The sequence below is a fragment of the Meles meles genome, chromosome 15 (assembly GCF_922984935.1).
Source record: "Meles meles chromosome 15, mMelMel3.1 paternal haplotype, whole genome shotgun sequence".
Classification (NCBI taxonomy): domain Eukaryota; kingdom Metazoa; phylum Chordata; class Mammalia; order Carnivora; family Mustelidae; genus Meles; species Meles meles.
Genome location: NC_060080.1, coordinates 55,204,885 through 55,349,014, shown reverse-complemented (window position 1 = coordinate 55,349,014; position 144,130 = coordinate 55,204,885). Strand labels below are relative to the sequence as shown.

Below are 144,130 nucleotides of genomic sequence, written 5' to 3'. Positions count from 1 at the left end.
GAGATTTTCTTTCTGCCATGGAGCATGATGTCATAAGACTGAAGCATGTGACCTTAATGACTAAATCCTTCTCTCCCCCAAGTTTGTGACTTCACAGGAAGCAGGAATTTACATGGGCAAAAAGAAGTTACAACACAGGCCCATATCCAGTTACGATGTGATTCCCCAAACATGCTTATGTTAACTTTTTTCAGATTCTCACAAAAGGCAAGATCATAAAAAATGCTAATTCTCACAGAATTCTAGAGTCCCTGAAAATTTGTGTTTGGACCCCAGCTTGAGAAAACTTGCTTCAAGAGTTTAGCAGAGGGGCACCTGGCTGGCTCAATCCATAGGGCATGCAGTTCTTGATCTTGGGGTCACAAGTTCAAGCCCTACATTGAGCATAAAGCTTACTTTAAAAAAAAAAAAAAAGGAGTTTATCAGGAAAAGGGCAGTGTAATAGTAATAGTAATAGTGGTAATAGTGGTACAAAGCACAGCTACAAAGTTCAAATTCCAGGTTGTAACCTCAGCACAGAAATTAATGACTTTGTGAACTTCTACAAGTCACTTTCCCTCTCTGGGCTTCATTTCCCTCACCTGTAAAAGGAGATGGTAGTTATATCTTCCTGATGGTTGGTTGGCAGGATTAAATGAAAAAAAATCTATAAAAAGAAAATAAAATTGCACCTGCCATTTTATTCTTCCTACTCTGCTTTGGTGCTATATACACAGCCGTCTTAAGCTAAGGAGGAGGAAGCTGATGAATCATAGAGCTAGGATCCCCCTTACTTTGTTATTTTCTTCTTTAAAGGTCTTTAAGGAGCTCTTGATAACACTATTTTTGCTTTGTCTTCACGTAGTGGGGAGCTCCTTTCTTATCTACACTAGTCCTTTGGTTCCCATGAGGAAATTATCTTATGTGCAGATAAAAGTGGCAATTCATTTCTGGCCTGACTCAATCATAATCATATTGTCAACTTTACAAGATGTTAATTACGAAAATAAGAGACAATTGGTTGTGTTTTATGAGGCTGTTACAGCATGCCTAGTATGCCCAGGGAGGGAGCCAGGAGGTTGAAATGCAAGTGCTTTGGGCTGTTCCTCACTACGTGTTAATGGCTCAATTAAACATACCTTAAAGGAGAGTTTCATCTTACTCCATAGTGGGTATTTAATCATTTGTTTTGTTAGGAGATTTTGCCCTGAGCAAGTCCTCTGAGGCTGAAGGAATTCTAAAGCTCTCTTTCCAAACATGCTGCATGGTCCCTCTCACTCACCCCCTCACAGGGAGGAGTATCTGGAAGAGATTTCACTGCAGTCTGTGGCCTTGATCCTCAAGCCCACCAAGAAGCAGGGCCATTTTTAAAGGAACTCCATAATTGCCCTCATAACTGATTTGGACAGAATAGACACACTTGAATAAATGCTAGAGTGTCTTATTTCTACTATTTAAGCCAGAGTTTATGTGAAGATTTTTCCATTTTTCTTTGCTCTCTAGAGTATCATTGGTTCAGATCTCATGGCTGAAGTTCACACAGGAGATTCACTGTATTATTCTTTTTTTTTTTAATATATAAAGCAACAGAAAATCTAGTTCCAAGTTAATGTTTCCAATATCAGCTTCTTTTTAAAATCAAATAGCTACATAGTCAAATCAAAATGTCATTTTTAAGGGGTGCCTGGATGGTTCAATCGGTTGAGCATCCAATTCACAGGTTTCAGCTGGGGTCATGATCTTAGGGTTATGGGATGGAGTCTCGTGTCAGGGTCCATGCTCAGTGTGGAGTCTGCTTGAGATTACGCTTGAGATTACCTCGGCCCTTCCCCCATCTCTCTCTCTCTCTCTGTGTCAGATAAATAAATTCTTTTTTTAAATGTCATTTTTAAGGAGGAAAAAAAAAAGGATAGTATAAAGTTCTTATGACCTTAAATAATTGTGTTCACTACTTATTTAAGTATTTGAATTTGAAACTTTTCCTCACCTGTGATACATGATAGTTGCTCTGTCTTAACATAGGCATCACACTCTACTCCATTTCCTCATCCTTCTTCAAGAGGCAGGAGGGAAGATTCTTGGTAGAAAAGACTCCTTGACTTTGTCCTATATTCTCCACCCTTCTAGAAGTGGGACATGTTGAGAGTGTCAGTACTGAAAGCACTAATTTGAAACAAGAGTAAACAAATGCTTAAGAAGCATAATTTAGAAGCCATGACTACTCACACTACTTCTACTTCCCTGTCTCAAAGTCGTCAGTCCTTAAAGCTTGATAAACTACACAAAGAACCTACCAGCTACAACAAAGAACCAGAAGCTCACGTATTGGCTCAGATCAAGCCTTCCCATAACCTCTCCCTCTGCCTCCCCCCCCACCCCGGCCCATGCTCCCAGTCTCTCTCTCTCAAATGAATAAATAAAATCTTTTTAAAAAATAAATAACCTCTTTTATTGATATCATGCCACATTTCAATATGCTTTTTTTAAAAAATAGCTCTTTTCTTTTATTTGGACTTGGAAGTCTTGTGTGTGTGTGTGTGTGTGTGTGTGTGTGTGTGTATTTTTCTTTCTTTCTTTTTGAGACGAAAATTAACTGGACGGTTGACCAGAACAGGATTATAAAATAGGTGGAGTAACATTTGTTTAGAGAAAAGGTGCTCTATATTTAGAAAAGAGAACAAACACCTCATTTGTCTCATTTGATTTTTTTTTCCAAAGGTCTAACTAAAATTCTCTAGGGGACATCGCTTTTTTTTTGTTTGTTTGTTTGTTTTGGGTTTTTCTTTCTGCAATAGAATAATAGGTAGCCTACAAACTTAATATTCATGTATAAAATTTGTTAAAAAGGAAGCTTTAAGCATTATCATCACCATTTTGTGAATTGGAAAACCTAGCCATGTGCAATTTAGATCCTATGACCCACCCTTAACCAAAATGTGTAACAGTAAAGTGACTTTCTTCCCCAGTGCAATGCCCATTCCACTTAGTGCTTCACACTGTCCTCTCCTGGTAGATTTTCTGGAAAGCTCATATCCCAGGCAGCTGAGTCCCAAATCCTAGACAAAGCAGTGAACAGACGCACATGAACATCTGTTCACCTCTGAACCAAAAATGAAAAAGAAAAGGGATGGAAAAGTGGATAAAAAGAGAAGTATACATTTGGATATGTCTAGATTTGGCAATTCAAATAATATTAGAATCATTCTTCATCTACACACCCACCACTTAGTTCCTTAGTTCCTTTTTCCCTTGTTTCTTTTTGTTCTTTTCTCAAGAAATAAACTCAGAATAGCTCATCAAAATAGCAATGACTAAGTGGTTAGGAAGAAGGAGCCCAAGTTTGAAGTTGTTTTGTTTTTAACAGAATGAAAAAAAAAATCCTAAACCCAAACCCTATAATTCAACCCAACTTGTCACTACCCTCTGATTAAAGCATTTTTTAAAATAACAGATAGGAAGCTGAGATGAGCATTGAGATAAAGATGGTTAGCATAGATCAAAAGGAATTATACATACGTCAGTTAGATTAAGTGACAGGATGTGGGGAAGTGGTAGGTCCCATATCCAGTTACTTTATGCACGAGTACATTTGCTGAATGTAGGTACTCTAACAGGCTAGCCACGCATAGATGGAAAACAGGGAAATTAATGGAAAGCAATCTATAATGGTTAGAGTGTTTGTTCTGATATGGATCCAAAACCACATTTCTCCTAATTAGTAATATTACTGTAATTTTTTATAACTGTCTATCTTGCCCTTCCCAGGATAGTAAATTATCTTTGAATCTTTCATGTGGCATTTCTGAGGGGGTCAGCGTTATGTTGTAAGTACTCTATATCCCACATACATAAACTTAGTAATTAGATATAGACAAGTTTCCCAGCCAATTAGAAAGAAAAATATTTAAAATCTTCTCCCCCGCCAAAAAAAAAAAAAAAAAAAATCCATTTAAAGGCATTTGGGGACACAAAGAGGCAAATGATATAGAATTTCAATATCAATGGAGCCCAGAAAAGAATACTTACCTGGTTTTGAGGTGAAGTAGGGTTGTGGAGAGGAGAGAATAAGAAGCAAGAATAGTTTACTTGCTAAGTAAAATGGAAAAATCATTCAAGGGTTATTTTCCAGGAAGAGTGAGTTACAACAGAAGAGTATTGCTTAAGACCACAATTAATGCCACATATTTCTTTGGGATTCCATTCATATATTACCATTCATAATGAAGGTGATCTTGGCTAATCAAGCCAGACTATAAAACAGAAATTTAAAACCCATGTTAGGGAAACTCTATGGGACTTAATAAAGGGATTGCTTCCTTACTTAGTGTAGTCACTAAGATCTAAAATTCTAGAGCTGGAAAGACCTTCTCACTTACTTTTACCAGACCTGACTAACCCTAATTTAGTAATAATCAAATCACCCTTTAGCTGAAACAATTGCATATCTTTAATAATCCAACAGGCTAGAACTAGTATGAGGGGAATGAGGAACTTGCCTTCAGGCACAAATTTAAAGGGCGCCAGAGGAGGGGGTTCCACTGCCTTAGTAGTCAAAATAAATAATATTTCAAATTTGCCTACCCAAATGCCTTCTCTATTGAATCCTATCTTTATTTAAAATTTTGTTATATTGTTCATCATGAATTTTTTGCATTGATTTTGTTGTTTTTAAAATATTGTTTATCTTGATAACTGAGGTTTTGGGCACTTAAATTTTGTACCCTACAGCAAATACTTCACTCACCTTACACTAGTCTTGGACCCATAAACCCATTCCACTATGTATATAATTTCAGAATCAGAAATTTCTTCCTTACATCTAACTCGGGTTTTCCCAAGCTTGGCACTATGAGACATTTTGGGACCAGATAATTCTATTTCATGGGTGTTGTCCTATAAATTATAGGATGTTTAGCAGCATCTCTGGCTTCTAACTACTGGGTGCCAGTAACCCCCTCCCTCACCCTTCCACCAAAAATGTCTCCAAATTAATCCCGGTTTAGAACCATTATTCTTCCCACAGCCTCTTATGCTACAAACCACCCCATTTCTTCCTGTTGTGTCCTCAGTAGAGAGAGAAAGCAGCTTTTCATCATCTTCTAAATAACCCCATGAGATTCTTTGCTTTGTAGAGTGTGTGTTTACTTTATAATCTGATTAGAGTGATGATAATCATGTTAGTATGTCTAGACATACCAAGGTCAAACCCCTGGCCTCCGTAAGGTTTATTCCTATCTAATATCTGACATCTCATAGACCACATGGCCATCTGAAGCAATAGCTTATTCCAGAATTTCCAAGATGTCTTGTAATCATAACCCCTTTGTCAAACTGCAAACTCAACCCCTCATTGAATTAGGCCAGAGAGATTAGTTATACCCAACCACATTTCATTTTCTTCAAAGTGAATTTCATCTGGGAATTTATCAATAATCTTTATGTAAGCTATCATATCCTCTTCCATCTCAGAAACTAAGACTCTAATGAGTTAGATTACATCAAGTAATTCAGCAGTTCAACTTCCTCTGTGATCTTGGCTTTCTAAGTACTATAGTTTGGGGAAGCCATTTTTCCTATAATGAGCAGGAAAGATATTTGGTATTTTTCCTATTATTATTCAAAAATGAAAGTATTTACAAAATGTTTAAAGCTCACAGTTAGATCTAGAAATCAAATTACACTTGGAAGGTAAAAATCCATTTCTGGATTCTAGTTTAGTAGCAACACACTGAAAAGTCTCATGTCTGTCCATGTAAACTGCAGTATGAATCATAACTAGGTAGTCAAATAGATGACCTAGAAATTCTTCCCAATGATGCACAATCTGCCACCTTCATCCTCCACTCAAATGAACTTTCATAAAATTCTGGATCCATATGCGGTGGTTTTTTCCAGGTAGGAATGGTGTTGACTACCTATATTCAAGATAATCAGTTTGAAATAAGCAACAGAAATTAACTCTGGTTGATTAAGCAGGAAAAAAGAAGAAGAGGAGGAGGAAGAAGAAGAAGAAGGAGGAGAAGAAGAAGAAGAAATTATATTTTATATATATTTACATATATAGTATGTGATATATAATATTTACATATATATTTAATATGTGTATAATTTACATATATATTACATAATTTACACATATATTATACACACACACATATGTATTACTGAGTTATTAAATAGTTCAAAGAGTTTCCAACATGATTGGAATCAAGCTAGAAAAGGAGACCAGACAAGGGAATGAGGCAGCAAGTGGACCACCCCCAAGAGCACACCACCCTACCCATCTAAGGAGGAAACTACCACTACCGCTCCTACCACTAAAGAACGGATGCTGCAAGTTAACCAGGCAGCCACAGACAGCAGACTTTGGGTGGTGCTCCTTCTGCTACCACCACCTCGGTGCCTCTGGATTCTCCACTGTCTCTGCCTCTTTATGTTACCAGCTCCCAGTTCAAAGTCACTAGTAGAGGCATCTGTTTAGTCAAGCCTGGGTCAAGTGCCTATATTCTAGCTGCAGTGGAAGCTAGGATGATGTCTGGATTTCTCAGCTTCTAAAGTGGGAGGCAGGCAACGAAGAAAATGAGAGCTGTCCTGTACAGGTGTGAAGAGAGGTAACTAATAAAAACAGATTAGAGGGGCACCTGGGTGGCTCAGTGGGTTAAGCCTCTGCCTTTGGCTCAGTTCATAATCTCAGGGTCCTGGGATCGAGCCCCGCATCGGGCTCTCTGCTCAACGGGGAACCTGCTTCCTCCTCTCTCTCTCTGCCTGCCTCTCTGCCTACCTATGATCTCTCCCTCTGTCAAATAAATAAAAAAAAATTTTTTTAATTAAAAAAAAAAAAAACAGATTAGGGCGCCTGAGTGGCTCAGTGGGTTAAGCCGCTGCCTTCGGCTCAGGTCATGATCTCAGGGTCCTGGGATCGAGTCCCACATCGGGCTCTCTGCTCAGCGGGGAGCCTGCTTCCCTCTCTCTCTCTGCCTGCCTCTCTGCCTACTTGTGATCTCTCTCTGTCAAATAAATAAATAAAATCTTTAAAAAAAAAAAACAGATTAGATTTTGGGCTCTGGAGTCAGACTATCTGAATTTGAATTCATGCCTATTACTAGCTATGTGATCTTGAGCAAATTACTTAAATTCTTAATCGTTTCTATTTCCTCACCTTTACCACAGACCCTTTATGAGGATTAAATAAAAACATTTATGTGAAATTACCTAGCACAGTATATGGCACATAGTAAGTACTTCTATAGATTTATATTTATATGTCTGTGCACACATATGAATACGTGTGTATGCGAGCATGCAACGTTGATGACAGAGACAGAGCTTTTCTACTCCTATTCTCTTCCTCCTTTTATAAATACCGACCAAATACTGAGACAGTACTTGTATATCTCAGCCTTTTCATTTAGTTTAATGCAGAACAAGGCAACTAAACTTTGGTGTCCCCCACTTAAAGCATACATGATAGCAAAACCAAAAAAGAAATCATCATAATTCAACATATGCTAGAGTAGCATAAAAATGGAAATTCAAAAGACGGGATTAATTTTGTCTAGGGAGCTAGAAAATGCATTATAGAAGGAACTTGACAGGAAACATGAAGAATAGATAATGAGCTTCTTTAGAGAGAAGAGGGAAGACTTCTGCCAGGGAGTGAGAATACTCTTAGCACAGCTGTGTATTTGCAGGTCTGCCTGGGAATAGGGAAGAGCCGGGAAGGACAAGAACAAGGGACTGATGGGAGGGTGGAAAAAGATGAACGGAGAGAGACAGACTGGGGCCGTATTATCAAAACCACACCAGAGCTGACCAAAGGCCCCGGCAATGTGTCGCATCATTGGGATCAATGTCTTAGATGATTATTTATTCCTGGTAAGATTTTTGTTCATTATGCAGAAGTTCAACCCCGGGGATTAAGGCTGACTTAAGCAAAACAATGGAATAGGCAGAGTTTGTCCCATACCTTCCTTTTGTTGAGTCTCCCTTTCCCTCTAAACCTCTATCCCAGGTCCGCACGGCCATGTGGAAAGCCTCTGCCTGTATATCACAACCTATTCGATGCTGCCAGAGGTTTCAGGCCTTCATAGTGCTCCCAGCTCCGTGGCCGGCCATTCTTCTTCCTTCTCCACACCTGTCAGAGCCCCACTTTCTGTTTAATTGACAAGACTAGGAGTGTGCTAGACAGATAACGCAGTTCCAGCTGCAGTCCCAGCCCACAGCCCTTCCTCATAACACATTGCCCTAATAGTTGCAGTGGGTTCCCCAAAAACCATATGAGCAGTTCTCCAAACTCAATTTTGTTGGCTCCTAGACCTACATTTTCCCCAATTTTTTCACCCGAACTCCAGCCACAGGTAGATCATGTGCTCTAATAAGGACAGAAGAGCCCACAAGATAAGAAAGCTCAAAACAGGATTGCCCACAAGATAAGAAAGCTCAAAACAGGATTGCTCTAGAAAGTCTGATGTGAGTGATTGCTTCCTCCTTTCTTCTCAGGAAATAGAAGTGGCTCTGGGCCGAGGACTAAATCTGCTCTTCTCTTCTGGACGTAGAGTTTGGTCTCAACTTCTCCAAGACCATTCCAGGGATCTGAGCCCAGTGGCTCCAGCATTCATGAGACTGGAAACGGAAGTGTTTGGCCTCTTGCTGTGGAGGGGTTTAGCGTACTGGTTGCAGAGCTTAGTGGATCTCTTTTAGGTTTTGTTTCAACTGCCAAGAGCCCAGGGACTCAAGCCTTATGAAATGCTCAAGGAATGTCAGGGAATTGACTGGGACCCGGGAGCTGGTGTTCGCCAAGCTACTGCTGTTGTATTGCCTGGGATGGAGAGTGAGGAGGCCTAGAGATGCGGCCCACCCTGAAGAGCTGTGGCTGAGAGGGCTTCATGCTGCAGGGCCAGCTTCTCTAGTAATCTACTCTGGTAAGACACAAGGGATGGATAAAAATGAGCAATTATACTTGAGGCAGATCCATTCCTTCAGTGGCAATATATTTCCTTCACATGGTTTTCTTTTCACAGCAAGCAAATGCACATGGAGCCAGTGACTATGAAGTCGGTCATATTAAATTTACTCCGTTTTCTTCAAGTCTTAAAGCGTGAAGCGTTACAAACCCTCGTGTGTACACTAGGGAAAGAAAGGAAGAAAAAAAAGAACTCCACGGCAAGGCCTAAGGAAAAGCCTGTGGAAAGAAAACGGCAAGATAAAGCAACACAATTTCAAATCTTAATCTCCTGAAATGGTGCCTTTAAAGCCTCACTTTCCACATTTCTGAGTGGGGCCCGTCAAAACTCCGTGTCAAATCATGTTATAACCCTGCTTCTTATCTGTTTGTGATAGTTTTCAAGGGCCAGTAATCCCCCCATATGTGGCAGAAAAGTTCATAGTAGAGATTTGCACACTTGACTAAGCTTCCTGCATTGCTTTTTGTGGAGTGCTGGTGAAGAAAAAGATCTGTTCTCCCTTTCAGATCTAAACCGTGCAACTGCCAGCAACACAGTCTAGAAGCAAACAAGAATCCCTCATTTGGTCAGATAATCTACAGAACGATGACTTAATATTATACACTCTCCACTTTTGTCCAGTAAAACCCACAGCCAGGTAGAATGCCCCTGCCTTTTTTCAAGTACAAATTAATGGACAAGACCCATCTATGAGGGAGGGCTTTTTGGTGCCCTCTCCCCAGACACCCTCCTTTGGCACTCCTGTTCCATCACCAGGGGTGGCCTGGAGCTCTGGGTTCAAGCTGACTGCTGGGGTAAGGAAAAGAGAGTTGTGGAAACCATAGAGCTGTGGAGAGAGGGTGTCATCTGCCTTGGGAAGGATTTGGGACAACTCATTCTGTTTCCTCCTCTGTCTACCTCTTTGAACTGAGTGGCCTGAGGCTTAAACAGGAAGAGACAGGTTTGACCAGCTCTGAATGGCATCCTCAGGCCCAGGGGTCATAATCACAGGCATCAGCCAGGGCCAGGCAGGTAGTGTCAGTGAGTGAAATGGGCCAGGTACAGGCAATAAAGATGTTTGGGGTCTAAGAAAAGAAAAAAGGGCACAATCTACTATGTAGATTATTTGTTTTTGGGGGGGGCGGTGGGTTGGTGTGTTGTTTGTTTGTTTTTTAAATAACGACAGCTTTCTTTATTTTTTAATAGACAATATTCTGAAACAAAAATAAAATTAGTTCCTCTTGCCAAACTAATACACTTTCTTGAATTAGGCATGACATCTATTGTTTCCTTTTCCCCTTGACTCTCAAGAGGCTCAAACTTGGGGCGCCTGGGTGGCTCAGTAGGTTAAAGCCTCTGCCTTCAGCTCAGGTCATGATCCTAGGGTCCTGGGATCGAGCCCCACATCGGGCTCTCTGCTCGGCAGGGAGCCTGCTTCCCTTCCTCTCTCTCTCTGCCTGCCTCTCTGCCTACTTGTGATCTCTGTCTATCAAATAAATAAAACAAAATCTTTAAAAAAAAAAAAAAGAGGCTCAAGCCTGTATGGTGTGCTTCCCTTTGATTTTTTTGCCCAAGTTTGTTTTTTTGTTTGTTTTGTTTTTTTATGAGCTCTACACCCAACTTGGGGCTTGAACTCATGACCCGGAGATCAAGAATCACATGCTCTACCAACTGAGACAGCCAGGCATCTCCCTTTGATTTTCTGGACACAGTGATCTCCCTTTCCTTCCCACCCATTTCCTTTTCTGATACACACACACACACAAGTACACACATACACACTTGCCTGGTGCCCTATAAAGATATAACATAGATAACATAAATGTAATACTGATTAAGTATTTCAGAGTTCTTAATTTCTTAATATTAAGTATTAACATGTGCCAAGGTCCCATTTTTATTTTCTTCTAAAACCTTCTATGATGTATTTCATCTAAAACATTCTATTGAATGACTGAACTCAGTGGAAAGAACCATTATATAAGTTCTAAATTCTGGCTCTGTCAGTGAACTCTAAAGGTATCCTAATTATAAAACATCTTTTATTCTCACTCCAAAGACCAAAAGTATTCCCTTTGGAAATTTTTGGTTTTGTTTTTGGTTTTGTTTTTCTTTTTCTTTCTCTCTCTTTTTTACAATCACTAACCATCACGTCTGCCAGCCAAGACTATGAAAAGAGATGATATATTTGAGGAAGGGGCCATAGATCCAAAATTAAGCTCTACCAAAGTTAATTCCTGCATAAATTAAGCTGAATATGTTTTCCAACACCATAAATCAAGTGTAATAGGTATAAATAAAACATGAACTCAGGTTTCCTCATTTGTAACTTCAGATCTATGACACTTCAGTGTGGAGAAAGGTAAAATTGTTTTTGTTCTTTTTTTTAGAGCTGTTGGGTTAGTAGATATTGTAAAATCAAATAGATTTCCTCTCTTTGGCTGAAAAACCTAATAATCAGAAGCCCACAGAAAAATTCCTTCCGCGTATTTATGCAAAACATCATGACCCTCCTCCATCTGTACTGATTTCAGCTTTAGGCTCATTGTATACCAACTAAATATTTATATGTGGAAGGCTTAGATTTCCTTACCCTAAAAGATACTCATGCCTGCTTGTTTTCTGAAGCATAAGCTCATAGGGTCAGTGGACCAGGTTTTCATAAAAGGAGTAGGGCTCTGGGAACAAAATGAAGTAGTCTTAAATCCCCCAAGATTTAACTGAGAAGTGTGAGTCTTTGCAGCAGGCAAGAAATGCCCAGGTTGGGGGTGGGGTGGGGCAGAAGCTGAGGACTTTTGGTAGAGCTGAAGAAGTTCTATGGCTGTGAAAGCAGACTACCTGATTGAAGGACTTTTGGTAGAGCTGAAGAAGTTCTATGGCTGTGAAAGCAGACTACCTGATTGAAGGACTTTTGGTAGAGCTGAAGAAGTTCTATGGCTGTGAAAGCAGACTACCTGATTGAAGGTAGAAGACAAGCCATAGTCTCGGTGTCAACTTCCTCATCCTTAACAAGAACAAATGTTACGTAGAGAAAATGAGTTCGTTCCCTCCCTGTTATTTACGGAGATCAGGTAGGCAGAGAGGGAGGCCGAAAGGGGGAAGCAGGCTCCCTGCTGAGCAGAGAGCCTGATGTGGGGCTTGATCCCAGGACCCTGAGATCATGACCTGGGCTGAAGGCAAAGGCTTAACCCGCTGAGCCACCCAGGCGCCCCTGCCTCCACTTTCTTTAAGTCTTCTCTTTGAGTCTGCAAAGGAGTAGTTTCCTCTTCCTGAATATTTTAGCACTGGCTCTGTATAGAAGTATAATACAAGCCACATCGGTAATTTAAATTTTTCTGGTAGTCACATTAAAAAACAAAACGAAACAAAACAAAAGGAAACAGGTGAATTTAATTTTAATAATCTATTTTATTTAGCTAATATATCCAAAATATTATCATTTCAACATACAATCAGTATAAAAATTTGTTAATGAGACATGTTCCATTCTTTTTTCTCATGTTCAGCATTCAAGATCCAGTATGTAGTTTACACATATACTACATCTCATTTCGGACTGGCCATATTTCTATTGCCTTTAGATTTTGTGTGTATATTATATATACAAAATTAAAATTAAATTATTGCTTTTTAAGTGAGATTAAGAACAAAATAATTTAGAACGAAAGTTTCCAAACGACTGAACACAATTGTTCACCTTGCAGGTCAGTTGTAAGGATCAAATAAGATTATTTATGTTGATGTCCTGCATAGTCTGACACTTAGTAGGTATGAAATAAATCATAGATAATCTTGAATTGAGCTACCCTTAAGCTGCTCTTAAGGTTTTAGAGTCACAATTTCAATAGCTAATTGGTGTAAAATCTGTGATTTCCAGCTGCAATAGTACGTTTTTGTTTTTGTTTTTGTTTGGAAGGAACATGATGGTGGGGAGTAGGGAGCTCATGGGAAGAAAAGGCTGGGCTAGAACTCTTTTGTCACTAATCCAGCATGTGGCCTGGGGATTTTTTTTCAGTATGTTACATCTGTATGATAGAGATATGTTTGTCAGTGGGAAGAAGGAAAAAGGTAGGTAAAGCAAGTTGGGTTAAACAAGCAAGAGGAGCACTGTATAACCATCAATTATCTAGACAAAGAAATGAAATGAAAGGAGAAATGAAATCTGGATAGGATATTAATGAAATCTCCTCCTACAGAAAGAGTAACTGAGAGGCCCTTAATTCTGTTTGCAACACAGTGAAAAACACTTACCTTGTTGAAAGTATCCCCACTGGGATACTCCCCTCATCCATGTTACAATGGCCACAAGTGTGGAGCTTTGCTCCTGTAGAGTGTGGTTTTTTCTGCCTATAGACCTGACCAGAAGGGCATGGAAATAAATACATTTTTCCAAAAGATATGGTCTGAGACCACATGAAATGCTATGTGTTCAAAAACTGGGAATGAGGGGCGCCTGGGTGGCTCAGTGGATTAAGCCACTGCCTTCGGCTCAGGTCATGATCTCAGGGTCCTGGGATCGAGCCCCGCATCGGTCTCTCTGCTCCGCGGGGAGCCTGCTTCCTCCTCTCTCTCTGCCTGCCTCTCTGCCTACTTGTGATCTCTCTCTCTCTCTGTCAAATAAATAAATAAAATCTTAAAAAAAAAAAAAAAGCTGGGAATGATAGGGGCGCCTGGGTGTCTCAGTCAGCTATGTGTCTGATCTCAGCTCAGGTGTTGATCTCATAGGTGAGAGTTTAAGACCTGTGTTGGGCTCTATGCTGGGCAGGTTTACTCTCTCGGCTGGAATTGATACATCCTTCTCTTGTTCACTGACCCTGACCGTCCTGGTTCTCAGGCCTTCATGTTGGGACTGGAACTATACCACAGGCCTTGATGGTCCTCTAGCTTGCCAACTGCAGATCACAGGACTTCTCATTCTCCATAATCACGTGAGCCAGTCCCTCATAATAAATCTTTCTATGTATCTCTATTATTTCCTATTAGTTCTGTTCTGTAGAGAACCCTAATACAGACTTCAACATATCTTTTAGGGGAACACAGATCAGCCCATTGCGTGATACAATGGCAGCAGCCAGGGAAGACCAGTCTAAGAAAGAATTGGGAGCTGGCAGGCTTGGACAGGCAACCACATTGGGCATCACGCCATGGATTGTATTTACTGAGAGTTAGGGGTTTGGAGGAGAGTGAAGGCAGCTAGATATGAGCTTCTCTTTCCATCTGTGTTTCCAGCCAAGGAAACCAGCTGCAATTCCAGAGAACAGGAGGGAAGCACTCCAAAACATGTTGCAAAATGCCTAGTTCCTGAGCCAGATGCAAGCAGCCTGTTCTATACTAGAGCTAAAAAAAGAAGAAAGTCAAGGGAAGGGGTGACTTTGTATTTGTTTTTCTCCAGTCCCTGGGGCACAATGAAACAAACCTTTCAGCCCAAGACTCTTGCTGCCAGGATTCTAGCTAACCAACCATGCATTCATTATTCCTCTGGAATCCCCATTCTAGAAGCATTTTCCCCAACCCATTCAGACCATCAGTATCCAAATCTCCCTAAGGGGATGTCTTTTTGTTTTATTAGTCAGAGTTGAATGTCCTGATTGCAACCCTAAAGATGCATCTGTTAGATATTAGTCATTTAGAGTTGTATACAAGGGCCAAACAGTACCATCCAAACACATTCTAAAACAAAAGCCACATCTGCTGGGCCTTAACAAAGAATATTCTGTCCCTTTGTGTTTAGGATCCTCTTCTTGGCATCCATATATGTGCTTTTAAATGCTCTGTCAGACAAGCCCTGGATGCTGCTCATGCTCTCACATTTGTATGTGGGAGTGGAGAGCAGAGGGTAAGGCTTGGGGCATAAAAGAGAAGATGGGAAAATGAGTGGATTATCATGGGCAGAACTTGATGGTACAGTGACCAAAGGGAGGGTAAATCCTGAAATTTAGGAAAATAAGAGTAATCATAGTGATCATTCCTTACATTTACTGAGCCTTTAGTAAGTGCTCTTAAAGTATTATCTTATATAAGCTTCATAGCAACTCTCTGGGATGGGAACTATTATTGTCTTCATCTTAAGGATGAGAATCTTGCAATTTAAGGGATTAGGGATTTACATAAAGTCGTACAACCAGTTTAGTAGCAGCACCAGGACTGAGATCCAGGCAATCTGGCTTTGAGACAGACCCTTACTATTTTTTTTAAATTTTATTATGTAATACTTGATGCATAAAACATAAATAAGGCATATAATAATGTAATAATAACATAAATCACCATGCAGTGTTAAAACTCCATCACTACCAATGTCTTTTAAGTGACCTATTCACTTCTACTCATTCCATCTCCAGCCTAACCCCTGTAGAAACCACCATTATGTGTTTATCACCCCCTAGGTGTGTAAAATAGTCTTTTTCACATAGGTAAATGTCCTTAAAGCTATAGTTTTAGTGTGGTTTTCGAGCTTTTAAAAGGTAGGGTCATATTTTCTTTTAATTTTTGAATTTTTTTATTAACATATAATGTATTATTAGCCCCAGGGATACAGTCTGTGAATCGCCAGGTTTACACACTTCACAGCACTCCCCAAAAAAGTAGGGTCGTATTATACACAACACCTTGTGACTTACATTTTTTATTTTATTTTTTATTTAAATTCTAATTAGCCAACATATAGTACATCATTAATTTCAGATGTAGAGTTCAGTAATTCATCAGTTGCTTCTGACACTCAGTGCTCATCGGGGAAGGGAGGGAAAACGGAATGGGAAGAAATCAGAGCTGGACTTACCTTTCTTTAAAATTCAACATTATGTTTCTAAAATTCATCCCTATTGTGTCAGTTGACTGTACTGTCCACATTTTCACTGCTGGGCTCCATTTGTATAAATAGACCACAGTTTATCTGTATTTTCTCCCATTGAGAGATATTGGGGTAGTCCCCAATTTCTGCTGTTGCAGACAGTGCTATTATGAACATTTTTGAACTAGTCCTCAAGTCCATATGTGCAAGAATATCTCTAGAGTATTACAGGATCAAATTATTTTCCAAAGTATTTGCACCAATTTATACTCTTCAACTGTGTGTAGGAGTCCTTACTTCACATTCTCACCAACATGAGGTGTTGTCAGGCTTCTTAGTGTCTGCTAAGATAGTGGGTGTGTAAAAATGGTATCTCATTTGATGTCAACTTGTATTTGAATATTATTTTATTATATTTGTATTATATTATTATTTTAATCATATCTAGATAATGTTTGTTCACCTTTACCTCAGTTTAGCCTTCATGTCTACCAGGTACTTTTGCCCATCATTCCTTCTTATATTTCTAATCTTCCTACTAGGATAATTTTTCTTCTTCCTGAATGATATCTTTTAGAAGTTCATTTGTTTAAGAGCCATCGGTTGTAAATTCTCTCATTCTTTGCTACTCTGAAGATATTTTTATCTTGCCCTTGTTCTTAAAAAGATGCCTTTCCTGGAATACAATCTTATTTGGTATCATGTTAATGAGCTGGAAGATATTCCTGTCTGTTTTCCCTCGTTGTTATTAGGAAGCCCACTGTCGCCCCATTTGCCTTTCCTTTGTAGGTGATCCTTTTTCTCTCACAGGTTTTAAGATCTTTGGTATTTTGTGGAATCATACAAAAAAATGTGTCTAGGTGTAGAATGTTTCTTATTCTGTTTGATATGTGTTGGTCTTCCTGTAGCTGTGGACTCATGGCTTTCATCACTTCAAACGTTGTCTCTCTTCTCTTGCTCCTTCTGTTTTTCATACTGTTTAACTTTTACGTCATCCTTCTCATTTCCCCACGTCTCCGTGCAGTATTACAGTTAATTTCCTCAGCTCTTTCCTATAGTTTGTCAGTTCTTTTCTCAGCATTTATAATTTGCTGTTTAACCCACCTATTTGTTATTCACATCAAGATTACAGTTTTTCATTTCTGAAGTGGATTCCATTTCTGATTTCTAGGTCATTGTTGATAGCCTCTAATATGCACATTTTTAATATGCACACTTTTTAAGTGAATTTTTTATCTTTAAATTATCTTTAAACTTTCTTTAAAGTTTTCACTTTCTGATCATTACAATATCTGAATTCTTGGAGGAGCACTGCATTTGTTTTTGTTTCTTCTAACTCTTAATTAGTTTCCTATAACTGCTATAACAAATTATTGCAAAATTGAAACTCGTGATTTAAAACAACACAAGTTCATTCTGTGACAGTTTTGGAAGCCAGGAGTCTAAAATCACTTGGTTAAAGCTGGGGTGTTGGAAGGGTTGCTCTTTCCAGGTGTTGCAGGGCAGAATCGATTTCCTTCCCTTTTCCAGCTTCTTGAGGCCACCCTCATTCCTTGGCTTAGGACCCCTTTCTTGCATCACTCTGGCCTCTTGCTTCCATCATGATGTGCCCTACTTCTGTAGTCAAATCTTCTTTCCTCTTTTAAGGATACTTCTGATTGTATCTAAGATCTACTTGGGTTATCCAGAATAACTTCCCCATCTTGGTATCCTTAATCACAGCTGCAAAGTCCCTTTCTTCTTGCAAGCTGATGTTCACAGGACCAGGGATCGGGACCGAGATATTTAGGAGGTTCATTACTCAGACTACCACACACTCAGCTGTCAGAGACTGTTAGTTATCAATTCATCCATCCTACCATCCCTTCCTAGGAATAAAAATACTAATTTTTAGCCAGGCTTGTCAGCCAGATAAAACTCCCTAGTTTTTTGGTTTTTTTTTCCTTCTTTTGACATCCAGATGTGGTCACTAGAATTAAAATTTTGCCAGTAAGTTATAAGTGGGGGGTGCTATGTGCAACATCCTAAATATGTTTTTTTTTTAAGATTTTATTTATTTATTTGACAGAGAGAGAGGTCACAAGTAGGCAGAGAGGCAGGCAGAGAGAGAGGAGGAAGCAGGCTCCCTGCAGAGCAGAGAGCCCGATGCGGGGCTCAATCCCAGGACCCTGGGATCGTGACCTGAGCCGAAGGCAGAGGCTTTAACCCACTGAGCCACCCAGGTGCCCCCTAAATATGTTTTTAAAGAGAATGGTCATGTTCTTCTTGTCCTTCCTTCCATAATGGTCTGGAATATGGATATCTGGAGCTCCAGCAGCCACCTGGGATCACAAGAACAATGATCACAAGAACCAAGATCTCAGAGGATTTATGAGCCATAAGAAAATAAGTTCCTGATGTATTTGTGATAAACCTGTCCTGGATATCTACTTCTTCATTTGTTTTACATGAAAACAAATAAGTGCATGCTTAAGCCACCATTATTTGGTGGGGGTTTTGGGTTTGTTTGCGGTTTTTTTGGTGTAGGTTTTTTGTTTGGTTTGGTTTGGTTTTTGGTTTTTGTTCTTTTGCCACATGAGGTTGAATTTAGTCCTAAGTGATATAATCATTATGTCTTGTTTCCTCATGTGTTTGGTATCTTTTATTCTGATCCATTATTTGGTTTTACATAATCTGTGGGAATCCTGAAAACCTGAATTAATGTCACCCTCCCCCAAATGGGTTTGCATTGACTTGTTCCTGGAGTCGTGTATACCACCAACAGGAGATGGCTTTAACCTTCTTAATGAGGGAATGATCTCCAGCAGCAGGCTGAGGTTAGCTTCCAGTCCCTGCATTTTTGGCTGGCATTGTCATTTCTTTATCTTCCAAATTTGCAGTTTTCATTCCTCTATCAATCCTGATCTTGCTTATTTTTGCATGTTTATATGTTGTTCTTTTGTTTTATTATCATTGGAAAGTTCCCTCTGCGTCTGGTGAGAGCTCAGTGTATTAAAAATCATGTCATCACCTGGATGCTATACCACTGTAGTAGAGTATTACTTCAGGGTCTCTTGTTCACCTTCCTGCCAGGAACCACCCCAGTTTCATGATTAAGATGGGCCACAAAGGCCTTACATCTGATTGGCCCACCCAATTTTTTGGTGCAAATTTGGTACAAACAGAACTCTTCTGGAAACCAGATTGGTAGCTCTTTCTCTGACCACGGATTCCCCTTTACTTGTTCTCGGGGGTTCATCGCAGTTAGTAACTATGATTCTCTCTTTTAGAGTTTCCGGCTGCTCTTTCAAATTACACAGTCTTCTTCATCTGTCCACAAAGATTTTGATACACTTCCAGGAATACATATAATAAAACTCTACTAATGAGCTATTGTAATACATGTAATATTCTGCAACTTGCTTTTTAATTTAGTAATGCCTCCTATCCATCTCAGTACTTCCAGTCACCTCATTCTTCTTCCATAGCTGCGTGGTGTCCCATGGTAAATGTAATAGCTTCTGGGACAATTTGGCTGTTGATGGACAGTTAGTTTGTTCCCAACTTTGTGATATTATTAACAATGCTATGCTAGAATAAGCACTTATATACCTATTTGTGTGATCACATATATGAGAGTAGGAAGGATTTCTAAAAATTAGTTTTTTAGTTCAAAGACTATGAATATTTAACATTTTGACGGATGTTCCCAATTTGTCTCCCTCATGTTAATGTAATGGTGTTTTGTGACAAACTACTAATGGGAAACCAATGTCCATTTTCCCTAGTTCCTGAGTAGGGATTCTCTGTTTTATTTCAGAGTGGGGGTATGCCTACCTAAAGACTACACTTCAAGCCTCACTTTCAGTGAAGTGTGACCACGTGACTATCTCTGGCCCCTGAGCTGTGAGGGGCCATCTTGTTTGGAACATCGTGCAGTATTGCTCCCTGAAAGTTATGCCACTTTCTGCCCTTCTGCCTTTATGCTTTCTTCCAACATATGCAGTGGTTTAATGGCTAACATTCCAGTAGTCAAGATCATTAGAAGTGGATTTTGAGGATGAAAATTAGCCATTAGGGATTGTAGAGAAGAAAGAAAGGAGGCTGAATCTTGGAGAACTACCGCACAACCTTAGACTCCCTACATCTTGACTCCCATTATATGAGAGAATAAACTCCTATATTCTGAGTCTTTGTTACATGCAGCTGAATTCCTAAATGACACAGTGTTCCTTTCAACCATTTAACCAATAAGCTAGTCTTTGCTATGAGCCCGGTCTTGTGCTATGGATAACCACCACAGTGTGCTTACCTGTGCCCAAAGTGGGCTGTCCTTGGAGGGGTCAGTGTGACCATGTATGTGACATTTTACATTGATGCCCATCTCTTCTTCCCCAAATGGTATTCTCAGTCCACAGAACTAATAGAGCAAACTTTAAATTCCTGTCTTTGGCTCAGATCACCTAAGGAAATCAGTCAGAAACACGCACGTGCACGCACTCACACACACACACACACACACACACACACGCACCCATGCATACAAAAAGCCAAATAACTTTTCACAGCACCCATAAAACTTCCTTACTTCAGTCTCAGGAATTTTACAGAATAACCCTTTGGCCCTCTTTAAGAGAAGGCCCATCTGATGAAAAATGTAATAGTTCTATGGAATAAAGAATTGCAGAATTAATAATTCAAAGCTACTATTAAATCAGTGTACTTCATGTTGGTTTGTCAATGTGGACTTTTTCAATTAGACAATTTTATTACAGTGATGAATACCAATGGCACAATTTAGAGAGAACTGTTCTAAGTTATGGTCGGGTTAGCCTAGCAATCCATATTTGCTACTGAGTAAGTGTGATGGCTGTAGCCTTTCAAAGATTAACAGACCCTCATTGGGAGCTGAGCCTGCTCCTGTCCCTGGTAAGGATCAGGCAGGAATGACTTTACTCACGTATCCCCAAAGGATCCTTCCTGACCATTGTAATGGCTCATCACTTCCCTCCCTACAACAGGAACACCCACCCTGCCGGTGACAGGTGTCACAGACAGTGCCTGACAAGTATCTGAGTCCCAAATCAAGTCCTATGTTGTCTGGAAAGATAGCAATTAAAATTCCTTTTAATTTACACCTTCATGTGTATTAAAGCTCTTGTAGAACTTGTCAAATGAGAATCAAGTATGGCAAAGCTTCACAGTCAATGCAATCAAATCCAGAGAGTCTCTGTTATGAGTAATGTATGATTAATGCCCGAGTTATTTAGCCTGCTGTCAGGAGAAGGGACACCAGATACAGAGCAGAACAGGGAAATGCTGGCTCTACCATATTCTAACAGTCACCTTAAGCAATTCACTCAACTGCTCTAAGCCTTGGCTTCCTCGTGGGTAGAATGGGGATAACAACCTCTACTTTCTAGAGTAGGAATAATTACATAATTAAAGAGTGTACTTCCTCTAGCACATAGCAGATACTCAAAAAAGGCTGATTGGGGGCACCTGGGTGGCTCAGTGGGTTGAGGCCTCTGCTTTTGGCTCTGGTCGTGATCTCAGGGTCCTGGGATCGAGCCCTGCATCCGGCTCTCTGCTCAACAGGGAGCCTGCTTCCCTTCCTCTCTCTCTGCCTGCCTCTCTGTCTACTTGTGATCTCTGTCTGTCAAATAAATAAATAAAATCTTTAAAAAAAAAAAGGCTGATTGACTCTGAATCTGTTCAATTTATTGACAGGACAGCCCCTGTGCCTCAGTGAAGAGGCAGGAGCTTCCACTTTTCCTTCCATGACAATGTTTTATTATTGCTTTTCCTCTTTATCTGATTGGAAGTACATGCTTTTTGGCCCATTGATGATCTGTAAGCAGTATTTGTTGCTTCCCCTCTGAATTTGCTGTAGGAAACTCTTGGCTTACAACTATTCCATATTTGATGGCAAAGATGGTATCACCTGCCTTAAAGGGAATGGCAAGCCGGGCAGATAATCTTGCTCCTATCCTTGTTTTGATGCCCCCAAAGCATGGGCAAGCAAAGTCCAAATTAACCCTGTTGGCTGTCACATTACCTCACATAATGTTCATGCTCCTCCTGGTTAGCTCCTCAGAATTCAGAGCACAATTCCGTCCTTGAAGGTGGGTAGGATAAACTCATCCTGGTCTATGTGGGACTTCTCTGTTTTTTTCCCTTAAAGCCCAGCAATATCCCAGCACTGGTGGTCACCCTCAGAGGGGAACAGCCCCAGCATGTGGATTGGAATGGCTTCTCTTAGAGGCCTTCGCCTGTTAAATGCAGAGCAGGTCCCATGGCCACCTCTGGGTACTTGACTCACTGGGTTTGCACTGCCTTGCATCTTGCTTCAGAGACTGCTCCTCCTTGGGGACAAGCACCTGGTCACCAGAGTGCTGCTCCTGCCTTGGGCCTCACTGGGCCAGGCAAATAACAGCCTGGCCCGAGGGACCAGGCCCTCATGGGTGTCCTTTCCCCATGGCAGGCAGGCACACGAGAGCTACACTAATTAACAGATCCCATGTTTCTTCTTGCCTTCCCAGGCTGCTCCCGAGAGAGTCCTGAGGGCAGGAGGCCCTGGGGGCCCAAAGCCGTAGCCAGGTCTTCCCCACTGGTTACTAATGAGAATGCCTATGGGCTGAGGCCTGCAGCCAGCGCTGCGTTGACTCTTCTGCAAGTTATTTCTCTTTAGTGATGTATGCTTCTGTATCAAACACCAAACAGTTATTCAGCACCCATGCTTGTTCCCCTTCCTCAGGGACTTTACAGTCTTTCTTTCTATACCCTCTTCAGGGTTCTGCCCGCACCCATCCTGGTGACTCTGTTTCCCTTATTTGTTCTCTAGATGTCTTCCCTCTTGTCTGAGCATGTTGGTCTCCTCTTAACTTTTAGATCTGTGGGAGGTTGTGTCAGTTTCCAGAGGGCTCGTGCGTACCTTCTCGCACTTGCTGGTTTTGCAGGTGGCTGCCTCGAGCTAGACCTGGAGCACCTGAAGAGCAGGGCTATGGCCGTGCCTCCCCACAGCAAGCTGTTCTGGCCTGCGCGGCTGCCGTTCCTCCGCAGCTTGTAGTGATGGTAGCCTCACGTTGCTGGAGGAAACCACCCAGTCTTTTCCACATTGTGTGGACTTTTGTGGGCACAGGACTGTGCCTGAATAATGAGAGCACTCATTCTCCTTGACCAACACAAGTTAGCCTAGAGAGGGCCTGGGATCAGCTCGGCCAGTAAGCCTTGAGCCCAATACCTCCACTGGATCTGGTGTGGGAACATGCCTTCTGCCTGCAAGGGCCACTCAGCTGAGCAGGCGTAGACTTGGTCTCTTCATCCACCATGTCGGGAGAGCCTGCCCGAGAAAGCAGTCAACCCAGAAGAAAGAGGGCCACGACTCCAGGACTCTGCCCTAGCAGCACTGCATGAACTTTGCATTTTGGTTTAGCCATGCCAGACGTAATCGCATCTCCACTCCAGACCACTTTGCCCGGCCTGTGCCACTAGCCATCAAGCCCAGGTCAAGACTTCCATCTCTTCTGCCAAGCCTTTTTTTTTTTTTCCTGCCAAGCCCTTCTTAACCTCAGCATCCTTCACCACTCTGCCCTTCTTCTCAATTCCTGCCCAAGGGGACACCACACAACTTAGCAATGCCCAGGTCATTGGCTCTTGTTTCCATAGGATGACCTTGTCTCTTCAATTTTAAGTTCTCCAAGTTCAGAGATGATGCCCTCCCACTTCCACAAATACTGAATCAGTGTTGGGAAAAAATAACGACTAAAAATTTGTGTGAGCACATGCTGTGTGTCAGACATAAGTCTAAGCCCTTTACATGTACAAACTCATTAAACCCTCATGACAGACCTATAACCATTATTATGGTCCCTATTCTACACAGGAGGAAAGCAAGGCACAAAAAGTTATGGAACTTGTCAAAGGTCAGCTGGCTAGGAAGTGGTAGAATTAGGATTTTCTCCAAAGTATTCTGGGCTCCAGGGTTCCCTGGTTTGACTACTACACTACACATCATTTTGTGAACCAGTTTCTGCCACTTTGTGAAAATTATCAGTTGCTGGAACATAGGGAATTGTGGAATTTTACCAAGCAAAAAGTGGTAGTTATTACCTTTTTGGGAGTCACATACTTCTCTGATAATCTGAAAGTTTTGTACCCTTCTAGAAAATATACACATCTCTCTCTCTCTCTCTCTCACACACACACACACACACACACACACACACACACATGCACACCACACCTGAAAAAAAGGAGGGTTGCAACCCTGAGCCCTGATTCTGGGGTCATTTTGACATCTTCATTCTATCCCCCAGTCCTTTGTTATGGCTGGGTATTTGTAAGGGACACCACAGAGGAAGAGGAAGATGTCTCTGCTGTCCAAAACCTCAACCAAAGCATAAATACTACTAGAGGCTGACCCGACAGGAGAGCCATTGGTTTTCAGTGCCTCCTGCTTCCTGTTCCCCAGCATTCAACAGGTGCAGGGGGCAGCCACTGTGTCTGCCTTTCCAGCATGCATGCCCTTATTTCTTGTAATAGCATTTTGATTTCCCTTTGGGGGGCCATCACTCCCCCATTTCATGCTCTGTTATTTGGATAGTCGGCCAAGGAGTCTGCTCTCCTCTGGCCAAGTTATGAGTACAGGACCCCAGCAGCCGACCAGACTGTGTCCTGGGAATTTGAGCAGTCCAAGGAGGGATTGCAGCTGGAGGGGACTCTGTGGCTTGGAGAAAATCTGAGTGTCATTTCTGGTTCCCCGGAGCTGCCTTGCTTTCTTTCCTGTCCTTGGTCTGATTCTGCAGCTTTTCCTTCAATTTCATAAGCTACCTGAGGTGGCTTTGTAATATGCCAACCTGGCTAAGCTGAACTACACTTCCCAGAACTCCCTTTCCTATATGTTTTCATGTAGGATGAGCCAGGAGAGAGACTCTGGGGTGAGACTTAGAAGGTGGAAAAGAAGCATCCATTTCTGTAACCCACAGTGTTGTCATTCATCTGCTCATTAGCAAGAGGCAGTGGCCTTTCCCAGGATCCTCCTTCAGCTTTTCCAACTTCTGGGCCAGGTGTGTGTGTGTTTTAAGAACGTCATGAAGGGTCCCGATCTCTGCAGGATATCTGTGTCCCCAAGGTCAAGGCGCAGGTTGCAGTCCATCTTTGTGGTCCCCAATTGGCGTGTGTGGGTTCCAGCTGTTCTCGCTGTCCTCTACTTTACATCCAGCTGCCCTTCCAGCTGTCTGCCCTCTGGACCACAAGCCCCAGCTTCAGACCTGAACACGGTGGCCTTACTGCTTCCCAGCCCTCACAACTGTATGAGGTCAAATCTCTGTTAAAATATATATATATATATATATATATATATATATATATATATATATATCCCTTGCGATTTTGCTTCTCTAGTGGTTGTGTTTCTCTGAGTGAACACTAATTGACACATCTCCCCAAACGCTCCTCGTAGAGTCCACTTCAGTGGAAGTTATCTAGAATCTACTGCTGCTGCTTGCAGCCCCCAACCCCAAACTATACACACTGCATAATGCATAAGAAAATGTTTTCAAATGAAAGAGCACTAAATCCGTGCGTATTCCTACTACTCTTCCTAGTCTGGACAGTGCTGGAAAGGGGGACTCTGGGCTCAGAGAGATTTAAGTCTGAATTTGGCCGGGTAAAACTTGTATGACTTTGGATAGAGTTACTTACTCTTTACTCTTTCTGACCCTGATTCTCCCTTTGTAAAAAGAAGGAAAACCAGTGTTAGTAGTTAGCACCAGGTGTCCATGCATACAAAGAGAAAATCCCGAGTTATGAACTTAAACGTGACACAAGTGCATTTGTCTGTCATACGGAAGCAGTAGAGATAAACAGGCTTGGGTTCTCCATCATCAGGCCCCCAGGCTCCTCACACCCTGCGTTCTGCTGTCCCTGGAGGGCAAACCCATGCTCAGGGTGGGTGGTGGCCGCACCTAGCTAAAAGGGAGGCTGGCAAATGTAATCTTTATTATGTGGGGCAATAAAAACAGGTTCCTGTCATTGAGGAAGGAGGAAAGAGCAGGCAGGGAAAGCAACTGTTGCTGCACAGTGGGAGACAACAGGGCTGTGTGCAGGGTGGGAAGGAAGCCAGAGCCCATCCATGGCAGAACCCAGCAAGTGTCCATTTTCCTCCCCTACTCCTCTCCTGTCTTCCCCCCGCCCTGCCCCCAAGCCCATCAGTGGGCCCTCAGTGCCTCCTGCTCTCATGAGAATCCCTGCTATAGGCTCCATTCACTATGATAAAACTTTCTAGCAGAACTTGTATCCTTAAAGTAGTGAAATAGATGGGGGAAAATGCATTAAATATCTTATGCCAATTATATGAAAAAGGAGAGGTTAAGAGTCTAGGTTCTAGAGATAGATAAACTACATTTCTACTGCTGGATCTCCCGCTGCTTGGCTGTGGAATTTTGAGCAAGTCTCTTAATCTCCTGCGATCTTTTTCTTAGAGGAGAGGGAGGGACAGAGAGAGAGAGGATCTTCAGCAGGCTCCACACCCAGTGCAGAGCCAGATGTGGAGCTCCCTCTCATGACTCTGACATCACAGACCTGAGCTGAAATCAGAAGTCAGACAGGTAATTGACTAAGCCACCCAGGCATCCCTGAAGTCTATTTTTTAAATTGCAAATTTCAACAATAGTACTGACGTCCAAGTTTTTGTGGTAGCATTGAATAATATGGTGCAGGAGAAATACTTAGTAGTGCCAGGCATATAGTAAGTGCTCAGTAAATATTAACTGTTACTATTATCATTATCATTATCTTTATATACATTATCTTAGTCAAAACTCTCTAGAGACACACTAATGATTTTCTCTCTGGGTTCAGTCTTCACTGCTTTCTTCTGCTTTAAGAACCTGAACAGTGAGTGAAAGAGAATGAGTCTTCGGACACTTCTCCTGCCTAAGAAGCTTTACTGTACAGATTCGGAAAATCCATGGCATGCCCCAGTGGCCCTTCATGGATGAGTAGAGATTGAGACCACAAGGACTCCCCTGCTGAGACTTTTGGCTCTGTCTTTTTTGGAATCTTAGCCTGTGATCTCCCAGGAGTTCAGGGACCCTTCAGTGGGTGGTAACAGTTTCCCCTAATCCGTTGATCAGCTAGTGTGAGGCCCAGACCAGCACTCATAGGGTTCCCAATGTGCTTGCTGCAAACACAGACTCCCTCAGTGTGAATGTTGTTTCTCACCAGATAAGGCACATCCAGATCAAACACTTGTTTATCTTCAGAGTGCTGAGAGCCAAACCTCTGCTTCTGTTCCTCCCTCGTGTTTATTTGCTTACCCTTGTTGCCTCTGACCATGGTGTTATTTGCGAACCTGATCTCAGTTTCTGGATTGGATGCCCGGAAAGGTATCCCGCTTCTCGAGGGAATAGAAGTGGAGAAGCTTGTAGGTGGTACAGGGCAGGGAGCATTGGACTAGGGGGTCAAGAGACATAGCCCCTGAGTCCTTCTCTAAATGGAAGGATTGGGCTCAGTAAACTTGAAGCCCTCTTCCAGAGCTGACATTCTGTTTTGTTATGAAAATCCCAGCATGAGCATTCTCAGGGGTAAAGAAGAAAAGTTGAAGACTTAAAATGAGGAGCAGGAAGCATGTGTTCAGTCTCCCGTGTCAGGGAGAATTGTGAGTCTCTTTTAACCACATTATTTTGTGTTGCTTATCTTAGCTGTGTGGTCACAGCACCAAAAGTGAGCAGGAGGGTTCTTGCTCATTGACTTGTTTGTGCAGACATAGCTTGTAAAAACAGTGACTATATCCCATGCAAATATGGAACAAGAGAAGTTGGGGGAGAATTCTAGAATCCTTGCTGGAAGATAACCAATGGTATAAGGAGGTCCTTACTTTGAGAAATATTTCATATTACAATCAGAACTTACAGAATGAATGGGTGGTGGGAGGTAGGGGCATAGATTATTTACTTTACAAGATAGTGTCCCACTTTAGAAGAATCCAAATGTTTCCTTTAGGAAATCGGCCCTCATGGTGCACTAAAAATATGGTTGAATCTATAATAAAGCTAATTATACACCTTTTGGCAAATAAACCCATTGTGTACAAGCTGGGCCATCCTGTACAGCGTTATCACATTCTTTTCATAAATACGCTCCCGTATTTGGAAGACATTTCTAAAGATAATGCCTTTTTTGCGGTCCAGTTTGACTTATGCGCTTACTGTGAACAATGAAGATTTTTCCAATTGCCGCTGAAGGGCAAAATCCATTTTCTTTGTTGATAAATGATCTGCAATGCCCATGCTTTACCACAAGGGGGCAGCACACCACAGGGCCCTTTGGTACAACACCGGCTTGGGATTCAGAAAGCACAGCACTCTCCCTAGGAGAGAGTGACTCGATCCCAGGTGGAAGACAATTCACTGAAAGCTGTTAGGAGGCAGATCGGATAGTGTCTCGGCATCACTGAAAGCCCTAAATATGTGCCAGAAACTTCTTGACTGTTCCCTTGAAGAAAAAGGATAAAATCATTTGGTGATGGATAATCCTTCGATATTAGCAGGAATTTTTTCTATATCAGTACAAAATTTATCCACCTATGTCACCAATAAAAGTAATTTTAGGCAAAGAATAATAGACGTTGAATCATAAATATATTGTTTCCCTTCAAGTTTCTTTTGTGAGTTTATGGAAATTCATGAGGTCAAATATTGCATTCATGTTCTACTCCACTGGCCAGTAGACAGAAGCAGGGCTTAGGATTTGAAACAATTTGTTATTAAGTAAACACAAATTTTCAAGGAAAGAAATTTAGGATAGAAGATCAGTTTGAGTTTTAGGGAGAGCTTCCCTTTCGTAATTTTATACAGGGCCAGGCTTCCACTACATGTATGTAAAAAAAAAAAAAATAGTAAAAGAAATTCAACGGGTCAGGAAAACAAGTGATTCCACTATGTCCTGTCTATACTAGCTGATGGAGAAGATTCAGTTGCCAAAAGTGTATTTTGGTTGCCAAGATCCAGTTCCAGCTTGAGGAGATATGAATTGATCACTCCCTGGTTTTCACCTCATGGGAAACCTTAGCCAGGGAGATTTTATGCTAGACTATTCTGTGATATTGTGGTTAAATCCATTATTTCTCCTAATAGTCCTCCTTCCTCAGAACTTTTGGATGTGAGTTGAATATATCATTGCAGGGAATAGATCTGTTTCTCAGCTTACTATGGTAGGTGTGACCACATGACCAAACCATGGCCAATGAAATGAAAGCAGAAGTGGTATTCCTTAAAATGGCAGGATATCCTTTCTCTTACTTTCCTACTTTTATTTCTTGATGGCTGGAATGTAGATGTGATGGTTGGAGCTGGAGCAGCCCCAATGATGATGAGGTAAAAGATACATAATGAAGATGGTAGAAAAACAAGATAGAATCAGGTTTCTTCTTATGAAGCCACCATAATAGCCTAGACTGCCTACCTAGATTTTTGGAAGAGAGAGAGATAAAAATGTTTTAGGTTTTTCTACGCAACAGAGATACCTTGAGAAAACAGGTCAGAAGATGGACTTTTTTTCTAAGTATTTGTTTTGCCATGACTTCATAATTTTTACCACCAATCAACATATTGTGTTGAACGTTATATGAAGGGCACTGCTGGATGATCTGGTTTTAAGTTGGCTGAAGGACAGAGATCTTGACCACCATAAACAAAGTTCAGTTGTTAAAGAGCCCTTCATGGAAATTGCTTCAATGCTACTACATAAATAAAGGCAGCTGTATTTGGCCACAGCCATAGCTGTTTCTGACATCTGTGTTTTCCCTGGCAGCAGAGGTTGTGTTTATCCTGAATTTCCCTTATGACTTAAACACAGCCAGAATCTGTTTCTGCATTCAAACTTGATGTTTGGTGCAAAATATGCAAAACCTGTGGACATTAATGGTCATGGCATTGCGAGGCCAATTTGCATCCTCTCTGTGTCATTCTAACTAAGAAGCACCCACTTTTGTGGTTCAAGGGTGAACACAGGCTTGTCTGTTTCCCTCTAGATCCTGACACAATGATACAGATTCACAGGATCTGGATATAACAGTTTTCATGCAGCGACTTGCCTGCCCTAGCTCTACAGGAGCCAAATTACTTCTCACTCCTCCAGGCAGCATTCAGGGGTGTGTGGGTGGAGTGAAGTAGAGGGCAGTTCTAGCAGTCCTGAGTCCTCAGCTGTCTGGATGAGGGACAGGACTTCCATCAGGTCTGAGAACAGCATGGGCTCAGTGCCTCCTGGCTTATAGGGACTGCTGGGTATGGCCCAGCTCTGAGAGCTCTGTGCACAATAGGAATCTGGTAGCCTAATCCCACCCACAGTAATGGGGGGGGGGGTGCAGAATACAAGGATGGCCATTTGAGGCTGAGGTTTTTCTAGGCACTTAAAAATGATCAACCAGGGGGGCGCCTGGGTGGCTCAGTGGGTTAAGCCGCTGCCTTCAGCTCAGGTCATGATCTCAGGGTCCTGGGATCGAGTCCCGCATCTGGCTCTCTGCTCAGCGGAGAGCCTGCTTCCCTTCCTCTCTCTCTGCCTGCCTCTCTTATGATTTCTCTCTGTCAAATAAATAAATAAAAAATCTTAAAAAAAAAAATGATCAACCAGGGGCACCTGGGTGGCTCAGTGGGTTAAAGCCTCTGCCTTCGGCTCAGGTCATGATCCCAGTGTCCTGGGATCGAGCCCCGCATCGGGCTCTCTGCTCTGCAGGGAGCCTGCTTCCTCCTCTCTCTCTGCCTGCCTCTCTGCCTAGTTGTGATTTCTGTCAAATAAATAAAATATTAAAAAAAAAAAACAAAACGATCAACCAGTCGTTTTTAAGTAACATAGGTAAAAGCCAACTGCCTGCTTATTTCCCATACTAGCCAGAGCAACTGAATGCAGATGGAGATACTCTATCAGGTTGCACAAACCAGCCTTCTATTCAAAGCCTATTTGCTGCTTCACCTACCTTAGGGGACAGTCTGGTGTCAAAGGAAAAACATGTCTTTACAAAGTAACACTTGCCTGGAAGGGCTGAGACCCCATGATGAGAATTATTCCAGGGAACTTTTACCAAAATATTCAATCATTACCACTGTTCCTAGCCAAGTGCTAATGTTTATGCTACAGGAGGATGGAAACAAGTACACAAAAATAGACATACTAGCCACGGGCTTCACTGCCCAGAGTTGGGTTTTCAGGCTTCGCCAAGGCCCAGATTATTTATTTCTAAATGCCGCCCATGTCTGGTTCTAATTTGACCCCCACAGACACAGAGGGTACCCCAGCTGGCAAACCTAAGCATTGTGGTAGCTAAGAGACTCATTTCTCATGGTATACAAATGAAGTGCCATTTCGTTTTTGCATGTTTGGTTTATATGTCTAGTGCAGGACACTCTCATCATTGCTTGGGATACTGAAAAAGAGCACCAAGTTTTGAGGGAGTCCACACTGAGGTAATGCCTGGTCCAGGAGACTACCTGAACTCCATTAGGGTATCACCAACAGCTGGTAGTAGGTCCTAGTTGTATGATAAAGCTTGTAAGACTCAGAGAAAATTAGTACCATGAGTGATTAGTAGTAGCATTACTAAATTAGGGGCAGGGAGGTGTGTAAACAGGTAAGTGGTAGAGGAGGGCTGCATTCCAATAGCAAACTTCATTCATTGTAACCAATCTGTGACCCTCCTCCCCCATTTTTACATCTTTGAAATTGAGATTCATCCTGTAACCTTACCAAGCCAGACTGTATCTTCGAAAAGTGGACAAAATATTTTAAGCCTCACAACCTAGCCAAGCCCCCATTAAGAACTGGAATTTATGTCCCCTCCCCTTGAGCTGGGGAGAGAGGAGGATTTTGCGACTGCCTCAACTAATGGTGTGTGGCAAAAGTGGTGCTAAGTGAATGATGAAGCTATAGGCCGTTGACAAATGATACTGCTTCCACCTGGCCTTCTCTTTTGGGATGCTCATCCTTGGAACCCAGCCACCACTGCTCTGAGGAAGCACACGCCACCTGGAGAGGTCCTGGTTCTCAGGCCTGGCTGAGGTCCACATTGGAAAGAGATCCTCATTGGAGAGAGATGCCACATTGGAGAGAGATCCTCCAGCCCTAAGGGGGGCTGCCTGACTGATGCTGCACAGAGCACAGTTACTAAGTTCTGTGACGATCTGTGACAGCAACAGACAACCGGAATGGTCCTCCGGTAAGCCAGCAATCATGACAGTTGTCACCACCGGCACGTATATACCAGAACTGGCAGAGTAAGTGTCCAATAACTGGAGACAATAGAGGAGCATGTTTCAAAGAGAGGCTGTGTCACCAACATATTTTATGGTACAAAGGACCGTACTGTAAGGAAAATACTGAGAGGTGATTTAGAAGGCTCAGACTCTGAATCGGGAGAAATCCCAGGCATACCATACCAAATTCATTTTATATGTCTTCCTTTATAAGGATGCACAAAGTAAAACATATATCTAAGTTTAAAAGAATATCCAGGGGCACCTGGGTGGCTCAGTTGTTGGGCATCTGCCTTAGGCTTAAACCATGATCCCAGGTGCTGGGCTCGAGCCCCGCATCGGGCTCCCTGCTCAGCGGGAAGCCTGCTTCACTCCCCCTGCTTGTGTACCCTCGCTTACTGTGTTTCTCTCTGTTGAATAAATAAAATCTTCAAAAAAAAAAAAAAAAAAAGAATATCCAATGAACATTAAAGAAATGCTGAGTCATAAGTGTGTATGGGTTTCTAGGACAGTGTTTTCCTTTCTCAGTGGTTGAAGTTCATCTTACAAACGATGACATCTTAGATTTAATAAAATTGAAGTATTTATTGTTCTTGATTTAAAACCTCTCTAATTACATCACCAAATACAAGTTTTCTGAGAATTACACAAATTTTTCATTTTTCTTTGAAAATTGAGAGAAAAAAAAAAAAAACCCAAACCCAAAACACCAGCAGGTACAGGCCTTAAGTTCAATTTAATTTTTACTTCCATAATTATGTTCACAGCAAAAAAATATCTTGGGGATTTTTTAAAAGGTTAATTTTCTGAATTTAATATTCCAGATTAATGACTTTCCAAGAACCCATGAAGTCACAGGACTCTTACATATTTCCAATGTTTTAGGTGGCTGATTCCTGATCTGAGGAGTGAGGGAGGGTAGGCTTTTTTTTTTTTCATTTTATTTATTTTTTCAGCGTAACAGTATTCATTCTTTTTGCACAACACCCAGTGCTCCATGCAAAACGTGCCCTCCCCATTACCCACCACCTGTTCCCCCAACCTCCCACCCCTGACCCTTCAAAACCTTCAGGTTGCCCCAACCTCCCACCCCTGACCCTTCAAAACCTTCAGGTTGTTTTTCAGAGTACATAGTCTCTTATGGTTCGCCTCCCCTCCCCAATGTCCATAGCCCGCTCCCCCTCTCCCAATCCCACCTCCCCCCAGCAACCCCCAGTCTGTTTTGTGAGATTAAGAGTCATTTATGGTTTGTCTCCCTCCCAATCCCATCTTGTTTCATTTACTCTTCTCCTATACCCCTACCCCCCCATGTTGCTTCTCCATGTCCTCATATCAGGGAGATCATATGATAGTTGTCTTTCTCCGATTGACTTATTTCACTAAGCATGATACGCTCTAGTTCCGAGGGAGGGTAGGCTTAAGGAAAGTGAGTGCCTCCGAGCTAAGTGAAAGATCTGGGGAGCATTAAAGAAGCCTACTGAATGAAGAGGTTTGCAAAACAAAGATGCGATGGTGTTGGCTTTATTACTACTGTTAAATTAACAGAATCAAAACTTCCATAGATTTCAAAAACAAATTTATTCATAAAATATATGAAAAGATTTGACAACAAATAAGGCTAGAAAGCCTCCATAATCTTACACATCTCAACATCACTTACCAGTCAATAACCAGAAGTCTAATGTGACTCCTATTTTTTTAAGTAAAAAGAGATCATTGTAAATATTCATTTGGTAAATAAGATTTCATTTTAGGAGTTATACAGCTGAAAACAGTTACCCAGATCTAGTCTGACCATGCCATTCTGGGATTTTAGAAAGTAATATTCTTGACAGAAACTTACTGACACTGAAATCTCTCAAAATATATTTATGAAGTTAATTCACAGTACTTTTAGAACTATTTTAAACCAAGTGTTACAGTAAAATATGTAACTCTGGGGATAAAGAACAAATTTAAAATACAGACAAGTATCAACTTCTTCTTAGAAATGGAGGGAAGACGGACAGAGCTGGAGACAGTGGTGTCCCACTGCAGCAAACCAGTTCTGAGTCCGGTCGCTGGAAGACAGCACTCTGTGTTTCACACCCACAGAAAGGCTAGTCTGGACGTTGGCATCCGGGCCTGTTTTCATCAGTCAAATCCAGCTCTGTTCAGTGAGGATCAGAGGATCCCAGAACATGTCCTAAATACTAGGAGTGTTCCTCTGGAAGGTTTCAAGTCCTAAGTCTTCAGATCAAATTTTATGGAGTTTTGTAATAATCAATACTCTTACCATTTGATCAAAGGAACTACAGATGCAGAGACCCGTTTTATCTGGACTCCAGTCCAAACTGGAAATGGGCTGAGTAGACAAGGTGACATTCTGCAGAAGGCTGACGGAGCCCGCAACTCCCATCTCTACTCCCTCAGAATCTTTCTTCGACCGCTGAATAGGGTATTCACTGCGAACAAGGCCAGAGTAGTAAGGAGGGAAATCTTAGCATTCTCCACTGTGTTTACATGCATATAGTCCAGTAGCTCTATTTTTACTTCTATGTTGATTACTACAACTGATAACTACTTAAAGAATCTTTCTAATGTTGTTTTATACCAATAAAGAGAATATATGGGTGTGTGTGTGTGTATGTGTGTGTGTTTCAAACACACACACACAAAAATCAGCATGTTGGGGTCCATTCATTCAAAAAACAGTTTCTGAATTAATTAGATGAGATGCTCTAGGAACTCTTGTGTGCTCAGTAATATAATTTAACTGCACTACTACCAAGGGAGACTGGCAAATGGAAATAAATAAAGCTAAGTATCATTTTACTTAAACCAAATCTCTTTTGCTGGTATAATACTCTGACAGCAAATCTCCAAACCGGTTTGAAGATAATACTCGCTATCCGTTCTGGTAAGGATTAAAGTTCATACTGAGATAGCTTCCAATTTCTAATTCCACACAAGGCCCCAGTCATCAAAAATTCTAGCTGTAAACGTGTTTGCACATCACATGCAATACAGCTCCACATGTGGATTACAAAGAACACGGGAACCAGTGCTTCAAGGAAGCAGCCTAAGGAGTTTGGTTCCCAGGCAGAATAGTGATGTGCTGTTGCATGGCTTAGCTAAGGACACAGGCAGAGCCTAATGGGGAGTGCAGACTGGGTTAGAAGAAATCAGGGAAGGACAATGGGCAAGATATTAAGAAAACAGTAGTTACCAAATGGTCTATCTACCCGGCATGCTCCCAGAATTCTTAAAACGTTTCCTCTGCTTTTTACTCACAAAAACTATACAGTGTTGATCTAATGCATTCAATCTGGTTTTTTTGTTTGTTTTTTTCTGTCAGCTAGATCCCTAAATGCCTTAACACTTTTCAAATGTAGCCCTGTTTTTCAGCTTCCCTGCTAGCTTCTAAAAGGAGCTAATAAATGGACATGTATTTTGCAAATGTGAGAGTCCCAGATATCCTGAACATGGTGTTTTTCTTCTTCCTTTTTTTTTTAAGATTTTATTTATTTATTTGTCAGAGAAACAGGCACAGCAAGAGAGGGAACACACAAGCAGGGGAAGTGGAAGAGGGAGAAACAGGCTTCCCGTGGAGCAAGCAGCCCAATGTGGGGCTCGATCTCAGGATGCTGGGACCATGACCTGAGCTGAAGGAAGAGGCCTAACGACTGAGCCACCCAGGCGCCCCTGGTGTTTTTCTTCTTATATCCTTAACCAAGCTTTATTTTTGAAGTATCTTTCATTTGCGGGCTCGTGTTGTTAGGTTTTTTTTTTTTTCCCCTTGAGTGATGAAAAAGAAATACCATTCACTCCCATCTTTTATCGCGCCTTTTAAATGAGCAGCTGACCTCGTACATGCCACCTTAGGGACTTGGGATTCAGGGCACATCTACAGCTGGAACTGAGGCAGCCTACAGCACACAGAAAGCAAGCTCAATGACCAGGCTTTTCCTGAAGACACACTGGGGCCTCGGCGCTCTTCTGGTTCTTTTATTACGAAGGTATCTGAACTTGGGCAAGTGCATTATCAGGATCTAAAATTAAGAATTCCAATCCCTGGGGCTCCTGGGTGGCTCAGTGAGTTAAAGCCTCTGCCTTAGGCTCAGGTCCTGATCCCAGGGTCCTGGGATCGAGCCCCACATTGGGCTCCCTGCTTAGCGGGGAGCCTGCTTCCTCTGCCTCTCTCTCTCTCTCTCTGCCTGCCTCTCTGCCTACTTGTGATCTGTGATGTCGAATAAATAAAGAAAAAGAATTCCAACCCCTTTCTTATTCTCTAGAGGTAGTGCTGTAATGACCAGATGGTAATATTTCCAAAAAGCCTTCAGTCACATTTTTCATATCAAAACAAAAAAAGACAAAAACAACAATTTCAATAAAAAACCATGATTTTAAACCTATGAAAAGAATGATTCCTAAGGTACCCTGATATATGGAAGACACAACTACAATGACAAGTATATGCAGTGTGTCAAAAGAAAGTTAATATTTACTAAGTGTAAAGTAAGTACATTAATGTTTTAAAAAGCTGACAAAAATAACACTTATGTAATACCATTTAATTTAAAATCATTTCAAAATGAACTAAGTCAAAGGAGGAAGGAAGACAACAAAGTTCAATCCAATCCTACTTTCCTCCCACCAGTAACTTAAAAAGCAGCAATGTGCACAGGCAGAGACTTACTACTTCCAGAGGTGAAGGCTGCCGGCGCCTCCAGCTGTCAGAAAGAGCTCTCTGTTCTGTGGCAGGTGTCGGACCTGCCACACAGTTGATTTATGAGCCTACGAGGAGGAGAGGCACATAACTAGTTTTTACATTTATATGATAAACAAAGACTGCCCTAAAAGAGAAACTCTGTAAAAAAAATTTTTTTACTACTATAATTTCAACTGTTATAAAAGTAAAGTATTTCTGGCACATCTCTTTGTAAGGAATACAGAGATTTATAGGAGTCCATCACAAATGAAGAAAAGCATCATTTTTCTTTATTGCTTTATGAAACAAAGTTCTACTGGATTAAAAAATGTTAGATTAAAAGTCCATATAAGTTTATAGTACCATATAAATTATGCAAATAGATTTTTACACATTTAAGTATCTCTAGCTCACTCTAAGAGAGAAGAAAAACTCGAAATGCAAACACATATACTTCCTCCTAAGGGGAAAAAAGGGATACTGAATTAAAAAAAAAAAGAAAGAAAGTAGACTTTATTTTTTATGGTAGTTTCAGGTTTCCAGCAAACTGAATGGGAACTACAAGAAGTTCCCATACATCAAATTGAACTTTAACTTAAAATTCCCAGAACCTTATCTTTAATTTATACCATTTGACCTGTCTAGTCTTCAAAACAGGGATCACAAGACTTATAAATGGTGTTTAAAGCCATAATAAGCCAGGGTCTTTATCAGTCACGTTAAACTAAGAGACAAAAATGGCAACTGGAAGGTAATAGCTTGTTAGCACCTCGACAACAGCTAATAAATCAGTGTTAATGGTGTAATATTCACTATAAGGAATTTGAGAGAGAAAGAGAGAGAGAGAAATGGAGGGAGGCAGGGAGAAGGAGAGAGAGAGAAATGGAGGGAGGCAGGGAGAAGAAGAGAGAAGTGGAAATGAGGGAGGAGAGTCAGATGGTGGGAGATAGGAAAGATTCTGTTTGCAGAGACAGTGAGACCAACTAGATCTAAGTCATTCTTAGATACTTCACATTTCAGTGAGTGATCAGTCTTGGCATTTGACTTAATAGTCTTGTAAAAGGATTACGATTAGCAGATTAAAATCCCATATCTCAAAATATACCCTTTAAGTGTATAACACTCCTTAACTGAGTGGGTTCAAGCTGTTAAAACCTATTTCAATTTTAAACTTCTCTTTTGATTCTGAAAGCTGATAAAAAAAAAACAAAACTAAAAAGCAAGAGGAGACATGACCTCTCAAAATATATTGGATGAAGGGCGCCTGGGTGGCTCAGTTGGTTAAGCATCTGCTTTTGGCTCGGGTTATGATCCCAGTGTCCTGGAATCGAGCCCTGCGTTGGGCTCTCTGCTCAGCAGGAAGCCTGCTTCTCCCTTTCCCTCTGCCTGCTGCTCTGTGTATTTGTGCTCTGTCAAATAAATAAATAAAATCTTAAAATATATACTGGATGAGAAAAGTGTTATAATTGTATAAGGGATAATTTAACAAAGTGCTTTATATTGTTTGTAGATACATAAGTATATTCTGAAATAACAAAGGCAAACAATATTGCAATTTATAGCTGCCTTGTTAAGAATTAGTTCATCAGGCAGTGACAGCAATTTATATGCAGCAATAATAATAATTAACGGTAATAACAAGGCAAAATAGGAAGGTTTGAGAAGTACTACTGAATCCACAATGGAAGGGGAGAGAGCAAGAAAGTCAATTTTTATTTCCTGAGCAACTTATATATTTTTTTAATAAACTTTTTTTTTAAAGATTTTATTTATTTCACAGACAGAGATCACAAGTAGGCAGAGAGGCAGGCAGAGAGAGAGGAGGAAGCAGGGTCCCTGCTGAGCAGAGAGCCCAATGCGGGGCTCAATCCCAGGACCCTGAGATGATGACCTGAGCCGAAGGCAGAGGCCTTAACCCACTGAGCCACCCAGGCACCCCGCAACTTATGTATTTTAATCTTATAGAAACTACAAATCTGTAACTGATCTTTACTTTCACATTCAAGGAAGGTAGAGTCATATTCCCAACTCGCCTCTGGCCAACAACAGGGTGTTTCAGCTTGAGTCTGACACAGTCCTTACTGCAGGTTTCATCATAGTTTTTTCTTTCTTTAACCAGTATTTTCCCTGTGCTCTGCTTTCTTCATCTATTTTTGAGGTTGTAATACCATATGTTTCCTTCTAAGCTACCTCAAATACTTCGGGAATAAGGTAATATATATATATATGTGTAAGTGACTGACTGAAGAATTTTTTTTGAACCTACTATGTGTCTACGATTGATGCTTTAAATAATTTCACTTAATATAGCAAACCAGAATATAAAATGTGAAGAAATGACGTAAGGTATATATGTTGATATGTTCTGAAAAGTATGTAGATACTAACACAAATATTATAAATTTATTAGAAAACACCAGGCTAGATTTTGTTGATCTAATTCTTCGCATCAGCTAGTTGTCTTGGGATTGTTCCTAAAGTACGAAGTAAGATTCTTAGCCAACTGAGGCCTTTATTATAATCAAGAAATCTAAAACTGATAAACTTTGAGAAAGTACTCTCTGCGCAGAAAAACTTGTCAAGTTCCCACAAGAATATATTAAAAATAGCTCCTTTCATATAAAGACCTGGAAGGAACCTTGGTGACTAATTCTATTTATTAGTCTAAAACAAGCTATGAACATTCCTGTTCATAGAAAGACATTTCCCTCATATTTACCTTCTCTGAAACAGAAGCAAAACCTTTCGTTGGATGCTGTGTTCTCATATCAAAAACATGAAACTTTCCTTCCAGTGATGTAGCTACTAACTTATTCATACTTATGTCTTTTCTGTCAAACTCCAAGCTACATACCTGAAATAGAAAATATTTATTATTGATAGCCTAATAATTATTATTCAGGAGACTCTTTTAAACTAAGTAAAACAACTTTAAAAGTACCAGCTCATGTGAAAGCATTTAAATAATCACTTTATCTTTTGAGGATCAATACATCAAATACTTTTTTTTTTTAAGATTTTGTTTATTTATTTACTTGTCAGAGAGAGAGTGAGAGAGCGAGTGAGTGCGCACGCACGCACAAGTAGGCAGAGGCGGAGAGAGAAGCAGGCTCCCTGCCAAGCAAGGAGCCTGATAACGGGACTCGATCCCAGGACCCTGAGATCATGACTTGAGCTGAAGGCAGAGGCTTAACCAACTGAGTCACCCAGGCATCCCTCAAATACTTTTAACTGAAAAAATTTCTTCTTGGTTCATAGGATCAACAAACCATTTTGAGTTCCCCTGTCTAGAAGATTAATTTGGAAAGCTATATAATCTTCTATTGTTGTTACATAGTTATTTTATATAATGCAACCAAAGCTAATTTTAGAAAACAGGAAGGAACCACATTCTTTACTAATGGTATATGGTATACGACTCAGGACCCCAAAAATCTCAAAGTACTTGGGGAGGCTATTACTATTCAGGCTTTCTAATATTAGCAGGAAAAAAGGCCTCTTACTAGCTCATTTTAATATCACACTGCATAGCTACAGGGGTCCACAGATAGGCCACAGGGACTGGTGACTCACCAGATTGTCATACCACATCTGAGTATGTGTTCACTTTCTGAAGAGACGCTCCATGATTTTCATTAAGTTTTCAAAGGGCTCCACAGGCCCAAAAGTTAAAAACCACTGGCAGAGAGGCTGTACAAAATGAATCATTAGAGGCGCTCTCCTTATGAAATAGTTCAGAGGTGGACACAAACATGCTCAAGCTATAAAGCAACCAAAAATACCTTACCCCATTTTTTATGTTTGTCTCCCACCGCAACGACATATTTCTGAGATCAAACAGTTTGATATCCCCATTGTCATAGCCAGCACAAACAACACGTTCCTCTTGATTATAAGCATTGCCTGGAAATCAAGATACATTGCAGATCTGTACAAATGCTCATTTGAAGGCTGCTAAAATAATGTTATAAAACAACACATACAGCTTGTACCAAATCACACACACACACACACACACACACAAAACCACACTAGGCAGAATCTCATTTTGCTAATCCTGACAGGACATCCAGATTATTAAGTTGGTTATCTAACATTGTTTTTTATTAAAAAAAACTCATTTGCTGAGATTCTCTATTGAAGGGGTAAGTGAAAGTGTTCACTGGAGTCTAAGTTCAAAGCAAATGTTCTTTCTCTACCATATTTGCAGACTAAGAAGTCTCGAGATTCCTTCTATATTCATCCACACGTCTTGTGAACCTTTTATCATTCCTACCCTGTACAATAATTAGTGTGGATATCATGTCCTCTTTACTAAACTACAAGGTTCTTTTTTTTTTTTTTTTTAAGATTTTAGTTATTTATTTGACAGACAGAGATCACAAGTATGCAGAGAGGCAGGCAGAGAGGAGGAAGCAGGCTCAGGGAGCCAGATGCGGGGCTCGATCCCAGGACCCTGGGATCATGACCTGAGCCAAAAGCAGAGGCTTAACCCACTGAGCCACCCAGGCGCCGCTAAACTACAAGGTTCTTGAGGCAAGACTAGGAATCTCTCTCACCTTTGCATGTCCACAGTATTCTGGACATACTTGACATTCATAGAAGAGTAAAAATAATGGATTATTTTTCAAACTTAATGTCCCAAATTTAAAACTGCACTTATATCCCTTAGATCAAAGATGAAAGGCATTAATGGACCCACAGGTAATTACTTTTTAATTATTATATAAAATTTTAGATGATGATTCTAAATACAAATCCTGAAATTTCTCACCAAACTGTACATGTGCTAAGTTTATATATTATTGTTCATAATGTACAAACACAGGAATTCCCATACAAGAACTTGTTTTTTTTGTAATTGGAAACCTAAAACTTTCCTCTGATTACAAAATACTGCAATTTTAAAATAACGTATGAAAGTTAAACAGTTCACATATACTGTTAAATCAAATTTTTAATGTCTGTTATCAACACAGGATTATACTAAGAAAAAGAAGAAAGAACATACAGGTTTCAAACTAAGTATGACCCATATCCTTTAGTAGCAAAAATTATTTTAATTATGGCTCTCAGTAAGAGATACTAGGATACACATCAATTAGTCCTACAAAGTCAATATTCATTTTATGTATAGTAACAGAAGAACACATTTATCAAATTATAACAAATAATTCTGTAATGGCATAACTACGTTCTAGAAAATAAACATCTTCTGTGGAGCATATAATGTAAGATTTGTTAGGTTACATTCGAGCATCTAAAACTCTGCTTGGCTCCATTAATGGCATTTGGCTAAACTAGGTCAACATTATCTAGTTAAATGGAAGTATGTAATAGTAGCAAATATTTTTGAGCACTTAATAATTTAAGAACAATTCTAAGCACTTTACATATATTAATTCATTGAATCCTCATAATACTATTAGGTAAATTCTATTATTCATTCCACTTTATAAATGAAGAAACTAAGGAACAGAGAAGCTCGGTAAATTGCCCACTTCACTCAGCCAAGAAATAACAAAGCGAGGATTCAAACCGAGGCCCCAGAGGCTGACATTAACCACCACCTCTATTTGCCTCAATAAACTATCAGAATAATCCACAAAACAGAGTGTGATGAGACTATTGGGAATTTCTGGAAGCACTGTGCTTTTTACCATCTGATACCTCAAATGCAAGATTCTTCAATAATTTACCGAATGCCACAGTCCAACAGTCTCTCTTGTTTTCTCCTTGTACAGGTTCCATATTAGCAACAGGATCATCTTTTTGTCTTGGGTCCCACACCTTCACAGTTCCTGTTGTGCATATAAGTGAGTTGGCAAAATTCAATAGTGATTGATGACATTTCTCTTCCTATGACTTCCTGTGTATATGGCCATATTACAGATAATATAACACTTAAAAATATTCATATATTTCTGACTTTTACTTGGTCAAGTTGTATTTAAAGTTTTTTTTTTTTTTTTGAAGACTTTATTTATTTATTTGACAGAGATCACAAGTAGGTGGAGAGGCAGGCAGAGAGAGAGAGGGGAAAGCAGGCTCCCTGTTGAGCAGAGAGCCCGATGCAGGGCTCTATCCCAGGACCCTGAGACCACGACCTGAGCTGAAGGCAGAGGCTTAACCCATTGAGCCACCCAGGCACCCAGGCAAGTTGTATGTAATATCAGAGATACAACCCATATGTTACTGTCAGACTTGATTTCCAAGTTAATAGATACACAGAAAAGCCAACAACTGTTCTGAAGTTACCAACAAGGTATAACTGACAAGGGAAACATAAATGTTACTGACTCAGATCGTCTTTCTTTGAGTCTAAACCTAATGTACTACTTATTTAGAAGAGTATCAGTGTTATCTTAATTCTTTTCCATACTACCATATAATCATTGGCATTTTTCTTATACAGATGAACAAACTCTAATTTTTACATTTATGATTTCTTATATGGGGTTTTAGAAGAGTATCTCACATACAATTAAGTTTAATTTCCCTGTGGCAGTAGAGATGAGGGAAATATTAAATAAAATTAACACATATTTCTTCTCATTGCTTCTCCTTTTAATGCAAACTGCAGGACTACTAACTAAACTCACCACTGCCTATGAGAAATACAAATGCATTTAATAAAATGGCTAAAAGACAAGTACTTAAGAGAGAACAGGATAAGGGCGAAAAGTCCTTAAAAGAGATAATAAACTCAGGAAAAGGGGAGATACCCCACTAGATTTATCTCCAAGGATAAAATAAAGTCGGTCATTAAAAAGGCTACTTTAAAGAGAATAAAATGCTCACAAATGTGACAAGAGGTTATTATATTACGCTAGAGGGTTCATACAAATTGATAAGATGCATGTGAAATTTGCAATAGTTAAATGAGTAAAGAACATAAACAGAAAATTCACAAAGCAAAACTAACTGAAAAATAAATGTAGAAAGAAGTTAACACAAATTGGAATGGACTACTATTTTTATCTATAAAATTAGGGGAAAAAAGGAAAATCAATGCTGGTAGGATAGACTGGAAATCCACCTCATCTATCATAGCTCAGAATGGACATGGATACTTTGGAAAGTCTGACAATAAATTCTAAAAATCATAAAGTATGCTTATTCTAAAAAATTATATACATGATGATACTCATTCCCTCATGATTTTATAGTCACTCTCCCAAAACGATAAACAAAAACTTAACGCAAACTGAATGCTTAACAAAGACATAGTTAAGGACACCTGTGATACATTCATAGGATAGAAAATTACAGTCATCAGAATGGTAATGATGGAAACAGCAACATTCGCATATGACAAAACACAAAATAAAAAAGACAAAAATCATATCCACAGTGACAACTATATAAAATGGTATATAAAAGACTGGAAAGGAAAACAAATCTAAGGGTTATGTTACTGTGGTAGACTGAATGCTATTTTTCCTCCCCTATTTCAGATTTCTTCTATTTTTAAAAGGAATAATTGATTTCTGAAACACGGATACTCTTGAATAACTATTAGAAAAATATATCTCACTTCTTTTAAAACAATTTCCTCATGGTCTTGAGCAGCCATTAAAAACTAGCCAAACCCACTAAGGTACCAAATTTTTTATGTACCCATCATGAAGCAACAGATTCTGACTCCTCTTACAGTCATTCAGAACATCTGTGAACACCAACAGACCTGGCCTCTGTTAGTCACCACAGGTAGAAAAGTAGAGTTCGTGCCCTTGGATCTTTCACAATGCTCAGTGGAAGGATCATAGAAGTTTGATGTTCAGCCAGCTGTCAACACGATAATTTTCAAAAGTACTAATTCTACTTTTTAAAAAAAGAAAGTGAGGGGTGCCTGGGTGGCTTAGTCAGTTAAGCATCTGACTCTTGATTTCAGCTCAGGTTATGATCTCAGAGTCATGAGATTGAGCCTGGGTTGGGTTCTGCATTGGGCATGGAGCCTGCTTAAGATTCTCCCTCTCTTTCCCTCTGCCCCTCCCCACCACCCAAAATGTGAAAAGCTGCCACCCACCTTATATTGTCAGCTGTCTCAAAAACCTGTAAAGAAATTTTAAATCTTTCAAAGTTCATAGGAAACTATGATTGTTAGGATCTGAACTAGCTCAAAGCTAAAATAGTAAGTGCTCTGCCTCTATCTCAAAACACCCAAAAGTCTGAGGCAATTGAGGGATATGCAATTAAACTTGCCTGTTAAAAAAGTACAGTTAGATTTAGGGAGTCATGGCTACCAAAGAGGATTTCCATAAGAGAAGATGTACTGTTGCACAAAGATTTATCTAAAGAAAAAAATTTTTGAAATACAAAGAATACTTTAACTTACCATCTCGGCTGCCAGTCACAATTTCTGGTGCGCCTTCCCCAATTCCCAGTCCACCTACACCATCTATGGTGTTTATAATTTCCTTATGGCCCTTTACTGAATATACTGGGATCTCTGGAGCTTCCAAATTCCTAGACAACAGAACACAGCTTCTTACTTACTCCAAACATTTAGTGCACTACTGAAATTTAAGAATGCATACTGTACTTAGATTTTTGTTTAAAAATAAAGGCTTTGCTGTGAAGCTAATTTATACATTTACTTCCAATATTCTCTCTCCACTTGAGCTTCTTTCAAGCCCTCAACGAGAACTGTCATAATTCTACTTGGACTCTATGTCCTGAGCCCATTTAGTGACTCTCAGAGATAATCTATCTAGGACCTTTGCACATGACTTACCAGACAAGCTTGATAATAAATGCAGATTTGTGGGCTCCTCCCCATATGTAATGGATGAGGAGCCCCAAATCTGCTAACCGTTGGGGTCACTGAAATCTAATAATCACTACTTTAAACAGAGAGTAAATTCAAAGTAATTTAGAATGCTTTTCCCAAATAGGTCTTGGAAGTCTGATCTTGAGATCTTTTGGAAGGATAAAATATGAGTCGTGTTTACTTTGTATACATTTCTCCCTTTATAATGTACTATTTTCTCACTAAATTCCATACTATTTTCCTCTCTCTACATATTTTTCAGTGTATCATCATGCTGGTCAAAACAAAGGCAAGTGTGTCTAACTGCAGTTTAGTTAAGAGAAAGGAACACAGAAAAGTTCCCACCACAAGGGCCTGAATCTACCCAAGATGGCAGGGTGATGAATGGCTCAAGTAGGTTATGTTAATATACCCCTTCACCTGTCTCCCTTTTTCTACTAGAGCTTGTTGCTATCCATGAAATGTAATCCTACCTTATTACTAGGCCAAGATTTATTGGTAAAATCTAGCTAATTAAAATTTCAGGTAGCTCAACCTAGTTCAGAGACACTGTTTATCTTTGTAGCATCATTGTGAAAGAATCAAGACTAAACAGGGCTGAGATTCTACTTAAAAGAACTGTTTTACTGTTTTTACAGACTTTAAAACACTGCTTTTTATAACATGAAATTATAAGACTTAACAATGAAAATCAGTCAGTAATACCTGTAACTATACTAGGGCACTCTATTAGGAAGACAGTCAAGAGTTTATATTTTTTTGCATATTCTTATACTGAAACATGTTATTTTTAAAAATAACAATCAGACTCGCCTCTCCCCATTTCTTTGAAAGAATATGACACAGCATATAAGAACCAGTGTATTCTAACAAATGCAAACTTAAGTATTTAGCAGATAAAGCAAAGAGAAGTTAAAACAGAGCTTCATTCTGTTTTATATTGTGATAATAAAATAAATATGTCAGAGTAATTCAATTACAAAGCAACAGATTCTAAGTGAGAATCAAGAAAAGTCACCTTCGAAAACACAAGGCAGAGACAATCGTTTCTTTCTAGAACATTACTATATATACTTTACACAGTTAAAATAAGAGATATTCTTGAAAAGTAATTAAGGAGAAATATCAATTCCTGCAAATTAGCTTAAATATGAGGAAATAACTGTAGGTAGAACATGAAAATTACAAACATTTGGCATAATTACAGTTTTGTTCATTTATAACAGATTTATATTAATTTGTTCAACAGATGTTTTCCTAAAAAGTTGTGCTTAGATGTTAGCTAAAGTATTAAAAAAATTTTAATAAATTGAGGATTCTACATTAAAAAATTAAACAAAAAAAATTCAGTAGATTATTCTGTAATGCCAATTGTCCTGTTGATATGTTAACAATATCAAACTTCTCTGTGTTACACATGTGTGGGGAAGAGCCTTTTATATACCCTTATAAAGTATTAAATGCTAGCACCAAACAGCTGGTGTGGAAATAAATACTGGTAACGCTATGCAAAATATCTACAGAAAAACAGTATTTTTAAAGGGGTTTTGAATACAAAATCTAAAAATGTGTATTCAAAGACAATTCTTGCATTTTTATAAATAGCTAAAATTGAACAAGAAATTTTAAAATTAGAATTCTCTCTTTCAGAGGAAGAGCAACAAGACTATCAAAGGAATAGCCTACCTCATGTCTTAATATTGATTAAATAATCTTACCATATATGAAGGTTTCCAGCAAAATCTCCAGTAGCTAAATATCTCTGCTGTAAAGATGTCGCACCAAATGTTCCACATTTAATGGGTTTGGCCTTTTCAATCTTGACAGAAGGGAGGAAGAGAGGATACATTATTTATGTAAGCAGCTATTTATAATTCATGATATTTATGGCTCTATTATGGAACTTTAATAAGACACATAATATAAAAAGCAATTAAAACATTTTCTGATCAAAATTATCATGCATTTCCTCTAGTCACTTTCCTATAGTTTAAAAGTATGTAACTGTCAAAGAGAATGAGTTTTAATTTTGCCTTTCCTCTCATCTCACTAATGAGACATTCAAATGCTGACAAGTATACCATCTCCATTGGTTTGCAAATATGAAAATTTCAACATTTAATGTGCCATTCTTCTTTAAGATCCTCAGCAGAAATGAGAACATAATGAAGATATTATTCTTTCCAGATGGCTACTGGAACAAAAATGTTTATGAGTCTCTTATAGTTTTCCCTGCAGGACCCTATAAACCGAGAATGTTTATGTCCTTATTCTCTCTGGGACCTTATCAAAGCATAGAGATTTGTATACATGTGAGTACCAAAGGCACTGCTATTGGTATGGATTAGCCAATATTTTGATGTTTCTTTAAAAAGCAACTGCTCCCCGTATTGCATATAATCACAGTAGTAAAACAACTATAGACTGATGTACTATTTAGTTAATGTGGCTTATGGAAATCATGTATAGACCATATCACCGAAAGGGTCCTCGGAAATGGTATCATTCCTGCCACAAGCAAAGAGCTTGAAGCATACAGCTTTATACATTTATACAGCTTTATACATTTGCCCAACTTGGGCATTCAGCGTTTTTAATGAGTTCCTACTAAATGCAAATCAATGGACTAGGCAGAATAGGATACAAACATGAAAGAGACTGGCCATGCCCTCAAGAAGTTTACAGTCAAAGCATCAGTACGTCTCCGACTCCTCCCACATACACCTATGCATTATGCTACTCTCATCTACGCCCACACCTCTGTGGGGCTTCTGCTAATCTTCTACTTCCTGATGCTTTCCATTTGTCTGCTGCCCCCGCTCACCCTGACCCCACCTGCCCAGGCCACTGAAGTCCCTCCTGGAGTGTGCTGCTGCCTTAAACCCTTGGAACTCTGGGCAATGCGGAACCAGATGAGGCAGCTACCTGATGCCTGCTGACACCATACTCTAGCCCTATATCCTCCCATTTACTGCTGGCCTCAACAGGACAAAACTATTCCTCCTATTTAATCTCTTCTAAACTCTAAGTTTTGGGGCACCTGGGTGGCTCAGTGAGTTAAAGCCTCTGCCTTCAGCTCAGGTCATGATCTCAGGGTCCTGGGATGGAGCCCCGCATCGGGCTCTCTGCTCAGCAGGGAGCCTGCTTCCTCCTCGCTCTGCCTACTTGAGATCTCTGTCAAATAAATAAATAAAATCTTTAAAAAAGAAAATAAACTCTAAGTTTTGTGTGTACAAAAGTAATATGCGTTTGATAAAAATCAAACAAAACAAAACAAAAAAAAATCAAGAAGTGAGTTTCCTTTCAATTCTCCCCGGTAGTAATCCCCATCCTTCTATCCTTTTTCTACACATTAACAAGCATACGTAGGTTTGCTTTAATATAAGAAGGCCCATAATATATTTTCATTTCACTTTCTTTTGTTTTGACATAACAATATCTGAATATACTTTTTTCTCTCCACAGAGAGCTCCCGTTTCTAGATTTCTTCTTGTAACCTTTCAGTTCTGAGCCAATCTGCATCCCTCCTACTGGGTTTAGCCTATTTCATATAATTTAAAAAATAATTTCCCTGACACTTCCAGTGTTTGGCTGAGCACTTCCATACAGAGTAGACACAGCAATTTTCAAAGAAAAAGAAAAGAAAATTCACTTAACACAAACTGTAAACTTTTCTTTCCTGACTCAAAAGATACGATTATATGGTGCAGGGCTTTGGAAACTCCCAGCCTGTTGAGCTTTCTCACTGTTTGGGAGAAATTAGAAAGTTACTATGTAGCCAGGACTACAAGAAAGCATTCACAGCCTCCTTGGAATTGCCCAGTAATCAAAAGCAGTCATCGATGATAACATGGTTGTAAAAGACCACACTGATGTGAAGCACAAAATCATAGAATCGTATTTTTCTTTGTAATACATATGTGGTCTGATAGTTCAGTTATTCAGAAAACTGATATTCATTTCAGTTACTTTTCCAAGTTTATAAAAGTTATCTTACAATGCAGCAACACTAAGAATCAAAATTTTGTCATTTTAACAAAGTAGTTTCCAGGGCACCTGGGTGGCTCAGTGGGTTAAGCCTCTGCCTTCAGTTCAGGTCATGATCTCAGGGTCCTAGGATCGAGCCCCACATGGGGCTCTCTGCTCAGCAAGGAGTCTGCTTCCCCACCCCCCCACCACCACCTGCCTCTCTGCCTACTTGTGATCTCTGTCAAAAACAAAACAACAAAAAGCCAAAGTAGTTTGCAACAACAGATCACTTATATGCTCCCCACCCTTCACCTCCCCTAAATAAAAGTAACTAAAATTATGTATCAATGGTGATATAGTCCTTAATCACAATTTCTAAGGTTAAAGTAATTCAGAGTTCCAGCTTATGCCAACTGATGAAATAGAGACCAACTCCTTCCTCCATTTGTCTCACACTGGACCTGGGTGCACCAAGCAAGAAGTCACCAGTCATAGTTCCCACAGCTGGAGGTACAGGATGAAGACGGGCCTCTCAGGTAAGTAGCGGGATAGACAGGAACATGGTTCCAGGGACTCAGGGGATTTGCAGCTGTGGGGAGGTTGCATCATGTATTAACTCTCCAGGAAAATTCTTCTCAGAGACCTGGGAAGAGCAGTCTCCCATGTTCTCCTCTTCTACCACCTAAAGCACGCTGCTTCCCACAATTCCACTATCCCCTGGGGTCTCTGATGGGGTATGTCTTCTTCCTAAGCCACAGGAGAGTTTTACCTTCAAAGCTAACCTCTACTTTTTAGTCCACTAAAAAGTGTGTACTTTAGTACACACATAGTTCTTTGAAGACTAGTAATAAAAAATTGGGAAGCAAAAACTTTCCTTTGTTGTTATTTTTTTAAGATTTTATTTATTTGACAGAGAGAGACACAGCGAGAGAGGGAACACAAGCAGGGGGAGTAGGAGAGGGATACACAGGCTTCCCGCCAAGCAGGGAGCCCGATGCGTGGCTTGATCCCCCAGGGATCACGACCTGAGCCCAAAGCAGGCAGATACTTAACCGACTGAGCCACCCAGGTGCCCCCTCCCTATGTGATTTCTTTATCTAACATTCACCTTTTAACCATTTGGAGCAGAGAATCTCAAACCATGCTCTTGGAACACATCAATCTTCTGGTACCAACATAAATTTACACACACACACACACACACACACACACACACACACACACAAAACAGCTAATGGATATGTTTTTCTCAAACTTATGTTTTCTTGGATATTTTTTAGCTTGCCTATTAGAAAATATTAGCAAATGTACACCAGTAAGAAAACCTGGAAATGAAGATTTTAAAATTTATGTATGGTTATTTCATGTGATATAAAGACCACAGTATGATAAAATAGCCAGATTTTTCTAGTGGAAAACCCCTTCTTTGTAAGGAATTGGAACTTATTATTCCAAGGTTTTATGGAGTTCCAAAAACAGCACCACAATGTTCAGACGTTTTGGCTCCTGAACACATCTGAGAATCCCTACCTTAAAAGGAAAGAAACCAAACAGAGAACCACTCTATTACAGTAGATCCTATACAAGATATTTCCATGTGTCATTGTGCAAATTCTGAAAGTCAGTCTTTATTGAAATATAATGGAATGAAATAAAATGCACCTACATTTAGAGTGTCACCAAGGCCTGTGATAGACAAAAGATACAAAGCTCTTTGAAATCTTGCCTTGATTCTCTGGCCTTATTTCCTGCTTCTCTCCTCTCTACTACACTCCAGCCACATCTGCAGCTTTGTTTTTTGCTCTTCAGAAACAATGAAGTCAATTCTACCTCAGGACATTTGCATTTATTATTACCACTGCCTGAATTGCTCTTCCCTCGGATCATCATGTCTTCCTTCTTCTAATTCAGATTTCAGTTTAGATGTCACCTCCTTTAAGAGACTTTCCGTGCTCCTCCATTCTGAAGTGGAACCCCTAAATCACTATCACTCACCCAGTCTAACCTTCTTTATTGCATTTACCAATAAAATTATTTATTCAATTCTCTATCCCCGTCCTTTCTAGAGTGAGTGCCATGAGAATGGGACCTTGTCCCATCTGTTAAACACTTTGTAGGTGGTCAACATTCGTTGACTCAAAGCATAAAGTCAATCTCTCATTCCTAGTGCTGGGGAGAGAGAAACCATTACTGAAGTCCATATTCTCATTTCTCCCACGTTTTCACATGACACACCATATAGTTTCTGGTGTCATTTATATACAATGATGAAAACAGCATCCATATATTGAATACATATATCAGATATGTTCTAGATGGCTAGGCCATCCCTTTTCTTCCTAACACAACTGCAAGCAAAGTATTTGGAACACTCCTTTCCAGATGAGGAAACACGTTCAGAGGACGGGGCTTGCCCAAGGTTCCTAGAGCCAGGAAGACTCCAAGCTCTTTATACGAAACTAGGCTGCCCCCAGATCTACATGTAAATCAATTAAATAAAGTTTAGTATGTAGCCCCCATTCTATAAACCCAAGAGTCATTAGAAGTACCAAAGAAATGTTCCAACCTTGAAATGGATTGGTGAGGGAAATGGTATAGTCACGAACTGAATCTTTCAGATTTGTGTCCTTCAGTTTTTACCTTGATTCTTATCTTTACAAGATATAAATATATGGTGTTTATGCTTCCCTCATGTTTTTTCTCCTTATATCAAAGAAAAATAAAGAGATTTATAGATAGTAGTAGTCTGCTGTGCCAAGAGTCAAACTCAACTCAAAATATAAGAACATCAAAAAAACCTCAAATGTATAAACATCTTATCATCTGCAGGACAGTGAGGACTGCAGTTTGCTGAGAAGGGCTGAGCTCTGCTAGCAAATGGTCTTACAGAAGCAGAGGTGTTTTCTCTTTCTAAGATATTCATGGAAATCATAATAGCTTTTTTTAAGAAGGGGTGCTGGAGTGAAGCCAACTCTTTATAGTTAATAAAAAGGCTCCCTCCCTATCTGTTAAATACTTTATCTTTGAAAAGAAAGATTTTAAAAATCCAGTGGTTACTTAAATTTCTCTTTCTGGGGAAAAAAAAAGAAAAAAAAAAACCTGGCTAAAAAGATTTTATAAAATGTGTTCCACATGAGCACCTGGGTGGCTCAGTGGGTTAAAGCCTCTGCCTTCCGCTCAGGTCGTGATCCTAGGGTCCTGGGATTGAACCCCACATCGGGCTCTCTGCTCAGCGGGGAGCCTGCTTCCCTTCCTCTCTCTCTGCCTACTTGTGATCTCTGTGTGTCAAGTAAATAAATAAAATCTTAAAAAAAAAAAAAAAGAAAGAAAATTAACTTTAAAAAAAATGTGTTCCACAAAAAAAATTTGGTATATATTAACAACTTTTGCTGTATGACACATCATAGATGATCATTTTGGACCTAGCTGTTGGTTCTCTTTGCTACAATAAGTAAACATGATTAAGGGAGCCCATGATGGATAATTCCCATGAGAGCTATTTTTGTTCTGTCTGTGGGTGGGTCTAGTACAGCCTGTCAGTATTTCCTCCTCCATATCCCAGTACTACTTTAATTAACATTAAAAGGGTTAGTCAACCAAATGGTAACAAACACTGAACTCCGTGGCACAGGGACTAAAAAAGGAGAAATTTATTACCTTATTATTTTTACAGTATAAACATCCACAACTGTGATTCCATTTTTCAGGGCCATCCCTCATCCTCTATGCCAATTAGAGAAAAGCTGCCCCTTATAGGATGAGGAAGTCTCACATTTGTCAAGTTTGATGAAAACGAAACGGATTTCAGCTTTCCCTGGAAGCCTGCAACCCTGTGTGTGGTGGAGCGAAGTGCTCAGCTGTACATGAAGGCCCTCACTCCCTGTCTGTCCTTAGTAACAAGAGAAGGCAGCCGTCAATGAAGACCTATTTGCTTCCTTCACACGTTTCTACCTTGGATGCATGAGCTGTGGAACACATGACTTGAGGTGGTTCCACAATGAAGAACTAAGTATTTCAATAATTCATCTAGCCCAATGGTAGTCAACATTGGTAGTTGTTAGATTCACCTCGTTGAAGTTTTAAAAATACTGTTATCTAGGCCTCAGTCTAGTGTAGTTGCAAGAGTCCCACTGCAGGGTGCCTGGGTGGCTCAGTCATTAAACATCTGCCTTCGAGTCAGGTCATGTTCCCAGGGTCCTGGGATTGAGCCCCACATGGGGCTCCCTGCTTTGCGGGAAATCTGCTTTTCTCTCTCACTTCCCCTGCTTGTGTTCCGTCTCTCGCTGTGTCTGTCAAATAAATAAATAAAACCTTAAAAAAAAAAAAGTCCCACTGCATCAGAATTCCTTAAGATGGGACCAAGGCATGAGTATTTTAAAACACACACACACAACAGCAACAACAGAACAAACTCAGCTGATCCTGATGCACAGTGAAGGTTGAGAATCACTGAGCCTATATTAAACTGATACCCTTTTCCACTGCACTGTCACAGCCAAATGTAACCTAAGTTCTTAAAGGTGTTTTTGCATTAGTTTTATCCTCTCTTTAGACAGGAGGCTCTTTAGAAGAAGAAACTCATCTTTCAAGTACATTTTGTCCTTCTTTAACATAGTATTTTGAAATAGTAGGTTGCCAATAGATAGAGACAAAGGGCACTACTTCACTTTGTGGAACAAGTGTATTCCTGAAATGTACACAAATTATATTTTATTTTTAAAAAGTCACAAGTCTGTAAATGTTCTCTGGTGAAATTTGATGGTATTTGGTATTTGTTCCTAATATGTACCTGTCAGTTTCTGTCTGCTATTCCAATGTTTCCCATTTGTTCAAACCCTGATGCCAGTTGATTAATGATCAATAAGCCAATATTTAAATTTCCCAAGTTACATCCTTACACAGATATACATTTACTCTTTCTTTTAACAAGCAATTTATTGAATGGCTGAACCTTACAAACCACACTAACAAAAGACACTATCCTTACTCTCCAGGAGCTTACAATCTAATTAGAGATAAATGGGACACAATTACATACTCCTGGAGCGGATAATAATCACCAAAAGGATGCGTGTAGAGAAGTTTGTGTGGAGATCAGAAAGGAATTTCCTAAGTCAAATAATCTCAATTGGACCCTAAAATAGCAACAGGTGCAAAGGGGCTAACTGGGGTGCAACCGAAGGCAAGGTAAAAGAGAATAAGCCATGTCTAGGAACTCTCGAGTACCTGGCTAGAAAAGACAAACTGAACAAGAAAACTGGCACTCAGAAATTTCAAGTGAGATGGGACCTTATAAACCTTCACATCCAAGCTTGCCAAACTGTATTCATCCTTTATCTACCAGTTTAATGCCTATCTGGTCCAAGCGGACTCTCTCCATAGTTCTAAACCCTGGAGTTCTCAGTCTTCTCTGCTGTCTGTTAGAACACTAAATACTTATGACTGATCACCTGAAATCGATGCATTTAAAAACAAGTGTAAGAATGTTAACATCTTTATCCTCTAATTCTTTCACTAATGATCTTCACTAAACGTGTGAACCTGATCTTGCCACACCCAGCTAAAAGTCCTTCAGTGATGTACCATTTAAAAAGGAGTAGATCTTTTAAATGACCTACAGACCTTGTAAAGTCTGCTCCCTTTCCGGAGCTTCCACTGATGATGCTGTTTTCTTTGGAAACCACCTCGTCTACTCCTAATGTAGCCTCCTCGTTAACTTCTACTCACCCCAAATCTGTTTCACTCTCACAGAACCGTGTTACTTTACGTTAGAGAATACATCTCAGTTTGTATTTATGCATCGTCGGTTTATCTAACTGATTCGCTCTCCCACTAGAAAATAAACTCCATGAGACCGGAGACAGTCTCATTCACATGCCTGGGATTGCTAGGCAATGAACTGGTAACTTGTTGAAAGAATAAATGGTTACAGGGCACCTGGGGTGGCTCGGTCGGTTAAGCGTCTGCCTTTAGCTCAGGTCGTAATTCCAAGGTCCAGAAATCGGGTTCCACATCCGGCTCCCTGCTCCGCTGAGAACCTGCTTCTCCCTACACTTCTCTCTCCTCTGTTTCTCATGAATAAATAAAGAGAAATATTTAACAAATAATAATGAATGGCTGGGTTGTCTCCTCCAACTACAGTGCCGGCATCCCGGTGCCTGCCTTGTCTCTGCTTATATGAAAGAATATTTTACTATTTACTATTTATATTATTTAAATAGACTCTCCACAAACAACTGCCCACCGCCTAGAACCTCGAATTTAGATACGAAGTCTTAATGTCACTTCCCAGAGACCTCGTGGTGGAATGGAAGAGTGGCTGCTGGAAGGGGCCAGCAGGGAGATGAACTGACCAGCCGAGAATTCAGGACTCGAACCAAAGCCTTTTACGTCGGAAGTATTCCTCAATCTGCGATCACCTTCGCTGGTTCCGCGCAGCTCGAGCTGTGCTTTTGGCAGACGCGGGACGGAGGCTGGGGCAAAAAGAAATACAAACTCCCCCCACCCCCGGATCCGCACTCGCCCCCTCACCAACGGCAGATCCTGGAACTGGGCAGTCTCGCCCGGCACCCACCTCCCGAAGCAGCTTTAGGTCGCCGTGCTGGATCTCGTACAGTTGGATGACACCGGTGCCCCGGGCGAAGTTGCCCATGGTCACAAATTTGGCGCTGCATGGCACCCATTTACAGTCAAATACCGTGTAGTTGAGGCCCTTCTGGATATGGGCGATGATCTGAGGTTTCTCGAAGGCCGACATGGTCCTTACAGTTTCCCCTCCAACCACCAGCACATCCAGAACCTGACGAAACACTAACCGGGAAACCAAACTCCAAACATAGACGACAGTTTCCCCACGCCTCCCACTTGCAGTAGTCGCCCTGGTCGCCCTGGCGAGCTGGTTTAGTTGTCTCAGATAATGCCTGATGCGCTACTGAAGTCAAGCCGATAGTTCTTCACTGACAGCACAAACTTACTCATCGTCTTTACCTACTGCCATTCCCGCATATACATATTGGGATGGCAATTGCTTCGGCTGTGAGTGGCGGAGCCAGAGGCGCAACATAGAAATCAGGCATATTTTAGGATGTCCTCTCCTTCCTACCGCAGCAAACGCACAAAACCCTGCTTCAGGTCCCCGGCGTGGGACTTCTTAGGAAACGGGGCGGGGGCCTGGGGCTGGTTGGCGGACGCTGGACCCTGCGTGGCGCGCCTGCGCGGTGCGGCGGCACACGCGTTCGAGGCGGAAGCACATGTCGGAGCTGGAGATAACCAGCCATGGAAACGGAGATGGAGGCGCAGGGCGCCGGGGCGGAGGACGGCTTCACCCAAGTCACCCGCAAGGGTGGCCGGCGGGCGAAGAAACGGCAGGTTGAGCAGCTGTCCGCCGAGGGGGACGGCGGGGATGCTGGCCGCATGGACACGGAGGAGGCCCGGCCCGCGAAGAGGCCCGTTTTCCCTCCTCTCGCCGGGGATGGATTCCTGGTACTAGCGGGGACCGTGGGACGGGAAAGGGACCGGAGCCAAAGGTGGGCCAAGTCGGTGGTCCCTGGGGGATGTTGAAAGTGCGGGGACTGTTCTTTACTGACGTCCTTAAAGAAGTGACTCTCTTGCACGAAGTTCAGTTTTTCAGTTAAAGCTTCTTGTGGAAGAACTGTCAGTTTACAGCTCCACCTCCATCCCTCGATACATCTCCCGACTTGTGTGTTCTTTTATTGTAGAGTGGGAAAGAAGAAACAAGGAAAATTCCTGTCCCAGCTAACAGATACACGCCATTAAAAGAGAACTGGATGAAGATATTTACTCCTATTGTAGAACATTTGGGACTTCAGATACGGTTTAACTTGAAGTCGAGGAATGTAGAAATTAGGGTAAGGAGAATGTCAAACATTTCCCAATATATTAGGGTTTCTCTTTCCTACAGGGGTGAAAAGACGTGAATAGAAGTTCCTTAATGGGACTTATTTTGTTACGTGGTCGTTATACAGTTTTCTCAAGTAGCATAGTCAGTTGGAACTTCTTGAATGTCTTCAAAATTTGCTTCAGCACAAATACTAGTTGAATTCATAGAGTGGACAAAAGGTCATAACCAAAATTTTGGTTATGCCTGTGCGTGTATTTTATGATGCTCCTAGCAGAGCAGTGAGCCAGATATGGGGCTGGATCCCTGGACCCTGCAATCATGATCTGAGTTGAAGGCAGCCACTTAACTGAGCCACCCAGGTGTCCCTGAACTTGCCTTTTAAGTAGGGATCTAAGTCCCAAGTTCACCTGACCAACTCTTTGAACGTTTTTATGTCCACACCTGTGGGGGACTTTGCTGTTTGAAGAAAGCCCTCTACTCCATACTTTTTCCAGCCTCAATTCCAGGCATCCCTTGGAGTCTGGCTTAAGTGCTTTCTTCTCTAGGATTGCTGTGTGTTTTAGTCATTTCTGCGGAGCCTACACTCTTATTATGCTTGGCTGTCTTACGACTCGCAGAGGCATCAATTTGGATTCCACTCACTAATCAATTTGGATTCCATCCTGTTGGGACTGCAGGATGCCAGGCACACAGTGGTGCTTTGGCATGCCCCACGTCATTTTAATCTTTCAGACAGGCCTGTGAAATAGTCATATCCCCACTGTTTAGATGTGAGGAAACTGAGTCAAAGGAGTAGGTTAGTCAGAGTCATCAAAATCATTCACTAACAGGTGAGTCTTGTTAGTCCTGAAAGGATCCCCCCACTCTGACCTTTTTATTTTACAAATGAGAAAACTTAAGACCTGGAGACCTATGGGACTTTCCCAAGTTCACATACAAGATTGGAACTGGGAACTAGTTTTATACATGCATTATACAACCTTGTGTAGTTAGAAATTTGTCAAGTATGTGGTTTCCTCAACTAAATTGGAGTCTTTGTGGAAGAATGGAATTGATAATTTTGGAACCAGACCTGTTTCAGAATTCTGCCTTTTTCACATTTCAGTACTTCAGTTTTCTCAAATATAGAACTTTTCGTATTACCTAACTTTCAGAAGCTGTTGTGTGTGAAGCACCTTTGCGGTGCCTGTCACTTTTAGTGGCTGGGGTTTCATGAATAGCCGCTATTTCTGCAGTTATCTAGTAAAGCCTTTAAGGACAAGATCACTGCTTAAACCATTCGTGGTAGTTAGTCCTGGAGTTGGTGCTTTGGGGAAACATCAGCATATGATGACGATTATAAGCTGATGATCACTCCTAGTGTTGTACTAGAATATTTTCATCTCCAGTCATAATATGTGCCCCCCCTTTTTTTTAAACAGACTTGTAAGGAAACCAAGGATGTTAGTGCGCTGACAAAAGCAGCTGATTTTGTGAAAGCCTTTATTCTTGGGTTTCAGGTGGAGGTAAGTGATTTCCTGACATCTAAAAGAGGTGCTTAAAAACACTTAATATGAGGAGCACCTGGGGGGCCCAGTTGGTTAAGTGTTGCCTTCAGCTCAGGTCATGATCCCAGGATCCTGGGATTGAGCCCCGCACTGGTCTCCCCACTCTGTGAGGAGCTTGCTTCCCCTCTCCCTCTGTCTGCTACTCCCCCTACTTGTGTGCGCTCTCTGTGTCAAATAAATAAAATCTCTTAAAACACACACACGTACACACGTAATACGAATGTTTCAGTGGATTTGGGCTTTTTTAAAAAATTGAGTTTTCTAGGTCTGGTGAATTTTAACTTAATAGTTATTCTCAGCTATCTAAATGGAAGGGTTTCACAGCATTTATATTTATGTTGTAGGACGCACTTGCCCTCATTAGGTTGGATGATCTCTTCCTAGAGTCTTTTGAAATTACAGATGGTGAGTATAAGGTGGTCTTCTCCTGTTAACTGTTGTATTGCCGACTTTGTATTGCAGGGGACTCTTAGCTTTCTAATAGCATCAGTTGACCTGTATTAGCAGGTTTTAAAAATACATATTTTTTGTATCTTTTAGTAGGGAAATTTGGGTAGTGATTAAAGTTCATTACGGAGCAGGTGGTATCCTGGCATTGCATGTCTTCTGAGGCTTTGATCTCTCATTTAGTGAAACCCCTAAAGGGAGACCACCTGTCAAGGGCAATAGGAAGAATCGCTGGCAAAGGAGGAAAAACCAAATTCACCATAGAGAACGTGACACGGACACGGATAGTTTTGGCTGATGTGTAAGTATCTGATCTTGGGAAAATTGCTGTCCTAATTTATATTTGACCTTTTGCTTGTTTCAAGAAATCATAGTTTGTATTTTATGCATAATATTGCTACTGACTCTTTGTCAATATATGGTTCTGAATGAAATACATAGTTACTTCGAAAGCAGATGAAGTTATCTGAGGAAATCTTGGGAATTCTAGTTTTTCTCGGTTAGCAATAAAGAACAATAAAGGGGCACATGGTGGCTCAGTCGGTTAAGTGTCTGCCTTTGGCTGGGTTCCCTTGGGCTGGGAACCCACCTTCGGTTGGGTTCGCCTTCAGTCTGGGTTCCCTGCTCAGCCGGGAGCCTGCTTCTCCCTCTGCCCCTCCCCCCACTTCATGCTCATTCTCTCTCTCTCTCTCTCAAATAAATCTTAAAAAAAAAAAAAATTAATGGAAATGTTTAGAATTACTATTAAAAGAAGTTACATGACAGGTGAAGATTTAAGTACTATCCGAGGGGACTCCTAAACCAATAGGAGACAGCAAGGAATGGGGTTTTTTAATGCCATTGTGACTTTTCTTTTCAAGAAAGAAATATATGTGTATAGTTTTATACATATTTTAAAACTATATATAAAGGCCTTTCCTAAAAGGACAATGAGTATTGCACGTTGGGTGAGAAACCAGGGAGCAGCTCTGTGTGAACAGAAAGAAGATGATACAGGTTTAAAGTAAGGGTGCAGGAAGTCAAGCTGGGATTAGCCCTCGTGGGGGTTGAAGCTGCTGTGGGGCAGGTTGGGGTTGCTGGCAGATGGTATGGAGATTAGATAGTGCCATGAAGTTGGGGGACAAAGCAGGTGACTGACAAGAGGAGGGACGTGTCTGCGGCTAAGCACAGAAATAATTATATTTAAAATCATACTAACTTGGCTGTAAACGCGGGCTCACCATTTTTTAGAACCTAAATTTTAGACTGTTTTACACTCAAGGGATAACAATGATACCATGTTGATGCCCGGTTACTGGAAGACAGGTTTATTAGAATTTTTATCTTTGTGAGGGGAGCCTGAAGGGGCCATGAGGAAAACTTGCTTTGCACTAGACATTTTAAAATACTTTGAAATGCATACTACATTTGGAAGTATCATACGTAGCCCTAAAAACCTTTGCTAACTTAAAAATCAAAAAATACAGCTGATGTGCTAATCAAATTATAGATACTATGATGTATCAAATTCTAAGTATCAGCCTGCTTCCCTCTCTCTGTCTGCCTCTCTAATTGTGATCTCTCTGTTCTCTTTCTCTTAAATAAAATCTTTGAAAAAAAAAAGTTCTAAGTATATTGATGTGTTAACATAAAATTTACTAGTCGAACTGTTTGTTTTTGTTTTTTTTTAATATTTTATTTATTTGATATATAGAGAGAGATCACAAGTAGATAGAGAGGCAAGTAGAGAGAGAGGGGGAAGCAGGCTTCCTGCTGAGCAGAGAGATCGATGTGGGGCTCGATCCCAGGACCCTGAGATCATGACCTGAGCCGAAGGCAGCGGCTTAACCCACTGAGCCACCCAGGCGCCCCTGAACTGGTTTTTTTTTAACAGCTTTACTGCAGTATGATTTACATACAAAAAACACTACCGTATTTAGTATCCTGTTCAGTGAGTTTTGCCCAAATCTATAGTCCTTTGATCCCACCTCAGTCCCAGGCAATCACTGATCTTTCTGTCATGGTTTTACCTTTTCTAGGAATTTATATAAATGGAAAAACACAGTATGCAGCCTTTGGGGTATGGCTTTTTTTAATTAGCATGCTGTTTTGAGTTTCTCCATTTCGCTGGGTATGTCAGTAATTTCTCTTTATTGCCAAGTACTCTTGTAAGGTATTGCATTTTGTTTATCCATTCAGGTTTGATGGACGTTTGGGCTGTTTTCAGTTGGGGTTATTATGAATAATGTTGGCTATTACTGAATTACTTTTGTATCTTTCGGGTTTTTTTCCCCAAACTGAATTACATACAACTTGAACTTGAGTATAGTGTCTTGAGTGTTCAGTATAAATAGGCTAATTGGAAATCCACACATTCATCCACTTACTAATTATGGTATAACTATTATGTGGACTACGGGTATGCACCCATGGGTGGTGTTTTTGATGAGTTGCTGGTAACCTGGTGGTAAAATACAGTATGATGTGAGCAAGATAAAAAACTAAAAGCTATTCCCAATGTATTCAGTGCTTCAAATGGGAAATAGTGTTGCCTGTGTGTCCCGAGACCTCCGTACCATCCCAGCCGCGCCCATCACTTTGGTGGTTTGGGCAGCAAAACTGCTCACACTTCAATCGTGCTCACTGTTCCTCATCTTTCCTGCACCATTGTCAAGAGTTTTTATCAAAGTTAGACACACACATACTTGAGCAAGCCCCAAATTTCTACCTCTATTTCCTCTTCCTCAGAGGAACTAATTTCACCTCTTCCAGGTAATTTTTAAAAACTATTTATCTCCAGGTTTTCAAATACCGTGTTTATATACCAGCTTTCTTTTTTTCATCATTGACCTTCTACCATGAAAGATGAAAATTTAGCTTTTTTTCATCTCTCCCCCAACTTCTACCCCATGTACTCAGCCCTTCTGACAGCCACGTTGCTCATGCGTCCCTGAGCTCCCCATATGCCGTGGGTTTTGTGAGACCGGTGTTCAGCGTTACCTGTGCATGGGGTCCATGCTTGGTGTGTCAGCAGCCGGCCCGGGTGATGACCGTGATTCTGTGATCATTCTGTCTGCCCTTACCACTTTGTTTTCACGTGAAAAAATTCTTACGTTTGTGCTTTCAAATTACCAGTACAGTTGAGTAAAAAGCTGTACATCGTCATATCTCCGCGCGGTGTATCTGGGTGCAGCAAACGTTTGAGCAGCCTCTCCTGGAGCCTGCTTCCTCAGAAGCACTGCTACCCTCTCTGCCTGGCGCCCAGTTGGTGTCCTTGGTTCTCCTTTCACCTGTGCCCTTCCGCTATGTGAATCCCTTGGTTGTTGGGTTCTCTTTCCTGTGTATTCCTAAGGTTCTCTTGTTTATTTTTCTTTTTTAATTTGAAATTTTATGCATTGCAAAATGAGCACCACAGTAGGTGTGGTTAACACCCTTTACCACAGTTATAAATTTGTTATTTTGTGTATGAAACTTTTAAGATTTACTCTTGGCAACTTTCTATCATGTAGCACTGTGTTATTGACTAGATTGACACGCTGTATTGACTAGATTGACACGCTGTACCTTATATCCCCAGGACTTCTTTTCTAACTGGAAGTTTGACTCCCTTCGTTCAGGTTGCACACCCTGCCACCCCTGAGTACTCCTCATTTTGGTGCCGTATATAGTCCACGAGCTAGCTTAGCTAACATTTTTTGAGAACTTCTAGTTCCAAAGGTGTCCTCTCTCCTGGCCGACTATACAGTTCTGTTCTATAAATCACATCCATTGAGAATTTTGAAGACATTGCTATATCCAGGCTTTCAGTGTTGCTGTTGAGAGGTCCAACGCCATTTTTATACCTGATTCTTCGAGCGTCCTATCTGGCAGTTGTATTCTCTTCATCCAGTGTGTTCTGAAATTTCATAGTGCTATGTGTTGCCGTGGGTCTATTTTTATTCATCTTACTGGACTCTTTCAAACTAGACACTCATTTTCTACAATTTTCAGAAATTTTCTTGAATTACTTTGGTCTCGCTTTTCTTTCCCCCTTCCTATCTGGAATTCCTTTCTGTAACTCTATTCTTAATATCGTACCCTGGACTCATGGGTGCATGAAAATAGCTTTTCTGACCTTACTGATCTGATTTTGTTTTTGCTGTTTCATTCTTTTTCCCCCTGGTCTCCATTTCTCTTTCTTCACCTTGCTGGTTGTAGCCTGTATTTTGTAGTAGATGCTTCCATCAGATTCTGGAGATCCTCCGTGTGTGTGCACACATGCACAAGAGGGAGGCAGTAAAGAGCAGACCAGAAGCCCTGAGCTCCTGGGGTCTGGAGCCAGCTGACCGTAGGCTTCCCTTAGGGTAACTGCCACTTTTCTGTAATTGCTGTTTCTGATACATCTTTTAGTTTTTGTTTTGTTTTTTTTTTTTAAGATTTTCTTTATTTGAGAGAGAGAAGAAGAGTATAGAGGGAGAATGAGGAGCAGACTCCCTGCTGAGCGGAGAGCCAGAGGTGGGGCTCGATCCCAGAACCCGGGGATCATGACCGAGCCAAAGGCAGAGGCTTAACAGACTGAGCCACCCAGGCCGCTTCTCTTTTGGACTTTTTTATTGAGCAGATCAGGTTCCCGGAGAGAAGCATTCTCTAGGCTCTTTGCTGCCAGACTTTGAAGTCTGGTTAAGGAAGATAGTTGGAGGTCTCAACATCCAGTGTGCAGATATTTGCTTCCTGTTGCCTGTTTTCAACATGGCATTCCTACTTCAGCTGGACCTGGACCTGGTCGAGACACCAGGTCTTTTGCCTTGCCCATGGAGCAACACCACGCATCCCCCTCCCATAATTTTGCCAGTTACAAGGGGTGGTTGCCTGATTGTACACAGAGTGGGGAAGAAAATCTAGAGCATCTTGAACAGACTGTGTCAGTTTTGCCCCCATTTCAACATGCCTGAGCCTGTCTGGATGACCCAGTGTTCTGTGATATTCCCACTGAGAGTTTTGGTGTCAGTTACTGACATTTTGGAAGATGGGCTCAAAAAGACAAAACACTGTATTATCCATCTTGAGTCAGTCAGCCAAGAATTTCCCTTAGTAGGGTCTGGATGATCCTGAGTAGTGAAGAAATTTAGATAACCTTGAGAAAGCTTTGCAGTTGAAATCCAGATGCTTTAATTAAGTGCAATGTTACTTCCATTTCTGGGTACTTAATACCAGCTCTGCCACTGTGTAATCATGGGCAGGTGTGTGTGTTTTTTTTACTTGTAAATTCTTTCCTCATTTATAAAATGAGAAGACCACCTACCTTAATAAAACTCATATGAGGATTAAATGGGAACACATAAAGCCCTAGCACATAAAAACAACCCACTTGGTGGTAGCTGTTATTAGCCAAGATTACCTTAAAAAATTCATTTCTTAAAATTGTTTTTTGTAATTTTTTATTGGGCTATAATATATATACCATAGAATTCCCCTTCAAAATTATTTTTAGTGTATTTAAGAGTTGTGCTACCATCACCACCATTTTTATTTAAGAACCTGTATTGTGATTTTCCAGAGTTTCTGGATCATGGGATTTAGTTAAGGAAATGCTTTTGTTGCTAACTTGTCTCACATTCTCTTCCAGGAAAGTTCACATCCTTGGCTCTTTCCAAAACATCAAGATGGCAAGAACTGCCATTTGCAACCTCATCCTGGGTAATAATAATGTATAATTATAATAATAATAGGGAATTTAGAACTCAAACCATGTTTGCACATCAGCTCAAATTAAGTATAATGTTAAAGAAGTAGAAACTCTTAGAGGTTGGCAAATGTGGACCTAAAGAAAAAAGGAATATTTTTGCTTAGATTTCATCAGTCTGCTAGAGAAAGAAGTTTATTGGGTTATAGTGCTTAAATCTTGGCTGCGTTCCCCTGAGGTGCAGTGAAAAGCCATTCCAGGATAGCAGGCAGTATGTTTTAGGCTTCGATGAAAAAAGAGCTGCTCATCACCATCAGTCAGCTTAATTAATGCACTTCGTCTTGTTTTTGTTTTTGTAATTTTATTTGAGGGTGAGCTAGCATGAGCAACTGGAAGGAGGGGGAGAGAATCTTAAGCAGACTCTGCACTGAGGGCAGACCCCCAAGGCAGGGCTCGATCTGACGGCTCTGGGGTCATGACCTGAGCCAAAACCAAGAATCAGACATTCAACCGACAGCCACCCAGAGGCCCCAGTCCTGTTTTTCAAACTGTGCAGCAAAGTCAGTAACTTCTGGTACCAGTTACAGGATTGTAGTAGTTTGCTCTAAATGGGATTTTCCATCAGTGCCCAGATCTGACTGACTAGCTTCTTTTTTGAAATATCTAGATAAGTCAGTGCCTTTGCCTCTTAGGATGTAAAATATTTTTGGAGAGTATTTGGGTATGATTTATGGTTCTTTTGTTGATTTAAGAGCAATCCACTGGAAAATGTGCTCTTTAGTTGTAGACCGCCTATCATGTGTCTTCTATTTATGTGAGTATATTTGTATAGATGTGTTTCTTTTCCTCTGCAGGAAATCCTCCATCAAAGGTTTATGGCAATATCCGAGCTGTGGCTAGCAGAGCAGCAGATCGATTCTGATTTCAAATCAGAGACCTTTTGTCTTTGGACTCTAGAGAAAAAGCCCTTGCCCTCTGCACATGCTTATAAGAAACCACACGAAGAATTTTTCAGTCACGTTAAGCCTCCATCGCTGCTTCTGTTCTCAGCCAGAAGCATCAACAGAAAGGTCTGATAATATTCACATGCAGCAACTTGAGGATAATTCCCCTATCTGAATTTATTATCATTATTGTACTTACACTTTAATTATAATTTGTCACTTCGTTTTAAATAAAAAGATTTACTTAGTTTATAATTCTATTGAGAAACTTGTTTAAACAATCCTATATGAATTTATTTATAAATTTATAACTTTTTATAAATTTATAATCGTTTCTTGTCTATGGAGTGTAATTAAAACAATCAGCTTACAAAATCACTCTGAATCCTTAATACAGAGTGGTACGTAGGCTTTTTAGAAGCAGTTGATGTGAGGAAAGAATTTTATTTTTCAAATAAGCACTCGATGAAAGTAGCCGACCTTACCAAAGTGTGGGTGAAGGTAAAATATGGTAAAAGAATGTTTTTACCAGGAAAACTACAAAATTCTGCAAATGTAAGAGCTTGTTTTAACTAGTGTCTGCCTATTCAAATACTCATTTGGTAAGTATTTAATGTAAGTATTAATCTTTAAAGTATTTAATCTTAGTAGACACTAAGAGGTAGGTAGAATTCTGGACGATTGAGGAGGCTGTTGGTGGACAATGGGCAGAAAAAAAAAAAAATCACTGCTTTTGTGGAGTTTTCATTTTATTTCAATAACCAAGGAAGACAAATGTGCAAAAATACCTAAATTCTGTCAGCAGAGAGAAAAATGTTCTGGAGGAAGAAAAGAGTGGAGATAAAGGAGACGCAGGTGTAAGAATATGTTTACATGGGGTGGCCAGGACACACCTGAACAGACCTGGTAGCATTAGCTGTGAGGTCTCTGGTGGGGGAGACGGTACAAAGGCCTGCAGCAGCAGCAGGCCCAAAACTCCAGGAACCACAGGAGGCAAAGGCAGTGGGAAGCAGAGGAAGAGTGACTACTAAAGCAATGTAGGCTTTGTAGGTTGTTATGATTTGTGTTTTTAACCAGTGACAAAGCAGATCTATCTTTACTTACGGCTTATAGTCAAATATCAAACATCAGTTTATCAGGGTTTTTTTTTTTTTTTTTTTTAACCCAAAAGAAGGGAAAAAAATACTATCTCATGGCTGTGGAAGCCCAGCAAAGACAATTATGAACACAAAAGGGCAAGTTTCAAATATTTTATTTTCTTATTCATACAGTATGAAGTTTTCTAAAGATCCCACAACATGACATTTCATGCAGAAGAAAAACTAAACATTCAACATAAACCCCTCCCCCACCCACACTAAAAAAAAAAAAGGAAAGGAAGAAAACCCCTCGTTCCCCAGTAAGGAAATAATGTTTGCACTATTTTTCTGTAACGCCAGCCAAGATATGCACAAGCAAGAGAAATAGAAAGCATTTGCTAAAATATTTGTAACAAATACTTATGTACAAAAAATTCACAAAAGACTAGTTCCCCCTTGAAGCAGAGCACATGGCAGTTGACACTGGAACAGATCAAACCACTGGCTGGGATTATAAGCCACGTACTGATCCAGAGGAAGAAAGTTACATGTAGTGGAGATTTTCAGTTTGAACATTAACATTTCCAAAGTTTGGCAACATTATCTTTTAAAATTATGCAAATTATGTAAACAAGAGGTACATTTTAAATTGATCTACATGCAAAACTCCATGTCATGCAAGGACACCAAGCACCGGGATTTTTCTCTCACAGACAGAGCCCATGATGTGCAGCACTCAGTTGAAGGAACAGCGATGGCAGGCAGGTGTGCCCAATTTAAGATTTGTTTACCTTGATTCGACCTGCCCTTTTCCACTTATGATTATAAAACCGTTTTTCTAGAAAACCTATACAGGGGAAGACTACTTTCCTAGAAAGCTAACCAAAACGTTTTCTTCCAGCCAATAGTACCTTTGCAGAAAAGGGAAGGGATAATATCAAGTGGTGGAACATGATAGGCTACTTTTATATCACACATTTAGTAAGTTAGCATCCATTACAAATATGGGCAAATCAAGAAAGAAAACCATCATGCACTCTCTGTGCCTTGTGGTAAAGACATTCAAAAGTATAAATTTAGATAAAATTTTGCTCTTCTGTGGCATCAAAAAATTAGTAAGACTTCTTCCATTTAAGTCACAAATATATGTGGGCGTTCAGACACACACGTGCACATTAAGTATCACCAATTTTTAGATGAGCTGCAAGTCTTTTGAAACAGAAGGGAAATTTACGGTTCAAAGGTAAGTTTAATGATAAACTGTTTACCCACATACTGAAACGAATGGATATCTTAAGTAGTTACGTGATTCCATCAGGTATTATTAAGAAATGTCTATTTCTCAAATGACTTCTGGCATTTCCACAACTGATAACTTATGTTGATTCAGGGACACTTACTAAATGTAATGGCTCCTACTTAAGAAATAACAACAAAGCAGCCGCAAGCTCTGTGCAGTGACTATATGAACACAAGAATGAGCTCTTGGCAGGAACACTGCACTACACTTTCTCCTCAAGCAGGGATGTAGTAAAAGCTGCTCAGCAATGAGACATAGTCCCTGGAAATATCTTCATAGGTATAAATAAAATTACAAACTCCTTTGTTACAAAAATGTAATTCAGGTAAATAATAGGACGTTAACAAATGCTTTGTCAATCTCTCAAAGGAGAAAGCACAGGAAAAGGAAAACAGCTGGCCTAACACCCGGCTCAAATTGTACAATTTTCTATCTATACATAAAACTGTGTGAAATAAAAGTAAGGATGTTTTATGTTCTGCTTGGCACTTTTGTACTCTATCATTTTGTTTCTGAATCAAGTAGATTAAATTAAAGCCAACCTACTACACATATAGAAAGCTACATATATCTATATATAAATATTTACATATGTATATATAGATACTTTCTTGTTATAAAAGATGAAGAAAAATAAATTAAAAAGCCAACCCCTTCCCTTTCTTCACCACATTGATATGCTCTTTTCATGTTGCTGTCCTTCAGACTTTAAAGTGCTACACTGAGTTATTGAGAGAATAAGAGTTCAATAACACTTAGTTGGCTTCATGAGGCTCGTGTTGGAAAATGTGGCTTCACAGAGAAAAATACTTCCATTTAAATACACAGAGAGCATTGCTGGACGTCTTGAGCAGATCTTCAGAGATGGAGAAGAAAGCAAAAGTGTTGGGTGGTACTCTTTTAAAGAGTCACACATCTACCACCATCTTTTTGTGGATATCTAGGCCACCTACAACCTGCAACAGATAGGAACAAATCAAGCTTACATGTCTGAAAACTCCTTTTTACTAGTCTAACCACCTGAACCAAAACTAAAATTTAAAAAATACACTACACTTTATTCTCAGAAATTGGCTTTTTTGATTGTTTTTGTTTTTAAACCTGTACTACCTACCTGTAGTTAGGATTTTCATGGCTTCTTTCTCCCAGGATAATAGGCATTTTCTTGTGTTCTAGGACAACGGTTGGCAAACTTAAAAGGGCCAGAGAGTATTTGAGGCTTTGTAGGCCACATGTAATTTGCCTTGCATTTCCTTCTCCCACTTTTTTTGTTTTTTAAAAGATTTTATTTATTACAGAGAGAACTTGAACAGGAGGAGGTACAAAGGGAAGAGGAGAAGCAGACTCCCTGCCGAGCAAGGGCTCGATCCTAGGACCCAGAGATCATGACCTGAGCCAAAGGCAGATGCTGAACTGACTGAGCCACCCACAGGTGCCCCTTTCTGTCACTTTAACACATTAAAAAATGTCAACTGTTCTAAGCTCAAAGACACACAATACAGGCCATTTGACCCACTCTATTTGCCAGCCCCTGCTTTTATATAAAGTTTAGTATCAAGTAATAACCAGAGGTCCGCATAAAAATTTATCCACAAAATCCAAATATGGGCTTGTCAGTCTATTCTAGAAGGTAGTAAAAGGTACCAAATGAGTAAACTTTTCTGCACATTCTTTTCCCATGGGCTTGAAGATAGGTTGTTACAGACATCTCAGTGAATAATGACATGATAACCTACAAGTGTAATTAACTATATTTGGAGGATAGTCTATTAAGTACAATCTACCTAAAGAAAGTTTATAAGTCATAAATGTTCACAGCTTGAATTTTCCCAGAGTAATCACCCAAGTAACTAACACCCAGACTGTCACCGGGACTCTTCTGTGGCCTGCCTTCCAGCCATCTCCTCCTGCCCTACCACACACACACAGGGAGCCACTACTGTGACTCTAACAACCTGGATTAGTTTGAGATCTTTTTCGTGCCTGACTTGCTTCACCGAACATGTTTTTGCTAATCCATGTTGTTGGCTATAACTGCATCTGTATTATTTGTCAGTTTAAACTTACTTTAAATGTTTATTTGAACAATAAAGCTTGAACAGCCAATTGGTGCTACAACTTCTGCTCTAACATCCACATCAGGTTGCTGCTACAACATCTGCTATAACATCTACAATATCAGGGTGCTGCTCTGCCCTCATTCTCTGTGTTCTTTTACATAGAGATGACCATTTAGACTTTTCAGCTAATATTCAGTATTTCCCTATAGGTCTCTGAGTAACATTCCAACATTGCCTTCTCTTCGGTTTAAAGTTGTAGGCATTATCCACTAATTTCTCGCCACACAAGAGAAAGATTTAGCTCTCACATACACATACCCCTCCCATCTATCTCCTACCCCAAATATTTCCCACACCACCCTTCCAATAGTTCCAGCTTCATTCTGATTAGACATATTCAGCATTTTAATTGTAACTATATAAAATACTATTTACAGCAAAACAACTGCATGCTGCACATCTGTTCTGCTACAGTTAATAATTATCTTCTTTGCTGGGTATTTTATGTATTTCACTAATTCAGTCTCAAACTTTTGTTCTAATTGCGTTCAAATATATGATGTAATTCTATCAATTTTATTATCTTGAAATTATTCCCAGAGCTTTCCCACCTGCTGCAATCCAGGCCTGTCATCTCTGGACCTTGCTTCACCATCCTTGAAATTTCCTTCTCTCACGTTGGACCTCTGCTTCCTAGACCCCTCATTATCATTTTTGATTTACAACCTTATTATAGTGGGAACACATCTTCTAGTAGTTTTCCAAAAAGGGAAGCCTTGCAATACTAGAAAATGTCTTCATTGTTCCATCGAGTTGAGTTTGTAGAGAATTCTAGTTCGGAAATAACTGTCCCTTGGAATTGCAAAAGCAGTGCTCCACTGTCTTCTAGTTCCTGCTATGCTGCTGAGAAGTCTGCTGTCCTGATGATTTTTGAGTCTTTGTATAAAGCCCCTCCCCACCACCTTTCTACCCCTGGTCTTTGGAAGTTGCATCACCATCTCTGTTTCCCCTTTTAAAATTCCATGACATTGTGCTAGCCCCAGAGTATTTTTTAATTTTTTTAAGATTTTATTTATTTGACAGACAGCACAAGTAGGCAGAGAGGCAGGCAGAGAGAGGAGGAAGCAGGCTCCCTGCCGAGCAGAAAGCCTGCCGCGGGGCTGGATCCCAGGACCCTGGGACAATGACCCGAGCGGAAGGCAGAGGCTTTAACCCACTGAGTCATCCAGGCGCCCTGACCCAGAGTATTTTTATATAATATGCTAGATATTCAGTAATCCTTTCAGTCAGGAAACAATAACTGTTTTCTGGTTCATTACTTTTGATTCATTTTTAGTGACCTCCTTCCCTCCATTTTCTCTCTGGAAATCCTAGGATTCAGGTGTTAGACTTCCTGCAATGGATCTCTAAATTTAAATTTCCAAGAACTCTCATATATTATCTAAGTTTTAAGGATTCAGTATATTATATGCCTGAGAATGACAGATTTTTGTTTCAGAGGTATCAAAATGGAAATATGCTTATCTTTACTTACCCTCCCTTCCCACTACTCCAACCCTCACCCCCCAATCTATGCCTCCCATTTCCCAGCCTACAGATTTCACCCTCTCCAATCTCCCACTACAGGGCAGGAGAGTCTGAAGGGCAGGAAAGGAGATCTAGTGAGCTAAATGCCTCTTAGACTAAGCCATTCTGTTTTTAGCTTCACCTTCATCCCCACTTTCACTTACCCTGAGCCTTTCAGGGATTCTGCATTATAAATCAAGCTGCTTCTCAGCTTTCTGGGCTGATAGCTTAGAATTCATTTTTTTCTCCTGTGAAGTCAGCATACTGACTTACAAGCCGTTGAATCTAGTTGTTATCCTCCCTACTGTCTTGTCTTGTAGGTTCATAAATCTTTAACTTTTTAGTTTCACTAGAGTTTGGAGAGCAAGCAAAAGTAAATACAGTTCACCCTTAAACAGCACAGGGCTTAGGGATACCAACCCCCCTATGCAGTAAAAAATCCATGTGTAACTTCTGACTCTCCCAAAGCTTAACTATTAATGCCCTACCGTTAACTGAAAGCCTAGCTATTAACATAAACAAAATATTTTGTATGGTATATGTGTTACACACTGTATTACAATGAAGCTAGAGAAACATTAAAATCACAAGACAAAAAATATGTACAATACTTTACAAAAAAAAAAAAAACAAAAAAAAAAAAACCTGCACATGAGTGGGCAAGTACAGATTAAACCTGTGTTGTTCAAAAGTCAATTGTACGCATGTTCAGGTCAACCCCAACTTTAATTCTGTTGCTAATCATTTCTATTTTATATATGTTATATGTTAACTGTATATGTTAACTATTCTGAAAATTTTAAAGAAGCAAACAAGCATGTGATTTTTTTTTTTTTTAAGATTTTATCTATTTGACAGAGATCAGAAGTAGGCAAGAGAAGCAGGCAGAGAGAGAGAGGGAGAAGCAGGCTCCCCGCTGAGCAGAGAGCCCGATGCAGGGCTCGATCCCAGGGCCCTGGGATCATGACCTGAGCCTAAGGCAGAGGCTTTAACCCACTGAGCCACCCAGGTGCCCCAAGCATGTGATCTCTTAAAGTAATGTCCCATCTCTTTCATTGCTATAGCTTGAGAAACCAGAATTAAAAAGGACTCAATGAAGCCAAAGTTAGGGGCTGGATCGATGTTCAGTAAAGTTAGTTTAAACACAAAAATTTTTCTACACTCCTGAACTATGCTCCTCAAAAATACAAAAGGAATTCATCATAAATACCGGAAATGAACTCAAAGCGTAGCTTATGTCTTTAGCATCATTTCTATACCTAAAGATGTATTTTAATTTCCTTCCAGTGACTACTGATTTACATATAATTTTAATTTACATCTTATATTTACTAAATATAAATGGAGTCTTCGCCTCTATACATCTCTTCCACATCACTGGGCAAGAGTTTTCCATTTTTATTTGTTCCCTCAAGGCTTGGGATTTTTTTTCCTTCTTCTGAAAGCTGCGTACTATCTGTGCTGCCACTACCAGCCTGGTCTCATGTCACACTCACTCTGACACAAGTCATTCTGTGATCTTTGGCAATGAAGAGACAGATAACAAACCCTTGTACCAGTACCACCAGGCAACAGTTCAAAGTCCTAAATCTCACAGTTAACTCTCTTCCTTTTTTTCTATTTTTTACTTAAATTCAGTTAACTAACATACATTATTTGTTTCACAGGTACAGGTCAGTGATTCATCAGTCTTATGAACACCCAGTGCTCATTACATCACATGCCCTTAATGTCCATCACCCAGTTACCTCATCCCCCCCCACCTTCTCCCCTCCAGTAGTTTCCTATGATTAAGAGTCTCTTAAGGGTTTGTCTCCCTCTCTGATTTGTCTTATCTTTCCCTCCCTTCCCCTATGCTACTCTGCTTTGTTTCTTAAATTCCACATATGCGTGAGATCATGTAATTGTCTTTCTTTGACTTTCACTTAGCATAATATCCTCTCGTTCAATCCACGTCATTGCAAATGGCAAGATTTCAATTATTTTGATGACTGAGTAGTATTATATTCTATGTGTATTACACATCTTTATCCATTCATCTGTCAATGGACATCTGGGCTCTTTTCATAGTTTAGCTATTGTGGACATTGCTGCTATAAACACTGGGGTACAGGAGACCCTTTGGATCACTACATTTGTATCTCTGGGGTAAATACCTATTAGTTCAATGGCTGGATCATAGGATAGCTCTATTTTCAGCATTTTGAGGAACCTCCATACTGTTCTCTAGAGTGGTTGTACCAGCTTGCATTTCCACCAACAGTGTAAGAGGGTTCTCCTTTCTCAGCATCTGCACCAACATCTGTCAATTTCTAACTTATTAATTTTAGTCATTCTGACCAGTGTGAGATGGTATCTCATTGTGGTTTTGATTTGTATTTCCCTGATGCCAAGTGACTCTGAACATTTTTCATGTGTCTGTTGGTCATTTGGATGTCTTCTTGCAGAAATGTCTGTTCATGTCTTCTGACCATTTCTTGGTTGGATTATTTGTTCTTTGGGTATTGAGTTTGGTAAGTTCTTTATAGATTTTGGATACTAGTCCTTTATCTGATTCAGACATTGGCAAATATCTTCTCCCAATCTGTGGCTGTCTTTTGGTTTTGTTGACTGTTTCCTTTGCTGTGCAGAAGCTTTTTATCTTGATGAAATCCCAACAGTCCCTTGCCTTTGTAGATGTGTCTAGCAAGAAGATGCCGCGGCTGAGGTCAAAGAGATTGCTGCATGTGTTCCCCTCAAGGATTTTGATGGATCCCTGTCTCACATTGAGGTCTTTCATCCATTTTGTATCTTTTTTTTTTTTTTTTTTGGACAGAGAGGTCACAAGTAGGAAGAGAGGCAGGCAGAGAGAGAGGGAGAAACAGGCTCCTCACTGAGCAGAGAGCCTGATGCGGGGCTCGATCCCAGGACCCTGAGACCATGACCTGAGCCGAAGGCAGAGGCTTAAACCACTGAGCCACCCAGGCGCCCCTGTATCTATTTTTGTGTATGGTGTAAGGAAATGGTCCAGTTTCATTTTTCTGCATGTGGCTGTCCAATTTTCCCAACACCATTTGTTGAAGAGACTTTTTTGCCTTGGACATTCTTTCCTGCTTTGTCAAAGATTATTTGACCATACAGTTGAGGGAACATTTCTGGAGTCTGTCTCCTGTTCCACTGATCTATGTGTCTGTTTCTGTGCCAGTACCCTACTGTCTTGATTACAGCTTTATAACAGAGTCTGAAGTCCAGAATTGTGATGCCACCAGCTTTGCTTTGCTTTTTCAACATTCCTCTGGTTATTTGGGGTCTTTTCTAGTTCCATACAAATTTTAGGATTATTTGTTCCAGCTCTGTGAAAAAAGTTGGTGATATTTTGATAGGGAGTGTACTGAATGTATAGATTGCTCTAGGGAGCATAGACATTTGAGCAATATTTATCCTTCTAAACTATGAGCATGGAAAGTTTTTCCAGTTCTTTGTGTCTTCCTCAGTTTCTTTCATGAGTGTTCTATAGTTTCCTTTGCTTATTTGGTTAGATTTATTCTTATGTACCTTATGGGTTTTGGTGCAATTGTAAATGGAATCAACTCCTTAATTTCTCTTTCTTCTCATTGTTAGTGTATAGAAAGGAAACTGATTTCTATGCGCTGATTTGATATCCTGCCACTTTGCTGAACTCCTATATGAGTTCTAGCAATTTGGGGGTGGAGTCTTTTTGGTTTTCTGCATATAGTATCATGTCATCTCTGAAGAGTGAGTTTGACTTCTTTACCAATTCAGATGCCTTTTATTTCTTTCTGTTGTCTGATTGCTAGGCTAGAACTTCTAGTATTGCGTTGAACAATAGTGGTTAGAGTAGACATCCCTGTCGTGTTCTTGACTTTAGGGAAGAAGCTCTGTTTTTCCCCATTGAGACTGATATTTGCTGTGGGCTTCTTATAGATGGCTTTTATGATACTGAGGTATGTACCCTCTGTCCCTAACATTGTGAAGAGTTTTAATCAAGAAACGATGCTGCACTTTGTCAAATGCTTTTTCTGCATCTATTGAGAAGATCCATATGGTTCTTGTCCTTTCTCTTATTAACATAGTATATCATGTTGATTGATCCGCAAATGTTGAACCACCCTTGTAGCCCAAGAATAAATCCCACTTGGTCGTGGTGAATAGTCTTTTTAATGTACTGTTGGAGCCTATTGGCTAGTATTTTGGTGAGAATTTTTGCATCCATGTTCATCAGGAATATTAGTCTTTAATTCTTTTTGGTGGGACCGTTGTCTGGTTTGGGGATCAAGGTAATGCTGGCATCATAGAGTTTGGAAGTTTTCCTTCCATTTCTGTTTTTTGAAAACAGCTTCAGAGGAAAAGGTATTAATTCTTTAAATGTTTGGTAGAATTTCCCTTGGAAGCTCTGGCCCTGGACCCTTGTTTGTTGGGAGATACTTGATGACTGCTTCAATTTCCTTGGTGGTTATGGATCTGTTCAGGTCTTCTATTTCTTCCTCTTTCAGTTTTGGTAGTTTGTACATCTCTAGAAATGCATCCATTTCTTCCAGATTGTACAATTTGCTGGCATATAGTTGCTCGTAGTATGATCTTACAATTTTATTTCTTTGGTGTTGATTGTGAACTCTCTTCTTTCATTCATAATTTTATTTGGGTCTTCTTTCTTTCTGGTAAGTCTGGCCAGGGGTTTATCAGTCTTATTAATTCTCTCAAAGGACCAGCTCCTAGTTACATTGACCTGTTCTGTTGTTCTTTTTGTTTCTATTTCATTGATTTCTGCTCTGATCTTTATTAAGTCTCTTCTCCTGCTGGATTTAGGCTTTCTTTGCTGTTCTTTCTCCAGCTCCTTTAGTTTTATGGTTAGGTTGTATATTTGAGACCTTTCTTGTTTTTTGTGGTTTTTTTTTTTTTTTAGATTTTATTTATTTGACAGATATCACAAGTAGGCAGAGAGGCAGGCAGAGAGAGAGGAGGAAGCAGGCTCCCCATGGAGCAGAGAGCCCGATGCGGGGCTTGATCCCAGGACCCTGGGATCATGACCTGAGCCGAAGGCAGAGGCTCTTACCCACTGAGCCACCCAGGCGCCCCGAGACCTTTCTTGTTTCGTGAAGGTTTTTATTGCTATATACTTCCTTCTTAGAACTGCCTTTGCTGCATCCCAAAGGTTCTGAACAGTTGGTTTGTTTTCATTTGTTTCCATGAATTTTTAAAATTCTTTAATTTCCTGGTTGATCCATTCAATCTTTAGTAGGATACTCTTTAGCCTCCATGTATCTGAGATTCTTCCAAATGTTCTTGTGATTAAGTTCAAGTTTTAAAGCACTGCGATCTGAAAATATGCAGGGAATGATCCCAGTCTTTTGGTATGGGTTGAGACCTATTTGTGACCCAGCATGTGATCTATTCTGGAGAATGTTCCATATGCAGCACTCAAGAAGAATGTGTATTTCTGTTGCTTTAGGATGGAATGCTCTGAATATTATCTGTGAAGTCCATCTGGTCCAGTGTGTTATTCAAAGCCCTTGTTTCCTTGTTGATCATCTGCTTTGATGATCTGTTCATTGCAGTGAATGGGGTGTTAACATCCCCTACTATTATTGTATTATTATCAGTGTGTTTCTTTAATTTTGTTATTAACTGGTTTATGTAAGTGGCTGCTCCTATGTTAGGGCCATAAATATTTACAATTGTTAGATCTTCCTGTTGGATAGACCCTTTAATTATAATATATGTCATTCCTCATCTCTTATTACAGTCTTTGGCTTAAAATCTAGTTTATCTGATATAAGGATTGCCACCCCAGCTTTCTTTGGATGTCTATTAGCATGGTAAATTGTTTTGCACCCCCTCACTTTAAATCTGGAGGTGTCTTTGGGTCTAAAATGAGTCCCTTGCAGACAGACTATCAATGGGTCTTGCTTTTTTTTTTAAGCTACATCTTTATCATTTATTAAATGCTTCTTGTATGCACTGCAATTGTATTTTTTCTCAATACTCTTAACCTCATGAGGAAGCTGTTATTCTCCCCACATTACAGATGAAGAAACGGAGACTCCGAAAGCTGAAATAACTTGCTCTAATAGAGAAGTAAACATTGTATGTTTGAGTCTTGGGTATCACATAGGATTCTGCACTCCTGCTGGATGGCACCCCTCACACTTAGCTTGGGAGTGGAGTCACTAAGAACCTCTCCCTGCCTGCCCAGAAAAGAGCTGCTGTCAAGCTTCCACTGTCACTGAACTGTCACTGCAAGACCAGGAGCAAATGGCCTTCACAGTGTCTGGCTGTTGCCTAAAAGCTCCCGTAGGCTTTGGCATAATTGCAGAGCATGTTCACAGTGTGACTTCTGCATCTGAGCATACCTGTGATGTGGCAACTCTGCCACCGGGGCCCTTGGCCTCTGGCAAGTGTCCCGCTCACTCCCTTTGGGTACCAATGATTTCACACAAGATTTAGTCTCCTTTGAGCTTGTTTTCTAGAAAGCCTCTCTTTCATTCTAATTAAAGTATACAACATCCAAAAGGAATTAGGAAAGTTATTCTTTTCAGGAGCATATTTAGGGAAAAGGACATAAGCTCCAGCATACAAAATCTCAGAGGTCCAAGTGGCCACCTCGACCACCTGAAATTCCATACCGGATGTGAGGGGAGACAATCATACTGATCCTCCGATGGATGGGGACATTTTAGGCATCAGGAGGAAAATCCATTTCCTTTATTTATCATTAATGACATTGCCTTGAATGTCTGTCTGTATGTAAGTAACTTCAAATAGTCCTAACCCCCACCAAATGTTTTTGGAATAAACACCACTAAAAACTTGAACTCTGAACTAAACCAAATTCAATGATTAAATTTTGTCAACTAATAGAGAACATTTTAAATGCTTAACATTTTTTTTAATAAAAATACAATGTATTCTTATCCCCAGGAGTATAGGTCTGTGAATTGCCAGGTTTACACACTTCGCAGCACTCACCATAGCACATACCCTCCCCAGTGTCCATAACCCACCCACCTCTCCCGACCCCCCTCCCCCCAGCAACCCTCAGTTTGTTTTGTGAGATTGAGTCACTTATGGTTTATCTACCTCCCAATCCCATCTTGTTTCATTTATTCTTTTCCTACCCCCCAACCCCCCCATGTTGCATCTCCACTTCCTCATATCAGGGTGATCATATGATAGTTGTCTTTCTCCGATTGACTTATTTCGCTAAGCATAATACCCTCTAGTTCCAACCATGTCATTGCAAATGGCAAGATCTCATTTCTTTTGATGGCTGCATAGTATTCCATTGTATATATATACCACATCATCTTTATCCATTCATCTATTGATGGACACCTAGGTTATTTCCATAGTTTGGCTATTGTAGACATTGCTGCTATAAACACGCAGGTGCACGTGGCCCTTCAGATCACTACGTTTGTATCTTTGGGGTAAATACCCAGTAGTGCGTTTGCTGGGTCATAGGGTAGCTCTATTTTCAACTTTTTGAGGAACCTCCATGCTGTTTTCCAGAGTGGTTGCACCAGCTTGCATTCCCACCAACAGTGTAGGAGGGTTCCCCTTTCTCTGCATCCTCGCCAGCATCTGTCATTTCCTGACTTGTTAATTTTAGCCATTCTGACTGGTATGAGGTGATATCTCATTGTGGTTTTGATTTGTATTTCCCTGATGCTGAGGGATGTGGAACACTTTTTCATGTGTCTGTTGGCCATCTGGATGTCGTCTTTGCATAAATGTCTGTTCATGTCCTCTGCCCATTTCTTGATTGGATTATTTGTTCTTTGGGTGTTGAGTTTGCTAAGCTCTTTATAGATTCTGAACACTAGCCCTTTATCTGATATGTCGTTTGCAAATATCTTCTCCCATTCTGTCAGTTGTCTTTTGGTTTTGTTGACTGTTTCCTTTGCTGTGCAAAAGCTTTTGCTCTTGATGAAGTCCCAATAGTTCATTTTTGCCCTTGCTTCCCTTGCCTTTGATGATGTTCCTAGGAAGAAGTTGCTGCGGCTGAGGTCGAAGAGGTTGCTGCCTGTGTTCTCCTCAAGGATTTTGATGGATTTTCTCACAATGAGGTCCTTCATCCATTTGGAGTCTATTTTCGTGTGTGGTGTAAGGAAGTGGTCCAATTTCATTCTTCTGCATGTGGCTGTCCAATTTTCCCAACACCATTTGTTGAACAGGCTGTCTTTTTTCCATGAGACATTCGTTCCTGCTTTGTCAAAGATTAGTTCACCATAGAGTTGAGGGTCTATTTCTGGGCTCTCTATTCTGTTCCATTGATCTATGTATCTGTTTTTGTGCCAGTACCATACTGTCTTGATGATGACAGCTTTGTAATAGAGCTTGAAGTCCGGAATTGTGATGCCATCAACTTTGGCTTTCTTTTTCAATATTCCTTTGGCTATTCAAGGTCTTTTCTGGTTCCATATAAATTTTAGGATTATTTGTCCCATTTCTTTTAAAACAATGGATGGGATTGCATTAAATGTGTAGATTGCTTTAGGTAGCATAGACATTTTCACAATATTTGTTCTTCCAATCCAGGAGCATGGAATATTTTTCCATTTCTTTGTGTCTTCCTCAATTTCTTTCATGAGTACTTTATAGTTTTCTGAGTATAGATTCTTTGCCTCTTTGGTTAGGTTTATTCCTAGGTATCTTATGGTTTGGGGTGCAATTGTAAATGGTATTGACTCCTTAATTTCTCTTCTGTCTTGTTGTTGGTGTAGAGAAATGCAACTGATTTCTGTGCATTGATTTTATATCCTGACACTTTACTAAATTCCTGTACAAGTTCTAGCAGTTTTGGAGTGGAGTCTTTTGGGTTTTCCACATATAGTATCATATCATCTGCAAACAGTGATAGTTTGACTACTTCTTTGCCGATCTGGATGCCTTTAATTTCTTTTTGTTGTCTGATTGCTCAGGCTAGGACCTCTAGTACTATGTTGAATAGCAGTGGTGATAATGGACATCCCTGCCATGTTCCTGACCTTAGCGGAAAAGCTTTCAGTTTTTCTCCACTGGAAGCGGTGGGTTTTTCATAGATGGCTTTGATGATATTGAGGTATGTGCCCTCTATCCCTACACTTTGAAGAGTTTTGATCAGGAAGGGATGCTGTACTTTGTCAAATGCTTTTTCAATATCTATTGAGAGTATCATATGGTTCTTGTTCTTCCTTTTATTAATGTATTGTATCACATTGATTGATTTGCAGATGCTGAACCAACCTTGCAGCCCTGGAATAAATCCCACTTGGTTGTGGTGAATAATTCTTTTTTTTTTTTTTTAATTTGTATTTACTTATTTGACACGTAGAGAGAGATCACAAGTAGAGCAGCAGGCAGAGAGAGAGGGGGAAGCAGGCTCCCTGCGGAGCAGAGAGCCCGATGTGGGGCTCGATCCCAGGACCCTGAGACCATCACCTGAGCTGAAGGAAGCGGCCTAACCCACTGAGCCACCCAGGCGCCCCTGAATAATCCTTTTAATGTACTGTTGTATCTTGCTTTTTTATCCAATCTGATACCCTAATTATCTTTTGATTATGGCATTTACCCATTTACATTCAGAGCAAGTACTGAAAGATATGAATTTAGTGCCACTGTTTCTGTGGATTGTCTCTGTTCCTTTCTGGTCTTTGTTACTTTTGGGCTTTCTCTTTGCTTAAAGGATTCCCTTTAATATTTCTTGCAGGCTGGTTTAGTGACCACAAATTCTTCTAGTTTCTGTTTGTCCTGGAAGCTTTCTCTCCTTCTATTCTGAATGACATCCTAGCTGGATGAAGTTTTCTTGGCCGCATATTTTTCTCATTTAGTACCCTGAATGTATCATGCCAGTCCTTTCTGGCCTGCCAGGTCTCTGTGGTTAGGTCGGCTGCCAATCTAATAAAAAGTTAGCTTATATTTTATATTTAAGATTATTATATTAGCTTATTATATTTTGCTTGTATTTTATATATAAGGTTAGCTTATATATAGTTATATATATATAACCTACAGGGTTACAGACCTCTTGTTCTGGAGCTGCTTTCAGAATTTTCTCTCTGAGATTGGCAAATTTCACTATTATATGTCTGGCTGATGATCAATTTTTATTGATTTTGAGGAGGGTTCTCTGTGCCTCCCGAACTTGAATGCCTGTTTCTTTCCTGTGATTGGGTAAGTTTTCAGCTATAATTTGCTCCAGTATATCTCTGCCGCTGTCACCCACATCTTTTCCCTCTTCTTCTGGGATCCCAAATATTCTAATATTTTTTCACTTTATGGTATCACGTATCTCTCAATTTCTCCCCTTATGATCCAGTAGTTGATCTCCTTTTCTCAGCTTCTTTATTCTCCATCATTTTGTCTTCTCTACTAATTCTCTCTTCTACCTCATTTATACAAGTTAGAACCTCCATTTTTTTATTGTATCTCATTAATAGCCTCTTTTAATTTTGACTTATTAGATTTTAGTTCTTTTATTTCAGAAAGGGATTCTTTAGTGCCCTCTATGCTTTTTTTTTCAAGCCCAGCTGGTATCTTTATAATCGTTATTCTGAGCTCTAGTTCTGGTATCTATCTTGTTGATCAGATCCCTGGCAGTCAAGGATCTGCTTCCTCTTCTTTTTTGAGGTGAGTTTTTCTGTCTTGTTATTCTTGCAGAAAGTGGTCACTTTTCTATTTGTAGAATTGCAGCAATTCTTTTCTTAGATCTCTGGCTGAGTTCACAGGTGTTCAGAATGATTTTATAACTATCTAGCTCAATTCCTGGGACTAGACAATACTAAGGTCTCCTACACCTCCACAATCTTGGACTCCTCCCCCTCCTACTCAAGCTTAACTCTCTTCCAAAAAGACTCCATCTTTTCTTTAGAGTACCTCCCTACTTTTTCAGACAACATGCAGACATCACCCCCTTGAGATGAAAGAAAATACTTAAAGGATAATATGAACTTCTTACTTAAATGCCAAAATCGCAACTTTAGTCCTTACATGACACACAACCAGTTTGTTTTTCTTTGTATGGTCTAAATAAAAAATGAAAAGAAAAGAAGGGAAATCTTCCTTGTGGAGACCCAAGAAAAACAAGGCTGTACCCATCTCGAATCTAGCCCTAACATCACCCTACCCTCCATAAAACTGAAGGAGGCTGAGGCGGAAGAAAATGGAAACAAAGTTAAACCTAAATATCACTAACAAGAACGCCTGATAGAAGAAATGTGACATTCCACCAGGAAACTCCCAATTGTCGTCATGTTAGTGCATTATCAGAGGGAGAATCGGCCCTGATTTGATAATAACCAGGCCTCCAATATCCTGAAAGTCTTTTTTACCCTGATAGCCCTTCTGAACATCCCCTTTGTCCTCACCTACTGCTGAGCCAGCAGTCGTGGCCCGATTATGTACGGCCGAGTCCACCCCCACTGCCTTTAAAAACTCTGACTATAATCCGGTTCGGGGTCCAAGTCCCTACTCCTCTGTGTCAGGTACACTTGGGCCCAAGCTTAAGCATGTCATCTCGGGGTCCAAGCCCCTACTCCGCTGTGTCCAAGCTTAAGCTTGTCAAATAAACCCTCGTGTGATTGCATCGGTGTTGGCTCCTTGGTGGTCTCTCGGACACAAACACTTGGGCATAACATTCCTATAGAAGCCTCCAATAGTAACTGAAAAATTTTAAAACATTTTTGTTATCTCTGCCTTGCCTTCTGGATTCTCTAGCGTCTCTAGCTTACAGTTAAAACTCCTTATAATATATGAAAAGGCTAGTATCTTTGCTTTAGGGGTAAATAGTGAAAGAAGATGAATGGTTGTGTTGCTGTTTGGAAGCGGCGAGTGGTGGCGGACATACTGAAGAAAGGCAATGAACTGGTAGGTAAACTGTGGCCCCAGTTTCTACCTCGCATTAGTTTTCTTTTTTAAAGATTTTTTTTTTTAATTTTTATTTATTTATTTGACAGCGAGAGACAGGAGATCACAAGTAGGCAGAGAGGCAGGCAGAGAGAGAGAGAGGGAAGCAGGCTCCCCGCCGAGCAGAGAGCCCGATGTGGGACTCGATCCCAGGACCCTGAGATCATGACCTGAGCCGAAGGCAGCGGCTTAACCCACTGAGCCACCCAGGCGCCCCCTCGCATTAGTTTTCTTAGGATTCCCCATAACTGTGGGCCCTTACCCTACCACACAAAGGACCAGCCAACAATAGCTTGGGAGCAGAGAGGGGTAGAATCACCGTTTACACTGCCTCACTGATGAGTCTAAAATCCATGTAGACTCCATTTCTATTGTCCTCATGAAGCCAACCTTCCAGATGCCTAGCTGAAACTCATCAACACATACATACCTTCCACAAGGTTTTCAGACATATTTATTTTTAAATAAACCTTAAGAATACACCCTGGTTATAATTTGAGGGACTACCAACAATAAGTTATTAGTACCATTCTTGTGGTATATTATCAGATAATCACTGAGAATATGAATTCCTAATAATAATTGTTCCTTATTAACAATCACAGAGAACAAGGGCCATTAGGCAAAATCAGATATATCAATTTCTAGGGCAAAAATGTATAAGGAATTCTGTAGTAAGTAATTTTATAAGATTTTTAAAACCCAACTATTGGAAGAACCAGCTCTTTTGTACTTACGGCACAGAATTCTTCAAAGGATATTCTTCCATCTCCATCCTTATCTGCATTTATTATGGTTTTGTCTACAATTTGCTGTAACTGTGTATCTTTCAGATTGTTCCCCACCATCATCTTCAGCACCTGGAAGAGTTCCCCATTGGAAATATAGCCATCTTTATCCATATCATAGATACGGAAAGCAACTAAAAAAAAAAAAAAAAGAGTAAGGAAAATCAGTGACAATTATAAGGCAACCACAAGTAAATACTTTAATCAGGAAGAAAAAAAGCAAGCATTCAAAGATCTAGAATTAGAACTATGATGATAGCTCCTTCCCACATTTGCTCCTGCCTCTAGGAACAGTTAAACACAGTTGGGTAAGAGTATGGGCTTTGGTGGGGCGCCTGGGTGGCTCAGTGGGTGAAAGCCTCTGCCTTCGGCTCAGGTCATGATCCCAGGATCCTGGGATCGAGCCCCACACTGGGCTCTCTGCTCAGCAGGAAGCCTGCTCCCCACCCCGTCTCTGCCTGCTTCTATGCCCACTTGTGATCTGTCAAATAAAATCTTAAAAAAAAAAGAGTATGGGCTTTGGAGTCAAGAGTCCTTGGCCAATTAGCATACCTGAGGGTTAAGTTATTTAGCCTTGCTAACCTTCAGTTTCTACACATAAAATAGGGAATAATAACAGTTCCACCGTCCCAGGTTCTTTAGAGTACTTTATGATGACAAATAATACATGTGAATTGCTTAGAACGGTGTCTGAAACATGGCAAAAGCTCAATAAATGATAGCAATTGTTATTACTATTATTATTATTCTATTACTATTATTATTATTACTATTATTCTCATTTATATTGAGTTCATTTACAAAGGATGTCTGCATATGTCCTATGCCTCAGAACTGTTATTGAGTAAAACGTCTCTCTAGTTAAGAGCTGAATACCTTAAAAAGTTATCAGATGTCTACTGTAATAGAGGCTGGCTACATAAAACCAAAATAATGGACTTCTGGCTAAATAGGCATATAAACGAAGCTTACCTAATTAAATTAGAACATTTTTTCAAACTTTGATCAAAAAGTCTCTTACCCAAGACACACAGTTTATGTAGCTGTTTTCAGAAGGAAGTTGTTTTGTTTCTATCCAACTAAAAAGCAACGATGACACTGTTTTTAAAAGATACTAGTTGTAAATGTCCTAAAAGGACTTTCTGCAGAATATAAAACTGCTGTTATATATATTAAGCATCTAGAATAAAAGACATCTTTTCGAATATCTTTAAAGATTATAATGTAGTATAGGGTAGTAGTGACATAAAAGGGAGAATGAACTCAGTGAAGAAAAATACTTACACCTCAACTTCTGTTCCTTATCTCCTTTGACACTGAACTGAGAGACTCCCTCAATGAATTCTGAATAAGAATAGAAATGTTTACAAATCAATTTTTAATATAAAAATATATATACCCCCCACACAAATTCACATATCCACAAAAAGATGTTTCCTTGCTGCAAAAAAAAAACAAACAAACAAACAAAAAAATAAACAAAAAAAACTACTAAGCAGTGTTTTAAACTGGAAATGCCAAATCTGAAACTTCAACAAACAAGCAAACAAGGTTCTATGTATCTGAACTTGGAGTTCTCTAAAGATCAAATCAATTTGAACAATATTTATTAAGTAACACTGAGCTTACCACTAAGGGAAAAAACATTCTTTAAGCTATTTGACTCTTTTGGGGGGCATGTAACTATAAAAGGGGGGCTTTTAAAAAATATATCAAGCCCTGTGTTGGGTTCTCTGCTCAGTGGGGAGTCTATTTCTCCCTCTCCCTCTGTGCTCTCTTTTGCCCTCTCTCAAAGCAAATAAATAAAACCTTTAAAAAATAAAAACATAAAGGGCGCCTGGGTGGCTCAGTTGGTTAAGCAACTGCCTTCAGCTCAGGTCACGATCCCTGAGTCCCGGGATCAAGTCCCACATCAGGCTCGCAGCTCCACGGGGAGTCTGCTTCTCCCTCTGATGTTCTCGCCTCTCATGCTCTCTCTCACTGTCTCTCTCAAATAAATAAAATCTTTAAAAAATATATATAAAAAAAATAAAAACATAAGAGCATGGGGCACCTGGCTGGTTCAATATGTAGGCAGCATATCTGACTCAGGTGTAGGGATTATTTAAAAATCTTTAAAAAAGAAGAAAGTATTATAAAAAGATTATGTATTGTTTTGGGTTTTTAAAATCATTTAAGTAATCTCTATACCCAACATGGGGCTCGAACTCATGACACCAAGATCAAGAATCTTGTGTTCTTCTGACTGAGCCAGCCAAGCACCCTGATTATATATTGTTTGCCAGAACAAAAATAATTTTGCATTTCTGGTTCCAAAATTCAGACCCATTTAAATAAAGTCTTCTGAAAATTATCATTTTTTTCCTCACTGCCTGCTACACATTTAAGTCCCAAAATCAGCTTTAGATTCCCCTTCACTTAAAATTCAGTTCCTAGAACGCAAATAAAATCTGTTGATGACAAATCATGGAATCAAATATAAAATTTTGACCATGGTAATATTAGCAAAAGTACTATCATTTTACATAAAAATTTAGATAAAACAATCCTTTTTGTAATGCTCACATCCTAATTGCTACACCTCAATTTTATATTGGTTAGTATAAGTCTCACTCTTTAAAGAAAAAAAAGGGCTTCTAAAAATGCAGTTCTGGGGCACCTGGGTATCTCAGCGGTTAAGCATCTGCATTCAGTTCAGGTCATGATCCTAGAGTCCTAGAATCAAGTCCCACGTCAGGCTCCCAACTCAGTGGGGAGCCTACTTTCTCCCTCTCCCACTTCCCCTGCTTGTGCTCTCTCACTCTTGTCAAATAAATAAATAAAATCTTTTAAAAATATAAATAAAGGGGTGCCTGGGTGGCTTAGTGGGTTAAGCCACTGCCTTCGGCTCAGGTCATGATCTCAGGGTCCTGGGATCGAGTCCCACATCGGGCTCTCTGCTCAGCGGCGAGCCTGCTTCCCTCTCTCTCTCTCTGCCTGCCTCTCTGTCTACTTGTGGTCTCTCTCTGTCAAATAAATAAATTTTAAAAATCTTTAAAAAAAATATATATATATAAATAAAAATGTAGTTCTAATATTCTGTTTCCCTAGAGTAAGACTAGTTTTCTAAAAAACATACTAAATTTTTTTTTTTTTAGCTTAAAGGACAATTTCATCACTTATGAAAGTGTAAAGATCTTAGTTCATTAAGGTTCATAGACCACAGATTGAGAATTTAACAATTATATAATCACACATTTTTAAAAAACAAAATTTGTCAGACGTTTGCATACACAAAACTGTAAAATAAGTCATAGATTACAGAACTTGTTAAACTACTTTCTTACCTTTAAAGTCTACTTCTCCATTCCCATCTGTGTCAAATATATCTATTACTCGCTGTACTAAAGGATTCTGTTGTAACTCAGGCAGAGACATGAACTCTTCCACACTCAAAGAACCCGAATTGTCCAAATCAAGCTTCTTAAATCTCTTCCCTAGCCTTTTAATTTCATCAGCATCAACTAAAAGCAAACCAAAAGAAGCAGCAAAATTTATAAATGATTTTATCAAAATTACAGGGGAAAAAAATCCAGCAGTTAATCAATAGTAAGTTTAATTTCTAGTTTAATTAGAAGAGTCATATATACTATTGGTTAATTCCTTATAACAGATAAAGTCATATTATTTTTATTCGGTTACCTTTTTGTTTGCCTGCCCCTGCCATTACATACAACCGACTGTATACTGCGCCAAGATATTATAGGATTGCAATGCTAAGCTGATTATGGAAGTCAGGTGATTCCTACTAGGCAGGCTACATCAATCTCTGTTCTGTACACCAAAGCATCTTTTCACTTATCTTTTTAAAGTTTAATTTATTTTTAATAGTTATGGTTTGAACATGGTTCAAAATTCAAGACCTCCCTCCTACCCCACCTGTAAATGTTGCCAGTTTCTTGAATACTCTTCCAGAGATAGTCTTAGCAAGTATGAGCAAACAAAACACAGGCATTTTACTTTTTTTAACCAAAAGAACCACAGCTAACAAAATTAACAAATGTTAAGAAACTTAAGAAATGTTTGCATTAGTTTGTAACTACTCTATAAAAATTCAGTAGCCGGTCTCTCAGCAGCATATATGGTCTTGAAAAAAAGATAATTTTCTTCTAAATTGCATTACTACTTTCATTCCTTTAAGATATCAGACTAACTCACACAAATAATTTTAATTGATAGCAGAAATACAAATATATTTAAAGCTATAAATTCCTAAAAGAAATTTTTCTAAAAAAATTAAAGTCAAATGTTCCACAGCCCGAGTATACATGTATTACAGCCCACAATATTAGAGACTGAGATCACAAACTGTTTTGGAAAATTCAAATATATGGCATCCTCATTATAAAAACTTAAAAGTGAAAGAATAGATTTTTTAAATATAAAAATATCAAAATGGAATAAAAACTATAATTATCTGAACAACTGAAGCACAGACTGTACAACTACCACATGCTGCTGACAGGAAGTAGTTCAGATCCAACTGGTGAAGGGAGTCATGTCACTCAGTAGAGCACAAAAATGTCAGTGGTGTGGAGGGACTTTTCCTCGTATGTTATGGAGGAAGGGAAAGGAACTAAGTTTTCTCAAAGACCAAGTCTTGATAAAATTTTAAAGCTTTCCAACATTGTTAATCTGGTGAAAAGTACCAGTAACAATGAACAAGCTGCAAAGATACTTCCTCATCTTTCCACCTCTGCCTCTTCCCACCACAGAGCCTCAAAACACAATTAACGAAGGTGACTACACCCTGGTTCATTATTTAATTTTTACAAAATTAGTTTCTACCAAAGCAGATGTCCTCAAGGACCTTGAGGAAAATCCAAAATAGGAAGCATGAGTCCTAGTTTAAGGCTAACAAATGAATTGCTATGGTGCTTAATACAAATGCCAGAGGTTATTTGTGCTAAAATTTTTAAGACCATAACAGTTCTTCTATGTATTCTGTTACAAAGCTGCCTAATGAGTGGTCTATCTAATCCATACTTTCCCTGAGACATATGATGTTTGCAGCATTTCAAGTTTGCAAGAATACATACGTTTTACTGTAAGAGAAATGCCTTTCTTGATTTAATGATTCATCTAAACATTGCTTCCAACACCAAAATACACATTTCATAAACACATCAACTGCAGAGAGCCTTTTATCCCTCTATTAAAGAGTATTCCTTCTTTAATGAACAGATGATAAAAGCAAACTGTTCAAATAAACCTTATTTTCTAATTTTCTGTGATGAAACTGGATACCCTTACTCTTGGAGAAAAAAAATTTTTTTAAGTCCCTCAAATGCTTTTCATTTATTTACTTACAGGTTTCCCATGCCACCTCAGACCAAACACCACTTTTCATTGTTGTATATGTACACGACATATAAAAGCTGCTCAATAAATGTTTTAAATGAGTATTCTAAGGGTTTCAGATTTAAAACATAATGATCAAAATGCCATCAGAATTTAGACTAGAACTACTTACCTAGTCAGACACCAATTAGCAAACCTTTCAGAATAGTTTCTCCAAGTTCAGATTTTGCTGAAAGCACTTACTCTTCTCTTTCTACATACCAAGGATGAGTTAACTACTTTTTTCTAGTAACCTTTAGTTTTGCCTTAGTTTACAACCACAAACCAGAAAAGGTGATGAGGCAATTGAACAGAACGGATCACTAAAGTATATCACAAGAGGAAAAGGAAAGACATGTGTCCACCAACCGCATCTCATACAGCAACAGCTCTGGAGTGTATCATCAGTTGGAAAGAACAAAGGCAGTAATGTAGCACCATATTACTTATGGACACTTAAGATTCCATTTACTAAGGCTGGCACATAAGTAACAGTTTATCTAGTCACATTATGAAATTGAAACAGGTGAAGGATTATTGTTTAAATGACCCAGAAAACCCCACTAATCCAGAAGAAAGCATTCCGGTCCTGACAAATGAATAAGAAATACTAAGAATAAAGATAAAGCATCAAATAAATATACTTCTTTATACTGCCAGCAGTAATCTTTCTAAAAGGCACATTCAGCCAAATTGTTAGTTCTTATGCTTACAAATTTGTAGTAGCTTCTTAATACAACCAGGATAAAAAATCTAGAGCCCTTGACAATATTTAGCTTCCACAAACACAAACCAGAAAATTTAAATATCCATCCTTCTCTTCCCCCATTATCTTTACCTTAGCTACACTGCTCTCAGCACAGTTGTTCAGATAGCATAAAATTCATGCATCCATTTCCTTATATACCCTTTACTGGAATGTCCTTCCCTGAACTCTCCATTTAGGAGACCCCTGTTAATTTTTCTCTGATTAAAAAAAAGGGGGATACTGTGTGCTCTGTGGTTATTAAGTATCATTAATGCATTCTCTGGCAAACACCCTTAAAGCAACATTTAAAACCCTTTTCTGTCTCTTGCTTTAAATATCTTAAATGATATACAACAGTCGATACTTATTCTGGATGAGTAGTTAACAACATTCCTCAAAGGCAGCAACATGCCAACCATCACACTTAACAATAACTATGTTTTTAAAGCCCCTGAAGCAAGACCTGGCGGGAATGAGCTCTGTATAATTTTCTATTCACCACCATTCTCACACATCCCTTGCAGCCAAAACTCACCCTGAGATTCTTTAAGAAACCAGTTTAACTTGAAAGAAGGCATATCTATTCTCCAACCACCCATTTATTTCCTCCTTTCTGTCCTTTCCTTCCTGCTTGCCTCACAACGGTAAAACACAGACTGCTTAATACTTACTATAGTTGAGGCTAGCTGACCAACTGCAGGACTCTGTACCTAAATAGTTACAGTATTTTCAAATGGTTTGCCTAGAAGGCAATGCCATAAATATTTTTTTAAAGCCAAGATTAAAGAAAGCTAGTTTTCAAAAAACAAATGGTAAATATAACTATTTTAGGTAACCGAACAAAGTGATCGGTTTGGTCTTTACTGTCACCAGTAGAAGCAGCACTTCCACTACCAAGCACTGCAGGGAAGATGTGTTGCAGGATTAAATGTATGCTCGGGTATGAAACGGCATCTCAATTCTTGAAATATGGGCACTTAGCAATCTCCTACAAATTAGGCACAGATCTCTCAAACAGATTAAACCCACTAGTACCATTAAATGTTTCAGATCTGCACTTCGTAAAAGTTAAAGAACAAATTCCAATTCGGGGGTACCAGCTTTCATCGAAGATTTTTTCTACTGCTTGGGATCATACTCCCTTAAAACAGATGGACAAGGGGAAAAAGAAAAAAAAAAAAAAAACCTCACCCTCTTGACTCATCTTGTGACTCAGAGATACTCGTTTTCATATGTTTTGCCAAGTTAAAACATGTTATTCTTCTTACTTTTTGTAAGGACTTCTACTTTTTGAAAGGACTACCAATTTTAATAATTGAAAATGCCCATCTATTCACATTATACAAAGTACTAAAATAATCTTATGAAGTCATATATATCATTATCTAAAATTTAAGCAGGACATTAAAAAGTTGATCTTTTCATCAGTTTATGAAGTATAAACTTGTTAATAAGGAACTGATGGATTACTAATGCAGAAAACACCAAATTATACTGTCGAGACCTTACCCAGATCAATGCTCCATGACTATATTCAGGGATAAAGGTGAAATCTAGATGGCTACTCATTTTAACAAGTGATTTCAGGAATCTTATTAACACATAAAATTATTAAGCATTTGCTTTCAGCGAGCCCATTTGGCTACAGTTAATTTTATTTTTTGTATTGATACGTAGGATTTTTGTGTTTTGTTTTTAATTCCAGTATAGTTAACATAAAAAAGTGTTGTATTAGTTTCAGGTGTACAGTACAGTGATTTAACCATCCCATACATTACCCAGTGCTCATCACAAGTGCACTCCTGAATCCCCATCCACCTACCCACCTCCCTTCTGGTAACCATCAGTTCTCTAGAGTTAAGTGTCTGTTTCTTGGTTCAAGACTTTTTTTTCCCTTTGCTCATTTGTTTCTTAAATTCCACATATAAGTTAAATTGTATGGTATTTGTCTTTATCTGACTTACTTCTTTTAGCTTTATACTCTCTGGCTCCATCCATGTTGCTGCAAATGGCAGTTTCATTCTTTTACAGCAGAGAACAATATTCCACTGTATATGTATACCATCTCTTCATCCATTCATCTATCAATGGACACTTGGACTCCTTCCATAATTTAGCTATTGGAAATAATGCTGCTATAAACACAGGGCTGCATGTAACCCTTTGGTGTTTCTGTATTTGGGAGGTAGATACCCAGTAGCACGATTACTGGATTGTAGAGTTATTTTTAACCCTTTGAGGAATCTCTGTGTTTTCCCACAGTGCCTGCACCAGTTTGCGTTACCCCCAATAGGGCAAGAGGGTTCCTTTTTTCTCTACATCCTCATTAAGACTTGTTTCTTGGGTTTTTCATTTTAGCCATTCTGACAGGTGTGAGGTGGTATCCCACTGTAGTTTTGATTTGCATTTCCCTGAAGATGAGTGATGTTGAGCATCCTTTCATGTGTCTGCTGGCCATTTGTAGGTCTTTTTTTTTTTTAAAGATTTTATTTATTTGATATAGCTAGAGAGACATAGCGAGAGGGAACACAAATGGGGGAGTGGGAGAGGGAGAAGCAGGCTTCCCATGAAGCAGGGAGCCTGACATGGGGCTCGATCCCAGAACCCTGGGATCATGACTCAAGCCGCAGGCAGACACCCAACCACGGAGTCACCCAGGCGCCCCTGTAGGTCTTCTTTGGAGAAATGTCTTTCATGTCTTCTGCCCATTTTTAATTGGATTATTTGTTTGGGGGCACTGAGTTGTATCAGTTCTTTATATATTCTGGATACTAACCCTTTTCAGGTATGTCATTTGCAAATATCTTCTCCCATTCCGTAGACTGCCTTTTAGTTTTGATTATTTCCTTTGGTATGTGGAAGCTTTTTATTTTGATGAAATCCCAAGAATTTATTTTTGCTTGCCTCAGAAAACTTATCCCTTGCCTTAGAAGACTTATCTAGAAAAATGCTGCTATAACTGATGTCAGAGAAATTACTGCCTGTGCATTCTCTTCTAGAATGTTTATGGTTTCAGGTCTCACATTTAGGTCTTTAATCCATTTTGAATTTATTTTTATGTATGGTTTAAGAAAGTGGTCTAGTTTCATTCTTGTGCACGTAGCTGTCCAGTTTTCCCAACAACATATATTGAAGAGAGCTACAGTAAATTTTAATAAATACTGTCAGCTGGACATATTAGTACCAGAGTAATATAATACTAAGAGATAAAGTTGCATATTCATTCATCACTCAGATAAAGAAACACAACCATCTCCCTTCATATTTTTTCTCACTTAGAAAAAAAGAATAAAAGAAGATTCCAAAATAGTATTATATAGAAGACATCTAAATCTCTAGCTGCTAAAGCATTAATATTATTACTACATACACCCCAACTGCTACTCCACTGTTAGGGTTAAAAGAAAAACAACTGTGAAGTCTAAGCCCTTTTAGCTGATTCCGAGATTTCTCAAAATGAAAAGAAGCAAGCAGAATAGCAGAAAAATTAACTTTCCACTAACTTTAGCCAATTCCCAAAAATTGTGTAGTAGTCAACAGAAACAACACTATTCCTCCCTAAGGAAATTCTTTTAAATAGCCAATTTATCAATAATTTACTATTAGTCTATTAATCATCTAAGAACAAAAACAATGTCTTTTCAAGTCCTTCTAGCAGTAATAATATTTTCAAAGACACCTAAATGTAATGTGGAATCCTGGAAAAGAAAACTTTTCAGATGTCACCAGTTTTTTCACTAAAATAAGCACTTTAACACTACTGTTCCAATATTAATTTCTTGATTTTGGTAACTGTACTATGGTTTAGTAAGACATTAATATTAGAGAAAGCTAGATAAGAGATACCTGGGAACTCTACTGAGGTTTATAATTTCTTTTAATAATTTCTCCTTAGTCTCCTCTAATTTGTGACAGCTCTTAATTCTTCCCTTGTCTTCTACAATCTTGAAACTCTTAATCCAGTATTTTGTGAAATGTCCCTCAGCTTGGGCTTGTTGATGTTTTCTCATAATTAGGATGAACTTGGGCATGTGGGGCAAAAATACCATAGAAATGATGATATGTCCTTATCAACACACTGTTATCAAAGGATTCACAATGTCAATGTGTTTTTGCTAGGGATGTTAACTTTGATCACTTGTGCAGGGTGATGTCTGCCAGATTTCTCCACTATAAATCTACTACCTTTCCCTTTATATTAAAAAATACCAGGGAAAAGGGGCGGGGGACACAATACTTTTGTAAGACCATGCAAATATCCTATTTCTCCTAAAACTGTGACCTAATTTTGGCATCCATAGGTTAATCTTGTAAGAATTTATTACTATGGTGGGGGCGCCTGGGTGGCTCAGTGGGTTAAGCCGCTGCCTTCGGCTCGGGTCATGATCTCAGGGTCCTGGGATCGAGTCCCACATCAGGCTCTCTGCTCTCTACTTGGCAGGAGCCTGCTTCCCTCTCTCTTTCTCTCTGCCTGCCTCTCTGCCTACTTGTGATCTCTCTCTCTCTCGCTGTCAAATAAAATCTTTAAAAAAAAAAGAATTTATTACTATGGTATTTGCCTACTAATGATCTTCTTTGCCCCTTTCTTCCTATATTAATTGAAATATTCCTATTTAAGAAAAAATAAAAAAAAACTGTCCCTTCTCCCCATTTATTTCTTTATTCAGTTATTCATATTACGGCATGGATTCACAGATATTTATTTTATTCTATAGGTTAAAACCCAATAATGTCATTACTTGTTAATCAAAATTTTCCAGCTCTGTTTAGGTACTTACTACCTCAAGTTGGCTCCTGCATGACCTGTCAACAATCCCCATTTTGAGCACCTTCTTAATTTCTGGCACCATAAGATATTCCAGCCTCATCCTGACTATACATGGTATTTTCCAAGCAGAGATTCCCCAATCTATTTTGGATGGCAGGATATTTAGAACTGGATTATAGAACGAAAACTATTAGGAAACATTACTCTAATAAGAAATCTTAGAATTTCTATCTTAGAAATATTTTGGAAAGAGCCATCAGGCATGACAAAATTACTTATGAAGAAACATGTACTGAATGACTTATAAAGACTAGCACAAGAATAAAGCACTATAGTATTATCAATACAAGGTGCTGGGTAGTTTCTCAACATAAAGTTTGGTTTTAAAGTTTTAATGTTTTGTGTAAAATGTATCTCCTACAAAGGTAATGAGTAATGTATTTTCATGTTACCCCAAATAAGATGCAAAAACCACCAGAGGGCGCAGTAGAGATGGTCACAGATAAAACCTTTATTAAAACAGTTCCAAAAAACCCCCAAATTCTGTAATGACCTTATGTATAGACAGCAGTTTAATATTTATATTCTGCAAGGAACCGTTTGACAACAAAGAAAGAACCCTACCAACAGCATGAGAAAATTGAAAAAGTATTTTATGAAATAACACATAGTCGTCACACAAATTTGTGCAGTCTTTTCTTACAAAGAAAAATTTTCCTCCACTTAAAAGGTCTAGATTTTAGGGGTATATCGTAATTTTCTAGTGCCAGAGGCAATGTGCACTTTTGGTGTTTCTAGATTATAATTTTTATATAATTTAAGAATGAAATAGGGGGGCATGGGTGTGCTCAGTTGGTTAAGCTTCTACCTTTGGCTCATATCATGATGCCAGGGTCCTGGGATTAAGTCCCAGGTTGGGCATCCTGCTCAGGAGGAGTATGCTTCTCCCCTCTCCCTCTAACCCTTCCCCCGCTCATGCTCTTGCTTGCTCTCTCTAAAATGAATAATCTTTAAAAAAAAAAAAAAATCAATTGTCAAATATGCAAAAGCTAGACATCAGCACCAAGAATTATCAAGTAGTAAAATGCTAATAAGAAATTTTAAGCCAACTGTAAGAAATAACGGACATTCCAAAAATATATTATTAAATACACAGTTCTACGGGTTTTGACAAGTATATACACTTATGTAAAGCATCACTACAATCAAGATAAAAGCACATTTCCATCATCCAAAAAAATTCCCCTGAGCCCTTCTGCAATCAATCACATGCCCTACCACCAATTGCAGGTAACCTCTATTCTGCTTTCTGTAACTGTGTCTAGAATTTCATACAAATGACATCATACAGGATGTACTCTTGTGTCTACTTTTTCTCATCTATTTTTTTTTTACATTAATTCGTATGTCAGTAGTTTGTTCCTTTTTATTGCAGAATAGTACAGTCCACTATTTGGATATACACTTTTTAATGCATTCATCAGTTACTAAACATACCTGCTGTTTCCTGTTTGACACTATCAGGAATAAAACTGCTAAGAATAGTCACAAATCCTTTTTTGTAAACAAATGCTTTCCCGGGCTTGCTATGTCAGATGGGGTAAATGTATGTTCAACTTTCAGAAACCATCACAAAGTTTTCCAGAGTGGTGTACCTTTTTTCATTCTCATCATTAATATAGGAGAACTCCAGGAGCTCCACATTCTTGTCAACACGTGGTACTGTCAGTCTTTTTAAGTTTAGCCATTCTAGTGGGGAGTAACAGTATGTATAGTTGTAATCTGCACTTCTCTAAGGACTAGTGATCTTGAATACCTTTTTCATGTGATTATTTTCAATTTATCAATCTTCGTTTGTGAAGTGACTGTTTAAATCTTTTTCTCTTTGAAAAACTGAGTTGTCTGAAAGGGCTGTAAAATTCTGTAGGTATTTCAAGTATTTTCTCCCAGTCTGTTAAGCTACCTTTTCATGTCTTTTTTGATGACTTTTTAAAAAAGATTTTATTTATTTATTTGACAGAGAGAGACACAGCGAGAGAGGGAACACAAAGAGGGGAGTGGGAGAGGAAGAAGCAGGCTTCTTGCTGAGCAGGGAGCCCAACGCAGGGCTTGATCCCAGAATCCTGGGATCATGACCCTAGCTGAAGCAGATGCTTAACGACTGAGACACCCAGGAGCCCCTTCCTTTTCATGTCTTTTAAAGACCAAAAATGTGGGGCGCCTGGGTGGCTCAGTGGGTTAAAGCCTCTGCCTTCGGCTCAGGTCATGATCCCAGGGTCCTGGGATCGAGCCCCACATCGGGGGCTCTCTGCTCCGCAGGGAGCCCGCTTCCTCCTCTCTGCCTGCCTCTCTGCCTAGTGTGATTTCTCTTTGTTAAATACATAAAATATTAAAAAAAAAAAAAAAAGTAATAAAGACCAAAAATGTGGGGCGCCTGGGTGGCTCAGTTGGTTGAGCATCTGACTCTTGATTTTGGCTCAGATCATAATATTGGGTCATGGGACTGGGCCCTGCATCGGGCTCAACACTTAGTGCAGAGTCTGTTTTGGGATTCTTTCTCCCCCATCTTCTCCCACTTGCCCCTCCCCCAATTCGTGCTCAATAGATAAAATCAATCTTAAACAGCAAAAATGTTCAATTTTGATGGAATCCATTTTTTTCTTTTATGATTCATGTTTTATGTATACCAAAAATCTTTGTTTATCCTGGTTGTGAAGATTTTCTATGTTTTCTTCTAGAAGTTCCACAGTTCTAGCTTTTATGTTTGTATCTATGACCCATGTAATATTTTGTATATGGTATAAGGGTAGAGGCAGATTTTTATTCCATATAGAAATACAGTTATATTTTGTTGAAAAGTAGCCCTTATAATGGCATCCTTGGTGCATCTGTGAAAAATCTACTCTACAGGGGCACCTGGGTGGCTCAGTCAGTTGAGCATCCAACTCTTGATTTTCTCAGGTCATGATCTCAGGGTTGTGAGATAAAGCCCTATGTCAGGTTCCACACTCAGCACAGAGTCACCTTGAGATTCTCTCTCCCTCTCTACCCCTCCCACTGGTGCACTCTTAAATGAATAAATAAATAAATGAATCTTTAAAAAAAAAAAGCAAGTATACAAATCAATATGTTGTACACCTTACATTTACACAATGTTATATTGTTATACTGACACAATGTCAACTATATTCAATTATATTCATTTAAATAAAAATTATAAACCAATCAAATTATATATATATTTACCAGTGAAGCTACATATGCATTATATATATGTATGTATATATGTTATGTATTTATATGGATCTATACCCTCTACTGTGTTCCATTAATTTATCTTATGCCAATGCCAGACTTACGTTTTAATAATAAAGGTTTCAATCAGGGAGCACTATTCTCATACTTTATTGTTCTTTTTCAAAATTGTTCTGGCTTTTCTCAGACCAGTACATTTCCATATGGAATTAACAATTAGTTTGGTAATTTTTACAAAAAGCTTACTGAGAATTTGCTAAGGATTGGCTTGAATCTATAAATTAGTCTGAGTAGAACTGATGCCTTAACAGTATCAAGTCTTCCAATCTATGAATGTGGTTATCTCTCTTCGTTTACTGAGGTCTTTTTAAGTTTCTCTTAGTAATATTTTATAGTTACACATACAAATCTTACAAATATTAGGTTAAATTTTTATCTGAATAACTCATTTTTTCTTTATAAATGTGTTTCTGCCAATTTCATTTTAATTATTGTGATTATATAAACTTCCACTGATTTTTGCATACTGTCCTTGTATCTTACAATATTACCAAATTATTTCTAGTAACTCAGGATTTGCTATATATATAAAGATGTCATCTGAAAATAAAGACTATTTTTTATTCCTTCCTTCCTAATCTGAACGTAATTTATTTCTTTTTCTGGATCTAATGTATTGACCAGGACTTCTAGTACAGTTTTGACTACATTTGGTCAGAGTGAAAAACCATGCCTTTTTCCCAATCTTACGTAGGAAGCATTCAGTCTTTCATCATTAAATATGATGTTAACTATATAGGCTTTTTATAAATGATCTATCAGAACTAGGAAGTCCCTTTCTATTCCTAATTTGCTAAGAGATTTACCCCTGAACTCTGTCAAAGATTTTGCTACATCTACTGATAAAATCATGTTGTTATTGTTTTTTTCCTCTTATTCTGGCCACATAGTGAATTAGATTATTTATAATTTTAAAATGATACTCGGGATAAATTCCACTTGGTTGTATTTTATTGTCCTTTTAACATATTTCTGGATTTGACTTACAAATATTTAAAGATTTTTGCATTACATTCATGGTGAATGTTGGTCTATAGTTTTCTATAATGTCTTTGCTATTGCTAATGATGTAATGTTAGCTTCTATTTTCTGAAGGAATCCAGATAATGATTTTTTTTTTCATTAAATGTTTGCTAGAATTTACCAGTAAAGCCATATGGCTAGGTTTCTTTGTGGAAAGATTTTTAAATAAGAATTTAGTTTCATTAACAGATACAGTTCTATTAAGATTTTCTACTACTTTTCTGTCAGCTTTAAGGTTTCTGAAGAAATTTTTCCATTTATTCTAAGGTGTAGAACTTACTGGCACAAAATTCTTCATAATGTTACCTTGTTATCTATTAACATCTGTAGGATCTGTAATGATTTCAGTTCTTTTGTTACTGATATTGGTAATTGTGTTTTCTTTCTTCTACGGTATTCCTTCCAAATGTGAATGCTGTATGTTCCACTAACTTCTTCCTACCTTATATAAAAGGCATAACCAAAAATGATCCATCACACAGAACTCATTCAGGCAAATGAATGTTGTCCAAAAATGTTAAAATAAGCTATACAGTTGGAGTAATCTTAAAATTGTTTTCAGAGCTAACTGAGCTTCAGAAGAAAATTTGTCACAGAAAAGCCGTGTAATGTAAATTGTTCAAAGAAACCTTGGAGATGAAACATTCATGATGAGAAAACAGATCCAGAGAGTTAAATAAGTTGCTCAATGCTATAAAGCTTGATGACAAAGCTAAGTGACAGGATTTCTTGAAATAACCTTCTGATCTCATTTCTCTGCCTATGTTAGCTCCATGAGAACAGTTAGTACAGAAGTTTAGGCTAAGAGATATCAGACACTGCTATTCATCAACCTGCATTTTCGGGCTAAGTGTGGTGAAAAGGGAATAATAAGAATGTTCTCACTCCAGACAGATAAAAATCAAACCATATAATTCTGAGATGTTCTCTAACTTACACATTATTGGTTTTCCTACTGAAGGTGTTTATATTGATGTTGTTTTTCTTCTTTTGGTTTATCTATATTGTGGTTCTAATCAAAATAGGCAAAAAGCTACTAAAAAAGCATATGTTTATAAGATATATTTATAAGATCATAAAAACACAAGTTTTCTCACTGTCATTAATAACCATGGCTTAGAAGTCACCTTTTTTTTTTAACCTAAGTGCACACTGTGTAGGTCAGTAACATATCTTATTCAAAAGATATAGCTCTTAAAGATTTCCATTGTTTTGTATGTCAGATCCAACCCCCAACCCATTACACATCATATTCTCCAGGTTTTCCTCTTGTTCTTATTTGTTCCTATGTTCTGTTGCATTTAAACACTTAGTAGTACTTTTCTTTAGTTTTGTACCACCCCCCCATCCCAAACTTCTCCCAAAATGCAAGAATATGTATTTAAGAGTCTTCTATTACATTCGACACCAATTATTTAAGACTTATTTATGGCTGCTCCAGAGTTCAATCTCGTTTATCAATAATGGACACTACATACGCAGGGTTTTGGTTTGTTTTTTCTTAGAATTAGAAAATTAGAATTAGAAATTCTGGAAGGGAGGAAGGAAAGGAAGGCAGGTTCCAGCACACAATTTATATAATGGCTTTTCTTTATTCTTGAAGACATTCTTCACAAACAATTCTAGCTTCTTGCTCTAATTTGTACCAACTGTTTTCCAGAACCACTAGCATAGCTGTTACCCTTTTCTCTAAAACACCTTTTCACTGGTGTCTTAGAGATTTGGTTTCTTGGATCTCATTTCATCTTCTTTAACTTCTACTTCATTTTTCCAGGTACATATTCAAGAACTTATGAAAAATAAATTTCCCAAGTCCTTAAATATCTGAAAATGTCTTTAACTTGATCTCATACCTGAAAAATCATTTAAACTGGTATCAAATTCTGGATTGAGGAATTCAGAACTTTGAATAAAGTGTTCCACAGCTTTCTGCTAATAAATTCAATGCCAAAAGATTTCTATTCTTTTTAGGTAATTTTTTTTTTCCCTGTCTAGTTGTAGGGTTTTCTTTCTACTCTGAGAATTTTAAAATTACAAAAGAAGTTGAGACTAAATGTTGATCTTTTTTATCTAAACTTCTTGGTTATCAGAATGCTCTTTCAATCAGAATATTTGATTTTACAGATGAGGAAAATTATCTATCTCACTAATGAGTTTTGCTTCTATTTTATCTATTACATACCTTGAAATTTACTCTAGGCAGATACTATATTACTAACTGTATTTGTTCGCCAAATCTTTCCTTTTTTTGTATATTTTTCCTTATCCTGTGCTCTAACATTCTGAAGGAGATCCAAGAATTCATCATTCTTTTGCTAACTGGTTGGCTAGGCTTTTTCACCAGCTAAAGTAACCACTTCTGCATACCAGCTATAAAATTATTCAAATTCTGGTAGACTACCACATCACTAAATGTCATGCACTTCACTGTTAAAACCTCGAATTTGTATATGCTACCATACCAAAATTGGATGGTCTGGCCCCTCAGTTTTTCTTAAGACTACCTGCCTAAAAACTTAAAATATTTAGAACCTAGCAGACAATCCAGGATTTTTTTTTAAAGTTATCTATAAGGCAAAACAAGGAAACATCTCAAAACCCAGATGTTCAAGTCCTACACTATCCTTTAGAAAACTTTTCATCTTTCTCTCAATTACTCAGCTCTAAAGTTTTACTCAAAGCAGAATGTAAGTAATTCTCAGTGGACTAGGTAAAACAGAGTTCAGGATCAATAAATTACTAAATATATGGTAAATCATGGCTGCTAGATTAAGAAACATTAACTATGTGATACATTTATGAATATTTTAATCAAAGAAACAAATGTAAAAGTCAATTTCAAAGTTAATGGCGAAAAAGTTTTTTAATACTAAATAGTATTGTAGGAATAAAATGTGTTTGTTTTAAAGATTTTGTTTATCTGTGTGTTAGAGAGAGAGGGAGAGTAAACATGAGCAGGGTAAGGGGGAGATGGGGCAGAGGAGAAGTAGACTACCCGTTGAGCGGGGAGCAAGACACAGGGCTCTATTCTAGGACCCTGGGATCTTGAGCTGACCCAAAGGCAGATGCCTACCCAACTAAGCCACCTAGGCACCCCTACAGGAATAAAATGTTTTAAATCATTGTGAGCTGGCACAAACTAAATTTTTTTTTTTTTAATTTTTATTGATATTAACAAGGTTTCCTCCGGGGCGCCTGGGTGGCTCAGTGGGTTAAGGCCTCTGCCTTCGGCTCAAGTCATGATCCCAGGGTCCTGGGATAGAGCCCCACATCGGGCTCTCTGCTTGGCAGGAAGCCTGCTCCCCGCTCCTCCCCCCCCCCCCCCGCCGCCTGCCTCTCTGCCTACTTGTGATCTCTCCCTTTGTCAAATAAAGATAGAAAGTCTTTAAAAAAAAAAAAAAAAAAGGTTTCCTCCAAAGACTCCAAAGATTTCTGAGATGATGCATAAAGGTTTGAGAGTCAACCAGAAATCACTTAGAATACACATTATTTAAAAATCAGTCGTCGGGGCGCCTGGGTGGCTCAGCGGGTTAGAGCCTCTGCCTTCGGCTCAGGTCATGATCCCAGGGTCCTGGGATCGAGCCCCGCATCGGGCTCTCTGCTTGGCTGGGAGCCTGCCTGCTTCCTCCTCTCTCTCTCTCTCTGCCTGCCTCTCTGCCTACTTGTAATCTCTGTCAAAAAAATAAATCTTTAAAAAAAATAAAAAAAATTAAAAAACAAAATCAAATGAGGGGCACCTGGGTGACTCAGTCAGTTAAGCACCCAACTCTTTTTTTTTTTTTTTTTAAAGAATTTATTTATTTATTTGCCAGAGAGAGAGAGAGCATAGGCAGGCAGAGTGGCAGCAGAGGCAGAGGGAGAAGCAGGCTCCCTGCTGAGCAAGGAGCCCGATGTGGGACTCGATCCCAGGACGCTGGGATCATGACCTGAGCTGAAGGCAGCTGCTTAACCAACTGAGCCACCCAGGCGTCCCAGCACCCAACTCTTTACTTCAGCTCAGGTCATGAGATCAAATCCTGCATTGGGCTCTGTGCTTAGCAGCAGGCAGTCTGCTTGAGATTCTCTTTTTCCCCCTCTGCCCCTCTTCCCTCTCATGGGTGCACTCTCTCTAAAATAAATAAAATCTTTAAAATAAATAAGTACTGAATGAAATTAAGGGAGTCCATATAAGAAAGGGAAAAGAGGAATAAAAGAAAGACATTATAAATTAAAGAAATAAAAGAAGACATTAAATTCACCTTAGATTAACTTTTTCTCTGAAAAAGTTTTCATAACAAAAAACTACATCTAAAGACTATGACTATGTAAACTTCCCTGTGACCATCTGAGAGCAGAAATTAACAGCACAAAGTAAACTCTCTACACTTTCAAGTCACCTGTAAATACTCAAACTGTAAACAAAATTGCCTGAATATGAGACTGTTTACTCACAATGAGAGCAGTGTCCTAAAGGCTAATTAACCAGGTCTTCAAGGTTTCTACACATAGCTCTTTATGCAAAAGGACATGACTTCAGAATCTGCCAAGCTCTTCTTAAGTCACCTTCTAATGAAAAGAAAATTGAGAAATCTTTTTAGATAAAAGATTTCTTGGGGTTGGTGTTTATCTTTTTAAATAAAAGATTTCAGTCGGTTGGGCATTCTCAGTCCACTGAGAATTACTTACATTATGCTTTGAGTAAACTCTTGAATTCAGGTCATGATCTTGGGGTTGTGGGACAGAGCCCCACATCAGACTCTGCTCAGTGCAGAGTATGTTTGGGATTTTCTCTCCCTCTCGCACGCCCCCCCTCCACATGCTCTCTGCCTCTAAAATAAATAAAATCTTAGGGGCGCCTGGGTGGCTCAGTGGTTAAAGCCGCTGCCTTCGGCTCAGGTCATGATCTCAGGGTCCTGGGATCGAGTCCCGCATCGGGCTCTCTGCTCAGCAGCAAGCCTGCTTCCCTCTCTCTCTGCCTGCCTCTCTGCCTACTTGTGATCTCTCTCTGTCAAAATAAGTAAATAAAAAATCTTTAAAAAAAAAAAAAAAGTAGAGAGAGATTTGTCTTTCATCTACATTCAGTCCTAAGTTTACCAATTTTATCAGAAACATTCAGAATTACACTGGTTTTATCAGCAGTAAAAATTAGCTAAATCTGAGTTTCCACTCAAACTTCCAACTATTCCCCCATTTAGTCTTCTGCTTAAACTATCTGAAGTAGTATCTTCCACTCAGCCACTTTTCCAAGTTATCATGCCAACTTACAACTAAGGTCTCAACTTTGAGCAAATCACCCCCAACAGAGTGAATATACATTTCCTAGTCCAGCCAGGTTAGCCAACAGACAACAAAGTCACAATGGCCTATAATAATTTAACTCATTAAGAAGTGAACAATGAATTGAGAGACAAAAATAAGGAGGAGGCGGCGGCAGAGCAAGAGCAGGAAGAGAGGAGGAGAATACCTATCTATGTATTGGACAAGTCCAGTTTTACCTAAAATCATTCTATACGCACAAATATAACACTTATCTTGTAAAACCTACTATAAGGAAGGTGATTAAAAACCTGACTCTGGAGCATGACTACTTGAGATCAACTCATGGTTTTATTACTTCACTTGCTGATGTGTGGCCTTAAGCCTATTAAAGGTCCCTCTACCTCCTGTTTTCTCACCTATACAACAGGGAAAGTAAACCTCTCTCATGAGGCTACTGTAAGGATTAAAAAGGTTAATGTATGTAAATTGCTCAGAATAGTGCCTGGCACATGTTAAATGCCATATAAGTATTTGTTGTGATTACTTAATAAAATAAATGGAGTGATTGTAACTACTGAGTTTTCCTAAAGGTACAGCCTTTAAAATTATCCAAGTAGTTGTCTCATTAGTCCACCTATGAGCTCTTACTAGCTTATTCAGTCAACAGGTATTTATTCAGCATCTGCTTTATGCCAGGCATTGCACTTATGTTTCTACTGTCATGTCTCCATTCCTTTATGGGTGAAATGTGCTTAAGCAGCCTCTTAATATTATTAAAGCTTGTTGTGTTACATGCCATACTTAACTATAAATCAATTTTTTCTCCTTGATATTACTCTTAGTTAACCTACCTCTCCCTTTTTCCATTCATTAAAAAAAAAACTTTCAATAACAGAAAATTTCAGTCACATACATTAGTTTAATGATCAAATAGTTTAATGAATCCCATATAGCTATCATCCAGCTTCAATTAACATAGGAGAAATCTTATTTTATTTATACACCCATTTCAATTATCTTACAGTAAAGCCCAGACATACCATTTCCTTGTCACTGATTAGTATTTACTCTGAAATATTCTTTTTAAAAAATCACAATAACATTACTTGAAAAATATTAATAAATTAATAATTAACTCCTTGATATTAAATAATAATGCTCCAGTTTCCCCAAGCATCACAAATGACACTACACATTTTCTGAATCCACCAGATTTGGCAAAAAAGACAATATGTCAATAAAACAAAGGTGACCTTAATAGTAACAGTTTCATGAGAGTAGTAAGAGAATGAAACCCAGAATGCAGCAGGCCAAGAAATTAGCAGAAATAAGGAAATGGATATAACTGTATATGCTCTTTAAAAAAAAAAAAGTGTAAGAAAAAGTGAAAGATACACACACACAGGATCAGAATCACAGCATAGTTGGTTGTATGTGTAAACTGAAGAGAGATGAAGAGGCTGAAGACATAGAAGACATAGGAAAAAACAGAGAAACAAAATAAGATCCTAGAGATAAGACTAGATGAAGTTAAAAGCACAAGAGGCTGACCCTGAATAAAGGAGCTGTAACACAAACTCGGACACTGCCAGAAGGAGTTAGTTAAGTATGAATGGGACTGGGAAAATTAGCAGGTAGGGGTGGAAGGTGGAGGTGGGGGCATGTGAGGGCTAACACTTATGTTTCCAGTTTTCTTCAGAATCAGGAGACAAAGCACTGATTAAAAGCAGAGTACTGGAAAGGATTATGTAGGGATTTGGACAGAATCTTGAAGACTTGGATGGAAATTAAAGAGACTGGGGGTAAAAAAATGGACCAGACAGGTAAAGAATTAGTCAGCAATCAAATCTTATACAGCTTTCAAAATGATTTTTCAAGGATCACCCCCCTTCCACGAAGCTTTTCTTCCTTTTCTCTCTCTCTCTCTCTCTTTTTTTTTTTAAGAGAGAGAGGGAGAGAATCTTAAGGAGGCTCCACACCCGGAGTGGAGTGAGGCAAGGGGCTTGATCTCACTGTCAGGAACCTATGATCATGACCTGAGTGGAAAGAGTCAGACGCTTCACTGACCAAATCACCCAGGCTGCCGCTCCATTAAGTTTTTTTTAATGTCCTTAACCAAAAGTAATTTTCCCTCCTTAGAACTTTAGTTCTCATTTCTCAGAGTGGTCTATTTGTACTGTAGTCATTTCTCCCAAGAGCCAGACTGTAAGCACTTTGTGGGTGTTTACTTCTCTGTGTATCACAGGGCCAAAGACAGTACCTTACACGATATAATTGAGATTCTTCTTACCTTTTTAAAAAGCACAATTTAAATACTAAAAGAACAAAACAGACAGTAACTACTTGAAGAGTTAAGAAGACCACTCAAGGCAGAGAATTGAGGTGGGTCTTGGAAGGATGAGAGGCATGACATCATTTTACCTGAACAGGGAAGTATAAATAGTGAAGTGTCTCAAGGATTCGTTTTAACATTCTTATCTATAATGGTGGCTATTCACAGATAACAGTAAGCTCTTCCAATAATGAAGAGGTTTCTTAAATGAGCAAGAAGAGTTTACTGCAACATGGGGGGGGGGGGGGGGTGGGTAGTGGTTTTAAGGACAGGTTCACATTGGGGAAATTCATCCAAATCATGTATAAAATTGGTAAAGGCACATTTATTCTAGTGAACCAAACAGGGAACAGAAAAAATCCAGATAAGATTCGTAGCGGATTGAACAATCACTGACAAGTACAAAGCTTTAGTGACAAGGCTCAACAGTTTCATAAATGAAGCATAAATGAAGTCCTAAGACAGAAGACAGTTCTGATGATAAAACTCAGAGCTTTGACAGTGTATGAAATCTATTTTAAATACCCCACACATTTAAAAAAAACTTGGCCTTTGCCATCCTGGATGTGTGTCCCCTTAGGGACCTCTTTCCTTGGCAAAGAAACAAAAACTAACTTCTGAAGACCTCTTTCCTGTGGCAATCCTAACAGCCAATCCCAACTCTATTTGCAGTCTGAAGCCCAGCTAATTACAGATTTCCAGACCTTCTTTTTGCCCACTAGCAACTGGAGAAATAATTATGTCATATGCTCAAACTGAACACTAAATGGCAAGGCACAATTTTTAGCAGAATCCTTTCAATTCTGAAGAAACTATAAAACTGACATAGTAACTTTGCTAGAGACAAGAATTACAGATCTACATAACACCTGGGGAACCAGTATGTAACTATTCTAACACTGATCATATTTCAGAGGTAGGTTAGACACTGACAGAACTGACGGTGCTCCAAACCAGAAGACCTCAACAGTCTGTAACAGTTCAGCAAACTTTTCCTTTAATGGGCTGGGTAGTAAATATTTTGGGCTTTGTGTACTCATTTGGTCTCTGTTATAACTATTCAATTCTGCCACGTGTCGCATGAAAACAGCCATAGGCAGTATATAAGCAAATGGGCACAGCTGTATTCCAAGCAAACTTTATTAACAAAAACTCCCATTAGGCAGTAGTTTACCAACCCCCAATCTACAGTGTCACAATTAGGTTTGGTTTTAGTTAATTCTAGCAATATGCTGATGTAACAATTTATCCTCATGTTTAAAATAGAAACAAACACATACATATGATAATTACACAGTAAATTCATTTTTAAAAGACTGGGAGGAAACAGTAAAATAAAATTTAAACAGCAGTTAGCATGGCAGAATTACAGGTAACTAGGTCTAGAGTATGACCATTTAAAAAAAATTTAATTGCAGAAGTCACAAAATATAAGATGATTAATAAATAACTTCAGATTATAACTGCTATAAAGAAAATAAATAGGGTACTATTCATGAAAGATAGAATCTAAGCCAAGTAGAGAGAGAGAAACATCTCCAAACATTTATGCTGACAGCTGAATGACAACAAAGTCAACTAGAGAGTTGATAGAACAGCGTTCTACCCAGAGCTCATAAGCAAGCAAAGGTGTTGAAGAGAATGAAATTGACATGTGCTCTGGGAAATGTAGTTCTAAATCTGGGAAAAGAAAGGAGACCAATGAAACAATAAAGAACAACTGGGAAAATGGTTTTAGTAAGACACAAAGGAAGTGACACTTCATTGCAAGGTAAGATGTCTCCAAATAAGACAGCTACATCAAACAGGGGCAGAAAGGACAAGGAAGATTCAGAATGGTTTAGAGATTCTGGGACCTCATGATGGCATCTAAATTTACCAAAGGTCTGTATTTCAATTCTGAAGATCTCTCCCTTATCTGATCATTGCTCTTCCACACAAGAGATTTTATGATTGTTATTTAATCTCCCCAACCCTCTGACTGATCCTTAAATCAAGAATTTCTAAAACTGTCATTTTCCTTTTTTACGTTCTCCAGTATGGTCAGAAATGACCAGACCACCCACACTTTTTATACTCCTCATTGCCCTGAGAAACATCTTTTGCAACAGCTACTTGCTCTATGGGAGTTTTGCCTTCAACAAACATTTTTTGTTACCAAAAGATAAATAAACTAGCTGTTTACTTGACACTTTGTTAATCTGAAAAACTTCTGTTGGGTTGCTCCACTGAGATTTGAGGGTTGATTTGTTAACTACAGCTCAGTGTAAATAAAAAAGAGCGGCTCTATTAAAAAAAAAAATTTCCCTACTCTGGTAACTTAAAAAGACTATAAGTCGGGGCGCCTGGGTGGCTCAGTGGGTTAAAGCCTCTGCCTTCGGCTCAGGTCATGATCCCAGGGTCCTGGGATGGAGTCCCACATCGGGCTCTCTGCTCAGCAGGGAGCCTGCTTCCTCCTCTCTCTCTGCCTGCTTGTGATCTCTGTCAAATAAATAAATAAAATCTTCAAAAAAAAAAAAAAGACTATAAGTCAAATTCATTACCCATTAAATAGTTAAGGTCTAACTTTGCTGTAAAGATATATAGAGGGGTATTATATATATAGGGATGTATAAATAAAAGAAATTCTTGATACCAAGAATATCTGACTTACAGTGTGAGCACATTTCCAAAGGATAACTGGCCTCATTTCCCTGGAGAAAAGAAATAAATAATAATTAGTCACAAAACTGGCACAAATTTCTTTAAAAGGTTAAATATTTTGAGTCACAAAACATAGGGAAATAAGCCAAAAGCCAAAGTAGCTAGATCTAGAAATTACAGTTTTTTGGTATGAAAAAAATTATACAGTATGACAGAAAGAGCTCTTGAATCAAAGAGACCTGAGCTGTGTGACTTATACAAACATTTGAGTAAAATTTATTTTAAATATTTTTAATGCCCTAAATATGTTGTATACCCAACTGTAACACACTGGAGACTATCAAGGCTCTAACTGAATTCAGCTGGGGACAGAGCTCCGAAAAAAGCTGCCACCTCTATTTAAATGAAGAGTGTTCTGAGACTGTAAAACTCTTTAAAAGAAAAAACCAAAAACATTTATAATAAGTGCACTGAAACAATTTTCTATATGCTATGCAACTAAAATAAGAAAAACAGTCACTGGAAGGTGGGTCCAATGTAAGATAGCCAATTCAGGTTTTTTTTCTTGAGAAGTCTTATTTCAGTGGATAAACTCCATATTGATACAATTTATCTGAATTCCTAATTTATAAAATATATAAAAGTAATCATCTGTTTTCTACACAGGATTCCATCTGAACCTATTTTAAGGAAAAAAAGAGTTCTAAGAAAACTACAGACCTGGCCCAAAGCCTACATTTAATAATTCCTAAGAACTGAGCCCAGGGAGATAAAGTACCTAACTGGTGGATAATAACAGCATTTGATTAGTGCTAAAACCAAGAGTAGTTCTAAATCTAAAACAGTAAAAACTTCAGTACAACAGACTAACATGAGATAAAAATCATGAAGATCTTTTTCTTTTTTTGAAGATTTTACTTATTTATGACAGAGAGAGAGAGTGAGAGAGGGAACACAAGCACAGGGGAACTGGAGAAGGAGAAGCAGGCTCCCCACTGAGGAGGGAGCCCAATATGGGGCTCAATTCCAGGATGCTGGGATTATGACCCAAACCAAAGGCGGATACTTACAAACTGAGCCATCCAGGCACCCCAAAATCATGAAGATCTTTTAAAAAGTCTACAGAATTTAGGGGCCCCTGGGTGGCTCAACCAGTTAAGCATCCAACTCTTCATTTTGGCTCAGGTAATGCTCTCAAGGTCATGGGATCAAGCCCTGCACCTGGCTCTGGGCTCAACATAGAGTCTGCCTGTCCCTTTCCCTCTGCTGCTCCCCCAGCTCCATCTCTGAAATAAGTAAATAACGCCTTTAAAAAAAAGTCTACAGAATTCTAAATAATGTAAATTAAGCTCTTAAAGGTCAGTGATAAAATCAGAGTAGCATGCAACCTATATTCATTCCATTGACCTAATCTTGACCCTGTCTAGCAGTATACAATAGGATTAACATAAGAATATACTCATAAGAGATTAAGAAACTACTGAATACAGCCTGAAAAAAAACTGTAGTTTGGGTCCTTAGCTTTTACTCTTAAAAGTATCTTATACTACATAAATTTGACATCTAAGAAAGGTTACCAGTAAATTAGCATCTTCAATTCTTATGTCACCAAAGATTAGTCTTTCCCTAGAAAAGTATGGGAGGTAACTGCAATTTTTCAGAAGTGGTTAATTTTAGGTTATTTTATCAAATATATATTAAAAATATAAGAAATAGCAAAAATTAATAAAACTTGATAGTAATGAGCAGAGACAGTGTTTTTGCTTATTCTGCCCCTTACTTGATTTAACATCCTTACCATGATTCCTACCTTTGACTGCCTCACATATTTCATGCCTGAATTTTTAAAACACATTTCAATTTCTTATTTAGTTTTTTTTTTAAGGTTTTATCTATTTATTTGACAGAGAGAGGGAGCAAGCACAAGCAGGGGGAGCAGCAGGCACAGAGAAAGGGAGAAGCAGGCTCCCTGCCAATCAGAAAGCAGGGTCCATCCTAGGATCACGACCTGAGGCCGAAGGTAGACGCTTTAAAGCGACAAAGCCACCCAGGAGCCCCTTAAAATACACTTTAAAAAACAAAGCAAAACAAAAAACTTCACTCTACCTTAAGAATGTTTCTTGAGAGGCTCTCAAGAAAAAGAATACAGGCGTGCCTGGGTGGCTCAGTGGGTTAAGCCTCTGCCTTTGGCTCAGGTCATGATCTTGGGGACCTGGAATTGAGCCCCGCATAGGGCTCTCTGCTCAGCGGGGAGCCTGCTTCCCCCTTCCTCTCTCTGCCTGCCTCTCTGCCTACTTGTGATCTCTCTGTCAGATAAATAAATAAAATCTTAAAAAAAAAAAAAAGAATACAATAATACTTTGGATTATCATTCTGAAGTGGGTTGGGTTTTTTTTGTTTGGTTTGTTTCGGTTTGGGTTTCTTTGATGATATTGATTAATATTACAAATGTCTTAAAAGTGAGGGCTTGGGGCACTGGCTGGCTCAGTCAGTAGAACATATGACTTTTTTTTTTTTTTTTTACATTTTTTCTTTCTTTTTTTTAAGGTTTTTTATTTTATTTTATTTTATTTTTTTATTTATTTTTTCAGCGTAACAGTATTCATTCTTTTTGCACAACACCCAGTGCTCCATGCAAAACGTGCCCTCCCCATTACCCACCACCTGTTCCCCCAACCTCAACATATGACTTTTTATTTCAGGGTCATGAGTTCAAGCCCCACACTGGGTGTAGAGATTACTTAAATAAATAAATAAATAAATAAATAAATAAATACTTAAAAAAGAAAAAAAGAATTGAGGGCAAAAAGGTGATATGGTAGTTTGGTAGTTTCAGGAACCAGGTCCTTGTTTCTTCAACCCACTGACTTTTATAATGTTATCAATTCTTTATAAATGATACCATCCATCCCCTATCTATATCATCCCCAGCTAGCCAGCATCCACAAAACCCAAGGACCAACCCAGCTGGAGCCCTTCAGTGCTAATCCACTAACACTGAATGCCGCATCTTCTGCCTCCCAAACTTAGAACCCATATATCCAAAAGACTACTTCAACCTCAACCTGTCTAATCTTGGGCCCAGCAAAAATATCTCTCAAATATTAAGCCAAAATGCTTTCCCCAGATAACCAAAAACTAAAAGAATTAAGCTCCAATACACATGAACTACAAGAAATGTCACAAGAAAATTCTTCAGGCAAAAGAAAAAATGACACTAAATGAAAATCTGGATCTAGACCAAGAAATGAGGATCACCAGAAATGGTAAACATGTTATGTAAATATAAAAGACTTTTTTCTCATTTTCAAATGTCTTTAAAATATAACTGACTGTTTAACACAAACATAATAAAAATGTATTCAGGGGTGTATAATGTATACTGCAGAAGTAAACCGTATGAAAAGAGCAGCACAAATATGAGACGGAAGAATGAAGCATGTTGTCAAGATCATACACTATGAGGGAAACATTACAATATTTGAAAGAAGAGCATAATATTGAAGATATGTATTATAAACCCTAGAGCAACCATTTTCTAATAAAAAGATAAATAAAATGATACCATAAAGAATACTCAATCCAGGGGCGCCTGGGTGGCTCAGTGGGTTAAAGCCTCTGCCTTCGGCTCAGGTCATGATCCCAGGGTCCTGGGATCGAGCCCTGCATCGGGCTTTCTGCTCAGCGGGGAGCCTGCTTCCTTCTCTCTCTGCCTGCCTGCCTCTCCGCCTACTTGTGGTTTCTGTCTTTCAAATAAATAAATAAAATCTTTAAAAAAAAAAAAAAAAGAATACTCAATCCAAAGGGAGGCAGATAAATAGGAAAAAAGAAACAAAAATCAAAAGTGGAAAAAATAGAAAGTAAAATAGGACGGCAGATTTAAATCCAACGTTTTGAGAACGATACATTGTTATTAGGTGTATTACTCTAACAGCTACAATTAAAGAAGATTCAACTGTAGGAGTGTCTGGGTGTATCACCTCATTTAGCATCCAAATCTTGATTTTGGCTGAGATCATGATCTTGGGTCCTGAGATGGAGCCCCAAGTCAGGATCCCTGCTCAGCAGAAAGTCTGCTTTTCTCTCTCAATCTCCCTCTGCACCCTGGCTCGCAAATGCACACAGGCAGTCCCTCTCTCTTTAAAATAAATCTTAGGGGCACCTGGGTGACTCAGTCGTTAAGTGTCTGCCTTCGGCTCAGATCATGAACCAGGGGTCCTGAGATGGAGCCCTGCATCGGCCTCCCTGCTAGACGGGAAGCCTGCTTCTCCCTCTCCCATTCCCCATGCTTTTGTTACCCCACTTGCTGTCTCCCTGTCAAATAAACAAAATCTTTTTTATAAATAAATAAATATTTTTAAAAAACGGAAGATGCAACTGGATGCTATCTACAAGAAGCCTACTTTAAAAACAGGATAGAGCTAGATGAGCCCTTCACCTTTGGAATCTGATGCTATCTCTAGGTAGATGGTGTCAGAATTGAATTATTGGATATCCAGCTGATGTGCAGATATTGTGTGTATATGTGAGGAACTCCTACCACCACACTATAATTAAGTCTACAAATACACACACAGGAATAGAGCTTCAAAATAAATGAAATCAAACACTTTTAAGAACTGAAGGGCAAACAGTTGATCATTTTGGAGATTGTAATATTTCTCTCACAGTAACTGATAGAAAACAAGTAGAACAACAAAAAAAATCAACAACACACTATCAACTAACATGTCCTAAACCAGCAGAATATTCTTTTCCAGGGCACATGAAACAATCATAATGACATTCTTCCGAGTCTAAAAAAAGTCTCAATAGAAAGGTCTAAAATCATGCAGAATATCTTCTCCCAGTAGGATGTAATTAAACTAGAAAGGTATTTGGGAATATTCAAATTTGGAAACAAAACACAATTCTAAATAATAACCCATGAATCACAGAGGAAATGATAAGAGAAATCAGAAAACATTTTGCATAGAATGAAAACAGAACCTATCAGAACTTATGGGATACAGGTTAAGCAGTGTTTTGAGGAAAATGCTCTTACAAGAGAAGGTCCAAAACAAAATGATCTGTTCCTAAAGTAAAAAGCTAGAAAAAGAATAAGTCAAATCAAGAGAAAACAAGAAAGAAAAAAAATGAGAAATTAATAAAATAGAAGTGGACTAACAAGAAAAATCAATAAAGACAAAAACCCATTTTTTGGAAAAGATCAATAAGTAAGCCCCCAGGCAAATCAACACAAATCCCATAGACACTAAAAGAAAAATAAAGAAATTTTCTAAATGTTATGAAAACAAATTTTATAATTCAGATGAATAGACAAGTTTCTTGAAAGATAGTATATTACAAAACTAACCCAAGATAAAAGAGAAAAGCTGAACGCTCTATAGCTTTTTATTAAAATACACTGAATTTTGGGGCACCTAGGTGGCTCAGTGGGTTAAGCCTCTGCCTTCAGCTCAGGTCATGATAAGGTCCTGGGATAGAGTCTCATAGCAGGCTCTCTGCTCAGCGGGGAGCCTGTTTCCCTCTCTCTCTTTCTCTCTCTCTCTCTGCCTACTTGTGATCTCTGTCGAATAAACAAAATCTTAAAAAAAAAAAAATACACTGAATTTGAGTTAAAAACTTTCCTAGAAAGGAAACTACAGACCCAGATGGTTTCACTGGTCAATTTGATCATATATGCGAAGTAAAAAACATGCCAACCCTGCACAAGTTCTTTCAGAAAGCAGAAGGAGAAAGGAATAGTTCTCAACTCATTTCAAGAGGCCAATATTACTCTCACCAAAATCAGATAGTAACATTACAAAAAAGAAAACTATACTCCCATACTTCTTCATGACAATGGATGCAAAAATCCTTAACAATATTTGAGCAAATCCAGAAAAAAAATTTAAAAAATAAAATTTCATATATGAGGAATATCCCAGCAATATAAGGTTGGTTTAATATTCCAAATCAACGTGATTCACTACACTGACTAAAAAAGAAAAAACACCATATGATCATCTCAATAAATACTATAAAAGCATCTGACAAATTTCAACACCTACTCATGATAAAAAAAGAACCACAATCCAGCAAGCAAAGGATCTTCCTCAATCTATAAAGGCTATCTACAAAAAGCCTACAGTTAACATCATACTTAATATGGTGAAAGACTAAATGCCTTCTCCCTCAGATAAGGAACATGGTATGATATCCGCACTAGTGCAATCAGGCAAGAGAGAAGAAATAAAAGGCACACAGACTGGAAAAAGGAAGTTAAACTGCCTTTACTTGCAGATAACATGATTGCGTCTGTATGTAAATACCAAACAAACTGCAAAAGACTATCAGAACTAATAAACAAATAAAGCAAAGTCACCCAATACAAGGTGTATATAAAACTCAAATGCATTTCCATAAAGACCTAAGTAGCCAAACAATTTGAAAAAGAAGGAACAATGTTAAAGGAGTTACACTATCTGACTTAAAGAATTATTATAAAGCTAGAATTGTTAATAAAGTGATATTGGTGGAAGAGTAGACATAAAGATCAATGCAACAGAATAAAATGTAAAACACACACAAAGGGGCACCTGGGTGGCTCAGGTGTTAAGCATCTGCCTTCGGCTCAGGTCATGATCCCAGGGTCCTGGGACTGAGCCCTACATTGGGCTCCCTGCTCTGCGGGTAGCCTGCTTCTCCCTCTCCCACTCCCCCTGCTTGTGTTCCCTCTTTCGCTGTCTGTCAAATAAATAAACATAAAATCTTAAAAAAAAAAAAAAAAAGAACACACACACACACACAGAGACACAAAGTTAAGTGTTTTTGACTAAAAAGTGTCCAGGTAATTCAATGGGGGGAAAAAAACCTTTTCAACAAATTATGCTAAAACAACTGAGTATAATATTTTAAAAAGGAAAAGAAAAAAACACTTGAGTAGATATTTTATAACAAAAGATATAGGCAGGGATGCCTGGGTGGCTCAGTCAGTTAAGCATTTGCCTTCAGCTCAGATCATGATCCCAGGGTCCTGGGATTGAGCCCCACGAAGGGAAGCGGGAAGCCTGCTTCTTCCTCTCCTCCCCACTCATACTGTCACTATTTCTGTCTTTCTCTCTCTAATAAATAAACCTTAAAAAAAAAAAAATACAGACACAGCAAATAAGCAAGATGAAAAGATGTTTCACATCATTAGACATTAGTGAAATGCAAATTAAAACTACAATTAGATACCACAATACTTGCAACTAGTGTGTGTATATATATATATATATATATATATATATATATATGCCTAAAATTTTAAAACTGGTATACCAAATGTTACTGAAAATGTAGAACAAATGGTTATGTGCTAGGCAGAATTCTAAGATAGTCAGTCCCCTCTGAAATTCCCAACTCTAGGTATACAAACATCTTTTCCCAGTTATTCAAATAATAATCTAGGTACTGGCTCAAAGGGATTTTGAACATGTAATTTAGGTTCCACACTAGTTGACCTTAGGATAACATTATTAGGGTGGACCTGTTCTAATCTCAAGAGCTTTTTTAAAAGCAAAGGGGGAAGCAAGAGATTCAAACCATGAGAATTCAAGACCAGGAGTGCACCACATGCCACTGAGTGCAGGCAGCTTCTAAAAGCTGAGTATAGGGGCGCCTGGGTGGCTCAGTGGGTTAAGCCGCTGCCTTCGGCTCAGGTCATGATCTCAGGGTCCTGGGATCGAGTCCCACATCAGGCTCTCTGCTCAACAGGGGGCCTGCTTCCCTCTCTCTCTCTCTGCCTGCCTCTCTGTCTACTTGTGATCTCTCTCTGTCAAATAAATAAATAAAATCTTTAAAAAAAAAAAAAAAAAAGCTGAGTATAGCCTCCAGCTGACAAGTGAACAAGGAAACAGATCTCAATCCTACAATAGCAAGAAACTGAATTCTGCCAACAACCTAAATGAGCCTGGAAACAGATTCTTCCCCAAAACCTCCAGACAAGAGCTCACTCTGGTCAACACCTGGATTTCAGCCTTCTGATTCCCTGAAGAGAGACCCCATTTGAACTTTGACTTACAGAACTATGAAATAATAATGAGGTGCTGTTTTAAGCCACCTGTTTTAAGGTAATTTATAATACAGCAACAGTAATTAACACCCAGACATACAGTATATGTGGCTAAAAGTAAAAATGTCAACATAACATATGTTGGTGAAGATATGGTACAAATGAAATTTTTATATATTGCTGGTGGAAACCCCAAATGACACAGCCATTTTGGAAGAGTTTGATGGATTCTGAATAGTAAGTTCCATATAACATTCAGAAATGAAAATGTGTCCACACAAAGATTTGTACACATGTCCACAGAAGCTCTGTTAATAGCCCAAATAAGAAGCAATCTAAATGTCCATCAACTGTCAAATGGATAAACTGTGGCATATCCAGACAATGGAGTACTACTCAAGAAAAGGAAAAGACAACTTATACACACAACAACATAAATGAATCTTGAGGCGCCTGGATGGCTCAGTCAGTCGTTAAGGGTCTGCCTTCAGCTCAGGTCTGATCCCAGGGTCCTGGGACTGAGTCCCCCGCATCAGGCCCTGCTCATGCTCAGCAGGAAGCTTGCTTCTCCCTCTCTCACTCCCCCTGCTTGTGCTCCCTCTGTCATTGTGTCTCTGTCAAATAAATAAATAAAATCTTTAAAAAAAAAATAAATAAATGAGTGAATCTCAAAAGCAGTAAGTGAAAGAAACCAGGTACAAAAGGTTACATGCTGCATGATCCCCTTTATAAATAGTACAGTTACCAAAAGATCAGGGGTTGCCAGGGGTTAAGAGGGTCAGTGAAAAGGGGTAGCAGGTAACATTTTAGGATGACAGAAATGCTCTACACATCTTGATTGTTGTGGTGCTTACAAAACTATACATCTGTCAAGACATGTTAACTGTACACTTAAAATTGGCTAATTTTATTTTATGCAAGTTATACCTCAATAAAGCTGTTTTTTCCCCCCATTTATTTGAGTGAGTGAAAGAGTGTGTGCATGATGATCAGGTGGAGGGGAGAGAATCTCAAGCAGATTCCCCACTGAGTGTGGAGCCCCACACAGAGCTCGATCTCACGGCCCATAAGATCACAGCCTGAGCCAAAACCAAGAGCTGGACACTCAACTGAGACACCCAGGCGCCCCTAAAGCTTGTTTTTAAAAATTCAGGAGTCTCAAGTATAATGGAATTGCTTCGTAACTCATAGATTTAAATTCCTTTTTTTTATTTGAAATATCTCATCACTTTCTTTAAAATAGTAAATTTCCTGTCATACTATTATTCACAAAGTATATGGATTTTTGTTTTTATAACTTACACACTCATTTCAAGATACCAAATTATGTATTTTTCAGATTAATTTTACAATATCATGAGAAACCAGAAACATAGTAATCTTGATCCTTATAATTCTTTCATCCTTTACTTAGTCCTCTTCTCAGATCTCTAATTCCATAAAAGCAGTAATTGTTTTATTATCTTTTGATACTCCTTGCCAGATTTAACACTGTCCTTAACTTATGTAAGGAAGTATTTTAGAGGTGCATGTAAAAATCCAGGCAGCCTTAAGGAACTTGGTTTAAGCTGCATGTTAAGCATCAATGTATTATATAACATGGTTAGATTAAGGACATATTAAGAGATTCAATAAATTCTTTTAAAAATTCAGTTATTAAAGAACTTTAGATTTCTGCTTTCCTTAATGCTCGCTTTTCATAGTGAGTATCTATTAAGCATCTGGATTTCCGTACACTTTAAATAAGCAAGCGGTACTCTAATACATAAGTAGTATTTATAGTTCCCAAGAAGAGCCTATAACCAAATAAGTCAATGTTGTCACCTCTTAAAGTCTCCTAAAGATAAATGTCTACATAATCTGACAGCAGGCCCTTCGAAAATAGTCTAAACTTTACAGCATGCATCTATAAAATTTATTTTTATTCTCACATCTAGACATTTCAAGATCAAAGTAACTCTAAACAAAAGGAGATAAGAGAGATCCAAAAATACTTTCTTCATTTCTTTCCAGAAAATTTTAGAAATTATATTTCTATTCCTCCTGACTTAATGTGTATCAAAATTGATGATCATAAAACAGTAAATTTAAAAAATACTAAAAATATGGACTTGAAAGTTAGAACACAAATGTTTTCATCTGCTGAAAGACAAAGTTTGCCCACTTCCCACAGTTAACGTAATTTTTATAAATAAATCAATTTCTAGGGTAAAAATCACTGACCATCTTAATGCTCCAGGACAGATATTCCTTAATTTCAGAAGTATAAAACAAGGTGTGAAACTGTGGATGGGTAAATTTGGGTGAAAGGAAGTGGAACGATCAAAGGACAGAAGCAAGAGATAAAAATCGCTGGTTATCAGTAGATTTCAAGGACTCTTCCAAGTCTCTGCATCAAGCTGAGTTCATGAGTACCTCTCCCTCTAGACACTGATTTCTCCATGCAGGAAATAAGAAAATTTGACTAGATGATTTCAAGGGGTCCTTCCAGCTGTGTTTTGGGTTTGTGGTGGGTTTTTTTTTTTTTTTGGACTACTAATGAAGATGCTACAAGGGGAGGAAGGGAGAATGGGAGAGAGAACACAGACAATGTCAAGAAATGCCTTCAAGCATCCTGTTGGTCCAGGAGACAAAAGTTTCCCAATAGAGTATGCTTAACTTTGTATTATGTTCTTTTGTAGGCCAGTAAACAATCAGTATAAGAAAAGGAAAGGCAGGGGTAACCTGGGTGGCTGAGTCCGTTATGTCTCTGCCTTCAGCTCAGGTCATGATCCCAGGGTCCTGGGATAGAGCCCCACATCGGGTTCCCTGCTCAGAAGAGAGTCTGCTTCTCCCTCTCCCTCTGCACCCCCCACCCCCGCCCATGCTCTTCTCTCTGAGAGAAGAGCACTCTCTCTCAAATAAACAAAACCTTAAAAAAAAGGAAAAAAAAAAGGCAATGAATCTCAGAGGCAGAGTTGTTAGCAATACAAATCAAACATGACCTTGGTTATGGAAACAAATCTGGCACCAGGGATCTTGTGGATACTCTATAAAAATTAGCCATGATGCTATCACATGGCAGAAATGTTCATTAACACAGTATGCCCTTGTTAAACAGTGACTAGTTTTCCAACAGGAGTCAATAACATCTATACTTGTCAAATTATTTTAGGACGAAAATAAAACCCTACAATTTTCTAGACTGATAAATGTTGCCAAAATTATACACCATAACTTCACCTAGCCAATGTTTGAGGGTACATAATATGTTAATTATTTTAAAGACCCTACTGCATAAAAATATAAAGACCCTACCACCATATGATGGGGCCTGAAATAGTGATATGTATTATTCAATCTCACAGTTTAAAATGTGTCCATTAAATAGTATCTAACCTAACCAATCCTATTTGTCTTTTCCACCCAAAATTAACCATGATTTTTTGTATATTTATCTTGTATCCTACAATCTTGCTGAACTCATTTATTAGTTCTATTTTTTTTGTTGTAGATTTCCCACAATTTTCTATATAGACAATCATGTCACCTGCAAATAGGGAGTTTTCTTCCTTTCCAATCTGTATGCCTTTATTTTTTTCTTGCCTTATTCCAGTGGGTAGCACTTTTATCACTATGTTGAAAGACTGGTGAGAGCAGGTTTACCTTGTTACTGATCCTATAGGAAAAGCATTCAGTCTTTGCCATTAAGTATGTTACCTATAGGTTTATATAGATATTCCTTATCCAACTGAGTTAGTTCCCCCACATACATATATATTTTTTTAAAGATTTTATTTATTTATTTGACAGAGAGAGATCACAAATAGAGAGGCAGGCAGAGAACGAGAGAGAGGGAAGCAGGCTCCCCACTGAGCAGAGAGCCCGACATGGGGCTCGATCCCAGGACCCCGAGATCATGACCTGAGCCGAAGGCAGCGGCCTAACCCACTGAGCCACCCAGGCGCCCCTATATTTATTTTTTTTTAAAGAAACTATAAATGGGTCCTGAATTTTACTAAATGCCATTTTCCATCAAATTATGTGATCATGTGATTTTTCTTTAGCTGTTAATACAGTGGTTTATATATATTGAGTTTCAAATGGTGAACAAGCTGTGTATCTGTGCAGTGACACATACTTGCTAATGGTATTCAATTTTTTCCCCATACTGCTTAATTTTCTTTACCATTTTCTTAAAATTTTTGCATTACACTGATATGGGTAAATTGATAGTTTTTGTACTTTTTTTGAAGGGGGTATCAAGGTAATGGGGACTATTCAGATTATTTAATTCATATTGGGTGAAGGGTGGTAGTATTTATTTTTCAAGGAACTGATCCATTATATCAAAGTTGTCAAAATTATGTATGAGCTGTTCATCGTATCTCCATATTATCTTTTCCATATCTTTTCCATATCTTTTCCATGTCTTTTCCATATCTTTTTCATGTCCATGGTAATACCCTACACATCATTCCTGATAATGATAACTTGTTTCCTCTTCTAATCCTCCCAGTCTTGGTAGAGGTTTGTCAATTTATTTATCCTTCCAAAGAACCAACTCTTTATTTCATTGATTTTCTGGTTTTTGTCTTCAACTCCACTGATTTCTGTTTTTATCTTTATTTCTTTCTTGCTTGCTTTGGGTAGATCTTGCTTTTTTTTTTTTTTTTAAGATTTTATTTACTTATTTGTGAAAGAGAGAGAGTGTAAATGAGATTGAGAACACAGGCCGGTGGGGAAAGGCAGAGGGAGAGGGAGAAGCAGACCCCCCACTGAGCAGGGAGCCCAATTTGGAGCTATTCCTCAGGACCTCGGATCATGACCTGAGCTGAAGGCAGATGCTTAACCAACTGAGCCACCCAGGCACCCCTTGATTTTGTTTCTTTTTTTCTTCTTCTTTAGGTTCTTGAGATGGGAGCTCAGATTTACACTTTTTTCCTCTTTTCTAAAATGTGCATATAGTGCTGTAAGTTTCCTTCTCAGCACAGTTTTACCTACATCCCACAAATTTCAGTAAGTTGTATTTTTTTTTAAAGATTTATTTATTTAAGAGAGAGAGCAAGAGGGAGGGAGGGAGACACAGAGAGCACAGCAGGGGGACAGGCAGAGGGAAAAGCAGGCCCCCTGCTGAGCAAGGAGCTGGATGTAAGTGGATCCTAAGACCCCAGGATTGTGACCAGAGCTGAAGGCAGATGCTTGACAAACAGAACCACCCTGGCGCCCTCGGTGGGTTGTATTTTTTTTCCCACTATAGTTATTCTTCAGTGCACGGAAACATAGAAAATACTTATTAATAAATATTTTTGAATTATCACTGAAATATGCTTTTATGATTTACAAAGTAAATCCCTTTTTGTAATTTCTTTGAAAAAATGTATTACGTTCCAAACAACTGTTATATGAACTTTAAACATAGTCCATTTGCCAATTAATCTTCCTTTTTATGCCAACTCAAAATTTTCCAGAACTGAAACTGAGTGTATGTCCAAAAAGTTAAGAATGATATCTTAACAGTATTTGGTCCACTGTAAGCAATTAATGAAAAGGATTTAAGAATAAGATTTCATTCCCAAAAGTGTAAGACACCTCTCAAGTAGCAACAGACAATGGTACAAGCTTTATTAAAGCAGAGCTCTTTCTGAAAGTGTAGGTGTGCAAAAACAAAAAAAAAAAAAACCTGCTGGCTTTTTTCATCTGGTTTGCCTTCTAACAATTACATTATTTTCATCAAATTAAGACAATTCTTTACATAAAGGCCTAATATCCTTCAGACATTTCAGGTGCACTATTTTTAATTTCAATAACTACCTTAGTTCAAACTAAACATGCAGTACAATAAATGATACTGTCTAGTACTTATGGACTTTTTAAAAGGTAAAAGCTGAGGAAGAAATCTTTAAAAGTTAGTTTTGTAAATATAGATATGCATGGAAAAAAGGAAAGTTTACCAAATACAAAAAAAAATGAAATCACATTTAGGTGTGGGGCATTCTTTTAGAGACTTTACATACATTATCTCACTTATCTTCCAAACAATCACCCAGGTAGATAGTGTCTAGAATATTTACTGTCTAGCCTTTCACAGAAATAGTTTTCCAACTCCTTCCTTCACCTGAAGAACTGTAAGGCAAACGATATCCTTTGGAAGGAAGCAGACTTTTGATTATGGTAAACTAGGTAGAGAAAATATTTTTGTGAAAAGGCTGACAACACAGGGTTATAGCTACACTGGTGAGGGAGGAAATACAGTATAAATCAGATATAATTTTCACTGCCTACAATCCCATCAGTAATCACTGACTTCTCAGAATACCAAATAAAGGGTAGCCTGGGTGGCTCAGTGGGTTAAAGCCTCTGCCTTCGGCTCAGGTCATGATCCCAGGGTCCTGGGATCTAGCCCCACATCGGGCTCTCTGCTCGGCGGGGAGCCTGCTTCCTCCTCTCTCTCTCTCTGCCTGCCTCTCTGCCTACTTGTGATCTCTGTCAAATAAATAAATAAAATCTTTAAAAAAAAAAAAATACCAAATAAAATACTGAAATGGTTTTTACTACATAAGGCCTAGCGTCTGGTGAGAAGGTAAACTGGGGACAGTTTATAAGAACTGCCTTGAAGGAAGGTGGTCAAAAGGTACAAACTTCCAGTAATAAGGGACGTAAGTATTAGGGATATAATGCACAACGTGATGACTAGAGCAAACACTGCTATTTAACATGTAGGAAAATTAAGAGTTCTCATCACAAGGAGAAAAAGGTTTTTTTCTCCTCTTTTTACTGTATTTATATTAGACCATGGATGTTAAATGAACTTATCATGTCAATCATTTCATAATATGCATGTAGCCAACAATCATGCTGTATGCCTTAAACTTATAGTGATGTATGTCAACTATTTCTCAATAAAAAAGTGGGATTTGTGCGGGGGGGGGGGGGGATATACTTAACTGCCAGAGTTAGAAATTTTGTCTTTTTCTGGTATGCAAGAAATGGAAAAGACAATCGACCTTAAGAAAAAAACCCATAATAAGACTTGCAATCTAATAAAAAGAGACACTTGAGGAAGTGCTCCCCACTCTTCTTCAGGCAGGTGTTGGTGTCTGAAATTGTGGTGGCCCTCTTCAGACAAGTGGACCTTTAATGTAAACTGGACCTATGTCCCTGATGAAACTGGATGAACTGTGAACCACCCTGTAACTCTGATTCTAGGCTTCTCATTTTGTGAAATGATACATTCCTCATTATTTAGGCCACATTTAGTTGGGTCGGTATGCTGTTACTTAAAGCCCACCGCTCAGATACATTTTCTACATTGTTAATGAGTGTATTACTGGACAGAGAGTTACATAGAAATCAGAATGAAATGATTATGAAACCCAAATCTGCCAAAAAACCAACATACTGGTTTTTAGTACATTGATTTTTAAAAATTTAAACAGGGCGGTGCCTGGGTGGCTCAGTTGGTTAAGCATCCAACTCTTGGTTTCAGCTCAGGTCATGATCTCAGGGTCATGAAAACAAGCTCCCTGCTGGGTTCTGCACTGGGCGAGGAGCCTGCTTACAAATTCTCTTTCTCCCTCTCCCCCTCCACCACTCTCCTGCACTCTCTGTCTAAAACAAAATAGAATAGGGGCACCTGGATGGCTCAGTCCATTAAGCATCTGCCTTCGAGTTGTGTCATGATCCCAGAGTTCTGGGATGGAGCCCGCATTGGGGTCCCCCTACTCGTTCTCTAATAGAATAAAATATTCAAAATAAAAAAAAATAAAAATAAAAATTTAAACAGCATTTTGCATTCTACCAAGCATCTTAGGTAATTACCTTACTCAATACCCACAAGAACTATGAAATCAGTCTGGTGGCCATTTTACAAACGTGTTTATTTGTGTCTGTTCGTGTGTGTGTATCCATTCAGCAAACTCAATTACAGATCTTCCAATTCTCTAACCCTGCATGTTCCACCACATCATATTATATCTTAACATAACAACAAAATGATTATTCTCTCAGCACTTAACTGTTTCACATTATCTGTAAGTAACATGAACCAAATGAATAATAAAAATGTCCCAATAGCTACTACATGTCAAATTCAAGCTGGGCAAGCAAAGTGATCAAAAGAAATCTAGCACCTTATAATGGCGCTATTGAAACATTTATCAGAGTATATGTATGTACACATATATATATATATTTATATATTCCACTGTATTTTAATTTTAATTACATACAAATATTTTTTCCTCCATATTCCTGACTCAGTCTATGATGTGAAGTCTCTGGGAGTTTTTTTTTTCTTTCACCTTTGTACTCAGCACTAAGTTTGATATGTGTAGAAGGCAAACATAGATGTTCACTAAATTAAGAAATCAAAGATTTAAAGTAATAGTCTCATTTCTTATCAGCTGTTCTAGAATATATCTAGTACAAAAATGTTATGATAAATCAGCTTAATAAAAATGTTATTTACCGATTCTGAGTTTCATTTATGAAAAAGTCTACTTACCACTTAACAAATGAAATAACATTCTCAAATGCAACTAAAAATTTACTCAGATACGTAAAAAAATCTTGAAGCATAAAAGAAGTCCTATAACTTTTAGAATCTATAGTTTCCTTTCCAGTAGCTTTCCCATTATGCTAATGCACTTAAGCTTTCTAATTGTTTATTCATAGGACTTCCACAAACCTCCCTAGCCCTAGACGATAAATATACCTAACCCAACTGCACCTCCGCTGGCTTGTCTACTTATATGTATCCATCATTTACATTTATATTCCATGAGAGATACTACAATGGTAACTAGCTTTACAAAGATGAATAAAAATGCATCCCCTGCTTTAGAGGAGTCCACAGGTTAGGGGAAGCAATTAAACACAATGAAATATGATATGTACTATTATGAAAGTTATTTCCAAATAGCCATTAATTGCTGGAGGGAGCTGGAAAAGTTTTCACAGAATGCCACTGGAATAGGATCTTTTTTTTTTTTTTTTAAAGATTTTATTTATTCATTTGAGACAGAAAGATACAGAGAGAGAACATGAGCAGGGGGCGGGGGGTGGGGAGTGGGCTCCCCTGCCCCATGAGGGGATCGATACCAGGACCCAGAGATCATGACCTAAGCCAAAGGCAGACGCCCAACCATCTGAGCCACCCAGGTTCCCCTGGAATAGGATCTTGATGTCTGCCAGACAAAGGAGAAGCACAGGGCAGATGGAAGAAAAAGTAAAAAACAAAAGCTCCAATAAGTTTAAAAAAAAAAAGATGAGGCACTTGAGAACTAAGTAGTCTGACTTGGTTATAGCATAAAGATAGCTATAAATAAGGATCAGAACATGAGTGTCAGCAAAGGACTCTACATTTTTTAAAGTTTTTATATTTTTTTATTTTTTTTTAAGATTGTATTTATTTGGGGGTACCTGGGTGGCTCAGTGGGTTAGGACTCTCTGCCTTCAGCTCAGGTCATGATCTCAGGGTCCTGGGATGGAGCCCCACATCGGGCTATCTGCTCAGCAGGGAGCCTGCTTTCCTCTCTCTCTCTGCCAGCCTCTCTGCCTACTTGTGATCCCTCTCTGTCAAATAAATAAATAAAATCTTTTTTAAAAATTGTATTTATTTGACAGAGCACAAGCAGGGGAAGCAGCAGGGAAAGGGGAGAAGCAGGCTCCCCACTGAGCAGGGAGCCCAATGTGGGGCTCGATCCCAGGACTCTGAGATCAGGACCTGAGCTGAAGGCAGATGCCTAACAGACTGAGCCACCCAGGCAACCCAGGAATTAAAATTTTTAATGTAAGATGTAGCACTGACTTTCAAATGAGGCAGTGACATGGATTTCCTTTTCAGAAGGAAAACTCAGGTGGCAATATGAAAGACAGAATGAAAAAGAAAGAAACTGGAGGCAAAAAGAGCAAAGCATTAAGTAGGCTACAGAAATGATCCACATAAGATCTAAATGAAACCCTAACAATGCCAGTGGCAATAGGGATAAAGAAGCTGATTCAAAAGGCACTGGAGGATCTAAAAGGGAAGACCATTTGCTATAACATGATACTTATCTTTCTGAAAAAACTTCATGCTCTTAAAACTACACATTAAAAGTAACATGGCTTAGGGCACCTGGATGGTTCAGTCGGTTGAGCATGCGATTCTTGATCTCAGAGTCATAAGTTCATGCCCCAAGCTGGACATAAAGCTTACTTAAAAAAATACATAAATAACGTGACTTAAGGAAAAGAGTTGGAAGCAGACACTAAAAGCCTATGCATTCAGAGTACTAACAAAACCAACAAAAATCCTAATTAAGTATAGTTAAAGATGTGCTAACTAATCAGTATGGCACTTTCTAAAGGTACAGATCAAAGTAACAGAAAAAAGGGGTATTTGAAACTAAGTTAAAGAAACAAAAGAAAAAGGGACAAACATCTGAGGGAATTATGCAATAAATTGTTCAAACAGTTGAATCTGTAATTCACTCACACTGAGTCAAGAGGAAGAATGTGGACTATATGGATAGTATACAATATTGTTATTCTTCAATAGCTTGCCACTTTTAGCTGCTAGTGTTTTGGATTCAGCTGCCACTACTTAACAGCAAGAAGCATTAATACACTGGGAACATTGTAAATATATTTTCCTCTTTATCAACAGTACATGAACCAAGGTGGAACTCCTCAAAAAATCCCTCTAGTAAGTGACTTATCCTCCCACCCCCACACCAGGTCAGGCCACGTATTCCTATGTTATACTCTTTCAGTACAAGATGCAACTGATGACTGCTTAAGACTTCAATAGCAGTAAAGGGGAGAAAAAGGCATACCAGGTTTCCAGATAGGAGTGAATGAACAGATACTGTTTCTAGGAAGAAAAACTAGGGAATAATGGAAGCATGAATAGGAAGACAAGAATGAATGTGGTTTTAGTTATGATGAGCTGAGGTGACTGACAAACACCCTCATTTAGATAAATATCCTGTAAGCAGTCAGATCCATGGACTGGAGCAGAAAAGAATAATGCAGGCTCCAAGTATGAATCATCATACACAGATGATGATGGAACTTTGGAAATAAACAAAGAATATATATATTCACTCAATTCACTCATTCAACAAATATTTATTAAATTCTTATAATATGGTGGGATCTATGCTGGCAGCTGGCGTAACAGAGGAACACAGTCTGACCTGGCGTGGGGGTGGGAGGCTCAGTTACTTCCTTGAGGCACTTTGAACCATTCCAAACATAGCCTATGCAAAAGACTGATGGTAGATTAAACGGATGGCAGAATAAATCTAGAATACAATATTGAATGAAACGTTAACAAGACCAAGTTGCTAGAGTTTAGAGAAAAAGCAGGAACATGGAAAAAGCTGAAGTAAACAACAAGGAGAGCCCGAGTCCATGTGCCATGTTAAGGTGATGTTAATCCTATAATATATAGCATTTTAAATGGGAAAGTAATACAATCAATATTTAAGAGGGCCTTGGACCAAATCCAGATGGGAAGCTACCAACAAAGATTAAAAATGGTCAGAGATGTAGAACAGCAACTAGCAGAAAATGTCACAGATGCCAAAAAAGGAAAGAACTCCAAGAGTTTCCAACAAGTTCCAACATTACCAAAAACTCAAGTAAGAAGAATGAAGAACTAAATACATTTAAAGAGTACCAACTGGATTTCTGAATACTCTCTATTATCACCACAATCTGAGGTGCTCTTATTCCCATTTTACACTACTAATAAGGTCAAGAGTTTATGGTATTCGTTCAAGGTCATACAGCCAATGAATGGCAGAACTAGAATCTAAATTCAAATCTTTGCAACTCCCAACTCCATGCTGGTATTAGAAGATTACTGCCAACCCGATAACTCTTCAGTGAACTGCAGATACATAATCATTCTAGACAAGTGCTATCTAATAAAAATTTCTGCTCTGTACGGACAGAAATGCTCTGTATCTGCACGAATGCAGGAACCACTAGATACAAGGAGCCACCAAGTGCTTGTAATATAGCTAGTGTGGCTAAAGAACTGAATTTATAATTTTATTTAATTTTAATTAATTTAATTAAAATGTAAACAATCACATGTGGCTACTAAATAGCACATCACAAATCTAGACTGTAGTATATTGAAAATAAGAAAATGAGCATTAAAAGAGTCATAAAAGAGTCAAGAAGTATGCTGGTAAAGATAGTGACAGCCACACAAGGCAACAGAGTGTAAGTAATCTGATTGTTCATAAATTCATTATTTATTTGAAAAAGACTATTATGAATTAGTTTATAGTTCATAAAATTCCATTTGTTAGGAAAACAGTTGCAACACAAATAGATATAAAAATCTATATATAGATATAATATAGATATATCTATATATAGATACAAAATCACGACTTCCCTTATTACCTATTAGCACTTGTTTTTCCTGACATTCCAAATTTTATTAAAGATTGCCTTACAAGTAAATTAATATTACAGGATGCCAGCTTATTGCACGCCTGTAACAGGCGATTCCTTGTGGCATCACACTCAGGCAGATAAGACAAAAAATATATATGTATCAGCCTTGAAACTAGACAGAATAAAGATTAATAAAAGTGCTAACAGCTCCATTAAGGCCAATGATAAAGATCTGATCTTTTCTGTAGGTCGCTGTGCTTCACAGTCTTGTACTTAGGTTTCAAAATGCATATCTAATTCTCACACACAAAAATTAATACTATGTATTATTTACAGAGGACAAAAGAGAACTGGTTAGAGTACAGGTAATTTTAATAATGCTACCAAAACAAGTCAAAGTGTCAATCTCACAGAAATGTTTTTGGGATAGCAATAGATTATCACATGGCCCTCCTTGTGACACCCCTAACAAAGGGCTCTAAATGACAAAACAAAACTCTAAGGAAGGAACCTATAAGAACCTATGGACTGCTGAATTTTCAGTGCTAAATTTTAAAAGGTTTCCTATAGAAATCTCCAAATGTCTAAAAAAATTTTTATAGTACAAGATTATAAAAACCAAAGACAAATCCAGAAACGTATTAGTTATACCTCATTTCAAAATTTATTCCTGTGCCAGATCTATGCATTAGCTGTCAACTCATGACCACAAAAAGGGTATGGGAGTTCAAGGAGAAAATTCAGAAAAGGAGAGTAGATGTGAGCTGTTGAATAAAAGGTTTATTTGGAAGTATAAAAGTGAGGAAGTAATTTTAATCTGGCAAGCCTGAAATAGAATAGATGTTTGATAGACTACACTTTGGAGATCATTTTCTCTTTTTAAGAAATGGTTATTCGTTTTGTTAACACTTACTAAGGCGATAAATGGAAAAAGCAAGTACAAAAAATTTTGTAATAAAATATTTTCTTGGGGGACTGGCTGGCTTAGTCAGTAGAGCTGTGGCTCTTGATCTCAGGGTTATGAACTCAAGCCCCACACTGCATGGAGAAATTACTTAATTTTTTTTTTTTTCTCTGAAGAGTAATTTTGCAAAATACTGTCATAGTTAAAACCTTGTTAAAACTCAGTCATTACAAAACTGCTACCTGATCAAAAAATTATGCTCAATTGTTGAGTCATGCTTACAATGAAATAGTTAAAAACCTTGGAATAAAACTAACTGTAATGAGTCAAATAGAGCATGGTATTGTTAAAAATCTCTTTCAAGTTGACCTTTATAATCTTTCACATAAGAACTAAATTATAAAGAAATTAATAAATCCATACACTGTCCCAAGTTTAAAAAAAAAAAAAAAAAGAAAAAAAAGGAAGAATACAAGCCCCCCCCCCCCCGAAAACCCTCCCTTTCATTAAAGTACACAAGAAACTCAACAGTGATCAATACAAGAAAAAGGCATGCCCTAAAGAGGCTCACTTGCCATTTTAGACCTTCTGGTATAAACTGAATTTTAAGCAAATGTATTAACAGTGTCTTTACAACTTCAAAAAAAAAAATTAAGATTATCAATCTACAACTATATGGTCCCCTTATATAAAATCTGTACTCAGAAAATGGGTTTTTTTAGACCTATATAACTTCGTCAGAAGTTATTAAAACAAACACTGACAAAGTATTAACCTCTTTTCTTCTTAATACTCCTTTTTCTTAGATTCATTCCCTAGGTCACTGACCCACTGGTGCTCACTCCTGGGTCCACTTATTATTTAATAACATTTACTTAATATCCTATTAACTGCATATCAAATCTCCCCCAAATCAGTATTAAAATTCTTTTCCATACTCCTCTCTCTCAATCTCACCTCATTTGCCTCAGCCTTTAATCTCAACTTCAGATGATCTTGCCTCAAACTATCTTTAATAACTGAGAGAATTTAGGCCACCTCCCATGAACTCCATTAAAGCTATCTGTTGCCATGGCCTACTCACCTCACTCTTTGATATTTTCTCCCTATCTTTTGAAGCCCCTTCTTTCCCTTTATCCCTCTTCTTTCTGTAACTTCTAGTACTCATTCTAGGACTCATTCCATTAATTATCCTTTCTTACGGCTCCCTTGAGTGGGCTTCTCTCATAAATCTAAAGAATACCAACATCTGGGCGCCTGGGTGGCTCAGTTGGTTAAGCGTCTGCCTTTGGCTCAGTCATGATCCCAGGGTCCTGGGATGGAGCCCCACACTGGGCTCCTTGCTCAGCGGGGAGTCTGCTTCTCCCTCTGCTTCTCCTCTCCAGCTTGTGCTCTCCCACGCACGCTCTCTCAAATAAGTGAAATCTTTGAAAATAAAGAATACAACATCTGCTATCCTAAATAGAACTCACCCCAACTGTAAACCAGTAAGGTTAACCTTTTTTTAAATAAATGTCTCAGAAAAGGAACTGACACTCATTACCTCCACTGTCTCATCAGCACTCACTAGTTTATTCCACTTACTCATTCACATATTCCTTCTTTAAACACTACCTAATATCCAATATATAACATGTATTTGTAATAGAACAATGAAAAAAACAAAGACAAGGCCTCTGCATTCTCAGTGTTTACTTTCCCCTGCAATCTAAATTCTATTACCTAGAATTTAAGTGAAGTTCTGTCTTAAAGATTATGATCTCTATAACAGTTTTCATTTTTATTTCCTTCCCTCTCTTGTTAACAGATTTAAGAAAAAATCTCTTAAATTGCCTAAGGAGAGTCCTATTTCATCCTACCTTCTTGGGTAACTTCAAACTATTAACAACTCCATCTTCTCCCTCTGAATCCTCAACCACACTCCCTCTTTCCAGGCTATCCCTTTTACTACAAAATAAATTCTTCCTCAAACCTAAACTCCATAGCTTTTATCTGGTCTCTTTCTAGTCAAAATTTTAAAGAATATCTATACTCAATGTTTGGCCACCCATTCATCCCTCAACTCACTGCATCTTGGCTTTTCTTGTTACCAGTACAAAATGGTGTTTTCTTGTACTGTTGCCAGGGTCACCAGAACTCTCCTGATGTCTCCAAGATAAACTTTTAAATTCTTCTCTTTCCTGATCTCTGTAATATCTAGGCACTTGCTGACTCCTTCAAATCTGACATCACTCTACTAATTTTCCAACACTCTCTGGCAATTTATTCTCAGATAACCTTTGGGGATGGTTCAACCTCTATTTACCTCTTAAATGCAATGTTAGGGTTTACCCTCTTCTCATTTTACATTCTTTCTCCATAGGATTTCATCCAGTTTCATGGCTTCAACTACTAACTAAGAGACCTGGACAGACAATGTTCAAATCTTTAATCTTAATCCAGAGTTCTCTTCTGAGCTCCAGACACAGAGATCCATTTACCTGTTCGCCCTTTCCACCTCGATGACCCAAGCATTACTTTTTTTTTTTAAGATTTTGTTTATTTGAGAGAGTCACAAAGAAAAAGCAGTGAGGGGAGGGCAGAGGGAGAATAAGATGGAGAAGCAGACTCCCGGCTGAGCAGGGAGCCCCACACACGGCTTCATCCCAGGACCCTGGGATCATGACCTGAGCAGAAAGGCAGACGCTTAACCAACTGAGCCCCCAAGGTGCTCCAATCCACAACTACTTTAAATTCAGCATGTCCAAAACAGAAATCAACATTACTCTCTCATATCTCCTTTTCCTATACCTCCTAAGTACAGAACATGCATTTCTGAAACAATCCCAGATGATGCTGATGCAGCCAGTTCAGGATTCACACACTGAGAATCACTGTTCTAACATATATTACCTCTTCCTACCTTCAGGTTAACAAGTCTCCTCTATCCTAGGCCACGATATCTATGCAGTAAGCAGCGTTAATATTTCATAGTGCTCTATCCTACTGAACTTACAGAATCTTGCAATACAGCATTCCAAGTATTAATTACCAAATGATGAGAATGCTGGAGATAATACGACAGTCATCCCAGCAAACTGCAAGTTTCTTGAGGACAGGACATTTCTTATATCTACAGAACTGAATCTTACCCATTAGGTGCTCAATAAATATTTGCTGAATGGATGGCACAATCATCTGTCCAGTCACCCAAGCCAGAAGCCACACACTGTACACACCTTTTCTTCCTACAATCCAACAGTCACCAAGTCCTATCTTCTACTTTCCAAAATGTGTCTCATACCTGGTCTCTCCTCTTCATTTCCACTGTTTCTATAGTCTTTTAAGTTCTCACATTAGTACTGTAACAATTTCTTAACTGGCCACAATATCTATATTCATTTATCCTATTTTATTATCCACATGGCCACCAGGCTGATCTCTCTAATAAGACAAAGGAGACAATGTCATTCTCCTGCTTAAAAATAATAGTTTCCCACTGGTTTAGGAAAAAAATTTTAACTCCTCCATATGATATGCAAACTCTTCTAGGATCTTGCCTCAATCTAACTGACCACCCTCTTTCTCCTTTCCACCCTAACCCTCCACCCTCCAGCCATACTGAACTGGCTTATATATATTATGCCTCTATGGTTTTAAACATAAAGTTCTCTATCTATACCACCTCTCTCATTGGCTAAATACTCATCCTTTTAAAACTCAGCTCAGCTCTTTCCCTGCCACCACCGAGCTTCACAGAGCCAAAGGCTTGGGTGCAGTTAAGATTCGGCTACACTCGTAATCCACCGCCATGGAACCATAGCCAAGGAAGGCATTGCTGCTGAAGGCATAATGGATGTTAATACTGCTTTACAAGAGGTGCTGAAGACGGCCCTCATCCACAATGGCCAAGCACGTGGAACTGGCAAAGGTGCCAAAGACTTAGCCAAACACCAAGCCCATCTTTGTAAACTTGCATCCAACTGTGATGAGCCTATGTATATCGTGTTGGTGGAGGCCCTTTGTGCTGAACACCAAATCAACCTAATCAAGCTTGATGACAGAAGAACAAAATGAATGGACAGGCCTCTGTAAACTGACAGAGATGGAAAAACCCCATGAAGTGGCTGGCTGCAGTTGTGTGGTAGTTAAGGGATATGGCAAAGGATATACGGCAAAGGATGTCCTCAAGGAATACTTCAAACACAAAAAATGAATAAAAAATTTGGTTCTTGTTCCAAAAATAAAAATAAAAAGACTCAGCTTAGACACCATCTCTCTCTTGAGGAAGCTTTCTGGGTGCCATTCATCTCCCTGCCCCACCCTCACCCCAGTTGGATTAAACCTCTCCTCTGCCACGTACTTTTTTTTTCTTTTTTTAAAGTAATCTCTACACTCAGTGTGGGGCTTGAACCCACAACCCCAAGATCAAGAGTCACATGCTCCACTGACTGAACCAGCCAGGCACCCCACCCCTACTAAGTACTCAAGCACACCACGTTTAGTTTGTTAATAACAAGGGCCACAATGCATAGTTGTTTTCCTTGTTTGCTCCATGTAATTAAGTTCCTTGGAAACTACAAATGTGTCTTATGTTTGTACAGTCAGTGTGAGGTATATTAACAGATACTCAATTAAAATTTAAATAAACATATTCCTTGCTATTTTCTAAATAGTGGCTCTCAAAATTTAGCATATAACAGAATTACCTGGAAAGTTATAAAATTTAGACTGCTTGCCTCCATCCCCCGAGTTTTGGATTCAGCTGGTCCAGGTAGGACCTAACGAGTTCCCAGATGATGCTGACAATGCTGTTCCAAGTATCAGTGCTCCAAATAATGTTTTCTCTATCTCCAGGATTTAAAGAATCTTTTCCTAGATGCCTCCAACTCTGCCTTCTGCAATCTTAATAACCTTTTTAGACCCAAGTTAATTTTCACCTCCTTCATAAAACTTTCCCTAATCCCAGATAAAACTGGTCTTGCTCTTTCCCCAATTTCTGTCAGGCTTTGTGTGCATTACGCATATTGTAACTTGGACTAACTTTTTTCATACCTACTAGCATTTGATTAGTTTCTAGACTTAAATGAAGATAGGAAACCCGCCTTAGTCATTTTAATATCTTCGACAACCAAGCACAGTAACGAGTGAACAACAGACAAAAGCTACAAGTATTTGTGATATGAATGAATCCCTGTTGCTTGACCAGCCTCTGGGCCCATGGTCTGACTTGCTAATTCTCCTGGCCCAAGCTGACGTCCTTTTAATGCCATGTACTTTTGCTTGCCTTACTACCTAGAACAATGCCTGATCTACCCACAGTTATCTGTCCCTCACACTGCTTTGCTGACTGACCCTCAGCTTCTTTACCTTACAATCTATGCCCTTTTAATTTTCTCATCCACTATGGGACATAATGAACAGTTTAATTTTCTTCCCATGACTACTGTAAATTTTAATTCTACAGGTCATAGTACAGAGGTTGCTTACTTTGTTGTTGCTATACAGCCTTTGTCACAGAATCTGAACTAAAACACGTTGTATGCAACTCCAACTGCAGGTATCACGGACAGCAATAAATGTTTTGAATTCTATTTACAGATTGGAAATTATTTTATTTTAAAGATTTTATTATTTATTTATCTGAGAGAGAGAGCACAAGCAGGCTCCCCGCCTAGCAGGGAGCCCAATGCGGGCTCCATCCCAGGACCCCAGGATAAGGACCTGAGCCAAAGGCAGATGCCTAACCAACTGAGCCACCCTGGCACCCCAGATTGTGGAAATAATTTTAATAAAAAGTTTAAAAACACAAAGACATAAAAATGTCATTTATAAAATTAAAGGTTTTCCTAAGAAATTTTTTTAAAAAGCCAATTACTTACACACCATACTGATATATGCATCCAAAATAAAATCCTATTTTTAAATTATACTAAGTACATGGTGAAAACTATTTCTGATGCATGAAAAGTTAACTAAGTTTCTAGAAATGCCCTTAAAGGGGGGGCCTGGGTGGCTCAGTCAGTTAAGCATCCGCCTACGGCTCAGGTCATAATCTCGGGGTCCTGGGATGAGCCCTACATAGGTCTCCCTGCTAAGCAGGGAGTCTGCTTCTTTCTCTCACTCTCTGTGTTCTCTATCTCTGTCTCAAATGCATAAAGTCTTTAAAAATTAATTAAAATAAATAGAAAATAAAATAAAATAACGCCCCTACAAAATTTACTCCTCCAAAAATTACTTGGAGACTTTTCAATCATACAGACCTAAACAAACATTCTTCCCTTCAATCATTTTATTCTTTTTCTGCATGGCAGTAACTCTGAAGTACTCTATCTAAAATACAGATGCCTACCCAGAGAAAAGAAATGTGAAGACATCTAGTTATTTACTTCAGTAAACATACACAATTTTATCAGACAACTAGGAGGGGGGTAGATATTCCTAGAAACTCGGTACTCAGGTGTGTGTGTACGTAAAATCTTCATGCCACCTGGATGCTCAGCAGTTTAAGATTCAAAAAGAGATGGAGGGAGGGAAAGACTTAACTCTCAGGTAAAAAAGAAATAAACCACTTTTAACACAGCAACTAAAATAAATACCTATCGGAAAAGATTGTTAGTAAGTTCAATCCAAACTTTTTACTAACCCCTTACTTGAATTAATCAGTGATATTCGTAAGTTAATTCATAAATTAAAACCCACTGACAAAACTGTCAATATGGTATGCTACTCAGTAAGAGTTATAATAAAGTTTTCCAAAGGGAGTGAAAATTTTCAGAATTCTAGGCTCAATTAACTAGAAAAATGAACCAGATCACTCCAAAGCCCAAATTATGTGAGTTAATTAATATCCCATACAGCAGAGTTGACCTGTAGGTATGGTCTTGATACCTTCAAACCAGTGCTGCATTCAACAGACTGAAATAATTCTAAGGTTGGGAAGCCAATGTCACAACAAATTAACTAGGTCCTGAAATGGTATTGAGAGAATGGCAGAAGAAAGAAGAGTAAATCAGAAAATACTGAAAAGATGGGGCGCCTGGGTGGCTTAGTGGGTTAAAGCCTCTGCCTTCGGCTCGGGTCATGATCTCAGGGTCCTGTGATCGAGCCCCACGTCAGGCTCTCTGTTCAGCAGGAGGCCTGCTTCCCCCTCTCTCTCTGCCTGCCTTTCTGCCTGCCTGTGATCTCTGTCTGTCAAATAAATAAATAAATCTTTAAAAAAAAAGAAAATACTGAAAAGAAAACTGGAAAGAGGGAAATAATGACCTAGAAGGAAACAATATCAAAAGGTAAACCTTAGAATATTCTTTTAAGATAAGAAAACACTGAGTATGAGGAAGGTAAATTTAAGAGCTAAAAAAGAATTTCCCAAATTCAATCTGTTGATCAAAAAAAGGGGTGGGGGGGGGGGGTTCCTGAGGGGACACTACAGAAAAAAAAAAAAAAAACCCACTTGGAAACCAGCTCATTCTTATGTATAACACGTAAGCAACAAAAGGCTGGATCATTATTCCTCACAACTTATTGTTTACAAATGATGGTAAAAACATTTACTGCAATGGTCAAAGATCTTCAAGATCCTGACATTCAAGTAAAATATATGCATAAAGAAGTGGCAGTAAAGCACTCAACTGCAATTCACAACTCCAAAAAAAAAACCTATGCCAACAAAAAGACTGCACTACTAATGGCCTTGATCTAAACTGTTTTCTGTTGTACTCTGGAAAAAAAGTAGTTTTCTAACTTTGGGGGCCAAAGTTGTCTCTGAGTTGCCTCCCGAGTTGGCAGGGAAAAATTTCCTCCATATATCACTCACTAATCATTTATTAAGTCTCTTCTTATCCTAACGTGGATTTTAAGTATACTGATAAGTGCACTTAATCATTTGTCCTCTATTTTAAATAAAAGCTGACTTACTTGAATTTTCTAGTTTCACTTTGTTCCCTCACAATCCCATCGAATTGATTTTAAGTTGCCGTCAACAGGATTTCTCACTTCGCTAATCCACCGCTCTATTTTGAAACACTTAAATTCTACATACAGGGTGAAATACAATCCAAGAAATTACCCAACGTCAAAAAATCGTTCTAAAAAATCTCCTGACAACTGTTGGTAGACTCTTGGAAAAAGCCTAACAACCAAATCACATGTCTGAATATCTGATACATATGGAAGAGGCCTGCGAACTTTTCCTACTACGCATACAATTCGCGATTGCAGAGAGGAAACTGCAGCGGCTACCCGGGGCGAGGGAACCGGTAAGGTAACAGGCTAAAAGGGCGTCGTTGATTTCTTGGCTACAGTGACAGAGGAGGGAGACACACCCCTAGCGTCGGTTTGAAACACTACAGCAATTAATTCTACCTAGGGATTAATGCGAGGGTAAGGAAAGACAAATTTAAATCGCCATGATTCAAAAACAACCACAAGAGAGACTTAGGAAGGTAACAAAGAAAACGAAAAGCCGTGGACAGCAAGAAAGCGTTGAAAACAAGTATCCCCATGTATCAAAGACCGAGTTAGAGACTGCGTTTTCAGGAATATACACCTTGGACCTTTCCGGTTCGCCAGTGCAGAGAGAAAAGCAGCGGCGAAAGAAACCCCATAAGATTGCAAACAGCACCAAAATACTAACAGGAGAGGGGAGAAGTAAGTGGCAGGATCCCTGTGAAGGCTCACTGCTGGAAAATGGAGTGGGAGAGAGAACAGCTCTGGAGAGAAAATGGGTCTTATATAAAAAGCCATTTACCACGTTATTATTTCCCCAGAATTCTGGAATGTGCCCGAAGTTGAAGGAGTGAGTCTGGGGGTGGAAGGGGGGCTCCACGTGCAAGAGGGTCCGGAAAGAAGTAATGCAGGGCGACGAGGGGCCAGGCGGAAGGCCGGGGAGGAGGGGGTCGAGGCCGGCGCGCGCGGAGGGAGGAGGCGGAGGGGCGCCCCGCGGGGGCCCGGGGGCCCCGCGGTCCTGTCAGGCAGCCGGCCCACCGCCTCCACCCGCCGCCGGCCGCCAACGCACCCGGGCCGCTGAGGGCTCTCCCGGACCCTCCGAGGCCCCAGCGGGGCCGGGTCTCTCGAATTTTCCACTGGGGGAAGCCGGCCGGGGGTATCGAGGCTCGCCCCCGACCCTGGAAGCGGCGAGCGGAGGAGGGATGGTGCATTGGGGAAGCAAAGGTCTCACCATTTTGCTCGGCGGTTGGCGGCTCGCGCGGGAGAAGAGTGTCGGCGCTCAGAAGGGCTCCCGCAGGAAGCGGCGGCGGCGGCCCAGCTGTGCTGGGCTGTGGCGGCTGCGGCCCTCGGGACGCCCGCGGGGGAGGGGGTGCAGGTTGGGGGAAGGGAGGCGGTGCCTCGGGGCCCGCGCCGGCCGGGTGACTGGGCACACGGGAGCGGGCGGGGAAGAAGAGAAATTAAGGTCGAGATTCGGAGACAGAGAGAGAGGGAAGAGAGACAGCGAGAAAGGGGAGAGGCGGAGAAGCAAAGAGGCAGAGAGGAAGGGGAGAGGGGGGAGAGGGGGCCAGGCGGCTCGTGGGGTACAGCCTAGCGCTCGCGCCGGAGCCGTGACGGACTCACTGCAGTGGCTCGCGCTGACCCGCAACCTCAAGGCACGAAAAAGGGGGAGGGCGGGAGAGGGAGGGGAAAGCGGAGCGCAGCGGGGCGGAGGGCGGGGGCGCGCGCGGAGCCGGCGGGGGGGCGGGGCTTCCGCGAGCAGCGCACATCCGGGAACCCGCGCGCGGGCTCCGCGGCGGCCGCCGGGGTGCTCTGGCGAGCTCTGGTTGGGGATCGCGGAGCGCGCGACCACGTTCTCCCCACCGGGGGCCGCCCTTTGCGTGCGGTGCGGGGGGAGGACAGGGACGGGGGCGCGGACGTCAGTGACGTCGCGTGGCGGAGCCCTTCCTGTCATGTGGCTGGAGGCGGGCAGGTGGGAGGAAGGCTGGATAGGGAGGAGGAGGAGGAAATGCGAGGGGTGCCCGAGCTGTGGGCGAAGGCGTACTTGGTTCCAGGAGTAGGAACTTCGTGGGGGAGGAGCCGCAGATGAGCGGCCTTAAGGTGTCAGAGCCTCCCAGGCACCGCACCAAAAGAACAAAAACAAAAAAAGAGGAAAATCCGAGCCCTGGAGCTAGAAGAGTATCCGTTTTCTCAGGAGGATTGCTATCTTTGCATCAGTGTACCGACTTGGACCCACTACAAAATGGCTCGGCGCATCTAGGCTGTTGTCACCCCGGTGCAGCACCCGCAGGCCCACACCCCAGTATGAGCTGGCAGGGTCAGGAGCCAAATTGGAAAGGCAGGGAAGAAGAGCCAAAGCTGGCTACAGCTTGAGGCTTGAGGAGCCACAAAACAGCTGAGTGGAAGGACTGCTTCCCACTCCCGCAAAGACTTCCTCACCCAGTTCTGTATTTTCCTTAAATCCTCCAAGCTGCCGTTTGACGGGGTGCCCAGTGTTTGTTTTTGAAACACATTCGAAGATAGATTGCCCACGTATCCCTTTAGTAGGGCTATATCTACTTTGGTGGCAATTACCATTCCCAGAACATTCAGGCTGTAATGGGAAATGGTAGAGCATAAGGAAGAAAGTTATTGGGGCTGGGGCGCGGGGAGCCGATGGGAGAGGTGTGATAAGGCTAGTGAAGAAAACATTTTGCAACTATTTTAACCATTTATTCATTTTCAAATTCTTGATAATCTTGAGGCTTATGTGTATGAAAGACGGGGAGATAATGTTTTCTGAGTGGTCAGAAACTCCTTATTGACAAATCTTTTGAATAGTTTATAAAAAGCTGTAGTGTTTTTAAAGCAGTCTGTTGACGCCTCTCACATAAGAGTGTTATTCTTTGTGGTAATTAATTATTTTTCCGTGATAAGGGTGCATCTTTTCTAAGAGGCTCAGAGACATGCCCTCGGCCTCTCTGTCTCTCCCTCTCTCTATTTTTTCTAAGAACTACTTTGTGTCCAGATGAACAAAGAAAAGTAACTAAAACATAACAAATTGTCTCATACGGTAAATGCTTCAAGGAAAGACCATGAAATAGCGCTGCTTCTTCTGCTATTTAAGTTTCTTATATATGTTGCTATTTATATACTAATATGTTACCTTCTAAAACAGGGAAAACTCCCTAAGCTAAAATGTGTCATTTATGTTTTTTAGGTATATTATTTTTAATTAGTTCATCATAAAATTAAGATATGCTCATTTTTTTAAGTAGTAAAAGGGGCACCTGGGTGGCTCAGTGGGTTAAAGCCTCTGCCTTTGGCTCAGGTCATGATCTCGGGGTTCTGGGATCGAGCCCCGCATGGTGCTCTCTGCTCAGTGGGGAGCCTGCTTACCCCTCTTTCTCTGCCTGCCTCTCTGCCTGCTTGTGATCTCTCTCTCTGTCAGATAAATAAATAAAATAAAATCTTTAAAAAGTAAATAAATAAAAGTAGTAAAAAAAAATAGTAAAAAAAAATTCCTCCCCCTTAACTCCACTTCTTAGAGGTAATCACTGTAACTGCATTGTTGTGTATGTCCTTTGGACATACTCAATGAAAATCAAATTCTCATTTTGGCTGAGGATTAAATACCAAGAATGAATTTGACTTATATGGGATTCAGTAGATTTAGAATAACCCATAATTTTGTGAAGATTTGAGCCAATTTAGACTACCATCATTCAACAAGTATGTACTGTGAACCTAAATCAGAAATTCAAAAACTAGGCACTGTGAAAGATTGGTTAGCCTCTGTTATTGACCAAAGCAAGAGACACAAGGGCCAAGTCTACTTGGTCCTTCTCATCCTACAGATCTCCCAGATAAACACAATTTATATTCTCTCAGCCTTGTGTATATTGCATAAAATACAGACATGTTAGCAGGTTCCATCTCTGACACTGAAACTAGTCTATTCTGAATCCACTGAAAGAGGCAAACCTAAACTGCACCTTTAGTATACAGGTTTTTGCCCTAAGGTTCCAAAAAGAAAGTATAATAATCATTCCCCTTGTCTCTTTCCATTAAGTTTTGGTGTAAATCTTAGTATGGGAGGGGTCAGGTACCAAATAGTCCTGCAGCAAGTATACATGTTTTTAGTTAACTAGGTAAGTGAAAGACAAAGAACATAGCTAACAAGTGGATCTTTTTCCTGGAAAATTTAGCAACTAAAAGATGACTGTTGGGGAGTTTTATGTCAGGTAAGTTGAAGGGAAACACACTTAAGACATCCCAGTTACAAGAACAATAACAGCCATGCATGAGGGAATGAGAAGTACTAATGGCAAAGGAAAGGAAGGAGTAAAGAAAGACACGAAGCAAAAATGCACTGACAAACTTGGTGGATGTAAGGAACAAGGAGAAGAAGAAATAAAAGATGACCAACTTGGGGTGCCTTTGGGGCTCAGTTGGTTAGGCAACTGCCTTGGCTCAGGTCATGATCCCAGAGCTCCGGGATGGAGTCCCTCTTCAGGCTCCCAGGTTGCTGGGGAGTCTGCTTCTCCCTCTGACCTTCTCCCCTCTCATGCTCTCTCTCAAATAAGTAAATAAAATCTTAAAAAAGAAAAAAGATGACCAATTTTAGTTTGAATGACAGAAAATAATGATGTTATTAAAAGAAACAAATCAGGAAAAGTTTGGGTGCTGAGTAGAGAAAGATGTGTTTGGATTTAAGAATGCTGATTTGCAGGGCACCTGGGTGGCTCAGTGGGTTAAAGCCTCTGCTTTCGACTCAGGTCATGATCCCAGGGTCCTGGGATCGAGCCCCACATCTGGCTCTCTGCTCAGCGGGGAGCCTGCTTCCCTTCCTCTCTCTCTGGCTGCCTCTCTGCCTACCTGTGATCTCTGACTGTCAAATAAATAAATAAAATCTTAAAAAAAAAAAAAAGGCTGATTTGCTGGGGCGCCTGGGTGGCTCAGTGGGTT

The 144,130-nt window shown here is 39.2% G+C and overlaps 3 protein-coding genes and 1 pseudogene across 3 annotated transcripts; 2 read left to right on the top strand and 2 right to left on the bottom strand.

Moving 5' to 3' along the window:
* Positions 1 to 33,502: 33,502 nt before the first annotated feature.
* On the bottom strand, positions 33,503 to 56,237 carry DNAAF10 (dynein axonemal assembly factor 10). Its single transcript, XM_045979807.1, has 8 exons — positions 55,950 to 56,237; positions 47,125 to 47,225; positions 44,972 to 45,102; positions 42,333 to 42,434; positions 40,421 to 40,536; positions 39,353 to 39,487; positions 36,622 to 36,719; positions 33,503 to 34,387 (listed from the first exon to the last, which is right to left on the bottom strand). Exons 1-8 carry the CDS (start codon positions 56,130 to 56,132, stop codon positions 34,180 to 34,182), a joined length of 1,074 nt encoding a protein of 357 aa, XP_045835763.1. The 5' UTR covers positions 56,133 to 56,237; the 3' UTR covers positions 33,503 to 34,179.
* A 334-nt stretch (positions 56,238 to 56,571) lies between these two features.
* Positions 56,572 to 66,233, top strand: PNO1 (partner of NOB1 homolog). The gene is made up of 7 exons (XM_045978627.1): positions 56,572 to 56,857; positions 57,094 to 57,243; positions 58,658 to 58,741; positions 59,128 to 59,188; positions 59,414 to 59,531; positions 64,815 to 64,885; positions 65,726 to 66,233. Exons 1-7 carry the CDS (start codon positions 56,651 to 56,653, stop codon positions 65,791 to 65,793), a joined length of 759 nt encoding a protein of 252 aa, XP_045834583.1. The 5' UTR covers positions 56,572 to 56,650; the 3' UTR covers positions 65,794 to 66,233.
* An 817-nt stretch (positions 66,234 to 67,050) lies between these two features.
* Positions 67,051 to 140,929, bottom strand: PPP3R1 (protein phosphatase 3 regulatory subunit B, alpha). Its single transcript, XM_045979392.1, has 6 exons — positions 140,418 to 140,929; positions 109,948 to 109,987; positions 87,818 to 87,994; positions 85,776 to 85,835; positions 84,441 to 84,625; positions 67,051 to 69,150 (listed from the first exon to the last, which is right to left on the bottom strand). The coding sequence occupies exons 1-6, from the start codon at positions 140,418 to 140,420 to the stop codon at positions 69,103 to 69,105; spliced, it is 513 nt and encodes a 170-aa protein (XP_045835348.1). The 5' UTR covers positions 140,421 to 140,929; the 3' UTR covers positions 67,051 to 69,102.
* On the top strand, positions 126,772 to 135,468 carry LOC123926141 (annotated as a pseudogene).
* Positions 140,930 to 144,130: the final 3,201 nt, after the last annotated feature.

Coding starts and splice junctions, on each gene's coding strand:
- PPP3R1 (XM_045979392.1), bottom strand. Junction 85,836..87,817: donor TGGAGAAGTAGACTTTAAAG/GTAAGAAAGTAG, acceptor ATTCTTATTCAG/AATTCATTGAGGGAGTCTCT. Junction 84,626..85,775: donor TAAGGAACAGAAGTTGAGGT/GTAAGTATTTTT, acceptor TTTTTTTTTTAG/TTGCTTTCCGTATCTATGAT.
- DNAAF10 (XM_045979807.1), bottom strand. CDS start 56,132: ATGTCGGCCTTCGAGAAACCTCAGATCATCGCCCATATCCAGAAGGGC. Junction 45,103..47,124: donor GCTGGAAACCTTCATATATG/GTAAGATTATTT, acceptor TCTGTTGTCTAG/GAATTTGGAAGCTCCAGAGA. Junction 34,388..36,621: donor AGCCTTCACCTCTGGAAGTA/GTAAGTCTCTGC, acceptor CCTTGTTCGCAG/TGAATACCCTATTCAGCGGT.
- PNO1 (XM_045978627.1), top strand. CDS start 56,651: ATGGAAACGGAGATGGAGGCGCAGGGCGCCGGGGCGGAGGACGGCTTC. Junction 59,532..64,814: donor CGGATAGTTTTGGCTGATGT/GTAAGTATCTGA, acceptor ATTCTCTTCCAG/GAAAGTTCACATCCTTGGCT. Junction 64,886..65,725: donor CATTTGCAACCTCATCCTGG/GTAATAATAATG, acceptor TTTCCTCTGCAG/GAAATCCTCCATCAAAGGTT.